Source organism: Convolutriloba macropyga, chromosome 6, assembly GCF_964194025.1.
Source record: "Convolutriloba macropyga chromosome 6, txConMacr16.3, whole genome shotgun sequence".
Taxonomy (NCBI): Eukaryota; Metazoa; Xenacoelomorpha; order Acoela; family Convolutidae; genus Convolutriloba; species Convolutriloba macropyga.
In genome coordinates this window covers 59,320,105-59,424,677 of record NC_134473.1, presented here as the reverse complement: position 1 = coordinate 59,424,677, position 104,573 = coordinate 59,320,105, and the positions used below count along the sequence as shown (strand labels likewise).

The 104,573-nt window shown below is 35.8% G+C and overlaps 3 protein-coding genes across 5 annotated transcripts; 1 reads left to right on the top strand and 2 right to left on the bottom strand.

The window, feature by feature from the left end:
* Nucleotides 1–13,473: 13,473 nt before the first annotated feature.
* LOC142341093 (calcium uniporter protein, mitochondrial-like) lies at nt 13,474–31,585 on the bottom strand. 2 transcript variants are annotated; one of them, XM_075391955.1, is made up of 7 exons: nt 31,506–31,585; nt 31,392–31,437; nt 17,276–17,443; nt 16,833–16,937; nt 16,225–16,385; nt 14,356–14,559; nt 13,474–14,050 (listed from the first exon to the last, which is right to left on the bottom strand). In XM_075391955.1, the coding sequence occupies exons 1-7, from the start codon at nt 31,551–31,553 to the stop codon at nt 13,838–13,840; spliced, it is 945 nt and encodes a 314-aa protein (XP_075248070.1). In that variant the 5' UTR covers nt 31,554–31,585; the 3' UTR covers nt 13,474–13,837. The 2 variants fall into 2 exon arrangements, with proteins under 2 accessions (XP_075248070.1, XP_075248071.1); XM_075391956.1 differs by lacking the exon at nt 14,356–14,559.
* Nucleotides 31,586–50,696: 19,111 nt separating this feature from the next.
* Nucleotides 50,697–84,175, bottom strand: LOC142341090 (uncharacterized). 2 transcript variants are annotated; one of them, XM_075391953.1, is made up of 5 exons: nt 84,090–84,175; nt 82,554–82,686; nt 79,818–79,969; nt 59,264–59,400; nt 50,697–51,036 (listed from the first exon to the last, which is right to left on the bottom strand). In XM_075391953.1, exons 1-5 carry the CDS (start codon nt 84,139–84,141, stop codon nt 50,782–50,784), a joined length of 729 nt encoding a protein of 242 aa, XP_075248068.1. In that variant the 5' UTR covers nt 84,142–84,175; the 3' UTR covers nt 50,697–50,781. The 2 variants fall into 2 exon arrangements, with proteins under 2 accessions (XP_075248068.1, XP_075248069.1); XM_075391954.1 differs by having other exon boundaries at nt 59,264–59,394.
* A 16,958-nt stretch (nt 84,176–101,133) lies between these two features.
* LOC142341089 (uncharacterized) lies at nt 101,134–102,874 on the top strand. Its single transcript, XM_075391952.1, has 2 exons — nt 101,134–101,286; nt 102,209–102,874. The coding sequence occupies exons 1-2, from the start codon at nt 101,134–101,136 to the stop codon at nt 102,695–102,697; spliced, it is 642 nt and encodes a 213-aa protein (XP_075248067.1). The 3' UTR covers nt 102,698–102,874.
* The last annotated feature ends 1,699 nt before the right edge of the window (nt 102,875–104,573 follow it).

Below are 104,573 nucleotides of genomic sequence, written 5' to 3'. Positions count from 1 at the left end.
AGTCTATTTTGATGTTCTGATTTCGGTAAGGTTAGGTTAGAGATTGTAATGCACGACGATTCGAGTCGTTTCCGGTATTCTACCGGCTATGTTTTTAAATTTAGAACACACTGTTTTTTTTTCAAGAGAAAGGAAGGAACTTTTTTCAAAAGTTCCTGATATATAAAAAAATGTACAAGGAAAAAGATTTTAAGATTTTCTCATCTTTGAGAAAAGTTTGAAAATAGTTTCTTCTTCCGCATAAAGTCGGCATGCTTGGATAAAGACAGTTTGGCTGTGAAGTTTAACAATATCATGAGTAAAAAAATAAATTGAAAAAACATGTACTACAGATTCCAAAAATATAAATATTTCACTTTTCCTCAAATTGTACACTTGTAATTTCTTTGTCATCATAGTTAAACTAAAATAAGTTGTATTGAACTTAAATAAATCAATTTTAAGCTACTTATACAAGAAAAAAAAGATTCAGCGTTTTCTCTCTTTTAAAAATAATTAAAAAAAATTGTTAACCTTTTTGTTTTAATTTGTGTTTCAATAGTTTCCTGTTGTTTAAAAATTAAAAGCATTGAACCTGGAGTTAGAATTCTAATCTACCTATTTACTAAAAAAGAAAGCCTATGTTCTTTATTGAACCTTATCTATTCATTCGTTTTTATTTTTCCTAATTTATTTTTCATGGTGTTCCGATTGTCAAATCTTTCAGAAATAAACACATTTCTACGTGATCCAAAAACAATGACGTTTGATTTTTTTTCTGTATGATGAGTGAAGAAAAATATAAAAAAGGAAAAGATAATATGAAAAGAGTACTTGCAAACAGGTGCTTGTTGGTTTGAAGATTTCACTTTTGGTTTTAAGATTACTGAAATTGAAACTATACTGAAATTGAACCTCTTTACCAGCAGTACTCATGTCTCACATATACATACTGGAAATATTGCGATTTTTAAGAACAACTATAACTCTGGTTTTGTTTCTGACTCCTACAAATTTCCAACAGAAACACAAAAATTGAAAATCAACTAAATTCTCGGAATGTGCAAAAGAAGACGGGAATCGAAAATTTGATGCGGCTGAACTTCTTTTTGTAAACGTTCTTGTTATATATCAAAATTCTAAAATAACGCACAATGTCATACCTAAATTGTCATGACCATGATTGACAAGCTTAACTTTTTTTGTTTATAAGAATTTTGTACATTGAACATGTTTTGTGGATTGTTTTTTTTTTTGAAATGGCAACTTTAATGGATATTAACTGCTATACTTTTGCTAAAATATTCTAAACTTTTCTAATTTTGACCAAATCAGTGAAAATTTGAAAAAAAATAGCAGCTTAGAAAAGAAAGTATAGCAAAAAAATAGCAGGCAATATCCATTAAAGTAGCCATTGAAAAAAAAACAAACTTTAATGCAAACGCTATTTCACTATAAACCCATAAATTTTGATTTTATGGCCCCAAGCATTTGAAATGATAGTCAACAAGTATATTACCGTGATCCAGAAAGTTTTGACCACGAAGATTTTCTTAACCTGCAACTGTTCTGATTTAGTTGACTAATTGCAATCGACATTCTGTGTGTGTACTTGCGAGTGACATTTTGAGCTAATTGTAACTGGGGGAAAACTAGCGTGCAATTTTTTGCTCTAGTTTTTTTGCAAAACACACTAAAATTGTTTTTAATTGGAAATCAAATTGGCATGTCTATCTGAACTGAAATTTGTGGTGTTTCCTCAAACAATACATATTCTATTAGCTACAGATAATATTCTCATGTATACAAGAATTTTAAAGATTAAGCATGAAACAATTCTGCGAAAATAGATTTTAATTTATCCTTTGTGGATAATACCTCCTCACCTTATGCGTTTAATCTAGCCAGTTTGTGGATTTAAATTACCAAATTTGGTGGTTTTAATTACATTTTTTGGTAGAAATTACTGACTTCGTGTATTTAAATTAATCAGTTTGTAGATTTTTATTAAACACGATGTAGGCTGCTAATTATTTAAAATAGGTGGTTAATTGTTACCAAAGTTGTACGCTCTAATGTATTTCATAATCGCCAAATCCAATGCTTTACATGATCGCCCAAAAGAAGATCAATAGACGAAAATGACGCAACTGAAAACTGAGTGGATATAATTATTTTATAATAGTGGCGTGATAGCCGAGAGTTGCTTGTGATTGACACGCCAAATATCGACAGTTCGATCCCCTGCCACCGTGCGTGAAGCTACTTGTTTGAGGATAACTCTCACTGAACCATAGCTTAATGTTGACCATAGCCTGACCACTCTTGGCTGCAATGATGGCACCACGTGAAAGTCTCAGAAGCAAAAAAAGTGCCCATAGTCACCACAAAAATTAGTATTAATGCTCAGAAAATGAACAGTCTGAAATATGAGGAATAATAGAAAAAGACAGCTGAGAACATGCAACTGTTTATGCATTGTAGACAAAAAGCCTAATGCTGCTCGGCTGTTAGTCAGAAACAAAATTATTATTATATATTACTCTCACTAAAGTGGAGTTTTGAAAGAAAGAAGGATTTTTCTCAGTGTTTTGGCCGATCATGAAACGTTTTTATCTCATGTTTGTCAAAACATAGTTTCATTATGGAATTCCTACTAGTAATTATATGGAGTTAACGCTTTGCACGGAATTTCTAAAATCCTTCAAAAATTCTTGTCACTAGCAGATACTTGGGGAGGGCGGTAGTTAACCTAAAGTGCTTTTAGTTGAAATTCAAGATGTATGCATGGTCGTTTCCTGGAAAAACCAATATTGAGTTGCTCTAAAATTTCAGTTAATTGATTTCCGCAATACTTTTGCCCAGATTCCTACCCAACATTTAAAAGCAGGCTTGAAGTTTAATACACACAACACAGTATATGTAAAAAAAATACATGGAATATATATGTAATACATGGTTGCAATCTGAAAATGGATTTAACCTTCAAAAGAGAGAAGAGGCGTGAAGACAAACAAAGAGTAAACAGAGTAAACAAAGTTGACAAAAATAGACGTAACAGACAAGGAAGGCGAGTACAGATAAAATGCGTTCACATGCAAATTCCAAGTGAAAGAGGGGAAGTGGGATCAATTTTAGCCCAGCAAGGGAGTCAAAAGGGGAACGGAAATTAAATTTCAAGGCAATTCATCACACGCATTGTGGCGCTAACAGTAGCCATAAATTCTGATCAGAAAGACCGCCACTGATTTTTCGTTACACTTGAATAATTGATTGTCTCAATATTTAAATTTCAGTTACCTGGTAACCTTTCCACAATAAACACCCCCCCCCCCCCAGCCCCCAAAACCCTGCCCTTTCGTCCTGTTTAATATGATTGAGGCCCTGTATGCAAATGTGTTTGTGTGCGTGTGTAATTGTAACTGAGTGTGTTTGTGGTGGGTGGGGGGGGGGGGGGGGGTGGGAGTGGGGGAGGGGGAGGAGGGTCGGTTGGTTTGGAGCAACGGGAGACATCGGATGTTAGAGCTTAGTTCTGGTAGTTATTGGTTGTGAAAGGCAGGGCAAAGCTTTGTGGCGGCAAATTGGGTAAACAGGTCGCGGGTTGGAAAATGAATTTATCCGCTTGAGTGATCAGATATTTGTGAGTTACATTATTACAAAACAGAGCTGATGAAAGTTCAAAAAAGCAAGACAACAGATTGGAGATGTAGAGAGAGTATGATTAATTAAAAACGTGGATGGCGAAATCTCATCATACGCTTTCAGAAATTTTGAGTGATGTGTTTAGTAATAAACCTTTTTTATTCGCTATTAGTATACTATAATAAATATATTATGTATGATATGCACATAGGATGGAAAACTATAACAGGGTCAAGGAGTCTGGGCGGGGAAAGTATGAAATGAGCAGAAATTTGAAGAAATCTTTGAGAAATTTTGAGTACGAAACTTGCGCAGAACTCTTGAGTTAGTTCTGCTCAAGATCTTTTAAGACGTTGTTTTAAAATTTTTTACAGACGTGGATTATTTAAGACCTTTTTAAGTGGATTAAGCAGAGTGGATAAAGTGGATTTTAGCGTATTAAGTGGATAAGAAACTTCTGAGCAATGAGCGAAAAAAGGTAAATGGGCCATATTAGCGGAATACTCGACGTAGGCAGTAGCGATGGATGCAAATACAACAAACCTATTTATAATGCCGGCTTTCAGAGGATCCTGAAAAAGGTCTGAATGGGTCAATGATCTTCTTTAGAATCGCAATTGGTTTTGAAGAATAATTATAGATAAGGTAAATTTTATTACCATTAAATGCAACAACCACAAAAAAATTGAAGCAGTTCTTTTTCTTGAACAAATGCACAAAATAAGCAAGCTCGGGTAATTAACCGAACTTAAAAAATTCCAAATAAGGAGTTTTTTAGGAATTTATATAGACTGTGCCTACGCAATCAAACCCCACTTCTGTTTCCCTGTAATTCAATTAAAACAGCTTTCTAAACACTCTAAACAATGCAAGGAGACTGTAGTCGTTTTAAAATTCATGGAAAACAATACAAGTGTTATGGAAAGAATCTGGAGTTGAACTTAATTTTGATATTGATTGTCTGGAAAGGTAGGTTCTTGTATATTTTGGCACTGTTTTTCCACGCCATTTAATAAAGAAAGTTGTTTCTACAATCATTTGATAAATATTGTTCCTGCTGTATTACAGAGAAATAGAGAGTTAGACAGAGTGAAATCATGTAATGTCAAAAAGAAGGTCTGAAGTAATCGAACCGGCATTACTGGCTACATCTGGGTACATTACTGGGTACAGAATTTGCTCTCAAAGTTAAGCTCGTTAATTCGGAAACGAAACCAGTGCATTTAAGATCTTAATATGTAGGTTGATACTCAGATAACTTCGGTACGCTGGACTCATGCCAACCCCGTCCCTCGATCCCACTCCACCCCCGGAATTGAATGATATATTAAACCTCAGTCCACAAAAATAACTTCAAAGTGAATTCCAAATTCTGAAACATTTCTCAATCTTTTTCGGAATTCAGAAATAATTTCATCTATTTTTACTACAATAATTCAAGGCTGGTGCCAGCGAGCACCTTAAAGAGCAACCACTGCAACAATAGGCAAAATTATTTTTTTTCGCCCAGATACAAATGGCTTTCAATCAGAAGCTAGCGACAGTGCCATTCATAAATAAAAAACCCAATGTGTGGGTTCGTCAGCCCAAAAAGAAAGTCAGATAGTATCGATCCAACTGCAACTATGTTAACGTCGTAATTCATTGAATTATTCTGCGAGTTCAACAGCTGTTGAGTGATTCCATAAGCTGATTTAATTATCAAAAATAACCATAAGGACTATAACCAAGTGATTTGTCATTTCTTGTGATCAATGGAGGGGGGTTGCCAAGCTCTAAAAAAACCGCCCTCCACACCATCAATTTATGTCTGCTGAACGGTCTTCGTGAATTGCATACTTTGAACCTAAAATGACGTTAGGCCGCAATAGAACTAATGAGCGACTTAACGCCCTCCGAGCGTTAACCGTTTATCCCGATCTTGAGGACAAAAGTCGGATGGTCGGACAAAAAATATCAGACGAAAAGTTGGTAGCATAAAAAATGGCTTGAAAAACCAATAGGTCCAAACTACATTTGAGAGCAAATAAGAACCCTCCAAAGAACACTAAAAACATACCCTAAAGCAAAACCAAAATGAGAACTATTACAATATTTTTCGGTCCATTGTATGCAAATTAATTATTAAATACTGAGCATTACGGTTTCAGTAGATGCGTAGACATGATAGGCTACATTTTTTAATTTGACAAAAACTAGTAAGGAATACCTGAAACATATCTGGAAAGTTTATCCACAATTTCATTATTCGTTTAAAAAGAAAATTTGAAATTAAAATTTGAATAGAGTAGACTATATCTCATACATTGGGACTTAAGAAAAGAAAATAGACTTTTTATTTAAAATTTGTAAAATTTCTTTCAATTGCTTCTTATACAATTTTGTTTTCAGTTTTTTTGAGCGAAAAATGAAAAATATAAAATTAAAAAATCAATTTGCGTCGTGATAGTTTTGAGCAATAAATTGGTGAAAATATTAAGAAAGATATCAACCATTGGCCATAAAGTTTCAACTTTTTGCTCATAGCTGCACTACCGAAACAGTGGCACCTAGTTATTTTGATATTCAATCTCCCGAATAATGGTTTTGAAAAAAAAACAAACTATAAGCTGTTTCGTGACAAATTACAGTAACGTTGAAGACTTTCACTACCGACATTTTTTCTCTAAATACGAAAGAGCGTTTAAAATTTTTGTCAACCTTTCTCAAGGACTCATATTTCTGGTAGCCTCTGTTTTTTAAATATTGTAGAAATGTATGTGCTGATTATGGATTTTTGGCCACTCGCTAGTATATTTGCAGGTGTGTGTTTGCTCGGGCTTCAAAAATCGCCAACAAATCAAGGGGGGCTAAATTTTTAGAAAAAATCTTTGACGTCCGACCTTCGAGTTTTACTATATCTGTAAAAGGATATCCTTGTTGAAAGAAATACCAGGATATTTCAAAAGATGAGGCACATTTACAACTCTTGTCGTTTCTTATCCACTCTCAAACGCGGCTACTTAAAATAACAAATATCCATTGATGCGACTATTTTTGAAAGTAAGCAAAATCTAAAAAAAATATATATTGACCACACAAATGCTATGCTTTTGCCGATAAACGCTTCGTACAAAAGCTTCTATAAGCTTGCCCACAAAAGTCAAACGCTACTTCGATACTATGTTCTGTTAAAATCCACATTAATAGATGCTAGAAACCAACAAAAAACTCTCGGCACAATGACACTCAATACAATGTGCAACAATATGGTATCAACAAAAAGAAACAGTAAAAGAGCAATAGAGACTTTTTTATAGTCAAACTTGAAGTCCAATATGACATTGACGTTCCAGTTTGTGGATCTATTCTGTTCCCCCCCCCCCACACCAGTTTAGTGATCATAAGTATTTATGACCTCCAGGCGCATGTAATTTTCTTACATAGATAGTAACGTGCTATATAACAACCTATAGTTTGTTACAGGGGGTCATAGAAAACACTGCGGGGGGGGGGGGAACAGAATAGATTCGGAAAATAATCGGAACTTTCATAGTTTGATAGATTAAATGAATTTTCGGCTGCAGTTTTCCAAGCTATTGATTGTCCAAGGTGGTGATCTCGTATCTCCAGTTCTCTAGTTGGTAAGAGTTGTGCGTCGTTCCAGATCAACATCTGCTCACAAAGAAAGCTCTCAATAATCTAAACGCATCAATCTAACCAATCAGTGATAATAGGGTAAATTTTGTTGCGGCTCTTTTTACAACCTGTTACTTATTGCTTATTGCCCGTTTTGAACTCTTCAAAATAGTTAGACATCGTTTTTGTAGCTCAACAATCTTTTTGGAAAAGCCTTAGTTGCTTTACAGCACACGAATATTCATTTCGATGTGAATCAGAACGAGGTGTCGTCTGCGTTGTAGTGTGGTGCTCAACCAAAACGAATGAAATCGAAGAAACTATATAGAGCGATCTTTTCATTTGTGCCACCCCCAACCCCCCTCCCCATCTTATTTGGTTGCACCCCTCAGACGCACGTGCGATATTTCTACATAATGATTTACCATGTATTGACACGTGCGCTTTTTAACTGGGGGGATCATAACGTACTGCTGGGCACAAACGAAAAAGATCCACATATAATAAACTGTGACTTCAAGCTGCATAATTTAGAAAATATTTCTTGAACTACTTCAGCAATTCAAGCTCAGCATCGGGCGCAGATGCCTTCAACTTTGAAGTTTGCTTACCATAGGCGTCCTAGAATTGCATTGTATGTAACAGTAAGTGAACTACTTTTACGAGTTTAAATTGATTGGTGAACGAGCAAAGGGTGTAAAACATTTGAAAAACAATCAATTTTAGAGCTGGTGATAAACAACAAACATTTTCATTACTGCACTCGCTAACAAAAATTAATGTTCAGCTGACAAAAACATAAATCAACCTCCTAGTTTTCGTAGAGAATTTGTACTAATATTCCAAATTCCATATGAAAACATTATTTATTGGGAATTTGCATAAATAAAACTGCAGCTATCTGTAATCATGAACAATTTGAGTCCTTGGGGAAATCTGTTCAACTTAATTATATCATCACAATTTTAGGCATTCTTTTCTTTATGAATAAATGAACAATTTTTTTGCCTTTTGTTAGCAATTGTGCTAAAAAATTTTCATATTTACAAAAGTACCAAAAATGAAAAAGTTCTTAAGGAAGACAACTAAGTATGGCTTACGTTTAGTAAAGATAGCATCCATTTTAGTATCTAGTTGTTAACGGATTCATTAATATTGAGTATCAAAAAGCAGCAATCTAACACGTTTATTTCATTTCACAACTTCATTTGTGATCTGTTATTGGATGACATTACTGAATAGTTGAGTTATTCCAACGTATTATTGTAGCTCTTTTGGTATCGTTTTATTACCGGACAAAAACTTACGTCCGTCAATAAATTAACATTTGTGGCAGTTTAAGAGGATTCATAGCAGTATAAAGATGAATGTTCTGCCAATTATCAAAACTTTCCGAATTTCTGGAAAATTTTAAACGATATATACTGCGAGGTCTGTTAAGATATTTTTGTTTAGATACATTGGTCCAAAAAGAATTTTTAGCGGTTGCTTTTTTTCCACTAGAAAATGCGCATTTTCTCCCATCCCGTTTTGTGATTCTTTGGGTTTTTTGCCAATGACATACGTGAATTGCCAATATCATAATCCTCCAAGAATAAGACTTTCAAGGCTGAGAAATTGCCATTAAAAGCTTCAATTCTTTTTCAAGTTTTCAGGATTCCAATATTTCTTATCTGTTAACGTGTTGCTCCTTATTTATAAAAACCAATTAGTCCTTGCTATTAATGCAACTGACTATTTGAAGATGCTGACAATCAGTTAATTTCATACAATTGCCTCGGACCTATTTATTTCAGAAGTAACGAGCGATTTGTTATTAACAAAAACTTGAATTTTTTTAGGTATTGCATCTCTTCGATTCAATTCAGTTTCAATTAAAAATGCTGATTGGGATTTTTGGACTATGCAAATTCTTTTACCTTACCCCGTTCATCGATTTCTCAGAATCCTCCAGGAAACGCATTTCAAAAATTTTTTCAACAGATATCCAAATAAGAATGAAGGGAAGTTGAAAAATAATAGTTTGTTTTGACCAAAATCAAGCCGTGGAACGCGATAAAAAAACACTTAAAGAACATAAATTGCGTAGAAAATTTTAAATGTCTCAGCAAGAAATTTTTTGACTGGAAGCCCGGATTTTTTTTAAATTCTAATTTCAAAATAATTATGACTTTAAGGTTTGAAAAAATAACCCCGAAAACTGGAGAAAACCCATAATCCTAATTTTATTTTAAACTACAAACTAAACTTACAAAAACAATTACATAGCTGGTAGTTTGCGAGAAAATAGTCGCTTTATCTTTATAGATTTGCAGTCTGAAAAATCATCAGAAACAACACCCAGAAGGAAAATACGTTTCTTTTAACTGATTGCTCATATGATATATTTTGATTTAGAGTCTGTATATGTTTCGACTACAAAAGATAGCAGGACAAATTGTGGATTACAATACAACGAACTACACGCACTAACAACCGAATTCACACAAATTACGTATAAAAATTAGGCATAGAACCTAATATAAGCTTGTAAGAAAAAAGAAAGAATTGGAAAACGTTTTATAAAATGAAACTTGCTTTTTTCTGAAAAAAATAGTGTGTCAAAACTATCAAGACGAACCACAAGTCGAAAAAATATCCGTACTACGGTTCCTTTAAAGAGCATTCATAAATGAACGGAAAGCAAATTCTTTTTAAGCCCATAGAAAGACAATTTAAGTTTACAAACAAATTAACAAAATTACATAAAAAAATTTAAAAGCAAAGGTAGCAAAAAATAAAAACATATTTTCTTATTAGAGCCCACTATTATTGAACTCAAATTACTGAATGCTGAGAAATCATGTATTATTTTTCCATTTCACGCAGCAACGAAGTGGCACACGTTAAAACATCTGAAGACAAGATTCAAAGTTTTCCAAAAAATTCAAAAACAAATTGTATCCAAGTCTTAGCTAACATTAGCTTAATACTGAATTTAAAAAACCGACAGAAGTCCAAGGAGACTGTCATCAGCAGGGTTAGGGAACAAAAGCCATCAAAGTGCTGAAAATTTCTATAAATTCTTTTTTATGAAGAGAAAAAATCATAATCACCAAAGAATATCAACTGAATAGTTTATATAGGTTCAATAACTTTTCTATAAAAATGACTAAATGTATCTGTCTTTTTTGAGACTTAGTTCTGCGAAAACAAACGGAATAACAATTACAGCAAAAAACCCAGTGAAATCTTATGAAAACATAGATTGTGCAGATCATAAAAAACCTTTAGTGTCAACAGGAAACTAAAAAGAATCAATTAAAAAGACAAAAGCCAGTGAAAGTTTTCTACTATGTAGGAAGACAACAAAGAGATCAGAAAATGCGGCAAAACAAAAAATTTTAGAAAGGTAGATTTAAAATTGTGAAAACAACGCGCTATAAAGTGAAGCAATTAAAGTCGTTTACCGTCATTAGAAGGTGCGTCAAACTTCTCCCCAATGATAATGAGTGACAATACAGAAAAAACAACATAAAAACGGACAGAGCTCAAAAATTCCTTTATAACTTTTTTAAGCAGGTAGCGTCAAAGTTGCGAAAACCAAACGCTATGCAGGGAAACGATTGATGGCATTTAATCCCAGTGAAAACACAACAAATATGAGACCAAAGTGGCAAATACAAAATTTGACTATGTTTTAAAACCAAAAATGGATGAAATCATAAAAACGAAAAGCTGTCCATCGAGAGGTAAACTCAATTGCATACCATCACCATTAGAACGCATATAAAACAAACATAAGCAACTGACGTCAGGCGAATTGCTCTCAAACTCTCAAGTGAGCGGTTGTCTTTGGAAGTCGACAACTGCGGCTAAGGGATGCTGGAATTAGGGGGTTTTAGAGGGCTGGACGAGGGTATTGGGTTCGAGTCGCCAGGTGGAGGAGGGTCAATGGACGGTATGTTGTGGTGCTGGTGTGTTTGGGTGAGGGGAGGGGATTGACTTAAGGTCAAACTTTTAAGCTTCAGAAACGCCCCTCACACCATGAACGTGTCTCCAACATTTTTTGAAGAATTGCATAGCGAACTGTAAGGCGTAAAGCTCTAAGAGAGCTGCTGAGCCACCTAAATCCTTCTGCGCCTTACCTCTTCACATTTTTGAGGATGAAAAAATAATGGAGTTAGAAGAATTGTTCAAGCGAAAAATGACATTAAAAAGACCGCCGGCCTAATTAAAATTTTGGCGAGCAGTTAAAAATCCGTGAAGAATTGTCGTTCAATACCGTTGAAATTGCTCATCGTTGGAAAAATACCTCAGAAATTTGCTCAATAAAAATTGCTCACTTTTAAAGCTTTATTTTAAGTTTTAGGTCTGAACTACTTGTTTTTTCACTCCCATTACCACTCCAGTATGATTGAAACCATTACTCAATGTAACTTCATTAACAGAGGCCAAAATATTTGGAGGAGACCTGAAAAAGACCGCGTAAACAAAGCAGAGCATCTAGTAGACAAAAAAAATAGTTTATTTTATACGATTTTGTCACAAACTCTGTTTCTTACATCTTCCGTTATCACGAAACGTCTGAATTCTGGAAAACCAAAAAAAGAAACTTGCCAAATTGTTAGAGCAGGGAAACGCTAAATTTAAAGGCCTTGAGTATATAATCGATGGCATCATTTGATTTTACGAACAACCAAAGAGCCGAAAATAAATGCACGGTGAGCAGCCAAAAATCAGAATGCACGAAGCGACAGAAGTCTACAGCAAACGTGCAGCGAAAAACACTACAATTTACACTGAACGGCAAAGTCAAGGTAGGCAAAGTTTTTTCACGAATTAAAAATTCGAATTTCAGAGGCAAAATTCCAAGTTGATGAACTCCATCCAGGTGTAACTGTTAAAAGAAAGTTTCCACAAGATGTTATATGAATTCAGGTTTGTTCAACTATGGTTTAGTTTGAATCTGTGTTAAACATTAGAGAGAACAGGTGTGATTAAATTGTGACAAACTTCTTTTTGCTGTGAACCTTGGATGACGTTTATCAACTTAACATTGGGTTTTCTGGTTAAGTGAACGTTGTGTTTTATCAAAATTTCAGAGGTAGCCGAGCGGACTAGTGTGTAGTGTAGGGAATCAATGGAAAGTGTTTCCAAAATTTGATTTTGGAGTAATAGTGCCTTTAGAATTGGATTTTTAATAACTCTAGGGGTGCAAACTTACTTCTGCCGTTCAGTATATTTGTAAAAGGATCTGATTTGTAAAACGCAATTGTGCCTTAATTGCTGTTCTTGTTGCTATATAAACTGAGTACACACATGATTACTATTTGATTCATCAACGAATTGAATTGTTATAATAATTGCTTCGAACTTTGTTTGGGAGAATAAACAGACACACAACACCAAAAATTAGTATTTGTCACAGAATGTCAATTGAAATTTTACTTGAGCAATAAAAAAAATGTGACGATCTATTATTTACATGCTTGAAAAAAAATGGTCTGCAACAGAACAACGTGACGAGCTCGAGTATCAGTTTGCCACCAGTTCCGGAATTTTTCTACTTCCCTTCGAATCAACTTATACATATTGTCACAGTCAATTAAACCGATGTACATTGATGCCTATTACACTATTTCTGTCCAGAAAACTTTTTAAATAGGAATTAGAATTAGAAATTAGATCTGTGAGAAGAGAGCGACGATAAGTGATATCTGTATTAAAAGGCACAACTATTAATAAGCTTAGCTCCATTATATGAATACAGTTTGTTACGATAAATGGCACTACTACACAACATTACTGCAGCTCAAAGATAAGTGGAGTTAAACTTTAGAAAAATATTTACAAATAATCTAATGAAGCAATTGTATTTACATTAATATTCTGAAAATTGTTGACATTTGATATCGATGAGTAAAATATTAAATCTTTTAGATAGACAATCATTCAAGTTTTAATTTGCATTTATGCAAATATCCCATCAAATCAAGAACAATTCAATACACATTATTTTGAAAATGAAGAGACCAAGCCCAACTTGAGAGTATTTCAAATATTTCAGGATAGGATCATTTTAAAAACTTCTGAGGCCCATCAACTGAAATGCTACACACACATCTTTTCCTGTTAATACCCTCCAACCCCTCCCCTCCCCCCTAGCGCTTTGTGGGCAAAAATTGTACATAAACTCAACCACGCGCCATTTTAACGCAGTTATAAATTAGATCAATTATCTAATGGAGTGAACTATCTTATTTCGTATTAACGGAAAAGATCTCTGTATTCTACCAATTAAAGTCTTAATTCATGCAGGAAAGAAAGCTAATGTGCACTGCAAAACGGAACATCATAGAACCCTGCGCCGCAACACCGAATTAGGAGACGATTTCCATTATTACCAACCCTCACACTTTTTGCGACCCAAGTAAATTATATACCAAAATACTTAGCTAATCATAAGTAAGGTCTACACGCGCCGTGATTGGGGGTTGCAAATTATAATGCAATTTCAAAACTGTGGGGTTGGGGACAAAAACAGTAAAGATCCACGAAAAGGCTGGCAATAGACAATATCCCGAAGTTCAAGTTTTTCACGGTCATTCAGCTGTATTCACTCTCGAGGCTTTACATCCTCTGGTGTTCTAGGTGGCAGAATTGGTAAGTGGAGTGCCAGAGGGTCCCTCAGACGTTTCAGGTCCAATTCAATCTGGGCAATTTGGTCTCTAAGATCGTTGTACTTGATGACGTCGAACTGCTTCTTCTTGGACCCTTTGTAGAAACTAATGAGAAAGGAGCGATCTTTCACGTCAGGCAGTATGTACTCCTGTAGAAATAACATAAATAACAGTACACATGACCGTTCTTAGTGCGAGTTGTACAAGTTTGTGAAACGTGGACAACAATCAGTTGAGCTCAGGAAAAACACTATCACAATTCGATTGAAACTGCTGACATACGAGATTTTCATTAATACTAAACTCCAACTCATTCACGCAACACTTACTATTAGAAAATTTTTAAAATTTTAGTATAAAAATGTTTAATTTGAACAATTTTCAGATTACGCTGTTTCGTTTGAATTAAATACTCGCGATGCACGAACTCTTCAAGTTTACACCGTAGACGCACCTGTCTCGTAATGAGGTAATAAGCATAGGCCACCATAGCTGTGAAGTATCCGGCAAAGTAAGTCACAGGTTCCATTATATCCCACGAATACTCCCACCAGGTGAGACGTGCGAACAGACCGAACTGAAAAGCCATGTAGGCACCACCTACCCACATCACCATAGCACTGCGCCACTCTGCGCTCGCTATCAACTCATTCTTAAGCTAAAAAAAGATTCCCCAGTGCCGCTGTGAAAAAAAAATTCTTTCAGAAGCCTCTATTGAGTGCAAACTGAAGTTGTTTTTAGAACTGATAATTGATTAATTTGTCTATAAAAAAGTGATGTTTTAAATTTCTTGAAATCTTTTCAAACACTTGAAATCGTTCTTGAAACCAAGTTCGATAAGTTTCAAAAACATACCCAGCAGATTGCCGGAAAATAGCCGCAGTTGATTCCAATAAGCATGAATGGGATTGAAATAACAGAAGATATTGAAAAAAAAAGATTTTTGTACAAAAACATTTTTTTAAGTCCGATTTATTTTGATGGCATTTCGTAGTTGAACATACTTCTGTTTCTTAGAGAGAGGCTACAGGGGCTACTATCAATAACAATAAGCATTAGAGATGGTAAAAAAAACTTATAGGAACGACGTTCAAATAGCGGGCATCTAAAATTGGGCTTTGTGGGTTTATACCGTTTCTATTTCTGACATCCATTTTTGTACTAACTCTGTTCATTTTGAATTGCTTTGCTGAGCAACTGATGTTCAAAATCACTTTTAGCAGAATGAGAGAAGAGAGAAACTAGCCTAGAGAAGTCAAAAAGATTTCACAAAAATGTTGAAAAGGCGGCAAAATGAGGTAAAGCGAAACATTTTTTATTCGACGAAGTAAAAAAACATAGCAGGACAAGTCCTGACGTACAATTCAAAGAATTTTCATTGACTAAACAGAAAATTAGACCTAGAACGGACTATGAATGGATTGGAAAAACCATTTAGAAAAAAAATCCGATCTAAAAAATCGAAAAAACAGTAAAAAATCAAAGTGAAATTGCCGCATGTGAACAAAAAACCACTAGCGAGAAAGCGAATTTTTGTTCAAACATCGTTTTCTCACTCTACTTTAAATTTGGAGCGAAAAAATTTCACGCCGCAAAACCACTCGCTTTTTCGCTCCTTTTCCTGCTTCGGCGTGACCAAAATCACCACTCCAATTTGACTTCAAAAATCATAAAAATGTGTGAACAGATCTTTAAAAAAACATAACAGGACAAGTCCTGACGTACAATTCAAAAAATTAAACCTCTTAACGAAAACAAATGATAAAAAACTGCTTTAAAATGCCGCACGTGAACAAAAAAATTTCGATCGCTTAGAGAAAATTTTTTCACACATCAATTTCTCGCTCTCTCAAAAACAGCGGTATGAACAAAAACCACTCTCTTTTCGCTCCGCTCTTCACTTTTGTTCAGCACCAAAATCACTCCAAATTTTTTCACGCGTTTCATTTCCCGCTTCAAAAATCACTCCAATAAAATTGATTTAAAAAAAGGACTTCTCCAATACTCCTCTTCGAGTCGTAAAAAGACAGCGCCCCAATACAATTCAAATTCTTTGAATTGTAAAAAAAATAGGAGCGCTATAATAGCCGGCTGAGAAGACGAGGGCGGCTATTAATAAGGAAGTTTGTATATTCGGTATAATTTTCGGATGTATTGCGCCCTCCCCAGCTTAGACGTTTACGCCCCCCCCCCCCCCCCCCCCACGTGCTGTTTTCTACATAGTAACGTGGTATACTACAACACATAACAATAGATCATAGTGGGAGTGGGACATAAACCACTGGGGGACAGACCAGATCCTAAACTTTTCGTTAGTCTTTACCTTTTCAAGTGGGGCGATTTCTAATTTAAGCTGTTCGAGTTCCTGTGCCAATCGTTTTTCCTTTCCAAGGGCGTGCTCTTCTGCGTTGAGAGTGGTATACATTGTGTAGATTAGACTCTTGGCATTGTCAAGCTCAGTCGAGTGTTCAGAGTCAAAAGCACCTTTAACAAAGCAATTAAATTCACACTGAATTTGTCCCTTGCAACTTCTAACGATTAATTATTCTATAGCACCTTTTAACGTTTGTGTATTAAATCATTGAAAGGTAACAAGGACAAAATTTTGCTTATAAGAAACTGCTATGTGTTCGAAAGAGTAAAATATAGCTACAATAAATTTCACAATTCGAAACCAAGGGAGGAGCAAAAACGGAGGAACAAACATTAAAGGGAGGAACTAAAACGCACAATTGGACTAACCAAATGGCCCATTTACGGTGAAAAAGAACAGTGCCTCATTTCAGTTTCCCCAGGAAATTTAATTAAGTCAGAAGTAACTTCTATGGCTCAAAATTGAGAACACTGATGATACACTCACTCAAGAGAAGTTCAACAATTCCATGATCTCTACACAAGAATAAGTGTTAGAAAAAGCTAATGCACAATTACCGTGCTTGGTAGCGGGTACATTGTATGTGTCTGAGTTGATCACTAGTTTGAAGTCACTCATCAGAAGGTCCCCCAGTTTGGTCGATTTGGATACTCGCACACCGCCTGAAATGGAACTCAACTTTAGAATTGGATCACGTTTTTCACATGTTCTTAAAATTTTATGATGCCTCATAGATTATATTAAACTTAGGGTATACGATAGATATTAACGTACTGAAAAAATTAAAAGTTGTTACGTCAGCTGTTAAGTACCGCTGGAAGAAACTATATTGAACACCAGAAAAACGATGTTGATAAATTGATATTCCTGATAGCTACAAAAAATTCGCTACAACACGAAAAATCAGTTGTCGAAAGAACAAAGAAACTGTGGTATAGAGGATCGCTGGCCAAATATCAAATCATATACCACTCTACCGTCGAAATAAAAACAAACTCACTAGTTGTGTAGATAGTTGCTCTGTCTATTCCACCATCCTCCTTTTGAATGTCTTGTAGCAAGTCACCCACTGTAGCCCCCACTGGCCGTAAAACAAACTGGCATTTTTCTCTTCTGGAGGGCAGAGGAATTGTTAGCACTGGAAGACCTCGCTCAACGCAAATTTCGGCTAAAATTAATCAGGTTACGTTGCATAATCTTATAATTAATTAAATCTTAGCATTAATATTACCCAACTTAGTCAGTTAGTTTACAGTAAAATCGAAATATGTAAAAAAGAACTTGTGGTAATAATCTGGCCCTAGGTGGCTGCAGCCCAGTTGCAATCAATTCGTATAAAAATTTTGAAAGAAGCATCTCATCGCAAAAAAATGAAATGAATATCATTATTTAATTTTGTTTTAACTGACTAACTGGCTGGAATACTTTGACTATTCGACACGAGTTCCGACCATTTACTTGCCCCGGAAAACATTCCTGCCCCGAAACTCTTGTATAAGAGTTCTTATTTGGTCACTTTTAAGTTAAAAAGCCTGGAAAAATTTTTACATCTTGGGCTTCATGAACTGCACTCCGGGGTTAGTGAACTAATTCTATGACCTAAGCAACCCGGATGCTTAAGATTTTATTCAATCAAACAATTATATCACACATGTTATTACGTTTTCAAACTGCCGAAATTTGAACGAATCAATAGGTTCAAGTGGTACCCATTGGGGTTTTTCCAAAGGAAAACGAGGAGGTTTGGTATTGTGAGTTTGCACATAATATTGCGAACCGGCTCAACAACATTTTTGACTTTATTGCCTAACAAATGAGTAAGAGAACGAAAAATAGATCAAAAATAATTGGTGTGTCAATTTAAGAAATCGCTTTCATTACGACGCAGAGGTATACCCAAATCGTCACGGGCAGATATGCCCGATGCGTGTATCTCGTGTTCGTTTTTACTATGCTAATACATTGAAAATGGAACAATATTGCGGAAAATATCTACTTTAGCAGAAACCGGCAAATGGAAGGGAAATTAGCAACCCGTGTTTGCAAAAGTGTCCTAATCCTAGCCGCGAAATACAAGTACAAACTTTATAACCTATTATTCGCACGGTTTGTATCACGCATCTGCTCCATATATGTATCGATTTTTTGCACGCAATGTATCTCGATTTCGCATGTAATCCGCAATTAAGCCTAATTCAATTACTACTTATTTAATTAAGCTTAACTTATTACTACTAGTAGTACTTTATTACTACTTATAGTACTTTATTACTACTTATTAGTACTATTCATTACTACTTATTTAAATCGGCCAGTCCCACATTGATATACAAAGCCTTTGATGTGCGAGGAATTTTTCGGGAAAAAAATCAATTTTTGTGGTTGCATGCATTTAAAGCACTTTAAAACTTTGAAAGCTTCAATTAAATCTTTATTAAAGTGCTTATTGCATGCTCAAAATGCGTGCGAACAATAGATACCTAAATTGAGCGGAAACGTGCTACAAGACTTGTAACCTATTTTTTGTTCGAATGTTCTTTATTTCGCAAAATTGGCGGAACCCCTTTTGCGAAAAGTAAGATACAAAGGATGTCTCCTAATTTCGTTCATTGTATGTATCTAATTTTCGAGCCAATTTTACTAAGACGGAAATTTTGGGGTATACCTCTGCGTCGTAATGTTAAACTCAAATCACTGAACAAAATAAATGCCTCATGGAGGGGCATTGATACGTGCCATTAAAAAGGCCAGGAGATAAGGCAAACAACCAAATCAAAAAACAAAAATCATTATTACGACCAAACATCAATGTCAATCCATTTTTCAACAAGAAACTTAATAAAAAAAATCAAACTAAACTAAACAAATTGAATTGCATTTCAGTATATATTTAAAAAAGGGCGAAGTTAAAAAATACGTTCACAATTTTTGAAAACAACTAATTTTTAAGACATGAAAACAATTAGCTATCAACTGAAATCATTAAATGGCTTCATCTATACCGCCATAGGAAACCATTGAGACCTGTGGTGTTGAATTTTGGGAGACGACACCGAAGTCATTAAAACCTGAAAACCTGAGTTTTTTACTGAAAACATTATACATTTACTTGCTCAGTCTTCAAAGACAATGGGAATGTTCCCATAAGTTCCAGAGCGCAAAGAGAACCAGACGTACAAAGAGTCCCCATCTGAGCAAGCAAAGATCGAGTCAACAATTTATATAACGGCACTAGCGGTAAATTGTGATACAGAGGGTTAACGGATCAAATTTGGTGCCATTTTTCAAAAAAAAGAAAATGCTGAATAGAGTTGGTTCAAGCAATTCAGAAACGTCCTGTTTTCCTTAAACGTATAAAAAATGCGACAATCATAAAAAAATTCTAGCATATTTTTTGCAAAATTAATCAAAATTTCAGCACAAATTAAGAAAAAAGTGAACAAAACAACCGAGGTGATAAAGCCTAAAAAGCGAAATTAAAAAAATCTTTTTAAATTGATACTCTACGTTTCACACGCTTTCTAATGATACCAGCCACAACTCTGCGCCGAATATATCCGGCAAAAAGTGACTGCCGAAAATCCAGTTGAACATATAGTTCCTCCCCCTCTAAAATGAGTCGAAACAAGAACAAATTTCTCCTAATTCATTTATATGTATTACACAAAGAACAATGAAGCGGCAGAAAAACGGGCTCAAGAAAAATATTTATTAAAAATATATTCGAAAGAGATAGTGAACAAGTTGAAGGAGCTTAAGAAAAATTCATATTCTGAGCCACTTGATAACAAGAGAATAAAGCTTCTGAGATTGAAACTTTTCTGAGTGTTGGAACGTCTCATTCACGAGATTAAGTTGTACTTAACTTAGCAAAGAAAAACAAAATACTACGGTGTCAACTAGGTTGACCCACGCAGAAAAATAACAGAGTGCGCTGAAAAATAAAATCCATTGCATGAAACTGAGAAAGAGATCATTATGAAAAACTGAAGAATTCAAATACAAATCACTCAACCAATAACTTTGCATAAAAGACGCAAGCCAACAATTACTTCAACATACGTTTAATAGCAAATAGCAGCGTCATAATTTGCGCAGATTTCATTGAAATTAAAAACACTAAATTGAGAGTTGATCAGCTTGATACTAATTTAAAAATGCAATGAACCCTGATAACTTCCAGGATCATGAACAAAACAACTTTTGGTGTTTACCTGTTTTCCTTTGAATGCCTTTTAGCCTTATATGTTTTCTCGTCTTTATGTTGTTGTCTGGACCACCTCTTCAATAGTGGTGTCGCGTCGTTCACGTGCCTTGATAATCTGGTGTTACATATAATAAGTAGGTGTCATCTGCGTAACTCATAAAAGGTACGCAGATGACGGTAATGTGGCCGGTAACCTTGAATCACTGCGAATCGTGCTCGACAAGCTCTTTGAACGTAGCGGTGCATTTGCAATAATGTGATCAAATGTCATCTTATTACAAAACCTGAGTTCGTTCAGAAGGCGAACAAAGTTTTTTCGGGATTAGATGTTGATGTTATTGAAGGTCATCGAGTTCTGGGTTCAGTTATTCGTTCTGATGAAAGTTGTAACGATTTTCTTAAAGAAAAGTCAATGAACTACTCTAACATGCTTGAGAAGCTCGCCAAACACAGTAAGGTGTCCCCTCAGAATGTGTACAAATCATTCACGAACGGATTGCAACACAAACTGACTTTTATTGCTAGGACTACTCCAAACACGGACAGTCTGCTGAGGGAAGCCGAAAAAATAATTGATAAAAACCTTATACCTTCAATGTTGAATCATCCCTCTTACAATGACAGATACCGAAGGTTTTCTCTCTTCCTCTTAAAGAGGGTGGGGTAAGCATTCTTCCTCCTGAAGACAGGGCAAACGAATATGGAAGATCTATTCGGATTTGTGAGCCGTTACAGAACCATAGCGCTATAGATGCAGAGTTTCATCAGGAAAAAATCCTTCCGAAAATCAGATGAAAAACAGGAACAAGCTTGAGCGAAAAAGTTGGCAATCAAAGATCTCATCAATGATAAAAAGGCATATTCTCTAGATTTGGCTATGGAAAATGGAGCATCATGCTGGCTAAACGCACTTCCATTGAAATGATATCATTTTGATTTAACCAAGGGATAGTTTAGAGAAGGAATTGCTCTTAGATATGGATGGGATCCCGTAAAATTGCCATCAAGATGCGCATGTGGAGCAAACTTTAATGTAGCGCATGCTCTTCATTGTCTAAAAGGTGGCTATACGCACATAAGGCACAATGACATCCGTGACTCTTCTGCCCAACTGCTCAATGAGGTCTGCGATGATGGCGAAGTAGAGGCCTGTTTTCAGTCATTGCAAGGGGAAACCTTCACAAATAGAACTACCACTATTGATGACGATGCTCGACTACATATCAAAGCTAATGGTTTCTTCGATTCACGCTTCAGCAGAACGTTCTTTGATGTGAAAGTAATTAATCCGTATGTGAAGAGTTGCCCAAGAAGCAAACCGGATTCCTACAAATATCACGAGTCCATCAAGAAGCTGAAATACGAACAAAGGATAATCGATGTCGAGAAAGTCACATTCTGTCCGTTAATCTTCTCGTGTACAGGAGGAGCTGGTCCGTCAGCATCAAAAGCCATACAGAGATTGGCTTCCAGGATCAGCAATAAGAAAGAAGATTCATATTCGGACGTGATCACGTACATACGGACAAAATTAAGTTTTGCTCTTTTGCGTAGCTCCATACTCTGCCTCCGTGGCGCGCGCTCCATGTGCAGGCGCCCTGCAGTAGAAACGTCAATGGGAACCATTGTAGAGGAAGGGAGGCTGTTGTGCTAAATGCTCTATATTTTTCCTAATCTTGATTCAAAATCCCTACACATTATACACTAACTGCTATTTACCATATCTATTTTGTTTATAATTCTGATGCTTTATTTTCTTTATCTCTTGCATCTGATGCTTCAATTTTTGACTACCGTCAGAATTTATGAATACACATAGGAGTTGACTTGCTACCCCCGAGTTGACCGACTACCCTTTTAGGGGAGGGGTTTTCTCTTAATTGACCCTTTTAGTAGGTCGACTGTTGGTCTAAATTATTCTTAAATTCGTTCACGTTGTTACTACCGATCACAAAATTCGGGAGACTATTCCACTCATCGACAATTCGTATTGCATGAAAAATTCCTTTAATTTCCAATCATGGGGTTAAATTTGAATTGGTTATTTTAAAAACATCGATTAGTGCGCCTCGTTTCCGTTCATATTCAAATGATGGTAATTCAAGTTTTCTCAGTCTTTCATGATATTTTAGATTTCTCCGACTTTTGACTAATTTAGCTGCTCTTTGTAGTACATTTTCTATAATGACCTAATCTTTCTTCTTTTATGGATACACAATCTGATTGCAATGTCAAGATATGGTCGTAACAGCAATTTCTAAAATTGAAGGAAGACTATCGTTAAGAAAACAATTTTCGGATAACCTCTAAGGCGCAGTTGGCTTTTTTAAACTTTCTTCTTATATGTTAATCGAATCCCAGTCTATCGTATGAATAAACACGCCTAAGTCCTTTTTTAACTGTTCGTAAGCTTTAATTCCAGAGCTGATAGTTTGGGTTTCAGGATTCTTTTTCATGTTTAGGCAGATTCACTATCGACTGACCCTGCAGTTTTGTCAGATCTTGTGGTTCAGTTTCATTATTTTTGGTCATGATTACAACGTAGAGTTTTGTGTCGTCTGCAATTAGGCACAATTTTGATATCAAAAGAATTGTAGGTAAGTTGAAAAAAGAATGGTCCGAGAACATACAAGGTGAACAAGATTGGTCCGAGGACTGAATCTTGATGAATTCGGCTCAAGGCGGATTTCCAGTTTGAGTATCTATGATGGTTACTCGTTGTTGCCCATTTGTTACCAAACTTCCAATCCATTTGAGTTGTTGTCCTTTTATTCCCAGCTGCATGGTGACGTTCAATAGACGCTGATGCGGTTTGCTGTCAAACGCATTCATGAAATTCATGTAATTCACATCTCCAGCATCCAAGGCTCGTGTCCAGTGATCAATTACTTTCAAAAGTTGTAACCTTGTATACCGTCCTGGTTTGAAACCAAATTGGTTATCGCTTCGGATGTTACAGCTCGTAAGATATTTCTCATCTATCTGATCAATTTTTCCATGATTTTATAACATATCGAAGTTACTGGACGGTTTTTTGGTTCCTCGGAAACTGGATCCCTTAGTAAGTCGTAATTTGCTTTTTTTTGTTATCACGCTCAGCCTCTTTTTACTGGCCCTGTGAGCTATTTTTCGTTAGGACGCCATTCTCATATTGATGAGATCGGGAATTTTATAGTGTGTCTTCGTTTTTTGCTTGACATAGCTCCACAATTTTTTTCTTTGCATTTTGTTTTGTGTCATGTGCTTTTTCTCGCTCTCTACTTTAAATTACCATCTCTGTAAGTCTCCTTAGTTTGTTTCGACTTCGTTCGTAATGTGGTAACTCATTTGTTTGCGTTTTCCTCAATTCCTTGTAGCAGACTTTCCTCGTTTTGAGTGCAAGTGTTTCTTAACTCAGTGACATCTTCACTCGTTTACCACTATCAACTTTGCCCACTGGAATTGATTGTTCGCTTGCGTTCGAAAAAGCCATTTTCAAGCCTATCTATGTTTTCTCGATGTTCACAAAATATGCCTTTTTTGGTTCCTCGCAAACTAGATCCCTTAGTAAGTCGTAAATTGCTTTTTGTAATCACGCTGAGCCTCTTTTTGCTGGCCCTGTGAGCTATTTTTCGTAAGGACACCATTCTCATACTGATGAGATCGGGAATTTTATAGTGTGTCTTCGTTTTTTGCTTGATAGAGCTCCACAAGTTTTTTCTTTGCATTTTGTTTTGAGTCATGTGCTGTTTCTCGCTCTCTACTTTAAATAACCATCTCTGTAAGTCTGCTTAGTTTGTTTCGACTTCCTTCGTAATTTTGGTAACTCATTTGTTTGCGTTTTCCTCAATTCTTTGTAGCAGAATTTCCTCGTTTTGAGTGCAAGTGTTTCTTTACTCAGTGGCATCTTCACTCGTTTACCACCACCAACTTTGCCCATTGGAATTGCTTGTTCGCTTGCGTTCGAAAAAGCCATCTTCAAGCCTATCCATGTTTTCTCGATGTTCACGAAATATGCTTTTTTGGTTCCTCGCAAACTAGATCCCTTAGTAAGTCGTCATTTGCTTTTTTTAATCACGCTGAGCCTCTTTTTGCTGGCCCTGTGAGCTATTTTTCGTTAGGACACCATTCTCATATTGATGAGATCGGGAATTTTATAATGTGTGTTCGTTTATTGCTTGACATAGCTCCACAAGTTTTTTCTTTGCATTTTGTTTTGAGTATGTGCTGTTTATCGCTCTATACTTTAAATTACCATCTCTGTAAGTCTCCTTAGTTTGTTTCGACTTCGTTCGTAATGTGGTAACTCATTTGTTTGCGTTTTCCTCAATTCTTTGTAGCAGAATTTTCTCGTTTTGAGTGCAAGTGTTTCTTAACTCAGTGACATCTTCACTCGTTTACCACAGCCAAATTTGCCCATTGGAATTGCTTGTTCGCTTGCGTTCGAAAAAGCCATTTTCAAGCCTATCCCTGTTTTCTCGATGTTCACAAAATATGCCTTTTTTGGTTCCTCGCAAACTAGATCCCTTAGTAAGTCGTAAATTGCTTTTTGTAATCACGCTGAGCCTCTTTTTGCTGGCCCTGTGAGCTATTTTTCGTAAGGACACCATTCTCATACTGATGAGATCGGGAATTTTATAGTGTGTCTTCGTTTTTTGCTTGATAGAGCTCCACAAGTTTTTTCTTTGCATTTTGTTTTGAGTCATGTGCTGTTTCTCGCTCTCTACTTTAAATAACCATCTCTGTAAGTCTGCTTAGTTTGTTTCGACTTCCTTCGTAATTTTGGTAACTCATTTGTTTGCATTTTCCTCAATTCTTTGTAGCAGACTTTCCTCGTTTTGAGTGCAAGTGTTTCTTAACTCAGTGACATCTTCACTCGTTTACCACTATCAACTTTGCCCACTGGAATTGCTTGTTCACTTGCGTTCGAAAAAGCCATTTTCAAGCCTATCTATGTTTTCTCGATGTTCACAAAATATGCCTTTTTTGGTTCCTCGCAAACTAGATCCCTTAGCAAGTCGTAAATTGCTTTTTGTAATCACGCTGAGCCTCTTTTTGCTGGCCCTGTGACCTATTTTTTGTAAGGACACCATTCTCATACTGATGAGATCGGGAATTTTATAGTGTGTCTTCGTTTTTTGCTTGACATAGCTCCACAAGTTTTTTCTTTGCATTTTGTTTTGAGTCATGTGCTGTTTATTGCTCTCTACTTTAAATAACCATCTCTGTAAGTCTGCTTAGTTTGTTTCGACTTCCTTCGTAATTTTGGTAACTCATTTGTTTGCGTTTTCCTCAATTCATTGTAGCAGACTTTCCTCGTTTTGAGTGCAAGTGTTTCTTTACTCAGTGGCATCTTCACTCGTTTACCACCGCCAACTTTGCCCATTGGAATTGCTTGTTCGCTTGCGTTCGAAAAAGCCATCTTCAAGCCTAACCATGTTTTCTCGATGTTCACGAAATATGCTTTTTTGGTTCCTCGCAAACTAGATCCCTTAGTAAGTCGTAATTTGCTTTTTTTAATCACGCTGAGCCTCTTTTTGCTGGCCCTGTGAGCTATTTTTCGTTAGGACACCATTCTCATATTGATGAGATCGGGAATTTTATAATGTCTTCGTTTATTGCTTGACATAGCTCCACAAGTTCTTTCTTTGCATTTTGTTTTGAGTATGTGCTGTTTCTCGCTCTATACTATAAATTACCATCTCTGTAAGTCTCCTTAGTTTGTTTCGACTTCGTTCGTAATGTGGTAACTCATTTGTTTGCGTTTTCCAAAATTCTTTGTAGCAGACTTTTCTCGTTTTGAGTGCAAGTGTTTCATTACTCAGTGGCATCTTCACTCGTTTACCACAGCCAAATTTGCCCATTGGAATTGCTTGTTCGCTTGCGTTCGAAAAAGCCATTTTCAAGCCTATCCCTGTTTTCTCGATGTTCACGAAATATGCCTTTTTTGGTTCCTCGCAAACTAGATCTCATAGTAAGTCGTAATTTGCTTTTTTTAAATTACGCTGAGCCTCTTTTTGCTGGCCCTGTGAGCTATTTTTCGTTACGACACCATTCTCATATTGATGAGATCGGGAATTTTATAGTGTGTCTCGTTTTTTGCTTGACATAGCTCCACAAGTTTTTTCTTTGCATTTTGTTTTGAGTATGTGCTGTTTCTCGCTCTATACTATAAATTACCATCTCTGTAAGTCTCCTTAGTTTGTTTCGACTTCGTTCGTAATGTGGTAACTCACTTGTTTGCGTTTTCCAAAATTCTTTGTAGCAGACTTTTCTCGTTTTGAGTGCAAGTGTTTCATTACTCAGTGGCATCTTCACTCGTTTACCACTATCAACTTTGCCCACTGGAATTGCTTGTTCACTTGCGTTCGAAAAAGCCATTTTCAAGCCTATCTATGTTTTCTCGATGTTCACAAAATATGCCTTTTTTGGTTCCTCGCAAACTAGATCCCTTAGCAAGTCGTAAATTGCTTTTTGTAATCACGCTGAGCCTCTTTTTGCTGGCCCTGTGAGCTATTTTTCGTAAGGACACCATTCTCATACTGATGAGATCGGGAATTTTATAGTGTGTCTTCGTTTTTTGCTTGACATAGCTCCACAAGTTTTTTCTTTGCATTTTGTTTTGAGTCATGTGCTGCTTCTCGCTCTCTACTTTAAATAACCATCTCTGTAAGTCTGCTTAGTTTGTTTCGACTTCCTTCGTAATTTTGGTAACTCATTTGTTTGCATTTTCCTCAATTCTTTGTAGCAGACTTTCCTCGTTTTGAGTGCAAGTGTTTCTTAACTCAGTGACATCTTCACTCGTTTACCACTATCAACTTTGCCCACTGGAATTGCTTGTTCACTTGCGTTCGAAAAAGCCATTTTCAAGCCTATCTATGTTTTCTCGATGTTCACAAAATATGCCTTTTTTGGTTCCTCGCAAACTAGATCCCTTAGCAAGTCGTAAATTGCTTTTTGTAATCACGCTGAGCCTCTTTTTGCTGGCCCTGTGAGCTATTTTTTGTAAGGACACCATTCTCATACTGATGAGATCGGGAATTTTATAGTGTGTCTTCGTTTTTTGCTTGACATAGCTCCACAAGTTTTTTCTTTGCATTTTGTTTTGAGTCATGTGCTGCTTCTCGCTCTCTACTTTAAATAACCATCTCTGTAAGTCTGCTTAGTTTGTTTCGACTTCCTTCGTAATTTTGGTAACTCATTTGTTTGCATTTTCCTCAATTCTTTGTAGCAGACTTTCCTCGTTTTGAGTGCAAGTGTTTCTTAACTCAGTGACATCTTCACTCGTTTACCACTATCAACTTTGCCCACTGGAATTGCTTGTTCACTTGCGTTCGAAAAAGCCATTTTCAAGCCTATCTATGTTTTCTCGATGTTCACAAAATATGCCTTTTTTGGTTCCTCGCAAACTAGATCCCTTAGCAAGTCGTAAATTGCTTTTTGTAATCACGCTGAGCCTCTTTTTGCTGGCCCTGTGAGCTATTTTTCGTAAGGACACCATTCTCATACTGATGAGATCGGGGATTTTATAGTGTGTCTTCGTTTTTTGCTTGACATAGCTCCTCAAGTTTTTTCTTTGCATTTTGTTTTGAGTCATGTGCTGTTTCTCGCTCTCTACTTTAAATTACCATCTCTGTAAGTCTCCTTAGTTTGTTTCGACTTCGTTCGTAATGTGGTAACTCATTTGTTTGCGTTTTCCTCAATTCTTTGTAGCAGACTTCCCTCGTTTTGAGTGCAAGTGTTTCTTTACTCAGTGGCATCTTCACTCGTTTACCACCGCCAACTTTGCCCATTGGAATTGCTTGTTCACTTGCGTTCGAAAAACCATTTTCAAGCCTATCCATGTTTTCTCGATGTTCACGAAATATGCCTTTTTGGTTCTTCGCAAACTAGATCCCTTAGTAAGTCGTAATTTGCTTTTTATAATCACGCTGAGCCTCTTTTTGCTGGCCCTGTGAGCTATTTTTCGTTAGGACACCATTCTCATATTGATGAGATCGGGAATTTTATAGTGTGTCTTCGTTTTTTGCTTGACATAGCTCCACAAGTTTTTTCTTTGCATTTTGATTTGAGTCATGTGCTGTTTCTGGCTCTCTACTTTAAATTACCATCTCTGTAAGTCTCCTTAGTTTGTTTCGACTTCGTTCGTAATGTGGTAACTCATTTGTTTGCGTTTTCCTCAATTCCTTGTAGCAGACTTTCCTCGTTTTGAGTGCAAGTGTTTCTTAACTCAGTGACATCTTCACTCGTTTACCACTATCAACTTTGCCCACTGGAATTGCTTGTTCACTTGCGTTCGAAAAAGCCATTTTCAAGCCTATCTATGTTTTCTCGATGTTCACAAAATATGCCTTTTTTGGTTCCTCGCAAACTAGATCCCTTAGCAAGTCGTAAATTGCTTTTTGTAATCACGCTGAGCCTCTTTTTGCTGGCCCTGTGAGCTATTTTTCGTAAGGACACCATTCTCATACTGATGAGATCGGGAATTTTATAGTGTGTCTTCGTTTTTTGCTTGACATAGCTCCACAAGTTTTTTCTTTGCATTTTGTTTTGAGTCATGTGCTGCTTCTCGCTCTCTACTTTAAATAACCATCTCTGTAAGTCTGCTTAGTTTGTTTCGACTTCCTTCGTAATTTTGGTAACTCATTTGTTTGCATTTTCCTCAATTCTTTGTAGCAGACTTTCCTCGTTTTGAGTGCAAGTGTTTCTTTACTCAGTGGCATCTTCACTCGTTTACCACCGCCAACTTTGCCCATTGGAATTGCTTGTTCGCTTGCGTTCGAAAAAGCCATCTTCAAGCCTATCCATGTTTTCTCGATGTTCACGAAATATGCTTTTTTGGTTCCTCGCAAACTAGATCCCTTAGTAAGTCGTAATTTGCTTTTTTTAATCACGCTGAGCCTCTTTTTGCTGGCCCTGTGAGCTATTTTTCGTAAGGACACCATTCTCATACTGATGAGATCGGGAATTTTATAGTGTGTCTTCGTTTTTTGCTTGACATAGCTCCACAATTTTTTTCTTTGCATTTTGTTTTGTGTATGTGCTGTTTCTCGCTCTATACTTTAAATTACCATCTCTGTAAGTCTCCTTAGTTTGTTTCGACTTCGTTCGTAATGTGGTAACTCATTTGTTTGCGTTTTCCTCAATTCTTTGTAGCAGACTTTTCTCGTTTTGAGTGCAAGTGTTTCAATACTCAGTGGCATCTTCACTCGTTTACCACAGCCAAATTTGCCCATTGGAATTGCTTGTTCGCTTGCGTTCGAAAAAGCCATTTTCAAGCCTTTCCCTGTTTTCTCGATGTTCACGAAATATGCCTTTTTGGTTCCTCGCAAACTAGATTTCTTAGTAAGTCGTAATTTGCTTTTTTTTAATTACGCTGAGCCTCTTTTTGCTGGCCCTGTGAGCTATTTTTCGTTAGGACACCATTCTCATATTGATGAGATAGGGAATTTTATAGTGTGTCTTCGTTTTTTTGCATGACATAGCTCCTCAAGTTTTTTCTTTGCATTTTGTTTTGAGTCATGTGCTGTTTCTCGCTCTCTACTTTAAATTACCATCTCTGTAAGTCTCCTTAGTTTGTTTCGACTTCGTTCGTAATGTGGTAACTCATTTGTTTGCGTTTTCCTCAATTCTTTGTAGCAGACTTCCCTCGTTTTGAGTGCAAGTGTTTCTTTACTCAGTGGCATCTTCACTCGTTTACCACCGCCAACTTTGCCCATTGGAATTGCTTGTTCGCTTGCGTTCGAAAAAGCCATTTTCAAGCCTATCCATGTTTTCTCGATGTTCACGAAATATGCCTTTTTGGTTCTTCGCAAACTAGATCCCTTAGTAAGTCGTAATTTGCTTTTTATAATCACGCTGAGCCTCTTTTTGCTGGCCCTGTGAGCTATTTTTCGTTAGGACACCATTCTCATATTGATGAGATCGGGAATTTTATAGTGTGTCTTCGTTTTTTGCTTGACATAGCTCCACAAGTTTTTTCTTTGCATTTTGATTTGAGTCATGTGCTGTTTCTCGCTCTCTACTTTAAATTACCATCTCTGTAAGTCTCCTTAGTTTGTTTCGACTTCGTTCGTAATGTGGTAACTCATTTGTTTGCGTTTTCCTCAATTCTTTGTAGCAGACTTCCCTCGTTTTGAGTGCAAGTGTTTCTTTACTCAGTGGCATCTTCACTCGTTTACCACCGCCAACTTTGCCCATTGGAATTACTTGTTCGCTTGCGTTCGAAAAAGCCATTTTCAAGCCTATCCATGTTTTCTCGATGCACACGAAATATGCCTTTTTTGGTTCCTCGCAAACTAGATCCCCTAGTAAGTCGTAATTTGTTTTTTGTAATCACGCTGAGCCTCTTTTTGCTGGCCCTATAGGCTATTTTTCGTTTTACTTGATGCTTACCTTCAGTGTTTTGCAGATACGGTTAGTCCCATTCTCTAATTTACTATATGCAACTGCTCGCAGCTGTCATCCTCGAAAAAGCGCTGTACTATAGTTGAAGTGGAAACTTTAACAAAGCAAACACTCAGGCCTGAAAAATGTTCGAAAAAATTGTAATGAATATTTCTCTTTGCTAGAAGGGATAAAATTATTTTTAAAATAAGCCGAAATGTGTAACCTGGCCTTCTTACCTTAAACGACACCGACTTTTTGTCCTCATGTGAACTTAAATTAGTGAGTGTTTAAGTGGTTTCTTCGTTCATGGGTCAAACGTATGAACAAATTCAGCCTGGTATAAAAATCAGAGGCATCCAATACTTACCTTCGTTTCAATAAAAAAATACGAGTGAAACAATTGCTTTCAATATATTTTGTTCGACAGCAACTAATAAGCAGGGATGCTACCATTTCTAACATTTCCCTATGTTTGCCGGTTGGTTAGATTAATGACTTCAATTAATTCAATTTAGTAAACTAGATTATGAAAGGCACTTACTTTGAACAGCCTCAGAATGCACACTGGCTATCTGCTTCAGCATTGACTGAAAAAGATCACCGGTAAAAGCAAAGTTCTTGAATATAAACAAGATGCAATTAGTAGAAAATGAACCTTGCGCAGTTTTGACGAAACAACTAGCCTCTTCAAACAGAAAGCCATTCTGAAAGTAGAAATACTGGAGATGCCATAACAGTTAGAACCGTCAATTAAGAGCAAGTCCCTCCCCCTGTAGGGTAGTCGGTCATCTCGGGGATGACAGGTCAACTCCTATATACATGTATAAATTCTGACAGTAGTCAAGCGTCAAAGCAAGCCATCATCAACAAACAAAGATAGAGATTTAAAAGAGGATTGTCAATTTAAAACTTTCTTACGAACGTTTTCGAACTCTGAGTTCATCGTCAGGTTAAAAAAAAATACAAAATGCTAAAATGAAAAGCCAGAAAATGAAATGCAAATCACTAAAATCAATCATTCAAGGAAATTTAAAACGAATTTTTACATATCTACAATCGTATCTACAAAACATTTACATCTGAGTAAAAATACATTTTCGACTTGATGTAGCAGATGCATATCGACATGTTTTTTATTAAAAAACCTACATATATTGCTTTAAACTTTGGTTTTGTTCAATTGTAAAGTTGAAATTTTCGTTTCTTAACGTGTCTTTCAAGTTGGATTTTTATCTCCAAACTAGGCTTTCAGTGTCAATTCTCGTGTTCGGTATTCGTCGCAAACAAAGATAGCTTCATTAGTAATAAAAAAGGGGTATACAATATTAGTTTAAATCGAGATTTAAATAATTTAAAGGGTGATTCAACACAAAAGCCACCCCTCTTCTACTATGGCTCCAATGGAAGCTTTGACAACGTGTCGTCCGCTCATTGATCGAGCGCCAGGGAGGCGTATGTAGTAGTAGTAGGAGAGAAGGCTTCTGGAATTCATCCACGGGTGGTCCACACCCTTCTTCGTCAGTTAGATGAGCTTTGTGTGGATGCTACAATTCGTACATAAGCAGCAAACACTCCAGGTACAGGGTCGTTCTCCATAAATCGTTCTCTAAGGAATTGTGTCTAGATGTTGGTAATTCTTTTTCTTTTTGATTTGCTCCTTAGATCTGTTATTATACAAAAAATGTTGTATAAGATTGCGGTTCTTATCCAAAAATTTCCATCGCTTTTACAGTCTTGTCGTTGCAACAATAACTTTATGTGTGCCTTGTCTTGTTCTTTGATTTGTGTTGTACTTAATAAAGCGATTCATATTTATGTTGTTTTCACCGTCGGCAATATAACAGTAAAGTAAGAGACTCTGGTACATTGCAGGAGGTAGAATATTCAGAGTTAGAAGCCTGCTTTTTTAGTCGATGGAGTTTCCAGGGATCCATTTTGTTGCAGTTTTCTGTAATTTCTCTAGCATGAATAGATCTATTTTGTTAGCGTGCCACACCTCGCTCGCGTATGATATAATGGAGACAAGGTAGCCCCTATACGCGTTAAGTTTGTTAATGACTGACGTTTTGTATGATATATTTCTTTTTAGTTATCAGAGCGCTCGCATTGCTTTGGAAAGACGTCTATTTGCGTTCGCTGTCCAGGTGAGATTTTCCTTGACTACGACACCTAAATTTTTTTGACTGCTCGCGGGTTTAACGATTTGGTCACACATTTTCACCTGTCCGTTTTTCGTATTAAAATGTATGCTACATTTTTCTTCGTGAAAGAACTTTTCGTTTTCTAGGCACCAGAAATGTAGTTTTTCCAAATCTTTTTCGAACGAATTATATTTGTTACTGACCAGTTTGTAGTCGTCCGCATATCCATAAGTAACACTATTATCTATCGATTCTGGGAGGTCATTTATATAGGCAAGAAAGTAGTGGCCCAAGTAGGGAACCTTGAGGGACTCCGCTCGTAATTATTAAAAAACTAGAAAAACTTTGGTTAAGCCTCACTTGTTGTTTTCTCTTAGTAAGATAGTAAGATAGTAAGTTAGTAAGATAGTAAGATAGTCTGCAATGATGTTTAATAATTTGCCGCCTAATCCCAGGGTAAATGTTTTCTCCCAAAGTTTCTCGTGGGGTGCTTTGTCGAATTTTTTTCGAAAAACTAGGTAGAAAACCTCTAACTCATCAGTCAAATGTTGGTCATTGATAGGGATAATTTCATAAAAGAAACATAGAAGTTGGACAGTGTTTGAGTATCTCGGCCTGAAACAGTATTGTGAGTCGTGAATCTGATTGTTAATACAATTGAAAAGGCCGTCAAAAATTACTCTTTCAAAGACAAAATTTTTGATGGGCATGAGAGACAGTTTATTGGTCTGTAGTTATGGATGGCGGTCTTGTTCCCGTCCCTATAATTTGGCGTAACACTCACACTGGTTGAAATATGTTTAAAGATCAAGTTTTCTATTCCGATCAGATTATTGCTTTTCCTGATGTCTAATTTCTGTAAAACAATTCTAATCTGATCTCATGTGCATGGTATTATGTTATGAATATTTTATGGGAATTTTTGGTTGGTACACTTGTTTTTCGGGTTAAACACGTTACGAAAAAACTGGTTGAAAAGTTCGGCTTTGTTCAAGTGTTCTGGTGCTGTGTTTTGACCAAGAAACATTTCGCTCGGATACGGTGGTGCTTTTTTTCAACTGATCTTAAAAAACCTTATATTTTGGTGGAACTTTTGGAACTGAACACTTCGGTTTCATAATCCAATTGAACTTTTGTTTTGGGTTTAGATTTTTCATCATTCAATTGAATGATTTTGGATAGAGTTGCTTGCTTGTTGTTTTTCTGTTTTTTTGTTGAATTGTGTCAAATTTTTTGATAAAATGTGACGTTTCTTTAGAGATCCAGGGAGGCAGGTTTGCTCTGTCAGTTGTCACTTTTGAGACGTTTTCGTTCAATAGTTTGTTGAACCAGCGGTACCACTGATTCAAGAGCTCGTCATTGTTACTGAAGCAGTACGGTTGAAAATGTCTCTCACTAAAATTATCTCTTTTAATTTTTGCCAATCGACTTTGTTTAGAGCAAGTTTCGCCAATCTAATTGATTTTGTTTGTTCAACAGCGAAAAAAAATTTTGTTCGGAAGTGGTAATGGTGTGAGCAATTAGCATTGCCTATTTTTTTGGTTGCTTAGAGTATTATCAATGTTAGACTCTATCCGGTTTACCAAATACACATAAAGTTGCTTAATTTTACACGTTAGGTCTCTGAAATTATATAATTGTTCAAAGTTTTGTTCGGTTGAGAGGTTTAGGCAGTTATGTTTGTACTCATCTCTTTAATGCATTGTTTTACAGTTGGTGCTTACAAAATTAATATCAACTGTAACAATTAATAAATTATATTACATAGATTTTTCGTTTGTTTGTCATATGATTAAAAAAATGCTGGAATGTGCCGAGATTCCATCTGAAGAGGCTGCTTTTTGGTGGATTATACATACATGCAATTATAAAGGAAGAGTTACTTGAAGATATGTTAATTACAACAATGTCTACGAATTTGGGACTCAGTGAGATGTCTTTTGCATTCAAGTATTCTCTTACAGCAACAGAGACGCCTCTGTGTTTTGTTTTCCCGTCATCAGATAATTGATCTTGCCGAAAAAATACGGAACCTTTTAAAAACAGAGCTTCGTTCGGGACTGCATCAGTGAGCCAGGTTTCCCTGAGTCATATAATGTCATAGTTTTTAAATAGTAAAGAGTTCGCAAGACAGCATATTCGCATGAGCTCCAAACGTTAAAAGTAGCAATTGTGTTCTCGACTTTGTTCAGGTGATTTATTCAATCTTCCCAATCTTCAACCCAGTCATTGTTGACTTTCCTATAGAGCTTAAGATTTTGGATCTTTATTTCATTTCTGTTGATATTGCTCGTTTGGAGCAGTTCATGTCTTCCTTTCTTTAATTTGTTTTCAACTTTTCAACTTTTACTTGTTGTGGTGTGAGGGTTTTCATCATGTTAACTTTCTTATTATAGTTCCGCAGTTTTGATAAAAACGTTATTAAGATACGTTTGTCGCAGTTGTTAGCCAGTTTGATAAGGATAGGTCTACATTTGTTCTCTTTGCATGTACCGAGTCGACGGCAGTTGTTGATTTGGATGTTCATGTTCAGGAAGCTCATTATTGCATTTACTTCTGATCTGTCTGACTCAGCCTTTTTTCTCTGGTCCTCATTTTTGCTCTCTTCAATTCCTCGGATCCTTACACCATTGTCTTCAACTAATCGCTCGTTTGGGACCTCTTTGTTTTCAGTTGGAAGTTCTTGTGGTCTTCCCGTTGGTACCGATGATAATTTAAATTTTTCATTTACTTTCCTCTCAATTGTTTCGGTGACCATACTTGTGAGAATTTCTTGATTTTCAGCTCTGGTTTTTTATTTTGGTGATTTTTTGCTGCCTCAATAAAAATATTTCTTTTGTTCAGAGACACGCATTGGTTGCACAGGAAAAAGATGCTAACATTTTCTTCTTGTAGCGCAGCTATGATTTGTTCACTCATTTTTGTACATTTCGATGTAATATGCATAGTCTTTCCACATGACATGCACCTAAAGATTGTCTGATTTTTAATTTTTTTGTATGCGCATGTTTCGCATTCGATTGTGAGCGTCATGTACAACCCAAATAGGCACTCTCGGACTTTTTTATTTACCTAGATTGAGACTGCAGGTAGCGTTTTTGGACAATTCACCGATGGAAACCAGAAAAGCACCCTTGGATCACTGCCTGAAACTACCGCACTTGCACGTAATTGAGCAATTGATCTGCTCAGGGTTGCCTCGGCTGTCAGTTAGGATTGAATAGTTTTCGTATAGTATTTTGTATTTTTAAGAATTTTTTTTACTCCGCTTAGGCCGAAATTGTTCAGGTGCACCCCGTTGTCCACATTTTGATGTACGTTGCTGTATTTTTCGTGCGCTGTTCCGCGTTGTCCCCACTTCGCTCTGCGACTCAGGAGTTGAATCAGATTGTTTATAGCGACTGAACGCTTTGTCGATTCGCCTCGTGGTGTTATTCCAATTAAAAAATCTTCTTCCACTACTAGCATTTATTCGTTTGCAAGCTTTCCGAGTTCTTCGGCAACGTCGATTGGCTCGTTGACAGTAAGTTGGTCGCCGTAGAATAAATCTTTAACACCGATTAATAAAACGATTGTACTGTAAACGCCCTTTTGAGAAATATTTTGGGATACGTGTGGTATTTAGGCTCCGGGGAGTGATAAATTGTTGAAATTTGGAAAGAACAGGTTTTGCGCTTGTGAGTCTGCATTTAATAAATTCCTCTGGGGGATGTTTCGAATGTGTGGAAACTCATCGGGTTTCACCCGTCCAAACTAGGAACGGATGAGAGTTCCAATAGTAACGTAAATTCCAATATTAACGCTAATCCCTGATGCAGAAGTGCAAATTGGGTCTTTGACGACTTTCGCTACAGCTGGCCCAACTCCTGGAGAGGTTTTGAGGTCAATAGATATAGTTGGTAGTTGATTGTCTGAACGGCTTGCTTTGAGATTAGAAACTGGCTGCATTACATGCTGCAATTCTGTTTAATAATTTTATCACAACAATTAGTCCCAAAACGCTATTTCACGATTTGAAAACAAAAAACACGGCAATTTCAAAAACTCCGGAATAAAGATCAGAGAACTTTGATGTATTAAATGTAAATAAAACATTGTAAATGTGATTCTAACCTGTAAACAATTTCAAAAATTCGTTATTTTAACTCATTTCGTAGAATTCGATAGATAGAGTCAGTGAGAAATTATATATACTTTGTAACTGATTTTATTCGACTGTTAAATCAGTTTGAAGTGAACCTGCGATGAACCCAATGTTCAGAATTGGTCACTTTCTCAATCAAATAAGACTTTAATTTAAAATTCCTTCTTCTCTGCAGAATGAAAAGTTTTTCAATTTTATTACAGTTTTTACAGGTACATATCATTTGACCTGTTCAGGACTTTCGCTTACTGTAGTGTGCAACAAGCGAATTCCAGCATATATTGCTCGTGGATCTACATTTAGAATTTTCTTGAATATGTTTGCCAGGCTTTTCGCTCCTACGTGGACATTACTGTCAGTCTTTTGTAGTCTCTTTTTTGTGCACTATAAAATCTCCTCGAGTTCTTGGTCGTGTATTCTTTTTGTTCAAGTAGGATAACTTATCCCCGTTCGCATCATGTTTTCCCTTCAAAACCAATACGAAGTAAATCACGTCACAGAGTTCAAGATATTAGGTGATCATGAGCAGTTCGAGATGCTTCAGTCTTTCTCTATATGTCTTTTCGTCGCCCATTATTCACGTCGTGGCCGTTTTTGCACAAGTTCATGTTATTTATGCTGGGTTCTATTTGGAGCCCAAGCTTGGGAACTATACACCAGGGCTGGAACAATGTAGCCAACATATGCGTTCTGGCGTTTTTTGACCTCGCATGGTGTTGAGAGTTTTCTCCTTATCAGGTGAAGCGATGATGTGGTTTTCTTAGGTCGTTGGTGGCAATTATCAGCTTGTTGACAGGCTGGCTCGCCCCACAGAAGTTCAATCAAAAAGTTACCTTCTCGACTTCAATTACTCTTTGTATATACTTCAATTTTTTACAGTCGAGTGATGTTTAGATAATTCCGGTATGCTCTTAATGCAACTCCTAGAAAACTGATTAAACGCGTTGGCATCAAAAAGATTAACTGAAATGTGAACAAATCAACTTATTGTCTTTGATATCTAATCGAGTCGTCATAAGTTTAGGTCCTTATATTTGCGAAGGCTTCTCCTTGCAAAGTATGAAGACTGGGCTCCAATTTGACAACTATTAGGTAATCAAATTTATTGGATTTGATTTTTTCTAAACTGTTTTTACAATCTCTTAGGAGTCCACTCTAGGTCAATTTTTTGTTTAGACGATGAAAATTCTTTGAATTGGGCGTCAGGACTTGTTCTGCTATGTTTTTGTCTCAATGCTCTAATTCGGCCCTTATTTTAAGGCGAATTTAATTTGCATTCTCCCACATAGCTCTTACTCTACTGCAAAATTTTTTGTACCAATATCTGAAAAATCACAGCGTGGACTACACGAAAGGGAGACATTTTGTTGTTGTTGTTGTTAATGTTGTTGTTGTTGTTGTTGTTGTGGTTTTTGTTGTTTTTGTTGTTGGTGTTGGATTCGTTGAGTATTTACAGCTGTGCTGAATGATCTAAAGTCCCAGTCATCAAATTAAAAAAAGTTCCAATTGTTTCTACAGTTTTGACAATCGCAGAAAAATTGCTAAGTGTAAATATTTCGCTCAGAAAATTTCTCGAAAAAAAATCAAGATTGTACATACAATTCTGTTTTTCTGTCCAACTTGTTCTCCTAAGTTTAGATAATTTTCTAGGCAGTTTGCAAATCGACCGGTTTTAAAGGTGAGTTCGCTGCGCGCTTTCTCTGTTCGAGTTTTCGTCATTTAGAAATTTTTGTTGTTTCTTGTTTCTTTCGTTCGTACTTTTGATAGTTCGATGCCACTATTCTCTTCTTTCAGAGCTCTTGAAACTAGAAATAGATTTTTAAGCCGGAAAAACATTGGTAGTGGCAACATGTTTAATAGTCGAAGCTGGCTTTTTTATTCTGTATCTTTATTTCCCGTTATCCATTTGACTACTTTTAAGATTAACAACCACCCTACACAAAATGAAACTGTCTAATTTGTGTGAATCGCGTACTTAGACTGATAAGGCCACAGACTCAGCCACTAATTGTTTTCTGGGATTTACCTGTTTATCGTTTTCAGGGAATAAAATAAAAAAGACAAGACGGAAAATCAGTAAAGCAAAGAAAAGGACAAAACCACCGGAATAAACTATTTCCTATAAAAATTATTTTTTGAGAACAATTTTAATAATTTTATACCTGCGAATTTTGCTCCCCTCATTTCTTCTTTGTTAATTAGTTTCAAGTTTATATTTAGTTTTTCTATCATCTGGGACAGTAACCTATAGAATGCTTATGTTCATCTGAAACAACGTGATGACAAGACAATTAATGTCAGTAGCAATCTGTATTATGTATCTAATTTGATAGAAAAGTCTTCTTTAAGTACTCAGAGTAAGCAAAGCAACGTTCAAGCCGGATATGGAACTGCTCGAGAGCTCGGTAAGTATTTACAAAATATCAAAACAGCTTGAGGTACTCAACTACATGATAACCCAAGATCACAACACCGGAGAACCATCCCAGAATTCAGTTGATAAAATTTTCGGGTCGGTCCCATTATACCCTCCAGTTTAGTGGTCAGATAACCGGAACCCGCCCCAATCTCAGTAATTCTACCATAATGGGGGCTATAATTTCATGCGATGCTATAATGGGAATGACCCAACCTTTCTTTCTGGATCTTGAAACTTTTGGAACCTATCTCCCCAAAATGTTATGCTTCTCAAGTAACAGATATTGTTTGTTTAAATTGTAGATTAATGCTTAAACAAATTTGGCAACTGCGTCTGGTGTTGTTGTTGTTGTTGGGGACTTATAGTTGTGCTGAAGGGTCTAAAGTCTCAGTCATCAAATTAAAATAATGTTCAATAGTTTCTACAGTTTTGACAATCGCAGATCAATTACTAGTGCACATATTTCACTCAGAAATTTTCTTCTCAAAAAAAATTCTACATTTTACATTTTACGTAAAATTCTGTTTTTCAGTCCTGCTAGTTCTCTTAATTCTAATAAATTTCCTAGGCGGTTTGCAATTCGACAGGTTTTAAAGGAGAACTCTTTGGGCGCTTTCTCTGTTTGAGTTTTTGCCATTTTGAATATTTTGTTGTTTCTTGTTTCTTTCGCAAATACTTCTGGTAATTCGATGACGCTAATTTTTTCATTCAGAACTTTTGAAACTAACAATAGATTTTTAAGCAGGATAAATATTGGTAGTGGCAACTTGTTTAATAGTCGAAGCTGGCTTTTTTTATTCTGTATCTTTATTTCCCGATATCCATTTGACTACTTTTAAGAATAACAACCACCCTACACAAAATGAAACTGTCTAATTTGTGTGAATCGCGTACTTAGACTGACAAGACCACAGAATCAGCCACTAATTGTTTTCTGGGATTTACCTGTTTATCGTTTCCCGGGAATAAAATAAAAAAGACAAGACGGAAAATCAGTAAAGCAAAGAAAAGGACAAAACCACCGGAACAAACTATTTCCTATTAAAATTATTTTGAAAACATTTTTAAAAAATTCGTACCTGTGAATTTTGCTCCCCTCATTTCTTCTTTGTTATTTAGTTTCAAGTTTATAGTTAGTTTTTCTATCATCTGGGACAGTACCCTATAGAATGCTTATGTTCATCAGAAACAACGGAATGACAAGACAATTAATGTCAGTAGCAATCTGTATTATGTATCTAATTTGATAGAAAATTTATTTTTGTCAGTTTCTTAAGATAAACGTGTATAATTGGATAAAATTTTGAAGACAAAATACTTCAATAAAATGCTATCCAATTGGTGGAGTAATTATATTTGGAAAAGCAGGTATCAAAAGTCTTCTTTAAGTACTCAGAGTAAGCAAAGCAACGTTCAAGGCGGATATGGAACTGCTCGAGAGCTCGGTAAGTATTTACAAAATATCAACACAGCTTGAGGTACTCAATTACATGATAAACCAAGATCACAACACCGGAGAACCATCCCAGATATCAGTTGAAAAAATTTTCGGGTCGGTCCCATTGTGCCCTCCAGCTTAGTGGTCAGATAACCGGAACCACCCCCCAATCTCAGTAATTCTACCATGATGGGGGCTATAATTTCATGCGATGCTATAATGGGAATGACCCAAACTTTCTTTCTGTATCTTGAAACTTTTGGAACCTATCTCCCCAAAATGTTATGCTTCTCAAGTAACAGACATTGTTTGTTTACATTGTAGATCAGTGCTCAAATAAAATTGGCAACTGCGTCTGGTGTTGTTGTTGTTGTTGGGGACTTATAGCTGTGCTGAAGGGTCTAAAGTCTTAGTCATCAAATTAAAATAATGTTCAATAGTTTCTACAGTTTTGACAATCGCAGATCAATTACTAGTGCAAATATTTCACTCAGAAAATTTCTTCTCGAAAAATTTCTACATTTTAAGTAATATTCTATTTTTCAGTCCTACTAGTTCTCCTAATTCTAATAAATTTCCTAGGCGGTTAGCAATTCGACAGGTTTTAAAGGTGAACTCTTTGGGCGCTTTCTCTGTTTGAGTTTTTGCCATTTTGAATATTTTGTTGTTTCTTGTTTCTTTCGTAAATACTTCTGGTAATTCGATGACGCTAATCTCTTCATTCAGAGTTTTGAAACTAACAATAGATTTTTAAGCTGGATAAACATTGGTATTGGCAACATGTTCAATAGTCGAAGCTGGTTTTGTATTCTGTATCTTTTTTTCCCTTATCCATTTGACTAACTTTTTTGAAGTTTTTCCAGAATTACACTTTCAGTTCTTCCTAATGTCAAGCACGTGAAACCATGCAGCAGTACCGGCAAAATTAAGGACTTACATAATACCAATTTTACAAACGTGTTTACTTTTATTGCAGCATTTCGCTTAAGCATGGACAAAACTTTATTTGCTTTCTTCGTTCTTCCTTCAATATGCTGTTTCCACGATACATCAGCCGCCACAAGAATACCAAGATCTTTGAGTCGTGGATTTTGCTAATTCCTTTCCCATCAATTTGTACTCTTGTTTTCTACCTCTGAAATTCAGGTATGCTCACTTGTCTATTGCCAGCTCCATTTTATTTTGGATTACCCAGTTCTCAATCCCATGTAGATCATCTTGAACTTCGCAGTAGCTTCTTTGCACAGCCAAAATTTTAAGATCATCAGCAAAATTAGAGGCCTCAGAAAACATCAGGACATATGGAAGATCGTTGATAAATATACAAAACAGTAATGGGCCTAGGAGTGACCATTGTGGTACCCGGCTTGTTATATCCAGTATATACCACTTATTATCCCTATTGCCATTCCTCAGACAATTAGATCCAAGGAAGCCACAAACTCGACGTCAACAGCTCAAATAGTGATACAAGAAAAAAAAGCAGTTCGCTATCTCCTATGTGTTTTGAAGAATTGGAAACTTCAGATACAACAATGGGAGCAACTGTAAATTTTCAAGTCATAAAAAATAATTGCTGACAACGTTATACAAAAAGAAAAATATTTAAGGGTATGTAAAATATCAATTGTCATCTGGCGAATTGATGTTGGGCGAATTGGGATGCTTTTCATCAGCATAGTGCGTGTAACTGAGTGCCAGGTGTCATACACATCTGTTTTGTGAGATTATTATATGTTTTTTGGTGCATAATTTGTTGCTTTTCTCGTCCTAGCTGTTTAAGTAGGAATTTTCTCCCCAGTAGCGGTTTTGCATCTGCATTACGGAAAATATCATAATCAAAAGTGCAACAAGAGAGCTGCCACGAGTAGGCTGTTTAAATTTTCTGCCGGTTACTTCGCTCAACCTCTGTACCCTTCTCCCAAAGAAGAACTATAGATCTTATAACTTATAACGCCAACGAAATTATAACGCCACTATAGACTTATAACGCCAACGAAATTTGATCGGGGAGAATTTTGATGGGATATTAACTCCGTTCTAATCTAATGTATGAATCGAAATAATGAAATCACTCAGGTTGAAACTGAAGACTGTACCGTGTTAATTTTACTTAAGATGTTCATTAAACAATTAAGTTTTTTTTGCCTTATTATTTTCGAGGCGAGGAAAACAACTGCCAAAATTTTCACTAAAATAATCTAATAGTCTCATAATAGAAAAAACAGTTAACTGTAATCCTTGACAAAAAAATTAAAGAACCTGCCGCCAGATATCACGCGTCGACTATTTTATCCCAAATGAAACAATCCCCAATTTGGCTTATCTTATTCCGAGCAAAGAATCAAACGTGAATCAATAGTTCAGAATAACAATTATGCAATAATACCTCAAATACTCCTAGGGAGACTACTAGAAAGGAAATTATCCCTAATTCCGTCAGTGTCCAATTAATTCAACTGTATTTGGTTACAGAAAAACTAAATCACACTCCCGAATTGGAGAACAAAGTATTAGCGATGAAAATTGAAATCTAAATAATTTTAAACAAACTATGGTATCAAAAAATTTATTTGAAGCACAATTGCCACTCTCTAAGCGTTAGGTTTTGGGTCTAAGCTGAAGGGTCTAAAGTCTAAGTCATCAAATTAAAATAATGTTCATTAGTTTTTACAGTTTTGACAATCGCAGAACAATTACTAGTGCAAATATTTCACTCAGAAAATTTCTTCTCGAAAAAATTCCACATTATACGTAATATTCTGTTTTTCAGTACAACTTGGTCTCTTAATTGTAATAAATTTTCTAGGCGGTTTGCAATTCGAAAGGTTTTAAAGGTGAACTATCTGGGCGCTTTCTCTGTTTGAGTTTTCGTCATGTTGAATATTTCGTTGTTTCTTGTTTCTTTCGTATATACTTCTGGTTGTTCGATGACGCTAATCTCTTCATTCGGAACTTTTGAAACTAACAATAGATTTTTAAGCTGGATAAACATTGGTAGTGGCAACATGTTCAATAGTCGCAGCTGGTTTTGTATTCTGTATATTTTTTTCCCGTTATCCATTTGACTAACTTTTTTGAAGCTTTTCCAGAATTAGAATTTCAGTTCTCCCTAATGTCAAGTACGTGAAACCATACAGCAGTACCGGCAAAATTAAGGACTTACATAATACCAATTTTACAAACGTGTTTACTTTAATTGCAACATTTCGCTTAAGCATGGACAAAACTTTTTTTGCTTTCTTCGTTCTTCCTTCATTATGCTGTTTCCACGAGACATCAGCCGCCACGTGAATACCAAGATCTTTGAGTCGTGGATTTTGCTAATTCCTTTCCCATCAATTTGTACTCTTGTTTTCTACCTCTGAAATTCAGGTATGCTCACTTGTCTATTGCCAGCTCCATTTTATTTTGGATTACCCAGTTCTCAATCCCATGTAGATCATCTTGAACTTCCCAGTAGCTTCTTTGCACAGCCAAAATTTTAAGATCATCAGCGAAGATAGAGGCCTCAGAAAACATCAGGACATATGGAAGATTGTTGATAAATATACAAAACAGTAATGGGCCTAGGAGTGTCCATTGTGGTACCCGGCTTGTTATATCCAGTATATAACACTTATTATCCTTAGTGCCATTCCTCAGACAATTAGATCCAAGGAAGCCACAAACTCGACGTCAACAGCTCAAATAGTGATACAAGAAAAAAAACAATTCGCTATCTCCTGTGTTTTGAAGAATTGGAAACTTGAGATTCAACAATGGGAGCGATTGTAAATTTTCAAGTCATACAAAATAATCGCTGACAACGTTTTACGAAAAGAAAAATATTTAAGGGTCTGTAAAATATCAATTGTCATCTGGCGAATTGATGTTGGGCGAATTGGGATGCTTTTTATCAGCATAGTGCGTGTAACTGACTGCCAGGTGTCATACACATCTGTTTTGTGAGATTATTTTATGTTTTTTTTTGGTACTTAATTTGTTGCTTTTCTCGTCCTAGCTGTTTAAGTAGGAATTTTCTCCCCAGTAGCGTTTTTGCATCTGCATTACGGAAAAGATCATAATCAAAAGTGCAACAAGAGAGCTGCCACGAGTAGGCTGTTTAAATTTTCTGCCGGTTACCTCGCTCAACCTCTGTACCCTTCTCCCTAAGAAGAACTATAGATCCACTATAGACTTATAACGCCAACGAAATTTGATCGGGGAGAAATTTGATGGGAAATTAACTCCGTTCCAATCTAATGTGTGAATCGAAATAATGAAATCATTCAGGTGGAAACTGAAGACTGTATCGTGTTAATTTTTCTTAAGATGTTCATTAAACGATTATGTTTTTTGTGCCTTATTATTTTTGAAGCGAGGAAAACAACTGCCAAAATTTTCACTAAAATAATCGAATAGTTTCATAATAGAAAATACAGTTAACTGTAATCCTTGACAAAAGAATTAATGAACCTGCCGCCAGATATCACGCGTCGATTATTTTATCCCGATGAAACAATCCCCAATTTGGCTTTTCTTATTCCAAGCAAAGAATCAAACGTGAATCAATAGTAGTTCAGAATTAACAATTTTGCAATATTACTTCAAATACTTCTAGAGACACTTCTACAAAGGAATATATCCCTTTCCGAGAATCAGCTAATTCGGTTAGTGTCCAATTCAATCAACTGTATTTGATTATAGAAAAACCAAATCACAGTCCCGAATTGGAGAATTCAGTAGAAATCTATTTACAACACAATTTCTGCACTCTAAGCGTTGGGTTTTGTGAAAAGGGTTTATTCGCCCTGTGTTATGAAAAAAAGACGTAAATTTTTGAAGTTTTAAATGAGGTTTCCTTCTCTTTGTCTCCGTTTACCCAGAAAAAATGGTTAATTTACTTTGTCCTTTTGCCGTTCGCCATGTTGTCGCGATTCAAAATCTACATTTTTCAGAAGAAAAGCAAAAACGTCTCAACTTAATTAAAATAGATAGTATGCAAAGTGCATACTAACGTAGTTCAAGACATCTGTAGCGAAGGAACTGTAAGATTTCTATGAAGGACTGGAACAAGATTTTATGATAAATTAGCATAAAAATCTATTTTCAGGGCAGGGATCACTTATATTTCGGGGTTAACACAATCAGATGGACGCAAACTAGAGACTTCACAGAAGCTAAGGGTTCTATTTTACCTGGAGAATTAAAAAATACATTGAAAAATTTCATTTTTTAAAATCTTCCATCAAGATAATGATCCTAATATTAAATCAAAGATTCTCAGCAATTTTTGAAATAAAAGAACCCAAAGATATTGGCATTGGAATGATCGCGAAAAAGTTCTGATTGAATCCAATTGAAAATTTACGGACAATTTGGAACCAGCAATAACAAAAACAGACAGAACAAAAAACTTTCAAAATTTTGATTCAGATGACGTTGGAACTTGTACTAAAACTGTAGAAACTGTGTATTAGATATTTTTGAAAAGTTTAAAGGCCCAGTCACTCAATACTACAGAACTGGTTTGAACTCAAAATTTGTCGTTTTTTGTACCGCGAGTTTTTTATGTTTGTTGCGCCTTTTAGCAACCCTGGAGGTGTAAATACCTTTTTTGGTACGTAGTGTATCAATATCATGATCCAAATTATTTAGAAGGTATCGCTGAACAAGTTTATGGCGTTGTCGACTCAAAACGGTTAATCTCTCGAATTCTTCAGATATAGGTTAAAAAACATCAGAAGAAACTTTACTTACTTTATATTCTAGTAGGCTGCTCTATGTAAAATATCGGGAATTCAAAAGTTTGGAGAACCAATTTCATTAGTTTTTTGCAATTAACGTTTATGAAGTCTGCCTCATTTAATAAAACATTTAGGTTTGTATTCAACAGTACTCGCCCAACAAATGTCTCGTTTTCAAATTTTTAGCTCAAAGTCAACTTTATTTATTATTCTATTCTTTTGTTTCTCTCTCGGGGTGCTCTTTTGAGTTGGCTTCATCACTTTGAAAATTTTAACCTATTTTTGAAGAAAAGTGTGTGTCAGAGGGCAGAATTCAATCAAAATTCTCTCCACAAACTGTCTTCTCACTGCATTTTTCACTTGAGCACATTTTTCACCCGTTTGGTATCTATACGTGGTAGTATGAAGACGCAATGTTTTTAATACACATCATGCGAGTTATGATGATAGAGGTCGTTTTTATATTCAGTCCTTGTCGTGTTGTCGTATTTTCTCTGACTCTTAACTCTAAGTCTGATCTGTAAAAACGTGTAAAAGCTCCGCCACAGTTTAATAAGGACTTGCTGGAAGCTAATAAATCAGTGAAATCCGTAAAATAGTACAATAGAAAACAGTAGCAAATGACAGTATAGAACCAAACACAAACAGACATCGGATCGTTTCCTCAGGGAACAGATTTTTCGTTTTCATCAGCTAATGTAAACATAAAGGCGGTTTTTTAATGCAAATCTTGCTTTTTAAGTCTTTTGGGACGGTGGAATTTAACTATTTCAATTGTTTTTTAAAATAATTTTGAGCTGTTAAAAAAATCAATTTCAATTCTGAATTCCCATTTCCTAAATCTGTTAATGAAAAACTAGTGCAGACAAAGAAACAAAACTCTTAAATACTCCTGCTGGATTGATTAAAGGTTATCAGTGAACGTCTACTAACTGTATCTCCTGTTTTCAAGTTATCGTTAAAATTCAATATGCTTTGTGTTACCAAAGTTTTCTGATAATTAAAGACAGAAAGAAACGTTATGAGGTTCATTGCTTATGCCAAGAAATATCAAAAACAGCGACGATAGCAAAAATTTGGTGAAAAAACGTTCGATTTTTTGTTCAGTTTGTCTGGTCTAGAGTGATTCATCACTGACATTACAGAACATTGTCGAGTATGAATTTGGAAAAATAGGAGGGGAATTTAATTAATCTAATTAGCAAGAGAAATTAGTTATACAAAATTAATACAATGAGAGAAGGTTTCAAAACAGTTTTTTATTTACGCTTTGAATTTGACGCTTTGAAGCAGCAATTAACATTTAAAGAAGTTGCGTTTAAGGTATTAGATTTTTCCTCTTTTGTATAGGGGTAAGCATCCAGATTTATTGGGTTGGAAAACTAATTAAATGCCCTTTTGGATAGTAACATCCGGTGTCTTTAATTGTGCCATCTCATAACTGCTGATGATTCTCGATTATTTGATTCGAAAAAAAAATTGGTAGCAAATTTGTATTGCGCCGCAAGCAGTGATAGTAAGAAAAATTAATTCCGAATTGCGGCAAGGAAAAGTTGTTGGTCTTTTTGTCAATAATGCCTATTTTTAGCTCATACGAGAAACATTTGCTATGTTTTTCACTATTGTCAAGCCTTATCGTGGCTGCTGTCTGCATCGTCATTGATGTTCACATACACACTTAGAACAACCAATTTCCAAGATAATTAACAGCGTGTCAGTTAAGCTGATGTCAAAAATATCCCCTAATTGAACCGGAAAGTCTCCAGTAACAATTATTTAAGTTTAGGAAGACAATTGGCAGTTTTGTTCTGTGTCAGAATTTAATTACTTGTTTCTGATTCTGCGATAAATTAAAATGGTTATAAAGGTTATTTGAGCAATAATTTCATAGTATAATATGTTCCATGCAACCACTTTTTTAACGAAAGATGATTCCAGAGCACATATTATACACTACTTCTCCATCATTTTAAAACACGTAAAAAACCAGTAAAAAAATCGTATTTTAAATACCATAAAAACAAAAAATGAAAATCACCTTAAATCACATTATTAAAGGGATTTTTATCAACAATGAGTATCACTTACCATTAATATTTGAAGATTCAGGCATAACAAAAAAATATCACTAATACACTGTTATAATTTTAACTAAACCGAACAATTGTTGGTTTAATAAAATAAGTAAACACAAAGAAAAACGACAATTGTTCCGTGACAAAAAGAAAACAGATACGCAAATATTTTGCAAAGTGGAAAAAAAACTCAGCTCAAAATCTAAAATTGAGGATGAGTGAAACGGAAAATCTAAAATCTTAAATTTCTCATTTAAATGGATCAGGAACAAACCCCAGATTATCACCACATCTAAATAACTATGAATTTACTGTTTTAGTTTTTTTTATTAAGCAATAAGTAATTCAAGTTATGCTTAGCACAACAAAATGGGCAATCGTCCATGAGTTACTTTAATGTCAGGTAGGCTTAGTGGAAAATAACACACATAATGTGACATGTGACCCTTAATTAATGATACTAGTTAACAATTAGAACAAGAAGAGCAGCAAAGTGAAAAGAGTATAAAAACATTTTTGTAACCCATTTGGTTTCAAACATCATAGAAAACTTTAATTATCAAATGAACTCAGTATATACCTTCTTTTTCCCATTCAGAGAAAACCGCTAAGACTTGCAATTATCTAGATCTTTTATACGACTTAAAAAATAACGACAAAAACAATAAAAATTCAAATAAATTCAACTAGAAGAACGTATTGAAGCTAATAAAACGATCTGTTTCAAGAAAAAACTGATATCCTCAATTGCGACCTTTGTAAAAAACCATTACTGTAAAATTTGAACTGTCAAAAATGTAAAAATGTGAAGAGACAAGATAAACAACCTCAAAATTGGTAATTGTCTAAAAATTGAAATATTTTTGTGAATCAAAGCCAAAAAAAACCATCACCTAAAAGGTAAAACCGCAATGTAAGTTAAAATTTAATAGACCTGTATGTTACAGTTGACCTGAAAAAGGAGATAAAAGCGGAAAAGCTTAGTGACCTTTTGCTTATATTGAAAACAAATATTTTTGAAACTCAAAACAATCAAATGCTCTCGACTAGAAACTAGATAGGATTTCTTGAAACTCCTCAGGCAGCCAATTGAACCTGTCATTAGTATTTCTTGATTTGAATTGCTTTGATCTGTTTTTAACATGAAAAAAAAACAAAAAAGTGAAAATAGTAATGTGGTATGCGAGCTGTAATTAATGAGACTAGGAAACAAGCAGACAGAAAATAGCAGCAAAATGCCAAGTCAAAATATACGTCTATATATATTTTAAAAATTTTATGTCGGAGTCATGAAGAAATTACCCATCAACTGCAATTAACAGCCCCCTGCGATGAATATATCGATCGGCCGAAATTGACTGAACAAAAAAAGAAAAGCCCATTTGAGTATATAGTTCTTCCCCCACTGAATTGAGTAGGAACAAATATCACTGAAATCTTATAAAGTTTCAAAACAAGGATGCATATTCTCACATGATGACTTGACACGAATTGGTACAACCCTTGCAACATTCATTATTTTCTCGGGTTGCTTGTCAAATGTTGGCCAATTGCGGGGTGCCAATGCTGTCGTTTTGTTTTCTCAGGCATTTTTTCGAGAAAAAAAATCTATCAATTCTGTTTCTGTCTGCCAAAGCACGCGTGCTATTTTCTAAAACGTGATCCTCAACGATATGTTATTTTTAAGTGAGGCTAGCAAAAAATACTGGGTAGCCGAAGCAGCACATCCAGAATCAATTTGAACAGTTGCTAGAACCCCATGCTAGCAGAACGCTATGAACTTAACATCTAAGTTCGGCTGACTAGAAATGAATTTTTGAGCCGTGCAAAATGCAATTTTTAAGGGGTAAACTAGAATTTGCCTAGTTTGCCTATAAATATGAGTTCGGAAAGAGCGAATTTCAATTATATTTGCCAAGTATTAAAACTCAATAATACTAAAATTTTAGTTATAAATGAATAAATAAATTAAGTTTTCAATCATATCAGTTCAGGACATCATCGCGTGCGTCAACTTTGCAAATCCAAGGCTGTGATCTGCAGATGACGTTAGTCTTGAACCAGGAGAAGGGAACAGCAAGGTCAAAGTTGTTGTTTATGATATACTTAAGATCCAGACCCCTGTTGATTGGGAGAGCGAAGGGGGCGCTTCTCAAGATATCTCCCTCAATCTTCAATTCTCCCACACCATAGCCTATCTCAATTATCACGTTGACACATACACTTCGAACGTAAGAAGCCTGAAATAGCAACACATAAGCAACCCAGAAATTTAAATCTTTAAACTTACTGTGAGTTAGGGTCCAGAAGTTCCAGACCCGACTAAGTACGGAAGAATGCAACGCAAAAATCTAATTTCTAGAGCTCACAACGTTACAAAATTGTCCCCAGACATAAATGACGCCGCGATTTGAATGTGAGAATTTAGTCTATTGGTCTATTTATGAACTTTTTGCTTGATGAGGCAACCTCGTTGAGATTAAGCTTCCTACTGCTAAGTCAACATCTCGACAGTCTTTTGACATCACATCGTCCGACTTTAGACTGTTATCACATCATAGTTTGTGTGGTTCAAAATAACTACAATCGAGAACTCTACACATTTACAAAAATCAACGTATAATTTAGCACAGTTCTTTCTTGAATGGAATACTTACAAAATGTTCAATTCTGGAACTCGAGCAACTTATTCTACACAAAGAGATGCCATAACGCCGCAGAAGTATACCCAAAAAACTTCGCCTTAATGAAAATCGCTTGTCATCTAGATACATAAACTCTGTAAAATAAGAAGACAAGCTTAGTAACTATTATTCGAAAAAAAATGGTTCCGCCGTTCTTTTAGAATTGAGAAAGTCTCAAGTTGAAAAATAGGTGCCAAGTCCTGTAATATTTTATCGCGCTGTTTAGATGTCTATTTACCTCGCTGAATGTATCTATAATCCGCAGTTGATGTCTATACAATCCGCAATTGTGACTAAATTAATGCGATTTTGCCTTTGAGTACGTAAAACTGGCTAAATTTCTTACAAGTTCAGCATATCAAAATAGTTCAAAGCATAATAATATACCATATAGAAGTAAGATACGTTTATCACAATGTTTTTATTTATTTTGAATTGTAGGTCGGGAACATAATAGCACTTTCGTTTACGTAATGTCCTAGAAAAACCAAGCAAGCCCCAAACAATGGAGATGTGCATTAAAATAATGGCAACTAATTTATTTTGTTTTCATCGATTTCAGACATCACGGAGTGTTCTTAAATTTTAATTTAAGTGCCCTTTGGATTATCTTTGCAGCAGATAAATTTTAATTTTTCTTGTGTTCTGTGGTTGATTCGGTTACTTCATCAACAAATCTAGCATTTTAGAAATTAGGTAAAATTTTCCATGTATAAGTTTTTCTGAAGCAAGCTCTTAACTCCTTTTGTATATCCATAATTGCTCAGACTCCATAGAAGAAATTTTTCTTAAAAGTCACATATCATTTGATTATCCTTTTTTGCTCATTTCAGATAATGAGTAATTTAAAATTGAATTTAACAAATGATTTATTCAATGAATTGGTCCAGGAGTTTTGCGTTTATTGACCAGTGCATATTGTCATACAGATTTCATTACTGTACTCAGAATGAATTTGCGGTGCCAATTTAAGAGTTCTGTCACCTCAAATTTTTGGCTATTTCGCGGAGCGATTTCACTATTAATTTTGTATATTGAAAATCCGTTTTTCTGAGCTCTAATTATGAGTGCTCTTAGCGCCGCTAAGTTGGCTTTATTTTCCCAATTAGTATTTCGCTTAGCGAAATGATTTTTATTCTAATATTGCGAAATTGGGTATTTCCCGGAGCGAATTTTGGATTGAAAGAGATGCAACTAAACTTGAATTCAGATTCCTCAAGAATGATTAAATCAAGATTAACAGAATGTGATCAGCAATTTTATCATAACTAAAGTTTACAAATTGCGGCAAACCGAATGACTAGACAGCATGAACAGACAATTATTTCAGGAAAATATGTAAACAAGTTTAACAAGCATGAAATGATGAAGATTTGATCTTCAAACAGGAATTGAATAAATAAGAATTAAAAATTGATGAAATTGAACTAGATTAAGATAACTAAAATTAAAAGGATTTAGTACTCCTAAATCGATAGCCCCATCGATACAAATTCATACAATATCACATTCCCCCCCCCGAGAAAAATAAACAACGAAGTAGTTTAACAAGAAATTAATAACATATTTGCTCGTTACTATAAATAATACTATAATTGTTTATGAAAGTTTTAATCAGATTTGCTTTCATAGATTCTTTCCGCCTCTCCAACTGTCATTGATGTTTTTGATCTTTCGTAGTTCTGGGAAATTTAGTTTTGGGTTGGGTTTGTTTGTATCGGTGAACAAGGGTTAACTGTATGATCGGACTCTGTATTTTGATTTCTGGCTGCAGTTTTCTGGCTGCAGATTTGTAGAGAAGATTGATTTATTTTGAATTTGAGTTTGCTTGATTAATTGTCATCGTTTTTGACGCGAAGGTGCTGAAGATGATGAAGTTGCCGGCAGACATGTTTGAGTAGAAGCTAACGACTCGTCAGATTCTGTAATTGACGGGGAGGATCTTTTTCTTTTCTGTGTTGGTTGGAATTATTCAGTAGCTTTAGTTGCTGCTTTTCTCTTTGGTCTCGTTGGTGGCTCCGCAATTAAAATTTACGTAAGCGGAAGCTCCATTGGTGGCGGAAAATCAGTTCCACTTTCAGTTGGTGGCTGTGTTGGTGCGGGTACTAAGGTTTTCTTTGGCTTAACTGGCATTCGTACTCGCAACGCTCTTGTCACATTTGAGTGGATTGATGAAACTGCACTGACATCATCTGCAATTTTCTTATGCTTCATGTTTTTATTGCCCTCCAATTTTTTCCTCGCCTCTCTCGCATGCTGGTTGCTTAAGTCCTGTGTTATCTTTCCTAACGGCATTTTCGGTCTCCTGTTGGCATAAATCAGTTTGACGTTCCGCCTTCGTCCCAAACTTGGCCAAGTCCAAGTTTCTAATCATAACCTCTCGTTTCCCCAGTTGTTTGATTACTGATGTGTAGGCATCTGTCTTCATTACTGATGATCCAGGCGCCAAAACCTCGTAGAGGCCATCGAGGCTTTTCTTTGATCTTTTGCTCTTGGGTTTCCTCTGAGCTAATTTTACTGTGAGTGAGGCCTCCGTTCGTGGCACCGCCCGACTAAATTCTGGATGAGGGATTACACGTGATTCCTGAGTAGGGTCCACGTTGCTCCGTTGGACTGCATCTTTGTTTAATTTGTCTTTATTTTGTTCCAGCTCGATGTCACTTCTTGCCTCTGTGTCCCAATTGTCCTCCGAGATCAGCTCTTCCCAATGGATTGTCTCCATGTCTAAATATTTATTCAAGATTTGTTTATATGTTAGACTACTAAGGTCAGGTTCAGTTGAAATATTACTTAATTGAGTATTTGCTTTTCTGCCAAAATGAGCTTCGAATGGCGATATATTTATAGTCTTTTGGCTGCATATACGTAGTTGGTAAATAATAGAGCATATTGATGCTTTCAAATTAAAATGATTTCGCGCCGCCGTTTTGATACAAGCTAAGCGATTCTTGATTCTTTGAATTAGCCTTTCAACAAGTCCAATTGCTCTGTGGTCGTGTATTGGAGCTTCAATTAATTGTATATTATTTTGATTACAAAACGCTTTAATTTGTGGATCAGTTTGGCACCGCTTGTGATTTAATCCAATCGTACGAGGAAAACATATCTAGAAATTTCAAGATAAATTCTGCATTCGCTCTGTCAAATACCTCCGCTGTTGCAAATTTAGAGAATCGATCTAAACATGCAAGAAAATAGACTTCTTGATTCTTTTCATTATAGATTGGTCCGCCAGATTCAATTTGAATTTCTTCATTTGGAACTTTGCATAAATTTAATGGTGCCCATTTGAATAGGAGACCTTAAATTGTTACCAATTTTGACACAAGGGTTGCATTTTGCCGTTTTTGTGACGATATCACGATGCATGTACGGCCACAATGCATGTGTCGCCATGTCCGTCATGCCCCAACTCCCTGGATGCGTTGCATGTATCGCCTCCACATAAGCTTCCTTGATTGAGTTGGGTAGGGCAATGCGATCGTCAATGCACACACCAATCCATTTTTTACATGAAGGTCCTTCCAAAAACTATGGATCTAAGGGCTTATCTGTCGGCATCTGTCCTCGTTTTCTGTGAGAACACAGTCACTGATCTCCTTTAGAATCGCGTCTTTTGAAGTTAGGCTTGCCATCAGGGTACACGAATATATTTTAGACAATGCGAAGTTAAAGGCGTCTGTATATAGGTCATCAGTGGACGGCAAAGTAATTGTAATTGTGTCTGTATTTGGCGTCGACGGTGTTGCTGGCACTGAGGGACTGTGGATGGGCCTGCATTGTCTGCATACATTACTTTAGATAGTGTTGATTGCTTCACTTGAATGAGAGTTTCGTCGTCTGAGTTTGACATCATTAATACGTTTTGAAATTTAATGGCAATTCGTTGAAAATTAATTAATTTTTTGTTCGACTGATTTGTGGAGTGATTTGAGACAAAAAGCGAGTGTGGAATGTTTGCTGTCTCGATTTGGGTTTTAAAATTTAAGTTATTTGGTGCTAATTTGCCAATTGTATTATCATTTTCCGTAATTGCAGAATATTCTCGATTTTGCGGTGCAAATTCACTGCTAATTTTGTCATTGGAATGCGGAGTATTTGAGGCTCGTTTTATGATAGAATATCGCGCCCAAAAATCATTGTAATTCTCCGCATTTAATAAGAAGCGTTTTGCGCTGCGTTTAATTACATCCAATTTAGCAAAAATGAATTGCTCATCATAAGCAGATATATTAACAGCTTTTTGCTGTGGGTTGCGTGAGACATAATCAACAAGTCCCATTTTTGATCCAGGTAGATGATCGATCGTAAAATCAAAAGGTTTTAATCTATCGACCCAACGTGTCAATCGACTATTATAAGATTTGTTAGCTTTTTTTCTCTTATGATCGATAGCAAAGCCCTGTGATTAGAAATTACAGTGAATGGCTTACCAGAAAGATAGTACTTGAAGTGTTCGATGGACCAAACAACACCTAATAACTCAAGCTCATTGATGCTATACCGATCTTCTAGAGAGTTAAAAAATGGTGATGCAAAAGCTACGGTGTGCCAGCCGTTTGGAGTTCTTTGTTCCAAAGCACAACCCAAACCTTTACGTGAGGCATCGCATTTTATACGGGTTTCTAGATCGGGGTTAAAATGCTTATTTTCCGTAGTTTCAACAATTTCTACTTTATTGATGCCATTATCTTGACGAGAGTTTCGTGTTTTATTTAATTTTTTTCCGACATACGTTAGCGAAGTGATTGATTGGACCACAATGATTGCATTTCTTACCCAGAGCAGGGCAAACCTGACGATGTGTTGTAGTCCAAATTTGGCCGCATCCTCTACACTATTCAATCGCTGCTCGATTGACTGCTACTCTGCCTGATTGATTTCCGCGTGTTTTCGCGCCGCGAAATCTATTGAAAGATTGTATAGCATTGATTGCACTGCCAGTTGCGCTGTTATTGTTGTTTTTGTTGTTGTTGGATGAGATACGTTGTTGATTTTGATGACCCATCTCCATATTTACAGCTATACTGAGGGCTCTTTCTGGGTCAACTGTGTCATGAAAGAAGTTCCCTTTGAATATCTTCATCCAATATATTCGTGATGAAAAAGTCTCTGGTTATCACCTCTTCTCGATTTTCGAAGTCACAATTTTCCACCAATTCTTTCAAAATGCTGTAGAATTGTTCTACAGTTTCACCTTTTTTCTGTTTTCTTGAGAAAAATTCATAGCGGTAAAAAGTGATATTTCTGGGACGAATGAAAGCGATTTCCATCATCTCCCAGAGTTTGAGGGTAGTTAGATCGTAGATGTTATCATGCGGAAATTTTTGTGTTTGAAGACGTCTTCCCTCTGTTCCGATAATGAGATACAGGAGTGAAACACATTTTTGGTCACGTTGATGCCATGGTCGTTCCCCACACAGAACGCCTGCCTCCGTTATTTTTTGGCATTTCAATTCCCATTGACGCTTCAATTGATTGTTCCTGATTTGTCGGTCTATTTCTGTATCTTCTGTCGCATCTTCGATGGCCAATTCATATTTCGGCTCAACAGGTAGTCGTACAGTTGTTGGTTTTGGTTGGAGAAGCGTATCTAGCGTGATGTTCTCTCGTTAGAGGATTGCAAGTTTTACATGAATGCGCCACTTCTCCCAACGTATTGGAGGATCTGAGCTAGGTCGTTCCCAAAATGGCTGTATTGATAGCGGTGTCTTCCTAGATTCAGGAGCTGGCTTCGCCATGTCCTACGGATTTTGTTACTGTACTCAGAATGAATTTGTGGCGCCAATTTAAGAGTTTTGTCACTACAAATTATTGGCTATTTCGCGGAGCGACTTCACTATTAATTTTGTATTTTGAAAATCCGTTTTTCTGAGCTCTAATTATGAGTGCTATTAGCGCCGTTAAGTTGGCTTTAATTTCCCAACTATTATATCGCTTACAGAACTGAAGTTTATTCTATTTTTGCGAAATTGCGTATTTTGCGGAGCGAATTTCGGATTGAAAGAGATGCAACTGAACTTGAACTCAGATTCGACAAGAATGATTCAATTAAGATTACCAAAATGTGATCAGCAATTTGATCATAACTAAATTTTACAAATTGCGCCAAACCGAATGGCTCTACAGCATGAACAGACGGTTATTTTAGGAAAATTTGTAAACAAATTTAACAAGCGTGAAATGATGAAGATTTGATCTTCAAACAGGAATTAAATAAATAAGAACTAAAAATTGATGAAATTGAACTAGATTAAGATAACTAAAACTAAAAGGATTTAGTATTCCCAAGTCGATAGCCCCATCCATACTTTTTCATACTATATCACATATATTGACAGAAAAATTGTAAGATAAAATGGAAGGACTTTTTAGTAAGAAATCATGTAATTATTATTCTTTGTTCTTGATTATTTCAATTCATGGGTAATTTCAAAGTGAAGTAGGCAATTGAAGTTATTCATTTGATGTCTCAATTTTAACACTCACAATCTCATAATGGCACTCATTGTGCCCTCTTTAAATGAGAGATGTGGTGAAACTATCTCTGATTCCGAAAAATCCTTCAAATGTTCAAATATCCTAAATTATATTAAATATTTTTTTCTTAGCCGAGCAAAAAATTTTGTTTTTAAAGTATTCATAATAGTGTAAACAAGTCAGTTATCTCTAAGGGTGAATGGAGGGGTTTTCAATTAAAAATCAAGTGATCTTCCAACATTTTTCTCGTAAATTTACTGTTTTTATCAGGCTTTTTTCAACTAATGAGTGTTTGCAGATGAATTTTTAATTTCAACTGCAATAATTTTAAAAAAATCAGTAAAATATAATTGCAACGACTCAAAAGTTGTTAAAAGACACCTCTTAACAGACACCTGTCAATAGAAACCCGTAAATAGGCGCAGAAAACATTAAGTCACAGTTGATCTTGCTGAATTAAATAGGAAATGACTCATTAATGGCAATAAAAAAGTAAAAACAGTAAACATTTCATCTGTGACTTACGAAAAACACATCTATTGACTCTTAGCAATTATGGATGAACAAGACGTGTTAGAAGTTTGCTTCAGTGAAATCTTTTGTTTTATAGATTGAAAGTTTTACTTAAATGCTAGGTTTACTAATTAAATAGCCAAATCATCCGCAGAGCATGAAAAAAATCAATATAATATCTGCTGCAAAAACAGTTCTAAATGGCACTAACCTAAAAATTGGGGACGTTTCGAGGATAAAATAAATTGATTTTTTTTAAAAAAAACATTATTTTGTTGCCATTGGTTTAATGCGCATATTAATTGTTGAGGGCATGCTTGGTTTATCTTAATTTCAGAACAACTAAAATCATTGTGGTATTTTATTCTGAGCCCTATATGCTATTTTGATAAGCTTTAAACCGAGCGCGCAATAAATTACGCACTACTGCGGATTATAAATACATTAACTGCGGATTATAAAAATAGATACGTACATCGTGCTAGAAAGTTTTACATAACGCCCAAAAAAGTAGGATACATAGCTTGTATCTGAACTCCGCGGTTACATCTCGGACAATTTTGCAAACACGGGTTGTGAAATTCCCTCCAATGTCGCCCAAACTTGCTGAAGTATCTATTTTCGCAACATTGGTAACTTACATTGCATGGTTGGTGAAGGGTTGCCGACCCATACTAAATGGTCACTAAAAGACATGGTGTCTCAAATATCTGAGAAAGCTCTGAATTTTCATTATGTCAGTTAGGTGGTACATATATATGGTTAGTCGTGTGTTTTGATGTGATTTTACCTGTACATAGTTGACGTGTTTTTGAGGCGATGTGTAGAAGTCGAACATGTGATCAATATACAGTTCTGGACTGACTCCCTTCTGCTGAGCATGGTACTTGTAAATGTACTCCTGGAAGTCGCAACAGCTGTCTGAAACTGGTGTAATATTACCATTAGGAAATCAGCAGCTGTAGAAAAGATCGTAGGTTGACTGATGAAAAAAAACTTCGGTAGACTATGAAAGACTATCGGTTGACCATTAGCGGGTTATAAAAAGATCGTTGCTGGTCATCCGTAATAGGAGTATGAAAAACTTTGAATAGACTTTAGTGGTGTTCTTGAGCACGTATTTAAGGTAAATTAAGGAAATTGACGCCTATCTCGACGTTACTGGTCTTTTCATATGGTCGAGCTATACTGCTGGTCCGTACATTAGATACTTAAACGACGGTGTTAATCGCGGGACCACATGTATAACTTGAGAGTTCAACCCCTAGTTCTACTCTTGGTATATAGTTAAGTATTAAAGAAAGTTAAATGCAAATATGAATCAATAAGTTATGTTAAACAGCATCAATTATGAACCGAGCATTAAGGGACAGAATAATTAAAGTTATAAGACTGAGATAGCACTAAATAGTACAGGTTGAGTTATTCTAAGTTAACTTGCAACTTAGATAGAGTTTAAGAGATGTTAAATTATAACTTAGAGAAGTTAAGTTAAACTTACCTGATTTCCAAATTTGTGCTAAGTTAATATTTTATGACTTAGAGAGTTCTTAGTTAAGAACAAGTCACAAAATATTCTAAGTTAGAAAAATATCTCAAGTAGGCTGAGATTGAGCAAGGGAGCAATACGGGAGTATGATTTTAAATCAGAAGTTATCGGGACCAAAAAGTGTTGGTGGTTGAGCGTGCAAGCTCCTTTTATACTTGCGGACACGTGGTTCTCTAGTATCCTATTGGATAGAGATAATAGTGTCGACAGAGTTACCAAGGTTAAGTTGGTGTTCTCTGTGTGGCGTGATAATATCACGTCATAGTATTCTCAGTTTTAGTTAGTGATCTTAAAATAGTAGCTTATTCAAAACTACTTAGTAATTTGTTCACACGCTAAAATGGACTTTGTCCAAATCAAGTTTGTGCTTCACGCACTATAACGTAAATTCTCAAAATAGCATTAAGATTATCAAATAGTGTTACTGAGTGTAGCACACTTCAGTACATCCCATCCCGGTCCATAGGTATTAAATCAAAACATCAAATTTTACATAATCGAATAAATTATTTAACTTAATTTTATAATAATTAAGAATTTAAAGTTTGTGAGGTAGATTACTTGGTTAAAGTTCTAAAGTTCATCGTAGCTTCTTGTTTCTGAGTTCTCTCTTGAAGAAGGGTTGGCGATGTCCTAAGATACAAGGCTGTACAAAATAATAGATCCAATTTTTTTGGCTGGCCGTTATAATAGACCTTTTGAAGTTTTTCTATAAAATTGTGCTGCTAATACATCTGACGTTGAATAATAGAATAATATAAGTTGAAGAATATACTGGTTAAGTTAATGGTCAATAATGACAAGCGAGGTAAATGAATAGGGAAATTAAAATGACTGCGCACAACACCATAAGGGCTAGTGTTGTTGAAATAACTCCCCAAATAAAGAATTCCGTTTTGTAATTCATCTTTATTTGAGTCTTGTTGAAAAATAAATCAATTGAAGTAAGCTTTGTAGCTATAGTTTAAGGAATTAATATTTAGGCTTGGTTGATCATTATGAATTAGCTTCATGAAATAATTAATTTTGCTTTTTGTCATTAGTTCAAAATAAATAACAATTTCTTTTTGTTCAAAGTCTTCAAGGAATAAAATAACTTCGCATTGAAATTCAGAATAATATAATTCGGAGATTCTGAAAGTTTTATCGTTAAAAATAATTTGTTTAGAAAAGTTAACCCAAGCGGATTCAACATGATCAGAGAGTTGACAATAATCTTTAAACCATTCGATATCAACACCTCCTTCAAAATATGTCTTCATTGTGAGTTCAAGTAGTTCAACTTTTGTGTCAATGGGGAGAATGGAAGACCATTTAATCTTTGAAAGGAATTGACAGGAAGATCCAAATAGTACTTAAACTATATATGGCGGATGGCGATGAATGCAAACCTGTTAACGAAAGGTTGTAACATTTCTATATCCGTGATCACCAAAATATTGAAGACTAACATTTTAATTGAAATAAGTGAGCGGTCGAAAGTTTAGATTATTGATGATAAGAATTTCTTCTGTATGAATAAGCTTTAGAATTTCAAATAAATCGTACTCAGGAACTTGATGAAAATAAACTACAATTTCATTAGAATTGTTATCTTGTAAGAATAAGATAATCTCTTGTAACTCAAATGTCCAATGAACTGACAACGGTGTATAGAATTTATTTCCAACTAAGAATGTTTTCGAAGTTTTAATAACTTGCGATTGAATAAATTCAGCGAGATCACAATATGTTTTGAAATATTTAACGTCTACTGAAAGGTTGTAAGACATTAAATAAATTATGGAATTCGATGGAGCAATCGAATGATGTCATGAGCAAGATAAATCAGTAAATATAAAGAATAGATTTTTTTAGAGAAGCGAGAACAAATCAAATCTGCTTTCTAAAGATAGGAATGGACTCATTGTTCACCATAAATTGCGCTAAGTGTAATCATTGAAGATATTTTCAATGAAGATAGAAGAAATGCGGATTACTTTACTTGATGTAAGTAATGGAATTAAAGAGAGTAAGGTAATCAAAATGACTAATAATTAGGCGTTCGTTTAAACTAACGAATAATTTTCCTCACCGCGGGAGAAAGAAGAAGAAGTAATGAAGGAAGTACTGAACATCAACAACCACAAATTTATCTATTCCATTCCGTGAGTGCTCAACGTGATGAGCGGAGGATGTGGAGTTGATGTTTCAGATTTGCGATCTTCAATTGGAGCTCAGTAATCCGTTGTTCGAGCTGTTGAGAGCGTTGTCTTTCTGTCAGAAAGTTTTGCTGTACCTGATAAGTGAACGTATCAAGCTGAGGATTGAGGTTTGCTGTAATATTATCAAACGGGACTTGTATTGTTTGTCCTTGAAGGTTGTGATTAGTTAGTAGATAAGAATTTTTGTTCGACAAATAACCAACGAGATTGAATCTATTGATGTTGGGTTGCAACTGGTAGATTAATTTCGTATCGTAGTTCGGGTGTTCACTAAAACCGGGGGTTTTAGCTTGTATTTCAGCTTGATGTTGTTTTTGTAGGCGGTCTTGCAGGGGGGTAGTTGTGAAATGATGAAGATTAAGAAAGTTTGGTCGTGACGATTGAGTAGTTGTAGTGTTTGCTAAGACGTTGGGTGCCGTACTGTTTGTCTGGGGTATATTTACTTCTAGTGGTGTCGCTGGGCTGAATATCTCTCTACTGAATTGTTTACGTGGTTGTTTCTTTGCAATTGTATCTGCGGTTTTAGTTCTCCTTTTGGATGATGTAACTGTTGTTGATGAATTTGCACTAGTTGCTTGAGTTTGTACTGCTGAAATCTTGATAGCTGAGAGAAAAGTTGTAGATGGGGTAACGTGAGTTGTGGGTTGTACTAGTCTGTCAAGTTGTTTAACTCCAGATTGAGGTTTAGAAGTTGATTGTGTATTGTATTCGGGCCAACCACTTGAAGGCTCCCTCTGAAAGACTGGTATCAATTCGTTAGGGATTGAAGAAAGTTCCTGAAATATCAAGTATTCTCTACTCTTATTCTGTTCTAAGAGTATATTTTTTTGAAGTTATTTTGCAAGTATTCTCTTTTTCTTATTTTTTTTTTGTATTCTCTTTCAAAGTAAATCAGTAGTAAATATGAAGTCAGTCTGTATTATATTATCATCATATAGTTTGATGAAATTAAAGTAATAGAGGGATTAATCCTATACTGGAGACGTAGGAACGTTGTGATCGTTTCTATTTTCGTCTTTATTATTCTCATCCTGTAGGTTTGGATAACCACTTTTATTCTCAAATCTTAAAGCTTGTAAGCCTGTATTCTCTGTATAAGGTGGAGTTTGAATAACTCGTTCTCTAATATTAATATTTTCGGTTTTTGGAACTTGCATTGTCCGTTCTCTATTTTCATCAGTGTTATTATTATCAGAATTAGTTGCTTGATAAATAGAAGTCAAAATTGGGACTGACATTAAGTCAAATGTGGCGGCAAAGAGTGCCTTACCAAAGTGAATAGATGCATCTGTAATTTTGTTAATTTGCATTGCTCGAATTAAGCAAAAGACTATGTCGATGAGTAGCTTAATGAATAAGAAAGCGGCAAAGAATATTCCGCATCGCTCAATTATATATTGTATTTTACCAAAGGTTTCAACAAATTGATTTTTAAAGAAGTCCGGTGAAATGAATGAATCTAGATAAATAGTTCTAGAGTTATAATAATTCGTGCCTGAAATATTTGAAAATGATTCTCTGCTATCTATTAATGACTTAGTAAAGTGTTTGAGAACTCCTTTCATATTGGAGTTGAAAGTTATTGAATTCCAGAATGAAATCAAAATGACTAATAATTAGGCGTTCGTTTAAACTAACGAATAATTTTCCTCACCGCGGGAGAAAGAAGAAGAAGTAATGAAGGAAGTACTGAACATCAACAACCACAAATTTATCTATTCCATTCCGTGAGTGCTCAACGTGATGAGCGGAGGATGAGGAGTTGATGTTTCAGATTTGCGATCTTCAATTGGAGCTCAGTAATCCGTTGTTCGAGCTGTTGAGAGCGTTGTCTTTCTGTCAGAAAGTTTTGCTGTACCTGATAAGTGAAGGTATCAAGCTGAGGATTGAGGTTTGCTGTAATATTATCAAACGGGAGTTGTATTGTTTGTCCTTGAAGGTTGTGATTAGTTAGTAGATAAGAGTTTTTAATCGACAAATAACCAATGAGATTGAATCTATTGATGTTGGGTTGCAACTGGTAGATTAAATTCGTATCGTAGTTCGGGTGTCCACTAAAACCGGGGGTTTTAGCTTGTATTTCAGCTTCACGTTGTTTTTGTAGGCAGTCTTGCAGGGGGGGTAGTTGTGAAATGATGAAGATTAAGAAAGTTTGGTCGTGACGATTGAGTAGTTGTAGTGTTTGCTAAGACGTTGGGTGCCGTACTGTTTGTCTGGGGTATATTTACTTCTAGCGGTGTCGCTGGGCTGAATATCTCTCTACTGAATTGTTTACGTGGTTGTTTCTTTGCAAATGTATCTGCGGTTTTAGTTCTCCTTTTGGATGATGTAACTGTTGTTGATGAATTTGCACTAGTTGCTTGAGTTTGTACTGCTGAAATCTTGATAGCTGAGAGAAAAGTTGTAGATGGGGTAACGTGAGTTGTGGGTTGTGCTAGTCTGTCAAGTTGTTTAACTCCAGATTGAGGTTTAGAAGTTGATTGTGTATTGTATTCGGGCCAACCACTTGAAGGCTCCCTCTGAAAGACTGGTATCAATTCGTTAGGGATTGAAGAAAGTTCCTGAAATATCAAGTATTCTCTACTCTTATTCTGTTCTAAGAGTATATTTTTTTGAAGTTATTTTGCAAGTATTCTCTTTTTCTTATTTTTTTTTGTATTTTCTTTCAAAGTAAATCAGTAGTAAATATGAAGTCAGTCTGTATTATATTATCATCATATAGTTTGATGAAAATAAAGTAATAGAGGGATTAATCCTATACTGGAGACGTAGGAACGTTGTGATCGTTTCTATTTTCGTCTTTATTATTCTCATCATGTAGGTTTGGATAACCACTTTTATTCTCAAATCTTAAAGCTTGTAAGCCTGTATTCTCTGTATAAGGTGGAGTTTGAATAACTCGTTCTCTAATATTAATATTTTCGGTTTTTGGAACTTGCATTGTCCGTTCTTTATTTTCATCAGTGTTATTATTATCAGAATTAGTTGCTTGATAGATAGAAGTCAAAATTGGGACTGACATTAAGTCAAATGTGGCAGCAAAGAGTGGCTTACCAAAGTGAATAGATGCATCTGTAATTTTGTTAATTTGCATTGTTCGAATTAAGCATAAGACTATGTCGATGAGTAGCTTAATGAATAAGAAAGCGGCAAAGAATATTCCGCATCGCTCAATTATATATTGTATTTTACCAAAGGTTTCAACAAATTGATTATTAAAGAAGTCCGGTGAAATGAATGAATCCAGATAAATAGTTCTAGAGTTATAATAATTCGTGCCTGAAATATTTGAAAATGATTCTCTGCTATCTATTAATGACTTAGTAAAGTGTTTGAGAACTCCTTTCATATTGGAGTTGATAGTTATTGAATTCCAGAAGGACATCATTTCTTTATATGTGTAGATAGAAGCATAAATAATCGCAGTAATAACATTCGCAATTTGTTGAATAACTATATGTGGTTTAAAGAGTGCAGGTCCTCTTACTTTTGTGATTTGTGGGGTTAGTTCAACCCATGAATTATCATCGTCAACATCTAGTTGAAATAAGTTTGAATGTTTATCAGAGCATAATTGTTCTTCGGCTTCAGTGAAAGTTTGTCTAGAAATCGGATCAACGAAATGAATTTCATCTTCATAAAGAATTGGTATTCGATTATAGCACTTATTAAGAATCTGTAAGGGTGAATGAAATTCAGGACAATTATATAGCCAGGCAACTTTGCCAATTGTTTTGAGAAACATAGATCTGTTTCTTGTTAAGGTATATCCAGCTAAACGCGGATTTTCATGTGAAATCATTAAAGTGTTAAGAATAGTTGAGCGCTCTAATTCACAGTCATTTCTTAAAAGCTCTAGAGTAGAAGTTTGAAGTTGCCGAAGATTATTAAAGTGCAAATAGTCAATTTTTGTTCCAAGATGTGCTTCGAAATCAATATTCTCATAAACTTGAGAATATGTTGTATCAACTGTTTTGTTGTCACTGGAATAGAATTTATTTTTCAGAGTTATAGCACCAGTATCGGGTTTAAATTTGTGAATGGGTTCTCCAGTGTTCATATCAAATCCGTCACGAAGACTAATGTATAGAGAATCATATGGCGTAGGATATACTATTCGTGGATGACTACATAAAGACTGTGGTTTATTATAAACTTGGAACATAAAGCTTTGTAAGTCGAAATCTGACTGAGCTGAAGTAAATTTAGGATCCTTTACTATGTAGTATTTATCATTAGCTTTAATCATTTGAGCGTCAAAAGTGCGAATTATAATGAAAAGACAATTATTGGGTTCATCCCAAGTGTATGCAAATGGATCAGTAGATGTAGAATCGCAGCCTCCGGCTGATAAAGGACAAGGTAGAGGTATACTGTGCCATCTCTAAGGTTTACATTCAGGCTAACATTTTGCATATATGTTTCATAAGTGTAGTGTGTAATCCAACCTCGGGAGTTACATTCATTGTTTCCAGTTCCAACATCGCCTGAGTTAAAGTTTGAGAATAAAGATTTGTCAAAATCGAATTCTACTGAATTAGAAGAAGGGGAAAGCTTTATCTTTTTTCTTTCCTTTGCAAGTTTGCATTTCTGAGCATCAAGCTTAACTGAAGTAGTAATAGTATTATGTCTGGCATCTATGCCGCTAGAGTCAAAAGAATCGCAAAACCAACGTAATTGCTGTTGGGTTGCTTTACACATAGTTGCTTCTAGCTTAACTTTATAATTTCTTTGGTAGAGAGTGACTCGTGCTTGGTTAGTGCTAATTTTATCAGGACGAATCTCGCAGGGTGCTACTTTGTTGAGAGAATACATCTGGTTTGAAATCATTTTCGAGCAATCAAAGTGGTTAACATGAAGGTTAGGAGCTGTGTTTTCATAGATACTCATCTTTTCAATTGGTCTGGCGTCAGTGAAAGACGTTAAGATTAATAATGCAAGTAATATAATAAAGATCAAATATTTTGTATAGCAAGCAGTTATAACACAGAGAAGTGCAAGAGGTATTATAGCAATAAGTTTGAGAAACTGAACAGAACGAATTTGGTTTCCTATATAGGTTATAAAATATTCTACTTTTGAGAGAAGCGCTTTCTTATCAGTGAGTTTTTCTTTAAAGAACTGGTCTGTAATCAGTGATAGTGGCATATGGACGTTGCGTTTTGACCAAATTAACAGCTTTTCAGGAGGTTCTAGTAATTTAAGGTACGGAATTTCTTCAGGTAGACAATTATTTCTATTTACGACACATTCTATGAAGTGTGGATGAGAATCGTTATATTCAACTAAGGATTTTAACTCTGCAATACGTTGAGCAATTTCAGATTCAATATCAGTTGCTACAGGTAGGAACAGAGTTGAGCAAAGTAATATAAGAATAATCATTTTGTAACTTACGTTTATTACTTCGTCTATTGCTGGTGATTTCTTGATTTCTCCGTCTTCCATTTAATAAACGAAGTCAGTATAAGGTGAGTCTAACAGATTCAAGTTAATATTATCCGTGAAAGTAATCTGATATTTTAGCTCGTGAACGTGAGCGGGATTATAGGGTACCCAAAATATGACAAATTTTGCGTTATTTTTTGATGTTACGAAGAAAGCAACTGTTCTCTGTTGATTAGAAACAAAACACTTGTCAAGTGTTACAGTTTTATTTCCGAATTTCAATATTTACTGTAGGAGGAATATTCTGATATACGATAGCGGGTCGATTGCAAGGGCAGTAAGAACTTGTGTTTCAAGGGAAAGTGGTAACGTAGATTAAGGGTCTACAGTAAAGGGAGCTTCGATGATATCAAGGTCTATTTCGTCTCTGTTGTTCAATTGGAAATGAAAGCGTTCAAAATGTTCTGGTTTGTTAGGGGTCCAACAAACAATTATTTCTAAGTTTACAAACTGATCTTTAACGAAGAAAATAACAATGTTTTCTTTATATGAAATATATGATCGATCAATTTTTGCTGACTTGTTATTATATTTCAAAATTTTATGTGGGATGTTATAAGGACTGTAGGAAGTTGAGAAAGTTGTTCTTGAAGCTATAACCCAATAATCGTTTAGCGGAATACTCATTGATCAGTTGGTGGTTCTAAAACCAAACAACGGACATTTAACATGTCTAAGTCAACTAGGCTTGAAGAATGAATTTGAAGTAATAGACTGTTAAGTTGTTGAGGATTGTATTTTCCTCAGAAGACAGCAATAGGGTCTTCGTTAGAGTTAGTAGCAAAGAATACTACAGTTCTTACTTCGTTAGAAATTTGACAACTGGTTAAGGTGTTAAACTCACTATTAAATTTCAGCTTTTGATTTGCCTTAATGGAAACTTTCACAAGTGTATCAGGGTTGATAGAAAGAGAAATAAGAAAACCGTTTTGGTCGAATGAAACTTCGGTCATAAATTAGAATTGATCAGCTTTTAAGGGGGTTCTAATTGTGTTATTCAATGTGTTTAGTGGTGATGAATTTTTTCAATATGAGTAGAATTTAGAAACTTTCTGAATTGTCAGTCTTGTACTATGTTCGATCTGAAGGGCTATGTACTCCTTCTATAGTAACTGACTGAGAATTGAATTAATATTGAACTGAGATACCTGATATATGTGTTGTGGAGATGTTTTGTGACAAGTATTTGCTGGTCACAAATTGAGATGTTTGAAAACTTTGCTAAGTTTTCTAAGTTTATCAGTTGAAAGGGGCAAAATGTGAAAGATATAATTTGGGACAGAGAGAAGGAGAGAGAGAGAGAGAGAGAGAAAAAGAGAGTGTTAGAGCTGACTTTAAGAGCGAAAGAAGTAATTGATTTCAGAAGGTACCTGAGAAAAGTGATTTTGAATTTGGGTAAGGCTCTTAAATAGTGGTTCTCAGGGTTAAGTTACCATAATTTGTGTGCTCAAACCTGATTGGCCAATGGCTAGCCTTAACTAGTGGCATGTAGCAACGTGATAAATTGGTCATATGACAAGAACACTACGATAATTTTGCAAAATTGAATGCTCAGGATTTGCTGTTTTTGTATGTTCTATACGATTAAAATATATGTCTTAAAAAGGAACTTCTGGTCCGAATTTTAGAAATCGCAGATGTAGGGCCATAGTATAGATGTCAATAGTTGAGTTATGCTAAAAAGTAACACTTGTACTTCATCAGAAATTTTCGGAGACTTCTTAGAATTTAATACTGAAATTTGCTGTTTCATGTTCTTTGTGAGTGAACATTATGTATAAAAAAATGTACTTATAAATCGAAATTCAAAAATCCCCTGTGTCAAGCTAAGGTACTAGATGTTAAGAACAACTGAATGTAGTTCTTAGGGTTCTAGTGTTTTTAAACATTTTCGGAGACTTTTTTTCGTGTGAAAAGTTGAATTATCAAACTTTAGTGTTGAACATTAACTATAAAGTGGAATATTATAACTTATAAGCTCAATATAGAAATTTCGCTCCCAACGTTTTGTTTGTTGGGTTTTTGTGCATGTATGGACAAATTTTGAGTATCGTATCTGGACGCGTTCATAAACGGTAAGTCTTAGAATTTGAAATTTTTCATATAATTTCTATGATTTCGCACATTTTATCAATTCAAGTTAGTGTAGGACTGAAGAGCATGTTCAACTGACTGGTGATAGAAGTGGGTTTAGCCATATTACTAAATCGATTTCTACTTGTCTTATTAGCGGAATTTTGTCTGTTCTTAGTTGTATAACTCTTGTGTGTAGAAGTCGTAATTTTGTGGTTAGTTATTTGTTCATAAGTGCTCTAATGTTTATTTTAAACATTCCTCGGGTGCTTAAGCTAATAATGTTAGCTCTTATCTGTTGACTATTTGAGCTGCCTAAATGTGCGTTTCCTAATTAAATGCGATTCAGTGTGGTAAAATAGTTTGCAAGGGGCAATTTTCTGTACATAAGTTATTTAAATTAGAAAAGGTATTTGCTGATGTGGGACTTGTTTCTACTTAGTTGTCCTTTGGGTAACATGTGTTTTCAGCGTTAGTTTGCAATAAAAGGTATGCGTAAATTGTAAAAGTGTATGAGTTTTGAACATGTATAGAAGTTTATGTGTGTGTAACAGCTCGCAATGGTGATTAATTGCGTATTTTATGTACGATTTGTGTTGAGTGGGCTATTTGCTTTTTGCCTTAAACGTTTCTACTATACAGTTGATCTCTCTTGACTATTAAATTTCAATCCTTTAGCTTCTTCTTAACTTTCTTTCTGTATTTCATTCTTTGACTTTTATTTTGTTCTTGACCATTAATTTCACTTTCAATCTTTAATTTATTTTAAACTTTGCATTTGTTCTTCAATTTCCGTTTATATATTCTTTTTGTACTCCTTCGTTCTCAAGAATTATGAATTGGGAAACTAAGAATTATCTTAGAGATAATGCTGAAAACAGCGAGGATCTGGATAATGCCAGATGGAAATGTAGTTCGAGTGGAGTGGTGTTGGAACCTGTTTCGGGAGCTCTAGAGCGAATCCGACGCTCTCAGTATCTTCATTTTATTTATGAAGATACTTCTGGTTTAGGGCCAGTGGAATTTATTTATTTCTTTTCTCAAAGTTATAAATATATATTTCTCGTGTTATCTGACGACGAGGTGTGGGGAATACTGAGGGCACGTGGGAGCTACAGTCCATGGGAAATGAGGTGTACTCAGTGTGTTTCTAAGCACATTATAGAAGTCATCGAGTTCTTCTTCGGAAAAAAAGTGAGTGTTTATTTTACTCAAATTAACTAGCTGTTAATTTAGGTCTTTATCGGGGTTGCAAGAATTTAACTGTAAAAGTGGGGTCCGGAGATTATGACTGAGTAGTTTTGTTTTAGTAGTAAAGATTTGTTATTTTAGTTTTGTGCAAAACTATATGCTAAGAGGGGGAAAGAAGACAAGACAAGGTGGTGCGACAAGCACAAGAAATGGGAAAATCAACTATGGACCTTGAGGGATGCGTGGTGGGATCCGAAGACAGGGCCCACTCTACAGGAGCTGTATTTGAAAATGATACAGCTCAATTACAGGGAGTGTCTGGTCTTTGAGACGGAGAGCTTAGTTGCCAGAACCGTGAGAGGTGTAATCATGCAGCATCTAAGCAATTGAAAAGGGGAGAGAGACAAAAATTCTTAAATACCGCTCAATAAAATATTTTTGTGAACTTTTGCGCATTTACTATTGGTTTGCGCCTTCACTATTTTTGTATATTTTAACTTTATTATTTTTATTGTTTTTTTTGTGCGCGGTTGCACTTTTTAATATAAAAGGTATTATTTGAAAAGAGATTGTGTGTCTCTATTTCTTTTTGAGTTTCTGTAGCAAGTCAGAAGGAATAGGTTCACCAAAGAATGTAGGTGCTTTTCTATTACGTTGAGGTCTGCTTAATACTTCATTTGCGTCAGGTAAATTAGATATATTAGGTGATGCTGTAGGTGTAGAATTATAAGGTGATGATGTGGGGTATTATGCGATGCTTGGGGGAATAATTTGCGTGTAGCTTTAAATTTACTAGTACTATCAGGTGGGGTAGAAAAATTTTCTTGCTGTGGGCTATTAGGTGAATACATATTTTGCATAGGGTAGGGGGTTGAAATGCGTGGGGGTAGAAAATTAGAAGAGCTTGCGCCTTGTATATGCGGAGTATTATCTGCTCGTGTTTGTAGCGATTCTAAGCCTGAGTCCTTTGTTGGGGTAGCCTCAACAATATAAGGGGGCTGTAGTGTAGTATTAGGATTTATACTAGGTTGTATTTCTACTAAGGGCCACTGCGAAATAGCAATATGTTGTGCGCCTCTATAAGCATTATATTTGGATATATTATGCTTATTATATTGAGTATAATAATCATCCGTATCGTCTGGGACCACATAGTTCTCAACTAACTCTTGTATTTTTTCTTCTTTCGGGTAATAAGGTACTATATGATTTCTATGCACGGTTTTCTTCTCATTTGTTTTATCATGTTGTATTTCATATGTAGTATTAGTTAGCATTCGTTGCACAGTGTAAGGGCCTGAGCGTAGCTCTTGTAGCTTTTTAGATTTTAGTAGTCCTTTAGAGTGATTTTCTAGTAGTACTTTTCTACCTTCAGGTATAGGCTTTCCGAGTTTAAATCTATTTCTATACTTGTGCGCTTTATTCGTAGTTTGTCTACATTGAGTGTAGGTATTCGAGTATATTGTTTTAAATGTATTCTCTCGCTTTAACATTTCGTTAGATAATCTGTTTTGTAATAATTTCGTAATAACATCTTTTTGTTATTACAAGTTTCTTCACTATGTGAGTGTGGCGGTAGATTATTACAATACTCTGATGTGCATTTCTTTTGATTATCTCTTAGTAGTCCTAACTTTAGTGATAAGGGTATTTGCGGTTTCGTTCCGAATAGTATTTCATAAGGGGTATATCCCGTACTGTAGTTTACTGCAGTATTGTGTGAAAATGCAAATTTACTAGTGTACTCGGACCAATTAGATCCACTTTTACTAATAAAATGTCTTAGGTAATTAGTCAAGTGTTTATTTTGTGCTTCTACTTTTCCGTTAGTCCACGGTGAATATGCAGTTCGGGGGCATAGTGTAATTGCCATTTCGTTTGTGTAGTGAACGAAATCATTACTAATAAAAGCATTGCCGTTATCATGTACTATTTGTTGCGGTATACCAAATGTAGTTATAAATTTCTCTAGTTGATTCACTGTTTCAAGAGCTTCAGCATTCTTGCTAGGGTATACTTGTATAAATCTAGGGAAAGCGTCTACTATTACAAGACAAAATCTATTTCCTTTACTGAGTGGTCGTAGTGGACCTTTATGATCAATATGAAGTGTATTTAGGGGTATAGCTTCTAATTGTCCCCATGGTTCTAAGGGCGCTTCGTTCAAATCTTTGCGTGCTGATTTATTAGTTTGGCAACTTAAGCAATCTAACATTAACATTTCAATCCATTTAAACATACCGGGCCAATATAAATATCGCTTAACTCTATTGTAAGTTGTGCTTTCTGCTCTATGATCACTAAGTTCATGCGTATGTGCGACTTCAAATATCTTTATAAATAGCGAAAGTGGTGCACATATCCTAACGTCAAAAGTGCCGTCTTCACAAGGTTCGGAATAACAGAGTAAATCATATTGACTTTCTAAAAACAACAAGTTGAAATTATTTCTATAGGTTTGTAGTGCTTTAGATTGTTTAATAATGTAGTCCTTTTCTGGAGCTTTGCCTACTTTTAACCAATCTCTAACTTTATCTATCACGGAGTCGTTTACTTGTTCTTCAAGAATATTATCAGTGTCAAGATTAGCGTTTTTTGCAAAACCTGTAACTTTAGCAATTAAATCTAATGTATCTGTGTGGACATCCTTTTCTGAGATGTTTTGAAAAGCTTCTGGTTCAATAAGTTTCTTAAATTTTGTCCGTCTGATATAGTCGGCTTTAGCAGATTCTAATTGTTCAATAAGTGAATTTTCAATATTTCCTTCTACTAGATCTAACCAATCTTGGTCATCATAACCTTCTCGGTCATCACTTATTTCAGCTATTTCTTCTATCTCGGAATAGTAATGATTATCATACTCGCTAGTTAGTTCTGAAGTTAATTTCTTTATTTGGTTTATTTGTGTGCCGTAGCCAAAACAATCAGAGAAACTGTGTATAGCATTACAGTGTTCATCTATGTAGTCTGGTGCATCATCTACGCTAAAGTCACCTTCATCATTTATATTAATAAGTTTCTTTCTTTCGCCTTTGAATTGAGCAATAATTGGATAACAGTCAATAGCTGATGCGTCCTTATCGTCTTGATGCAATACAGAGTAGTTAACTTCTTTTCCGTTAATATGAAACTTTATATCTTTAGGTATCACTTTGTGTTCTAGTTGATAAAGTTTAGCATCTGCTAAAGAAACGTTTCGGCTAAGAATGTCAGGGAACGCTAAGTTTTTGCCTTCAGTGTATATAATTTGCAAGTTTTGGAACTTAGTTATTACAACTTGATACTTAAAGAAACGGTGTGACATTTGTCCTCGTCGTGACCAAAGAAATAGAATTCGTCTGTGATCACAATATAGGTAAATTGGAAAAGGGGATCCAATAACATAAAATTCATATGTTTGTAATGCAGATATTATTCCGCATAGTTCTCTATGTTGAGGAGACATCTTTTGTTCAGCTTTATCAAATACTCTCGAGTTTGCTGAAATCATGCGTTTTCTGTCAGGAAAGCCTTGTATAAGAACACAACCTGTTCCTAAATTAGATGAATCAGCATGTATGTGAAAGGGATAGTCGTTAGAAGGAAATGCGTTAGAAATGTCGTGACAGAATCTTTGTTTAAGGTCTGTGAATACCTTTTCGTGTTCTGGTAACCACTTGAATAATGTTGTATCTTTATTTAAGTCATACAGAGGTTTTGCATCTATGTGAAAGTTTAAAATATAGGTATGATAGAAACCCATCATTCCTAAAACTTTTACAACTTCTGTTTTCGATTCTGGTGTTTTGAGGTTTCTAATATCATCTATGCGTGAAGCAATAGGCGATAGTCCGTTCTTAGATATAACATGTCCTAGAAATCTTACTTGCCGTAAGAAAAACATTGTTTTATCGGGGGCTGCTTTAAGATTTGCCTTTCGAAGCAGAGAGTGATACTCTTTTACTATTGTGAACATTTCTTGTTTATCTTTAGCTTGTAATAAGGTATCGTCTATATATGTTATGGCTTGTTTACGTTTTATAAGGGGTCCAAATGCATAACGCATTAGTTTGCTAAAGAAACTGGGTAATGGCTTAAGACCATAAAATCCTACTTGATAGGTGTACTGTCTGCCTCCTACAATAAAATTTGTAACCTTCTGTGTATCTTCAGTTAGTGGTACTTGATTATAAGCCGATGATAAATCACTACTTGTAAATATAGTTCCAGTTATTCTTGTCATTAGAACCTTTAATGGTTCGAGTGGCCAACTAGAATTACTTGTATCAGTTATAGAGTTTAGGTATCTAGCATCAATGACTAGTTTTACATAATCCTTCTTAGGTAATATGATGACGGGATTGACAAACCAACTATTCATATCATCGTTCTCATTGAGCTCTCTGATTATCCCTGCTTGAATTAATTCATCCATTAGTCTTTCTAATTTATCTCGGAGATGAATGGGTATTTTGCTTGGTCGTTGCTTTTTAAAGGTTGCGTCTTTCTTTAGGGGTAAATGGAACTTATGTTTAGTTCTGCCAATATCATACTTATGATGTGAATAGACATCCTTATCCTGAAGTATTATTTCTATCAACTCAAACAATTCATCATCAGTCAAATCACTTTGCGTGAAATCAAAGTTATCTAAGAACCTTTCTAGATACTCCATGTCCTGAACTGTATTTCCATTTTGCTTAATTACAAAATCACTAATTTGCTTTATTTATGATTCGGTTGCTTTGTAGTTTATCTCTAAACTTAGGAAACTGTTCGTTGACTTTAGGTCTACATAACTCTTTTGCTTCGGCAGAGAAGTCTGTGGCTAGTTCTCTCTCATCTTCTTTGCATTTTTCTATTAACTCACTTTCAATAATCTCGAGCACCTCTTCCTGTTCTAGTGTATTAGTTTCTACTTTTTGTAGTTTATCAATATCATCTTTGCTTGTATACACATAGATAGGTATTCCTGAATTCTTAAACGTTTGTTCAATTAGAGAAGATATCTCTCTCCAATCCATTCCGTCTAAACCACAAGCTATTTTTGGCATCGCTATACAGCGTAAATTTAGTCCTAGTGCATGATCTCTCATAGCAAGTAGCGTTGTTTTGATTGTATCAATTGTTGGCTTTTCATAGTGATTAGCCTTAGTGATGAGATTATATACTAAGTTATTATCTGCTCTGAAAGTTATTATATCACCTATATCACAGTTTCTACTTTTACAGTAATCCTTTAATAAGGGTATTCTTTTGGAGATTGTGTTAGCAAAACCTTTTCTCATTTCTGCATCTGAGGATATTGTGTGCGCTATAGGCATATTAGAGTCAAATATAGATTGGGTACGAAAATCTATATATCTAATGCAAGAATTAGTTTGGATTTGCTGTCCTTCTTGTAAATTGTTTACTACTGTGTTCAGTATGAAGCAACTGTTATAGTCCTCACTTTCTTTTAGTATTGTACTTGTAAATTCGGCACAGTTTCTAATATTGTATCTTTGTATAGGTTTGTCAGTTATATCACACATAGCATAACCTATTATTCCTCTATTTATCTGTATTGGGTGATTCTTTTGATTCTCCATAAATATGGGTAGAAATTCTTCAGGTTGTGGACAAAGTGTGTTCACAAAGACTAGGTCAGTTTTTGCAACGTTAATATGGGGCATGAAATATGTTCCTGGTGGAAATAAGGCTTGACTGGGGTGCTTTTGCTTGTGCAGTTGTGTACTTTTCTGTTGTAGAAAGATTGGTTGAGCTATATTTAAAGCAGCCATCTCAGTTATGTATGGGTAATCTTTCTCATTGTTGAGTGAGCCGTAGCAAATTAGGTTTCTCTCAGTTTTTAATTCTACTGCGGGGATATCGAAGTGAAGTGCCTTTAAAAACAAATGACAAAAATCAATACCTATTATGTTCTGTCTCTGTTCTTTAGTAACGAATACTTTATGGGGGACTGTATATTTACCGTCAGTTTCGAAGCTAGATTGAATAGTTGTGTAGCCAAGCATTCTGATTGATGAACCAGTATATGTCTTTGAATCACAATTTGTATTTTGTAAATGCAAATTTTGTCCAAGGTTTACTAAAGCAAGGTATGTAGGATGGTTGATGATAGTGCAAGTTGATCCTGGATCAATCATGAACTCTACTTCTAAACTACTATTATTTTTAATGTCTCCGGTGGCAAAATGATATAAGTTGAGGTAAATTCTTGACTTAGTACTACTTTCTTTAGTAGCGTTCGGAGACTTCAAAAGTTTAAAGGAAAGAGGTCTGTTATAGCATTTACGTAGTCATCGTCACCTTCAACGAAACTTATTTGATTTGGTTGTTGCTGAATATTGTTGGGTTTTGATTGTCTTTGTTGTAGATTGTTATTTCTATTTGGTGTATAGAAGCTAGCACCTTGTTGTGGTTGTTGCTGTTGTTGTGGTAATGGTGATTGTTGTTCAAGATTTGGTTCATTATTTCTATATGTGTTTTGCTGAGGGAAGGCTGTTCGTATGGTTGAGTGAATCTATTGCCATAACTGCTAAAAGATGTATTTTGTTGTTGATAGTTAGGCTTGTTGAACCTAGGATTATAGTTTGAGTAGCCACCTCTTGGTTGATAGCCCTGGTTTCTAGGACCATTGAATCTTGTATTGCCTCGGTTATTCTTTCTATAATCATTAGAGAATGTTATATTCGGCCTTCTTGGTTCAACTAGTTCCTTTCTCAATTTATTAACACTATCATCCATCTGTTTCTTTGTGCATCTAGAGATGGAATGACCATTGCTTCTGCAATAATCACAGAATCTAGTACTGTTAGGTCTGCCTTTTATGTTTGGGTCTCTAGGCCTAGAAGTATCTATAGCATTCACTTCATTGCTTTTGAAAAGACTGGTTAAATCGTTAATTTTGCTCTCGAGTGTCTTAAGTTTATCTATTCCTGTAGCTCCACTAGATTCTGTTGTTACAGAAAATGTTAAGTCTTTTACGACTAAGTGATCGACAAACTGTGTCCAAGTTATTGAAGGATTCTCAATAAGTTTCTCGTGCGCTTTGCGTTTTAAACCTTGTGGCCTTAGTCATCTCATAGCAAAATCTATGTATTTCTGACTTCGTTGTCTTTGTTGGATTTCTTTCTCCCTTCTTATATTGTCATCACCTTCAATACTTGTTGGTATCTTTTCTGGCCAACCTTTAACAACTCCACTCTTTATTCTATGTAGATAATTCTTTATTAACTCTCCTTTTTGCCTAAATGTGTTCTCAACCTCAAGTCTAAATCTAAATTGGTCTCTACCGTCTGTTAATCTTTTTTATAAATTCATCTTTTAAAGTATTCCAATCTGTAGTATCTGTGACTTCACTTTCAAACCATTCTAGTGCTGTATCAGTTAAAAGTGAGCCGAATAGGGATTGTTGCCTTTTATCGTAGCTAGTTTGTGCAGCGGGTGCTGTAGGCCTAGTTCCTAGTGAGAAGAGTATTTTGTTTTCTACAGAGTTCCAAAAAGAAGTGGCATCCTGATTAGGATCATTGCCTGAAAAAGATACAAGTGAAAGATTTGGATGTGTTATGGGAGTTTCAGGTGGGGGAGTAACGGCAGGTGGAGGAGTACTACCAGCAGGACTGGTCATTGTTTAAAGGACTGAAGTTATTGTATTAGAATTATTAAGAACAGAGAAATAGTTTAAATCAAAATCAAAAAAGGATTTTAGTGAGAAGCCCTTTGACTAGTTAACTTACACAAATTAATTTAATGGCTTTTCTACAATAAGTGAACAAGTTAAATTTAGGCAGGCTTCTCTGATAGTTTAAATGAACAAGTTAAATTGAGAATGCCTTTTCTATATTAAATGAACAAGTTAAATTAAAGTTGCCTCTTTATATTAAATGAACAAGTTAAATTGAAGGAGCCTCTCTGGAACCACCATTTATACTGCTGGTCCGTACATTAGATACTTAAACGACGGGGTTAATCGCGGGACCACATGTATAACTTGAGAGTTCAACCCCTAGTTCTACTCTTGGTATATAGTTAAGTATTAAAGAAAGTTAAATGCAAATATGAATTAATAAGTTATGTTAAACAGCATCAATTATGAACCGAGCATTAAGGGACAGAATAATTAAAGTTATAAGACTGAGATAGCACTAAATAGTACAGGTTGAGTTATTCTAAGTTAACTTGTAACTTAGATAGAGTTTAAGAGATGTTAAATTATAACTTAGAGAAGTTAAGTTAAACTTACCTGATTTCCAAATTTGTGCTAAGTTAATATTTTATGACTTAGAGAGTTCTTAGTTATGAACAAGTCACAAAATATTCTAAGTTAGAAAAATATCTCAAGTAGGCTGAGATTGAGCAAGGGAGCAATACGGGAGTATGATTTTAAATCAGAAGTTATTGGGACCAAAAAGTGTTGGTGGTTGAGCGTGCAAGCTCCTTTTATACTTGCGGACACGTGGTTCTCTAGTATCCTATTGGATAGAGATAATAGTGTCGACAGAGTTACCAAGGTTAAGTTGGTGTTCTCTGTGTGGCGTGATAATATCACGTCATAGTATTCTCAGTTTTAGTTAGTGATCTTAAAATAGTAGCTTATTCAAAACTACTTAGTAATTTGTTCACACGCTAAAATAGACTTTGTCCAAATCAAGTTTGTGCTTCACGCACTATAACGTAAATTCTCAAAATAGCATTAAGATTATCAAATAGTGTTACTGAGTGTAGCACACTTCAGTACAGAGCGCTCGACTAGGGTTTCCGCTTTCCTACCACGGGCATATATTATTATGGAAGATAAGAACTGTTCCCGCAATCATTCAATCCCGGAACGGGTTATGAAAAACGCTATAAACAGTAATAACGCTAAAAATACAATAATTGAGGTGAATGCTAACCAGTTCCATCTGTGCTGACAAGAGAGAACCAATTAATGAGATGATAAGAGTGTTTGATGATATCGCCCAGTGAGAACACATCCACGTCACTGTATGTCCTGTTGAGTGAAAAGAGGTCATCGTAAGACACTGCATGAAGGCAGAAAGATCGGCTGAAAAACATCACCGCATTGCTCTTTTTCTTTTAGACTGAAAAACCTTCGAGATATTTGGAACCATAATCATTGCCAACCATATATTGAAGATATTAACTCGACCCAATGAATTTGACAACACTAGAAGCTTATCGAAGCCTGTGTTATATGTGATTGTAATCACATGTAGCCCTGATTGTGGGCTCAACTCCAAACCATCTCCGATGAGAGCCAGAGGGCGGGGGATGGACAATGGGGGCACAAAAGTCTGATCATGTGGTAAAATCTGGAAAATCAGTCCGAAACAGTCGGGAAACAGTCTGATCAGATACCCCAGAGTCCGCACAAATGTCGCACAAAACGTTAACTGAGTTTACCGGTAGAAATTTTAGCTAATCTATAATCATGGCTTATAATAGAAGGGTGAAAACATTCATTAGTTTCTATTCAATAAAGTGTTTTGGTAATGGAATTATAAATCTTTGGTTTTGAAACTCAGGATTTATATTAACGTGATAAAAGTGTTGCTTGCATCATAAAAATTTCAAGAACCTCGAACATGTAGCAGAATAGGGTTTGATGAAAGAGCAAAGTCTGGAAAATAATTTGATGGATTCGATCACACAAAACTTGGACAATTTTTTGTGTCGTATTACGGTCTGATCAAAGTCGTCTTGCGTATGGAAAGGGCGATGAGTGACCATTTGGAACGCAAAAACGTTTTTTAGATCCCACATTGGTCTGGTTATCAGAAAAGTGAGGAAGATTATCTGACCAGAAATCAGAGTGGGGAAAAGGACCTGATCAGTCGTCTCTTAGATCTGGAACCTCAACCTGGGAGTTAAATTTTGTTGCAAGGTCAGTTATTTAGTTCGAAAATGCGCACGATCCGCAATACGAGCTGGTTATCGCTGCCAAAAATTATCCAGGGCGGTTAGCCACAGAATTCAAACATTATGAGAAAAAGATTCAATTGAGAAAGGAAACGTTTGATCTAACATGGATTTGTCATTAATTCAATAAGCGTTGAAAAACTGAAATTTAAAAACAGATATTATAGTTGCGCAATTGGCATAATGAATTTTCGTTAGAAGGCAGAAATAATGAAACTGCGCAGCAGTATTTTATAAAAAGTGAAAATAAATTTTTCTTTAATCGTAGAGTAATTTTTAAGGGCCTCGAAACGAAGTGTAGCAAAGCCATTGTCAAACATATGATGACGTTTCCACTTTTCTTAAGCTTTCAAAGGGTACGCCATTTGATTAATGAACGAAAACCTGATTCGGCAGGCTCTCTAGTTTCCACTGTTCGAAACAGGATGGCTAACTTACAAGAACTTCCAAGGTTCTTACGAAGAATGGTAACTTGTAACAACTTACAAGTCAGATATCTAACTTGTAAGAACTTACAAGTCTGATGGTTACCTTGTAAGTTTCTTCCAAACTTCACCATAAGGGTAGAAATAGTGATTTTGTTTATTATCTCTATAAGTGTGTGTGTGTGTGTGTGTGTGTGTGTGTGTGTGTGTGCGTGTATGTGTGCGTTTGTGCGTGTGTTTGTGTGTGTGAGTGAGCGTGGTCTGTGTACACAAAAAATTCTTTTAATGAATTCTACAAGGACCAACATGGACCCGAAGGAACTCTCAAAGAAATTTTCTTCAACTTCGACAACGACAAGAAAAACCAAAAAAAAATCTTTTAAAGATCAAAAGATTATTCAAGAAATTTTGACGAAATGAAAATCAAGTTGATTTTTTTTGGAAAAAAAAGAAGATTGAATATTGAAGGATGCTTTTGAGGTTCTTCTTCGGATGTTTAGGTTAATATTCTTCTGATGTTCTCTTTTTTGCAAAAATATGTGTCGATGCAAAAAATATGTGTACATTCATGTTCAAGGTTCTTATTTTTTTCCAGATATTAGGCAGGACGAAGGGATAAATTGTAAGAGCCTTATAAGATCGAATAGTAAGCTTGTAAGAACTTATGATTTGGATGATTGACTTGCAAGAACTTGCAAGGTTTAGTTAGCCAACTTGTAAGTTCGCCGGTAAACTTATAAGAACTTCTAAGAAAAAAAGAAAAACTTATATGGCGATGCATAAACATATAATAACTTGTAAGAAACTTGCAACTTCTTACAAGTTAACCATCCAGTCTCGAAATTGCTGACATGTATCGTAAAAAAATAATTGCCAGCGCGAAAAAATACACTCCCCAACATTTGTCCTCTGTTGCATGTCGCGGTTCCGGACAAAATAACCCCACGAAAAACCCCACTTAATTTTAGATAAGAAATAAACCACCACGGAATTAAACTACCACTTCACTTTTAACGAGCTGCGCATTTAGCGCCTTTGGCCATGCCTGCGAGACATGGCCATGCTTTAGCGGCTCGTGGGACTCAATATGAAAATATCACAACCGAACAAATATCACAACCAAAATTCAAATTTAAATTGTTTTTTTTTGTAGGGATTTATTTCCTAGACCCCGCATGGCGTAATGCAACAAAGTGTCTTTGGAGAACAAGATTTCTATTTTTTTTACCTTTGTTTACGCGTCAAACGTATATTTATTGACTGATTAAAAATATGTATACTCACTCTAGCTGTATACACTTGAGGCCGAACCATGACCATACATTGGGGAGTATAAACTGCTGTGACTTCCAATATCTATCATTCCAACCAACACTACCCTTCACTGCGGGTATGAATGATGGAGATGTTAACGCACCTGAGAAAAGCAACTACTTGTTACACATTTTACAACCAATCGCTGAAAAAATCGTATTAATCGTTGTTATAAGCTATTTAACACAAGGAGGGTTCGATTTATTTGCACAATCTTGAGGGCTGCCATCCCTATTCATTGCCAAATTTATCTGACATGGGACAGGAAAGACTCGTAAAAGCCTCCCAGAAACTTCATATATATTGATGAAGGGAAGAGTACTTAAATGGGCATTATTAGTAGAAAGAACCTGCCACGTTACACTGGCCAGACAACCTCTGGATATGTAGCAACATACGAGCTCTTTGCATATGGGCATAATGAAACAAAATTTTGGCAAGATAAACAGGAACAATTGACCATGATATCGTAAGCCGTCGAAAAAAACTGGCACTCAAAATCAAGATCTGAAAAAGGAATTTGAAGCAAGATTTTTCAGGAAAACTTGGTTACCTCAATTTGTTGACAAGGTATGCGGAAATGTTTGCCAAGAGTGCCAAAATCAGGTATCATTTATAAAGGTGCATCAAGTTTTAAGTCATTGCGGGCTATGTTTGAGGCTGTCGATTTGTTTATGTTTACAGTGCTCTGCCGTACAAAATCATTTTGTAATTTGTTACAACAGTTTGGAGACAAAGCCTTAGGCAACTAAAAAGTAGCTGTTTTAGCTTCCAAACGGAGTCTGATTTGAAAGTTAGATTCCAGAGAACAAGCAATTGATTGAACCAACTGCCAAAAACATTCATTATCTTCCCATGAAGACATAAAAGTGATGAAAAGGTAGCTCATAGAGAGATTTCAACTCTGGCAGAATTCAATGGCTACTCTGAAAACATTCAGTTTTATGGATGAGGATGTAAAGCCGTTTAAAACAGAAGTAAATGCAACATTGAAAAAAAATCTATTCAAAATTTCAGAAAAGTTTGAAAACAATTGGAATCAATTCCATAAAATTATTTTCATAAGAATAATAACACGTATTTAAGTATTTAGAGTGATCTAGAGCAAAGCAAAAAGTTTTAAATTTTTGTGAGTGTTTGTGAGTTTCAAGGAAAAAAAAGGAAATTCAAATGGGAGCAAATTTTGTTCTTTGATCAACTTCAGAATGATTTGTAAATTATTGAAACCAAGCGTAGAAGTATAGGAGCTGACCATCTAAATGCAGAAATGCTAGTCAACTTCCCGGGTCACCGATCATACACTCTGTATTATTCACAAAAATAAATCATGTTATCCACATGCTTCAATTTTAGCAAATTCTTAAAGGAAGGAAACTTCTACTCACATATTTAAGAAAGTTTGAATAATTGTGTAAGGAATTTTGAATATTTTAAGAAACTTTGACAAAACTTTGAATATTTGTGTTTTAAAAACTACCCGACAGAAAAAGTGGGGAAAACTCTTACCTTGACATAATAGCAGGGAACAAATTAAATTTGCAACTGTGATTGAGTTCATGTTTCTCGCTCTGTCAATATGTTACAATTTATTAATTCAATAATCTAGAAATTAAGTGCAAAACATTGACCTTTGGTATTATTTACGTTGAGAAACGGAATCGTGAAGGTTAATTTGACTAATAACTCTCAAAATGATGCATCTAAAAGCTAGTTTTCGCCCATTTTTGAGTGAGCGAGTCATTCTTTTGAAAAATGAAATGTAAAATACACATAACAATTTTGACCGTCTGGCTTCAGAAAGATTCATATGGTGTCTTCTCATGGTTGCAATAGGCTTTTCATTTTTCTTCAAAAGACATTTCAATTGGTATTTAATGGGACATTTTCATATCTAATTCCATACAGGCATTCGAAAGACTAACGGCTTCACATTCATAGACCCGGAATTAGCTGGAATTTTTTTTATCCCTGCAGCTTTGGAATCACATTAAACTCGATCAAAACATATGCAACGTTTGGAAATAATTTTCAGCAATTAGAAGCATCCATTCAAGTCCTTTCCTAGAAAAGAGATCATCTACTATTTTTGAAGTAATTTGTAATTTAGTGTTTTTGTAATTTATGATTGCTATGATTCAACCATATCATTTCCAAACACAATAGAGAACTGGGAACACAAAACCAAATGAATATATTTTGGGGAAGAAAACTAACTTTTTTGCACTAATGAAAGCTCCTGGGAATACGCAGGTTGTTCATTTGACAAAAAGAAAATTATCAAATTAAAAGGGGTAACTGAATCAAAGAAACAAAGTCAGTACATTCGAAGCAGTGCCACTTCAAAGTTTAGCAAATGTGATCAATATACGGAAAATATCATACTTCAGTTGGTCTATTTTTTCAGAGTGTTGGTATGTTTTTTCAACACACGCTACTATAACAGCAAAATTTGTTGCCTCAGACGGTATTGAAAAAATGGGAGATCACTGCAGAAATGCGGCGGAATTTAAGTTCTGAAGATAAATAATCAATTATAATTTGATAAATTAGGCCTAAATTTTTCCTCAAAAAATGATGAAACAGTATGTTTTTTGCCGCTTGATATCGAACGGACGAACAATTGTAAGAAAATCATCGGAAAAAGAGAAACAGCATCATTTAAAAACGACACACCTAGACGAAAATTGTATCAGTGTTTTAATTTAAATAATCAAAGAATTAAAAACATTAGAATTGTGAATAATCACAGATTCTCCTCTTGAATGAACTTCTGTTATGTAATACATCAAAGTGCTCTAAAAAGCAACAGTAGCGACCCGCGTTGATAATAGTGACCCGCATAAAAATCGGAAAAATATTATCAACTCAGTTAAACAGTACACTCGTTTGAAGTCGGAATTTTTAGCGAAACATTTTTGCACAAAATGGGTCAAACCTGTTTCAATAAGAATTTGACATAATCAACGTCATAGTAGGTGTTTTTAAAGGAACATCTTTCAAATAATAGAAAATTTAAGCTAATGAATTATTTTTTTCTGGATTTATATTTACAAGGTTTATAAGTTTAAAACAAACGCATAAATTGATCACTTGTATGCATAAACAAAAGTGAAGGGCAAAATCTTGTCCACTAGTAATAAAGTTTGGCCTAATAAAATTTCTTCTTACTGTCGTTTCGCCTAATTAAGCTTTCTATAGAGCTTTAAATTCTTTTTATGCTAAACACAGACAGTCTTTAATTATATTCCGCTAAATAGTTGCATTACTAGCAGAGTTTATAATCAAGTTAATCCTGAAAATATCACTAATATAATTACTGTTGTGAATATTAATCTGTGAATTTCATTCACAATCTGTGGGTTCTGCTTCTTTTAACCCCGAAATTTTTAACCCCTATAATTAAACATAAAGCGACTAATGTGGGAAGAATTGCTCTCGAACGACAGGCGAGGTAATTTAATTCAGGAGTCGCAGCCTTGATAAGTTTTTCGGATCTATTCTGTTTCCCCCCAGTGTTTTTTTATGACACTCAATTACAATTTATATGTTGTTATATAGCACGTTACTATGTAAGAAAATAGCACGTGCACCTGGGGGTCATTAAAGAATTATGCTCACTAAGCTGGGGGGGGGGGGAACAGAATAGCTCCAATTTTTCTTCATAGGTGCAAAAATAGTTGAGCACGCTAGGATTCGAACCAGTCACCTAAATCTCACTCACTAGAAGCACTGCCCACTCGGCTACCGTGCCTCATTTCAAATCTGCTGCAATCGATTTTTTTTCAACAAGCTTTAATTCGGAGTGAGAGAAAAAGAAATCACTCAAAAATGAAGAACGAATGCGTGAAGTCAATTCAGAAGTCAAAAAATGTTCTAAGAGAAAAGCGCAAAACGGCCAGGCAAAAACTTTTCGTAAAAAAAACCAACACGTTTACAGTAATTAATACTAACTTCGTTCGAGAGCAATTAAACGCCGTATATTTCTATCCCTATGTCATATAACCACGCAATTTTTTGACCCCAAAATCGAATTAACACCGAAATCTTTCATCTTTTTCGGCGTCCAATGCAGAAGTTCAAAGGCTGGCGATTTCTGAAATCCAAAATGGTTTTTGTTAGGTTAATGCCTTTGATCAAAAATGAACCCTCGTCAAGTGCTAATATTTTATGTGAAAACTTGATTTTAATCGAAAAAGTCTGATAAACTGGTACTTTCCCAGTGAAAAGTTTTAGACGAGAACTCAAAGTCTATTTATAGAGCAGTCGTAAATGAACGAATCAAAACAAAACTCAACCGCGCGTTCAAAAAAGTTTCATGAAATCATGATGGCTATTTTCGCTAGCAGCTTTTCTGTGCAAACTTTTTACTTAAGTATTGCAAAACTGCTTTCCAAATTAAAGGCTCGAGCAAAAGGTTTACAGACGGGATCAAATTCGCTAATGAGTCACATGGGGCTTCGACGTAAATCCGTGAGGACTTAAAGAGGGCGCCAATTCAAAAACATTGAAACGACTTCAAATTTAGATTTAAAACACACATTGAAAACAAACGGGCAGTAGCGCTAAAATTGATTATCATTTTAGTCCCTGTAAAACTCTAAAAAGTTCTGAATTCTTCCATTCAAGCTCCCTTGCTTTTTGGGTTTTTTTCGTCCGCCACAAGCTTTTACAACCTTGGTCTGCCATTTTCTCTAAAATTTTTGGTGGAAAGGAAACAGCAAACAGGTAACCTTGAATTTTGATGGTGTTTTTGAAAGCCACTGATTGAGGCAAAATCAAAATCAAGCATAACCCTATCGGGGTTACATCCTGGAGCAATAGTTTATAAGCCATCGAGTAATTGGCTGTACGTTCTTCCGTATTGTTTGGAAGAACATCATACAGACAAGCAGGGGCAATACCGAGAATTTAAACTTGAAGGGTGTAAATTTGGAAGACCTTTTTAGATGACAATTTAAATGTTCCGTTCGTGAGCCAAATTTTGGGACCCTCGAATACTGATAACATATACGGATCACCAATATTTAGGAAACGCTCCTGGTCTTCGTTTTCGCTGTCAAACAAAAAAAATCTATAAAGATATCAGTTATGTCAAAATTCCCGTCCCCTGGTTCGTGAAGACACTGTTTGCATGTTTTTTTCTTAAACGCTGCGATGTTTGACGGCAACATTTGCTGGGTTGACAGAACGAAGGATTATGGCTGCTGTGAGCGCCAAATTTTTATTCAAATTTTTGATATCCTTTATTACTTTTTTGAAAAGCCGACTTTCAAAGAAACGTTTTTTGAATGTGTTTTCTGTGATTGCGAAAAAGTTGGCCATGATGTGTATATGCGGAAACGCTGCAGATGTAGCTTTGAGATTTCGAGCAATTCCAGGCAGTGGTAGACTTTTTTACTCCATCAACATGAAATTCAAGGCCTTCTACACCTCACATTTCCTTCAACAGCCTAAATATGATCTCTATGAGGTAACTAATTGCCTAACGATTATAAAACTGTATTTAACAGATGATTCTATAGCTTTTTCTAGTAAATTTTGAGCCAATAATTTACAGATTAAATTTTGGGTACAATGACTGAGGTGTAACCATTTTATAATCACACCTCAGACATGACAGTTCAATTTTAATCTCTACTAAAAGGACTAAATAGAATTGATTGAGACTTATTTGTCCTCAATTATAGGGTGCCTAAAATCGGGGTGAAACAATATAGGGGTTATATTATTTCTGTGTTAAACTTATAAAAGGTTCAGTAAACAGGACATCAATCTGTGAATTAAAGGATTGTTAAGAATTATCTCAATTGATTATTTATCTCGAACGGTATGTTTTATTTGTTTGATTTAAATCTGAGATTGGTTATAGAAAAAATCTTTTAAAATAGGTTGTACGTGCACGTTTTACCGTATTCCTTTTCCATGTCTTTACTATTAAAGAATTAAAAAATCTCTGAGTCAGATTTATAACGTCTATGAATTTTTGTATTGTGCAAAAGCATACTGCTAAAGGACATACCAGTGCTTATAAATCGTTATTGGCGTTTATTGTGTTTCTGATCTTTTTCACATCTCCACTGTTGTCGAATCATGAAAACCCTAGTTTCCAGAACCTAAAAATCTGTGTTCAAACTTCAGGTTCGGAAATAAAACAAAAAATAAATATCATCTATAAAAATAGTTCAAAAATTAAAGAAACTATTCTAATCTCGTTATAGCTCTTTTAATAAAGTTTCAATTGTGATCTAACAAGCTTAGCATTATCAATATCATGATGTTCTTTTTGTTAACTACCAGATATTTTAAACAATATTTAATTTAATCGCGAGCTCTTTGATTATCCCTCAATGTTTTCAAAAACATGTTTAATGACAAACAGTAAAAATAATAACTAGTTAATTATTACCTTATAATTACATGTACAAAGATATTTATGATTAAGTTCTTATATTTCTTAAACGATGTTTCAAATGATTTGCTTAAAATTTTTACTCTGATTGTAAAATCGCTAAAACAGAAACGTTTGTAAATTATACGCGGAAACGCATTCACGATCTTCTTTGTCTTCCGTATCATAGAATAACGAACTTGGTTCAGCAAAATTTTGTGCAATTTTATAATTTCCTCGAACAGAAGCAGAAAGTGACCATCCCTTAGGGCTCTAATAGTGGTTCAACTATCATCTCCAATTTTCTACTCTGACTCAACAAACACAGTGAATTAAAAAATTGATGGCTTGCGATAGAACTACTTTTAAGAAAAATACCGGAAATGAGAGTTAGATCACTTATGTATAGATATTTTATGTCGCAGTTGTGCGTTATTGTTCATATGAGTTTCCAACAACCACATTTTAATGGTTTCAATTTAAATAAAATTGAAAAATGTTGATGATTTTTCACGCTAAAACAAAATACTTCGGTGACGAGGGCAGTTTATGCGCGTCTCTGTGTAATTTTCAAGTTTCGGCTTGATATATCTGAAGTATTCATAATATTTTTTATCTATCGACGTCATTATTTATCAAATCAATGCCGAACAACAGCAATTTTTAAAAGAAGCACCTGATGACTAAGTACATACATCTATGCAGGTATGTTTGTATGTTTGACTCACATCTTTTACGCTTGATTTTAAAAAAAAGCAAAAATCAAAAAACTTAAATAAAATTGATTTTTTTATTCAGATCTGTCTGTGAGACTTTGTATTATACTGAGGCAAGGCTATGAGTGGACAGACCAGTTCCCCTTACTGTTAGCGATTTTAAAACTTTTTGTGGAGTTTCTTTCGATTTGTATTCTTTCTCCCATTTCCGCTGTTGTCAACATTTTGAAACCCAAGTTATGTTCATCAATTATGTTTATCAGTAGAGTTAAAAGATAAAGCAAAAAAATCATCTGTCAGAATGGTTCATAAATTGAGGAAAAAATATCTGTCCATCGGACATACTCTCAAACAGAACCAGAAATTCTTCAATCTATCACTTCTAATAATGGTTCAACAATTTTATAACATTCTATGCGGAGGTTTGACAAATACGTTAAAATCAGATTTATATTGGCGTCATTACAATTTGGCTGCAAAGTTTCCAAGTATCTGTGACTTCTGATGAAATAATTGTTCCGACCCCTCTTGAGGGGGGGGGGGGAACTATATACAAACTGGGTTTTTTTTTGTTCAGTCAATTTTGACCGATCGATATATTCATCGTAGAGAGTTGTGAGTGGTATCATTAAAAAGCCCGTCCAGCTTAGAATATGGAATTAAAAATATTTTTTCGAATTTCGTTTCTTACAGAGTTATCGAGGTTTCAATTTTTGTGAATAGTAGACGGAAATCCGCTGTTTTTATTCACATTTTTTTTACCAAATTTTCGTCAAATTTGCTAAAATTTTTAAATATTTATAACGACAATGTTGTTGGGTTTACATTTCAATATAAAGGACGCTTGCCGATTGGTTTTATCAGAGTCTTTTGGTTATCGTGGTTTAAATTTTAGTGAATATTAGACCGATTTGCGTTTTTTATTCAAATTTTCCGGAATTTTTGCCTAAAATTTTGTCAATTTTGCTAAAATATGTAAAAATTGTTAACAATCACACTCTTGATTTTATTTTTGGAGACGAAAGGTCTTGTTGACATTTTTGATTTAATGTTTCTGGCTAAAAATTTGTCTAAATATTTCATAACTCAGCCTTTTTCATCAAAAATTGTCCGAAATAAGCTTATTTAGTCCACTTTGATTGAATTTACCGGAAGTACACACTCAAAAACAACCAACACAATCTTTTTAAACTACAAAAGGGAACTAATCCTACTTTGACTTCAATTGAGAGTAGTCGGCAATTAAACTTTGCCCGTTTTTGCTATTTTTACTCTATGATTATCAAAATAACAGCATATATTTTTGATCTTTTAACCAACAATTTATCTAGATCTAAAACATTCGAAACAATTGAGTGCTCTTTATGAACAATCAGCAAAAGCAGGGCTTGTTTTGGCCCAGTCTTGGACTGTTACAATCCAAACATAATTCAGATTGTAATCCGTCGGTCTTTTTTTTTAGAAAAAAACTCGATCTTTTTTATGTTAATTAAAGAACAGAACAATTCAAATCAAAAGCTTGCCGTTGATAGGTCTTCCCCATTGGCTTACTAAGCAGTGCCCAATTAACGTATCTAGTTTATTTACTTGAAAGATTATGTTCGTTTTGACTTTTAAAAATGTTTGATTTTTAAATAAACAATGGCTTATTCAATCTTGCCACTATTTTTCTTTTAATTTTGATCAACTTGCAGCTTAGTGTCAGCAGAGAAAAAACTTCTTCCTCGTTTTCTTTCTACTAAATTAAAACGTAATCTCTTGTGGTTTTACGCGTTAAGTTATGCTTTTCTGGCGTTGATACTACTAAATTTCACAATTTGTTTTCGATTTTTAGGCATTTGTATTTTTTCACGTTTTTCTTCTTGTTTTGTCACATTATCACACTACTGACAGTTCACATATTAAATTATTGGTGTTAAAACACAATTGAACATATAAAAGTCTTTAAGGGCTTAGATTATGGTTTTAATGGCTTCGACAACCCTTTCTCGAAGAGTTTTATTTAATTTTTCACATTTGTCTTTAACTGTAGATTTTACTTTGTCTTTTTAGTCGTATGAAATTTCCTCGATAATGACAGGTCTCACTGTTTTTTCATTGAGGAATAGATGAGTCAAAATTTTGATTTGATTAGATAGCTGATTGCTTTCATGACTTAAAAAAAAGTTTTTAATTCGAATTTTTGTTCTTTCTGTCAGTTTGTCACATAGTCTCGTTTGTTACAAGTCATATATGATATCATTGTGCTCGAGGGAAGGTGAAAATGTACAAAATTTAATGTTTTCAAAGAAATCATTGTAAATTTACTCGCTTCGACACGGGTTTTTTGCAAAAAAGTAAACTAATTTTTGATTTGTGTCTTTATTTGACGTTCTTCTTGTATTCGTAAGAATTATTCGGAATAGTTACAGGTCTCAAGGGCTTCATTTGGACGGCGAAAGAGAACTATTTGGTTATTTCTTTTTGTAAATAATGGCTTTTATGACTTTAAAATTAATTGTTTTTGAAAAATACATAAGTATTACTTAATTTTGCTGTTTCTCTTTTTTTGTGTACTTTCCGCTTCTCATTAATGAGAGTTTGCATACCACATTATTGGCGTTTGAAAAATGCTTAATTAAACATATATTGTGGGACAAAATCTGACTTGACGGCTTCGACAGCATTCTCTCGCAATTTTTAATTGAATTTTTGGTTGTTGTCTCTATTTGATGTTCTTTTTGTAACCGCATGAAAAAAATTGATTAATAGCAGGTCATAATGCCGTCCTTTAGAAGCGTATGTGATCGTAAACATGTTGGACGTTTTCAATTGCAATCTAATGTTTTTATTTACTTGGAAATTAATTGTTTTTAAAAATATAGGCCAATTTTTTATTGCTGTTTTTTTCTGTTCTTTTTTGTCTAATTGTTACCGAGCCTTATTATGGAGTGGTCCCATTTTTTTCTAGTGAAGTACAAGTTATGTTGTTTAGCGTCAGTTTTATCTAACGCTATTTTGACTTGTAAATAAGTTTTTTTTAAATGGACATAAATTTTGGGTGTAATTTATGTTTGTTGTTATTGTTTTGACCTGTTTTCCTAATAATGGCCGATGTCATCAATCTAACGCGGCATTTTTTACTCCACTGAGTTATTTGCATTGCGGGCAATCTTTTTTTTCATACACATTTCTTTTTGAAAAAAACTGTTTCTCATTTGGTAGACATTTGAGCCAAAAATGTGGATGAGCGGGGTCGGAACTTTATGTGCGAACGCACATTACCGAGCCTCCCTGTTGAAATGTAACTTGGTTAACATGGCTATTTTTTTATCAAAACAACAGATCAACAGTTCAATGAATCTTTTTTCATGAGTCCATTTCATTTTTCCACACATGAAATGCATGTTTCAATTCTCCCCACTTTGGTCAGCTAAGAATAAAAACTCGTAATTCAAAATAATTAGATGCCCTTAAATTAGAATTTTTGATCGCAGTTGTGATTTTGTGTTACAGTGTTTCCTATAAACTGGTTGAACGGCTTCAAATTGAATATCAAAATTACCTGAATGCATTTCATACTCATTTTTGGTCGAATTTTGTCAAATAATTGGTCGACTTGGTTGATTTTACAGAACCTGATTTCCGAATTTATCACTAAATTACCCAGGATGAAGTCCGCGACCCAAGACAGGTATTGGCCAGACCGACCATACCCAAAACAGGCATTGGCCAGACCGACCATACCCAAAGATAGGTATTGGCCAGACCGAACAGACTTTGGCCACCATTGGCCAGACTAAACAGACTTTGGCCACCATTGGCCAGACTGACCAGACCTTGTCCAGACCATTGGGCAGACCGAGCAGACCATAGGCCAGACCGTTGCCCAGATCATCAGCCAGACCGTTGTCCAGACCAACGGCCAGACCGAACAGACCCTAGGCCAGACCATTGTCCAGACCGTAGGCCAGACCATCCGCCAGACCGTTGTCCAGACCATCCGCCAGACCAAGCAGACCTTTGTCCAGACCGTTGGCCAGACCATCCGCCAGACCGTTGTTAAGATTAATGGCCAGACCGAACAGACCTTAGCCCAGACCATTGTCCAGACCGTAGGCCAGACCTTTTTCCAGACCATTGGCCAGACTGAACAGACAGGACAGACCGTCCCTAAGTCGAGGTGTGCGTTAATGATCAGACACATCCAGACTAAAATTAGTTATGATCAGATCCATCGTGACAATAATTGTGGTGAAAAGGTTATTTGAGTCCAAAGACAAGATTAATTGAAGTAGATAATTCAGACCCATCCAGACCATAATCAGCCATGAACAGACTTTAGCTCGTTTTTAGAAATTGTGCTCCTTTTTAGCAGACCTAAGAATCAATCAGACCTAAGAAACGACGGCTTAAAAAAGAATCACCATCCAAGCAGCGTTGGCATCTTTGGGTAGTAGTAGTAGTAGCAGCAGTAATAGCTGTAGTAATAGTAATAATAGCAGTAGTGGTAGTGGTAGTTGTAGTTGTTGTAGTAGTAGTAGTAGTAGTAGTAGTAGTACTAGTAGTAGTAGTAGTAGTAGTAGTAGTAGTAGTAGTAGTAGTAGTAGTAGTAGTAGTAGTAGTAGTAATAGTAGTAGTAGTAGTAATAGTAGTAGTAGTAATAGTAGTAGTAGTAGTAGTAGTAGTAGTAGTAGTAGTAGTAGTAGTAGTAGTAGTAGTAGTAGTAGTAGTAGTAGTAGTAGTAGTAGTAGTAGTAGTAGTAGTAGTAGTAGTAGTAGTAGTAGTAGTAGTAGTAGTAGTAGTAGTAGTAGTAGTAGTAGTAGTAGTAGTAGTAGTAGTAGTAGTAGTAGTAGTAGTAGTAGTAGTAGTAGTAGTAGTAGTAGTAGTAGTAGTAGTAGTAGTAGTAGTAGTAGTAGTAGTAGTAGTAGTAGTAGTAGTAGTAGTAGTAGTAGTAGTAGTAGTAGTAGTAGTAGTAGTAGTAGTAGTAGTAGTAGTAGTAGTAGTAGTAGTAGTAGTAGTAGTAGTAGTAGTAGTAGTAGTAGTAGTAGTAGTAGTAGTAGTAGTAGTAGTAGTAGTAGTAGTAGTAGTAGTAGTAGTAGTAGTAGTGGGGGACAAAATCCAACCTCACCTCCACGTGGTGTCCCCTGGGGGTAGGTCATGTGCTGCGGCTCTACGCTCACATGGTCGAGCTAACGAGGCACTGGTCTTCTAGTTTGTGGCGCAACTAGTCGTATCTCAGCCTTCAAACACCAAAGCAATGAGTACAATCAACCATGGCCCCGAGTCCCGGGTAAGGGGTGCTAAGAATCTCCCGAGGAACCAACTCAGAATTGCAACTTTAAACGTCAGAACACTGACCCAAGCCGGATCTCTAGAGGCTTTGAAAATGGATCTGGCGCGATACAAGTTGGATATTCTGGGAGTGCAGGAGACGAGATTGCAGGAGCAAGAAATTGATCTCGGAGACCACAAGCTCTACCTGTCTGACTCGTGGTTGTCTGGTGTAAAGTCGAGACAAGGAGGAGTGGGCGTTGCTGTAAAGAAGTCATTGATAAACAGCATCGTAGAACAAGTGGCTCTAAGTGAACGTATTTGCTACGTCAAGTTCGCGGCTCAGAGGAGAGCCAATCTAGCTGTTGTTGTCTGCTACGCACCTACGAATGAAGCTAGTCTCCAAGAGAAGGATTTGTTTTGGAGTCAACTTTCAGACCTAGTTTCCAGTTTCAAACATAGGGAGCGTATTTGTGTCATCGGTGACCTCAATGCAGAGCCTGGACACCAGTTGAATGACACCATGAGCTGCAGAGGCCCGTTTGGAATGGGTGAAGAAAATGAAAACTCTGAAAAGTTGTTATCATTTTGCACTTCACACAAATTGCTCGTAGGTGGTACATGGTTCCAGCATCGACAAGTGCATCGGTACACCTTCAACCCTCCCGATCCAAGTTGTCGAAAAAAGATGCTGGATCACATTCTGTTTGCAGAGAGATACAGAGGATGTCTGACGAATGTGAGGTCCAGAAGAGGGAAAACCACAATTACCGATCACGAACTGGTCATTGCGGAAGTATCTATGAAACTTTTGTCTAAAAAGTCATGCTTCACGCCCAGAATCAGTTCTGCAAAGCTGCAAGATGAAACAACGCGTGACTTATTCACGCAGGAGGTCAAGTTACATCTTGATAAGAGCGGCGATTTCGAGAATACAGAGCAGTCTTGGGACAATTTTCGAAAAGCCCTGAACCAAGCAGCAGTGAAATGCCTCCTTCCGGACAAGCGAGTGAACAAACCTTGGATTTCTCCAGATTCTCTGGAACTTATCCGGAAACGAGCCGATCTACAGTTAAAGAAACACAGCAGCGCGGAGGCGCTGTTAGAGTTCACAAACTGCTGTAAGGAAGTCAGAAAAGCTCTACGTGCAGACAAACGGGCATGGCTTGAACGCAAAGGCCAAGAAGTGCAGAGCTTCGCGGACAGAGGCAACTTAAAGGAGGTTTTTGGGGCATCACAGCAGATTTGCCGAAACTGGAGGCCCCAGTTGACCAAATTAGTTTCAAGCACTGGCGTCAACTTACGGACGAAAGAGGAACGACTTGAACGCTGGACGGAACATTTTAGTCAACTCCTGAATCCCTCAACATTCAGTTGCAGTACGAGATTGGATCCCGAAGAAGCAGCTGAAAGCTTGCCGATTGACCTGAGCCCAATTCGATTTGAAGAAGTGCTTGAACGCAGGTTGAAGAATGGCAAGGCAAGTGGACCCGAAAACATTTCCTGTGAGATGTTGAAAGCACACAAGGGTATTGTCGAGTGGCTCTGGGACATCATAGATAAATGTTGGTCGACGGAAGTTCTGCCCGATGACTGGAAGGTAGCAGAAATTGTCCCATTATACAAGAGTAAAGGAAAGAGGTCAGAGTGTTCGAACCACCGAGGGATCTCTCTATTGTCAGTACCAGGCAAAGTGTTCGCTTCCGTTACTCTCAATCGATGCAAAGATTCAGTGGATCGCGTCTTAAGGGAAGAGCAGTGCGGCTTCAGAAAAAGCAGAGGATGCGCCGATCAACTCTTTGCCCTGCGTCAAATAATAGAGAAATCAATGGCGTTTCAATTGGATATTAGCTTTTGTTTCATAGACTTTCGAGCGGCATTCGATTCTGTCGATCGTGAGCAGATGTACCAGATAATGAAACACTATGGTCTGCCGCAAAAAGTGATAAACATCATAAGAAACAGCTATGATGGATTCAAATGTCGAGTCAAAGCCGAAGGTGAGAAGGGACGCTTATTTGATGTCAGAACAGGCGTTAGGCAGGGTGATGTGTGGTCCCCAATCCTATTCGGCCTTGTCTTCAACTACATTTTAGCTAACTCGGTGCATGGAGGATTAGACATTGGGAGATTGGTGGCTGACTTAGATTTTGCTGATGATGTTGCTCTTGTGGGGGTCTCAGACAGTGAGGTGCAAGAAAACCTACATCGAATCGAGGCCCTAGCGGAAGCCGCTGGTCTGAAGATTAATGTGGCCAAAACAAAGAATATGGGCGTAAAATGCGACAGCCCAAATGTTGTTGCAGTGCCTAGTATCCAACAGAACGTGGAGATACTCACTGGAACACATAAAGGCAAACTAGGACTCCTGGCAGAGACATCTAGCCAGTCACGACTAACCATCGGCACGGAGGCGCTGCTGGGAACGAAAAAGAAAGCGGGCTGGTTCGAAACACAAGATGGCCGGAAGCTCAGATTGAAAAGCTTAGCGGAGGCTAAGCCAGCGTTGGTAGCTTCACAACAACAATCTGCAGTAGCGGATTTAGAGTCGCTAGAAAATGAGAGTGGGTCAGCGGTGGCTGATCAAGAGTCTTTAAGATGTCAGAACTGTCAGCGGCAATTCAGTACAGTTACCGGACGCAAAGTGCACCAAACAAGATTCTGCAAAGCCGGTTTGTCAAAGAATGTCGTCGACAAGTCAAAGTTCGAGCAACTAGAGGCGAGCCTCACCTGTGACAAGTGTGAAAGGAAGTTCAAAACAGTCAATGGCCGAAAAGTTCACCAATCGAGATACTGTGGCAAACCTAAAGCAGCTGCCACACGCGTGTTTTCCTGCAAAGTACAAGATGTTATCGGAAACGAGTTTGAAAACATAGAAGCGTTCAAGTATCTCGGATCATATGTCAGCCTCAAGCATGGAGACCTCCAGGAAGTCAATTGCAAACTTGCAGAAGGTAGACAACGGTTTGCTAACTTCCAAAATCTCTGGAAGAGCAAGCAGCTCAGCGTGCACCTCAAGTGCAATTTGTACAAAGCACTCGTTTTATCAGCCGTGCTGTACAGCTCAGAGACCTGGACTCTTTCGAAATTAATGGAGAGAAAACTTGAGAGTTTCCACTGTGGTTGTCTTCGGAGAATTCTACGTGTGTCATATCTGGAGAAAGCAACGAACGATGAAATTATGTCAAGATCGCGAATGCCCCAACTATCCACGATGATCATGCTCAAACGGATAAAATGGTACGGTCACATCCAGAGAATGGAACCAGGAAGATTAGCCCGCAGTGCCTTCGATTGGGACCCGCCCGATCAATACGCCCATGCCAGACGCGCTCCTGGGGGGCAACGGAAAACGTGGATGAGTCAAATCGAAGGAGACTGTGTACGAAACAAAGTATCGTTCACCAGATTGCAGGAGAAAGCAGCAACCGGGTCAAAGAATGCCTTCAACAATTTCGTCGTACAGCACTTCACAGAATAACCAAACAAATAACTCTTCTTGTTTTGTTTGTATTTGTATTTGTATTTGTATTTGTTGCCAACCGTGCCTTTATTTCATATTTGGAATTAAAGTGTTGAAACAGTAGTAGTAGTAGTAGTAGTAGTAGTAGTAGTAGTAGTAGTAGTAGTAGTAGTAGTAGTAGTAGTAGTAGTAGTAGTAGTAGTAGTAGTAGTAGTAGTAGTAGTAGTAGTAGTAGTAGTAGTAGTAGTAGTAGTAGTAGTAGTAGTAGTAGTAGTAGTAGTAGTAGTAGTAGTAGTAGTAGTAGTAGTAGTAGTAGTAGTAGTAGTAGTAGTAGTAGTAGTAGTAGTAGTAGTAGTAGTAGTAGTAGTAGTAGTAGTAGTAGTAGTAGTAGTAGTAGTAGTAGTAGTAGTAGTAGTAGTAGTAGTAGTAGTAGTAGTAGTAGTAGTAGTAGTAGTAGTAGTAGTAGTAGTAGTAGTAGTAGTAGTAGTAGTAGTAGTAGTAGTAGTAGTAGTAGTAGTAGTAGTAGTAGTAGTAGTAGTAGTAGTAGTAGTAGTAGTAGTAGTAGTAGTAGTAGTAGTAGTAGTAGTAGTAGTAGTAGTAGTAGTAGTAGTAGTAGTAGTAGTAGTAGTAGTAGTAGTAGTAGTAGTAGTAGTAGTAGTAGTAGTAGTAGTAGTAGTAGTAGTAGTAGTAGTAGTAGTAGTAGTAGTAGTAGTAGTAGTAGTAGTAGTAGTAGTAGTAGTAGTAGTAGTAGTAGTAGTAGTAGTAGTAGTAGTAGTAGTAGTAGTAGTAGTAGTAGTAGTAGTAGTAGTAGTAGTAGTAGTAGTAGTAGTAGTAGTAGTAGTAGTAGTAGTAGTAGTAGTAGTAGTAGTAGTAGTAGTAGTAGTAGTAGTAGTAGTAGTAGTAGTAGTAGTAGTAGTAGTAGAGAATTCGGGTATGTTTCTCGGGGCTTCAATTTGTGCCCCTGAGTCAGTCCAGTTTAAGTCGTCAAGTTTTTTCCAATTGTTACAATTGTCACATCTGCAAATTATACGCCAAGAGCATTTGTTTGTCAGGCTGAATTGAATTGTGAAACTTGTTGAACATCTTGGGGCGTACTCTACTATCCATCACAGACAATGTCAACAAGAAAACTGTCACCGACATATATTGGCGAATATTTCTACAGGATAATGAAAATGATTCCTGCTCATAGCGCCTTTTATGCCTCTGTGGAAAGTGCAGCCCAATGTCTAAACTCAAACTATGGGTCTTTCCCATTATAGCCCCCCGCCCCCAGCTTTGTGGTCAGATAACCTATAGCTCCCCAATCATGGTAAATATACCATAATGGGGGGGGGGGCTATAATGTGAAAGACCCCAAACTCTGATCAAAACTCGACTCACCGATGGTTATGCACGCAATTGAGTGCAATGGTGATAAAACAGCTTTCCAGAGGAAGATATTAGACCAGTGAGGCGACCAATCTAAATTAAGGACACAATAGAAGCTTTATATAAGAACAATAAAACCAGCCATCAACACGTGCGGCGAATACCGAACACGAGAAATGACACTGAAAGCTTAGTGTAGAGATGAAAGTCCAACTTGAAAGAGACACGTTACAAAACGAAAATTTCAACATTACAATTGAACAAAACGAAGTAAGTTTAAGGTAATTTATGTATGGTATTAAATACAAAACCATGTCGTTATGCATCTACTACATCAAATCAAAAACATATATATGCTCAGATGTAAAATTTTGTAAATACGACTGTAGATATGTAAAAGTTCGTTTTTAAAATCCTTGAATGAATTGATTTTAGTGATTTGCATTTTGTTTTCAAATCTAAGTATACGACTCACCAAAACAGTTTTGAGGAGACAATTTCAGGGTGTGAGGGGGCGGTTCTTAGTCTTAAATGTGTGACCCCCTTCTTTCACCAACCCCGTTGTTGTTTCGCCCGTTGTTTGAGAGAAGTTTGCATGACCTTAGTCGGTTATGTTTATAAAAAGCATTATTGGAGTTTCGGGGGCGTTTCTCGGGTATGTTTCTCGGGGCTTCAATTTGTGCCCCTGAGTCAGTCCAGTTTCAGTCGTCAAGTTTTTTCCAATTGTTACAATTGTCACATCTGCAAATTATACGCTAAGAGCATTTGTTTGTCAGGCTGAATTGAGTTGTGAAACTTGTTGAACATCTTGGGGCGTACTCTACTATCCATCACAGACAATGTCAACAAGAAAACTTTCACCGACATATATTGGCGAATATTTCTACAGGACATTGAAAATGATTGCTGCTCATGGCGCATTTTATGCCTCTGTGGAAACTGCAGCCCAATGTCTAAACTCAAACTCTGGGTCTTTCCCATTATAGCCCCCCCCGCCCCCAGCTTAGTGGTCAGATAACCTATAGCCCCCCAATCATGGTAAATATACCATAATGGGGGGCAATAATGGGAAAGACTCCAAACTCTGATCAAAACTCGTGCATAATTTTAACTTGTAGGGTACCTAGAAGCATGATCTATTATTACTACTATTTAAATGTGGCGTCTGCAAGAACTGACAAAAACTAAATGTGGACTTGCAATTCGGGTCTCAACACTCAAGTGATAACCCCGAAGTCGTAACTACTAATATTCGAGCCTGTTTGTTCAAATTGTTTTTCCTCGAAGTCCCTAGAAATGATAGAAGTGTCTAGAAGTACATCATGCAAAATTTAATTTGGCCTATGGAATTTCAGTGTGATGAAACTTGAAGATATCGAAAATGTTGACCTAGACGAGGAGGGAGCGTTCAAATACATATTAATTAAAATAACAGAAAAGACCTCCAAGAGTACAAAAATGGTTGTCAGAGGTTACGGAGATTGTCCTTATCACGCAGACATTCTTGATAAAGTAAGTCATCTTGGTTGTTAGTTTTAAACCAGAAATAACTACATTCATTGACCTTTTATTGGTCTTTGGTATATTCCCCGCTATCAATAGATAGGGGTTGCATAAATAAGAAAACGGGTTATGTATAGCTAGAAGGATCTTTTGGTTTGTACCCCTCTCCAAGCTTAATGAGTGCATATTTTTTGCATCCCCAACCGTTCGTACCATATTTTTATGTAATGATTTGCTATGTTATGGAACCTGTTCCTTAACTGGGGGTGCATAATGTAAGGGTCACAAACGGAAAAGATAGCGTTAGAAATTTAAGCTCACAATGTCTCAAAAGATGGTCGAAAATGTAGATATAGCAACATTTTGTATGACTTCGTCGTAAAATGAAAAAAATTTTAGATTAGTGCCAAATTATGCCGACCAAAAATTGAAATGCGGACCAGTTTTGATTACAAATCATTTCGATAAATGTTTAGACTCCGGACAAATGTTTAGACTTTTTTGCGACCATATTATGTGAATAATGGGTTTTGACTTGTCTTAAATGATAGAACGATTTGAAGTTATCATATTTGACAGAGTAGCGTAATAATTCAATTATTCTGTTGACAATATTGTGACACGGGCAATTAGGGACACCAAAATATTCGGCAGCTCACTCATATTTTATCCACTCTCAATGAATCCATTAACTGCCATTGCTTAACAGAATTCGCCTCGCAGTCTGCCTCCTCCATCAAAAACGGGAGCTTTCAATTATTTTCCAGTTTGTCAATTTTCCTGTGCTTTTATATGTTGCTGAAAATATTGACACTTCCATCGAAAATATTCTATACTTTGAGTGAACAAAGTGCCCATTTTTGTGAAACAGATCTGTCTTCCGTAGGTGAATTATCTGATTTTTTAAAAACGAAAATAACTTTTTTTACAGCAATTGAAACGTTTCAAACTGCTTCTTGAGCTTTATTCGCGGGTATTAGCAATGAATGCAAGTAACACTTCACAGAATTCGAAGAAATTGAATTTTATCAGTGGCGAAAGTCCTCTCCCGAAGGGCTCGGACCACGTGAAACAACATCGATTGAACGTGAATGCGCGTGAGCGAAAACGAATGCACGACTTAAACGACGCTTTGGATCAGCTACGAAGTGTGATCCCGTACGCTCACAGCCCCTCAGTACGCAAGTTGTCCAAAATCGCGACGTTGCTCCTGGCGAAGAACTACATTCTGATGCAATCTCAAATAATTTCGGAACTGAAAAATGATTTGAAGCAGTACCAGCCGAGTCATTCCGGGCAATTGGCTAGTTCAAATGGAAATCGTCCTAATAGTGGATCTGCATGCTTCCCATTTACAGCCCATTTACAGGGAGGGAATACAAGTAAAGACGTGGAAAGCGATGACTCGGATCAATTTTGAAATTAGACGAAAATTAAACTTGATAAAGCAAATATTAATTCGAGACTTGGAACATTATCTGCTAAATTTTGATGTACTTTTCAATTTCCCGTTATTTATTGGGCAATTTTGATCTTATTGCTATATTAGTGGATACAGAAATCACGTAATTCTCTAATTCAGCAGTATTTTATAGTACGTGGCCGGTCAATTGGCAGACGTACAAGTTAGCCGGCACACTTAACCAAGCAAATATAACTACTTGAAAACCACATTTCAAATTTATTGCCCGCGCACTAAGCGGGTAAAGTAGCGTCCCTTAGTTTAAAACATGCATTAATTATCCATAGCTATTAGCTAATTGGTCCATGCCTCAGGGCCGTTGAACTTGATGTGAATCTATCACAACTGAACAAATTATCTTTGCCGAATTTAATTGAGTGATGAAATCTGTCAACCAATAGGCGTGTCTAATTTGTATGTTAGCTAACGGTGCCCAGAATATTAGCCTAGAGGAAAATTAGCCGGAAAAGAGACATCGTCCAATCATATTTGAGAACGCTCAATTTTCATTGCGAGAATAACATGTTCGGTCGTAATATTTTGTTTGATTGTTATAGGTTCATATCAAGTTCCATGCGCCACAGGCATAGCCGTGACCGACGGGGCATTACCAAAGACGTTAATTTGATGTGTAAGCGAGTTAGATAATTGCGCATCCCACTTGTGTTTGCTTACATCAATTATCTCAGCGATTAATTCTCTATGTTCCTTTGACAATCTCGGCTAATTTTCACGTCGGCTTATTTTCCTGGCAACTCGACTAACACCCCTAGTCCCATTTTAGTAGTAGATAAATAAGCTGAGTCCATATATAAGTTTAAAAGTGGTGGCAACCAAAGCGGTTTCTATATTTTCGAGATGGAGCTACAAGTTTGAGCCGAATGGGCGTTCAGTATAATTAGAAAAATTCTAGCTGAATGCTTCAATTTTATTGGCAAGACAAATTACATAATATGTTTAAAAAATGGCTGAATTTTTAGGATAATGCATTTAATAGACCAATAAAAGAGCGGGAATTATTGGTATTTGTTTCTCATTTTTTCTAGACGACCTCTTGGAAAGATTAGAGTTTTATCGGGATACATACTGGAGACGATTTCAATCGATTTCAGATTTCTATTTGAATGTATTTTCAAGTTTTTGTCACTAATCGTCTATCTGAATGTATTTTCGAGTTTTTTTTCACTAATCGAGTCTCATTTTGTAAAATGCAATGATTAAAAATCTTGATAAAAATTTTTGATTGAGAGTTCAATTGATGCATAAATTTTTTGAAATAAGAAGAGCTGAGTCGAGTAGTAGAATTATTTTTCAGAAGCTGTTGGATTTTACCAAAACTTTTTCAAAAATGTGAATTGAAACAATGTATTCAGCGCTTTATCAGTGTCCGTACAAATCAGTGTTGGAATCTTTGAGTGCACAGAATCTCTAATGTATCTGTCACGTTTTTTGAAAATATTACCTAGCTTTCTGGAGGTTTTTCTGAAATGGTCGGAAAGACTTCCGTTATTAGACGTTAATTACACACTAGTTTCACTCCTTAATATAACAAAATTGTTGAGAAGGTTTTTCTTAACAGATTTTCTTGCTGTGAATGAGTGGTTTAAATCAAGTTTTGGTCAATCAGTTCGCTTGCTGTAACCTTTGTTTAATAGTGCGGTAGATGTGAAATTCAACGACTTGCTTTCTGAAACTAATGGAAACTGTTCTCTCTCGAAGTTTTGATTGTAGAACTTAGGAAATGAGGTATTAGATTCAAATTTTCAAAAGTAGATTCTTACATTATACTTAGAAAATATGGGTTTAAAATTATCATATGTTCGAACTTCCAAGG

Excerpts from the sequence above, each read along its gene's own strand:
- LOC142341093 (XM_075391955.1), bottom strand. The coding sequence starts at position 31,553 with ATGGCTTTCTGTTTGAAGAGGCTAGTTGTTTCGTCAAAACTGCGCAAG. Across the intron at positions 31,438-31,505 it reads TTTCGTCAAAACTGCGCAAG|TCAATGCTGAAGCAGATAGC; the intron begins GTTCATTTTCTA and ends GATCTTTTTCAG. Across the intron at positions 16,938-17,275 it reads AGCAACTATCTACACAACTA|GCGGTGTGCGAGTATCCAAA; the intron begins GTGAGTTTGTTT and ends GTTCCATTTCAG.
- LOC142341090 (XM_075391953.1), bottom strand. The coding sequence starts at position 84,141 with ATGAACTCAATCACAGTTGCAAATTTAATTTGTTCCCTGCTATTATGT. Across the intron at positions 59,401-79,817 it reads TGTCAGCACAGATGGAACTG|TTTCAGACAGCTGTTGCGAC; the intron begins GTTAGCATTCAC and ends ATATTACACCAG. Across the intron at positions 51,037-59,263 it reads AACACGTCAACTATGTACAG|GCTTCTTACGTTCGAAGTGT; the intron begins GTAAAATCACAT and ends TTGCTATTTCAG.
- LOC142341089 (XM_075391952.1), top strand. The coding sequence starts at position 101,134 with ATGAAACTTGAAGATATCGAAAATGTTGACCTAGACGAGGAGGGAGCG. Across the intron at positions 101,287-102,208 it reads ACGCAGACATTCTTGATAAA|CAATTGAAACGTTTCAAACT; the intron begins GTAAGTCATCTT and ends CTTTTTTTACAG.